The sequence below is a fragment of the Artibeus jamaicensis genome, unplaced genomic scaffold (genome assembly GCF_021234435.1).
Source record: "Artibeus jamaicensis isolate MK-2021 breed Jamaican fruit bat unplaced genomic scaffold, CSHL_Jam_final contig_1016, whole genome shotgun sequence".
Classification (NCBI taxonomy): Eukaryota; Metazoa; Chordata; class Mammalia; order Chiroptera; family Phyllostomidae; genus Artibeus; species Artibeus jamaicensis.
Genome location: NW_026521195.1, coordinates 8159140 through 8275790, shown reverse-complemented (window position 1 = coordinate 8275790; position 116651 = coordinate 8159140). Strand labels below are relative to the sequence as shown.

Genomic DNA, 116651 nt, shown 5'->3' with positions numbered 1-116651 from the left:
GAATGAACTTAACAAGACATGCATAAGACCCATATTTAGAAAATTATAAACACCAGTGATGTGTACACTCACATGCACATGAAAAACACTTGGACAAATGTAAAGACATTCATAGAAAGGACCCTTCGGCATCATTAAGATGCTAATTTTCTTCTGGGTTAGCCAGCCTATCTTAATCCAAACAAACATATCAACAAGCTGGGTTTATGTCTGTTTCATATTCAACTAGACAAATTGATTCTAATAGTCATATGGAAAATTAAACAAGCAAGTACAGCCAGAAAGTCTCTGAGGGGGGAAAGCCATGAGCTGGAAATAGACTTAACAAAATCCTAGCAATTAGCACAATGCAGTGCTGGCTGGAACCAACAGGGCGACGGGGCCACTTCTCCTCCACTTGTCATGCCCACCCATCATTTCCTGCCCTTCTCTGCTCTGCCCTTGTGTCCCTGGGGCATCAGCTGACCTCCCCTGCCAGCTTCCTGTGGGTTCAGCCAATGTGATGCCAGGGCAGGAGATCAGAGGGTGAGAACAGGGAGGTCAGGGGTTTTCTCCCCTGCTCCCAGATACTTCTCAGGCAGCAGCTCTGCTCTCGTGAAACTACAGGCCCCTCCTGCACAGCCCGATTTCACTCCTCTCTTACTCCTTCCGGCATTAGGTGTCCTGGCTTCCCATCCCTGTAGATTCTCTGAACCCTGACCGCACCTCCATTAAAGTCCCTTCATTTAACCATTTGCGTGGAATTCTGTGTACTGCCAGGGCCTTGACCTCTGCACAGGTGAATGAAACAGAACAGACAATCCAGAAATAGACTTGAATGCACACAGGGAAGTTGTGTATAATGAAGTCAGCATCTGCAATCAATGGAGCAGTAATGATGGACATTTTAGTAAGTACTGCTGAGACAAATGGATAGCCATCTGGAAAATTGTAAAGTATATTTATATTAAAATATTTGTATTATAAAGTATATTTATATTTATACCAAGATAACTCCAAAACAAACAAAAACAAAATAAACTATAAAAAGATTAGCAGTAGAGAAACTGTAGCATAGCCATACAATGGGATATTACTCAGCACTAGAAAGGAGCACGCACAGGCATACCTTGGAGATACTGCAGGTCCGATTCCAAATCTCCCCAATAAAGTCAGTATCATAATAAAAGAAGTCACACTAATTTTTTTGCTTTTCCAATGCATATAAACGTTATTTATATTATACTGTAGGCTAGTAAGTATGCAATAGCATTATATCTTTTAAAGAAAACACTGTATAGCCCTGGCTGGTGGAGCTCAGTGCATTGAGTGCTGGCCTGCACACCAAAAGGTTGCTTGTTCAATTCCCAGGCAGGGCACATGTCTGGGTTACAGGCCAGGTCCCTAGTAAGGGGCACATGACGGGCAACCACACGTTGATATTCCCTCCTTCTCTTTCTCCCTCCCTTCCCCTCTTTCTAAAATCAAATGAAATAAAATATTTTTAAAACATTAACTAAAATTTTTAAAAAATAATATATATACCATATATTTTGGACTATAAGATATACTTCTCCCCTCCCCCAAATTTGGGAGGAATAATGGTTGTTAATGCTGCTGTTGAGTTCTGTTTACATTTATATTGGTGAAATATTATGTTATTTATGTTATTAAACATTTTACCACATTTTTGCTTCGAAATTTTTTATTCCTATTTTCCAAAATTTCTTATTCCTATTTCTAAAACCTAGGTGCATCTTATGGCCTGGAAAACACAGTACCTTCATTAGACAATACTTTATCGCTTAAAAATGCTACCATCATCTGAGCTTTCAGCGAGTTGTAACCTCTTTGCTGGTGGATGGTCTTGCCCTAGTAGTACCATAGACCACTGACCACAGATCACCACAACAAAAATAATAGTAATGGAAAAGCTTCAAATGTTGCAAGAATTAATAGGACACAGGGATGGGAAGTGAGCAAATGCTGTTAGGAAAATGATGCCAACAGGCTTGCTTGATGCAGGGTTGCCACAAATCTTCAATTTGTGAGAAAAAATAAATAAATAAAATAACCCACTATCTGGGAAGCACAATAAAGGAAAGCGCAATAAAATGAAGTGTGCCTGTATTGATACATGCGTCATTGGAGGCGAGTCTCAAAAACACGCAGAGTGATAGAAGTTCACACAGAAGAATTTGTGCCGTCTGATGTAGTCCATGCACAGGGCGTTGAGGATGAGGTGAACTAACTGAGGGTGGGCGCGGTCGGAGCAGTGACTCTGAAGAGCCCCTTTGTAAGTGGGAATGGGGTGCGGATGGACTGGGCAGGAGCAGGAGGGACCGTCATGGGATGGTGGTAACATTCAGTATCTTGATGGGGGTTTGAGTCACCCAGGGTTCTCAACATTCAGTACACATACCCTTCATTGAGATTTTCACATTTTGTTGTATACAAGTTTTCTCTCAACTCGAAAAGATGCTCAGTGAACATCAGATAGTCAGTAGTATGCATGTGGACTTATTTAGGAGAGAGTGTAGTAACAATTGCAGATGCAATTTAATTTCCAACGCACCAAAAGCAAGATAGGTGAAGGACGAATAAAGGGATGGAAAGATGAATAGATATAAAATAACACAAGAATTAAAAAATTAATGGTGAAATCTAGGCAGTGGGTATAAAGTGTTTGCCATAAAATTATTTCAATCTCATTGTATACTTTCAATGTTTAATAATAAAACATTTTTTAAATACTAAAAGAAAAAAATTCTGAGCCATGCCACAACACGAGTGAACCTTGAAGTTATAATGCTAAGTGAAACAAGCCAGTCACAAAAGAAAACATGCCTAAAGGGGTCGGATACAAAACCTAAGCTCTTAAATCCTCCTTTTTTACAGATTAGAACTCGGACTTCACCAAAAGGGCAGGAGAGATGGAGCTGAACATAGAAAGCAGAACAGAGGATGCCAGGAGATGGGAGTGGGAGGGGGGGTGGAGACTAGGCAAGATGGGAAACTCCTGCGGGTGGGTAGTTGCGATGGCTGTACCACAGTGAAAGCGCACTTAATGCTGCTCACTAAGCTGTACAATTAAAGTGGTCACCACAAGGAAAAATAATTTTTCTTTGTTATTGAATACATTGCGGGGGCACTGGTTAAAAAAGTACATAGGTTTGGGGTGTACAATTCTATAATAAATACATCATCTGCAAAAAATGATTTTTAATTAAAAAATACGAGAAGACAACATGTGAGAATTCCTTTATACCCTTGGATGAGATTAGAGAAGGCCTTGCTTGTTATAACTGTGACTCAGAATCCAGAGATGTTTATCACAAAATTGTTTATAATAAGGAAAACCAGAAATAGCCCCTAAATCCATCAGCTGCAGAGTGGAGAAGTAAGTCATACTACATACACAGAAGAGCACTGATTAAAAACAATGACGTACTTCCGCCAAGATGGAAGCATAGGTAGAGATGCCATGCTTCGTCACGCAAGTTTAGAGACAACTAAATAATAGCATCAGAAAACACAGCCAGAACACAGAAAATTGAACTTTTCGGAAGTCTGATAACAACAAATTCTTCAGCCTACCCGGTAAGAGGGGCAAAACCAGCAGCTGGCAGAGCGGGGTTGTACAGGAAAACCCGGTCAGACAGACTCAGGCGCGTGGAATCCAGGCGCAGGGTTGGACCTGGTGGGCAACTCAGCAAGCGACCTCAGGGAAACAGCGAGGAAGCAGGGCTGCGGGTTGACCGTGGTCGCGCATTCGTGTGTGGATAGACAAGTGAGGGAGTGGGTGGTTGGGCGAGAGCCAGCGGCCCCAGGCGAGTTGCGGCGGAGGGCGCCGCCATTTCCCTGCTCTGACCCCGCCTCCACATCAGCGTCATAATCCAGCGACCTAAGTGGCCCTGCCCCCGTGAACAACCTAAGACTCTGCTCCTCACCCAGCAGCACGAAACAGCAGAGGGGGCCGCCATTTCCCCGCTCTGACCACGCCCCCACATACAGTGTCACAACCCAGCAACCTGGGAGTCCAAGGGTCCGCTCCTCATACTTAATGGGTGCGAACAGACCAAAAATGGCTCAGGAAGATCTCAAAGCCCCAGAGCCTATAAATCTAAGTGATGAAGAAATAGCAAAACTCTCAGATGCACAGTTTAAAACACTGGTGATCAGGATCCTCACAGAACTGGTTGATTTTACTCACAAATTAGACAAATATATGAAGGTGAAACTAATTGAAATGAATGGAATTGCACAGGAAACCAATAGCAATGAAAAGGAAACTGGGACTCAAATCAATGGAGTGGACCAGAAGAAAGCAAATAATGGCCAAACAGAAAAGAGTGAAGAAGCAAGAATTCAAAAAAATGAGAAAGGCTTAGGAACCTCCAGGACATCTTTAAACGCTCCAACATCCGAATTATAGGGGTACCAGAAGGGGGAAAGGAACAGCCACCAAAGGAAAACTTATTTGAACAAATAATAAAGGACAACTTCCCCAATCTGGCAAAGGAAATAGACTTCCAGGAAATCCAGGAAGCTCAGAGAGTCCCAAAGAAGTTGGACCCAAGAAGAAACACACCAAGGCACATCATAATTACATTAGCCAAGATTAAAATGAAGGAGAGAATGCTAGAAGTAGCAAGAGATAAGAGGACAGTCACCTACAAAGGAGTTCCCATCAGACTGTCAGCAGATTTCTCAAAAGAGACCTTCCAGGCAAGAAGGGGCTGGAAAGAGGTATTCCAAGTCATGAAATCCAAAGACCTACAACCAAGGTTGCTCTATCCAGCAAAACTTTCATTTAGAATGGGAGGACAGATAAAGTGCTTCTCAGATAAGATCAAATTCAAGGAGTTCATCATCACCAAGCCCTTATTATATGAAATGTTAAAGGGACTTATCTAAGAAAAAGAAGTTAAAAAAACATGAACAGTGAAAGGACAGCAAACTCACAGTTATTAAGAACCACACCTAAAACAAAAGCAAACTAAAAGGACAGCTAGATCAGGAGTGGAAACATAGAATGAAGATCTCAAGGAGGGTTAGCAACAGGGGAGTGGGAGGAGGAGAAGGGGGGAGAAGGTACAGAAAATAAGTAGCATAGACAGTAGATAGAAAATAGATGGAGGGGCAAGAATAGTATAGGAAATATAGAATCTTAAGAACTTGAGACACATGGTCATAAACTAAAGGGGGGTAATGGTGGGGATGGGGGGGTAGGGTGGAAGGGAATGAAGGGGGGGAATAGAACAACTGTAACGGCATAATCAATAAAAAATAAATTTAAAAAATTTTAAAAAATGTATAACTATATTGATATAAAATGCTTACAAATTATTACTGACAAGTAATACATTATAAAATAGCATATATGATATAATCCCATTTGTATAAAATATGTGTGTGTATATATGCCTGAATTGATATTTGGAAGGATTTCCACCGAAATGTTAATGGTGGTTATCTTTGGCTGGTAGTCTGTTAGTGATCTATTCTTTGTACATTGTGTGACCTTTTTTTTTTAACAATCTTGCATTATTTTTATAAAATAATAAAGGCCATTTTCAACTCATACTAAAACATCAGAAGAGTTTGGTATCCACTACCAGCTGATCTCCTTAGCCCCTTGCAGCTACAAAGATTCATTAATGCTATGCAGGCCCAAACAGTGAGCAAGGGTGTGTGTGTGTGTGTGTGTGTGTGTGTGCGTGTGTGTGTGTGTGCATGCGCACAGAATTAGTTCACTCAAGTTCTGAGCTAGTCCCTGCTTTCCAATGGATTAGAATGCAGACTTCTTCTCAGCAGACTGCTTCTCAGATAAGGTCAAATTTAAGGATTTCATCATCACTGAGCCCTTATTATATGAAAAGTTAAAAGGACTTAGATAAGAAAAAGAAGATAAAAAATATGAACAATGAAAGGACAGCAAACTCACAGTTATTAACAACCACACCTAAAACAAAAGCAAACTAAGAGGACAGCTAGATCAGGAGCAGAACCATAGAAATGAAGATCACATGGAGGGTTAGCAACAGGGGAGTGGGAGGAGGAGAAGGGGGGAGAAGGTACAGAGAATAGGTAGCATAGATGGTAGGCAAAAAATAGATAGGGGGGGCAAGAATAATATGGGAAATATAGAATCTAAAGAACTTGAGATACGCGGTCATAAACTAAAGGGGGGAATGGCAGGGTGGGGTGTGCAGGGTGGAGGGGAATGAAGGGGGGAATAGAACAACTGTAATGACATAATCAATAAAATATATTAAAAAGAAAATAATAATAAAAGATATGTATGGGAAAAAATTTTTTAAAAGAATGCAGACTTCACAAAAGGGAAGGAAAAATTAATCTCAATGGCTGAAACCTAAACCTTGATCCATGCTCACCTTGCAAATTCAAAAAGTGCTAAAACACAAACTACTTACACAGGAGAACATGATGTGCCCTGGAAAACGGTCAGATGACCCCAGGTGGTGTCAGTGAAGACATCAATACTAGTGACAAAAATGCATGCAAAAAAACATTAAATAAAATCATTTTATGGTATGTAAGAGTAGAAAAAATAATCTTTTAAATCCATACTTGAGCTTTGTAAATAGATGTAACAAAAACAACAACATGTTAAACGTATACCTGTGCCTTTTTTTCTAGTCCCTTCAAAGGTTGTATGTTCAAGTAGGGCATTAAAAGTTATTTTTGAGTAATTTTCTGAAAGGAGAAAGTAGGACTCACCTTGCATTGGGGGTCATTGCCTTTCAGGACAGTTTGAATAGCAGCACAGGCGCAGGCAGAGGTCTGGGGGCCTCCTCAGTGGCACTCTTACCTCTCCCCCCTCCCCACCAGGACTGAGGAGAGAAAAGCAAAAGGCTGGAGGCTGGAGAGGGGCCAGAGTCCGCGCCTCCCTTCCTTCTCCCTGAGGAGCCCCCAGTTAGCGTGCTCGGAAAAAGTGACAGAGTGGAAAGCAAGACTGTGGCTGGCAAGGCCACACGGTGGGTGGAAATCCCCAAAGAACAGTGTTCCCTGAGTTGGGCAGGGCTAGTCCTTAGGAGGGAAAGTGGCCTGACTCCATGTGAGCTGTGTCCAGAGTGACCCAGGAGAGCCTGAGGGGCAACGACTCCCCTGGGTGAGTCCACAGAGGCCCAGAGAACCACCACAGACTGAACCAGCCTTGAGCGCCCACCCGTGCCTCCCTCTCCCAGCCAACACACTTTGCCCAGGCTCAGGAGGTCGAAGACCTTTCAGGAGGCTGCTGCCTCCCTCAGGGCAGACTGACCTGGCCTGAAAGTCCAAAGGACCCCAGCCCAGGTCTCTACTACACTACAAGCAGCACCAGGAGCAAACCCCACAGCCTGACACTCCACCAGGGCCTTTACGGGAGTGTCAGGAGCTGCCCGGAGCTGAGATCGCCTTTGAAGCAATGACTCCAGCAACTGGCAGGGAAGAGAATCAAAGGTGAGTGGTTCAGAGACTCCCCAGCCTTCACGGGACCCTGGGACCCTGGCTCACTTTCCTAAAGGGGAAGGCAGCGGGGTGGGGGGCAGGAGCAGTTCCTGGAAGCAATGCCAAATGCACTGAGGTCTGGCACTTGGCTGTCACACGTCCGTTCTCATCAGTATTGCTGGTCACTGACCTAAGCTTTCAGAAGGCTGTGTGTGTCTGTTTAGATTAACTCAGAACAGGGAGCTGCTGTGAGGGCTGCAGATTGAGACCCGGGGAGTGTCACCGCTCCACCCACCCACCCTCCGAGTTTCCCAGTGAGTTTTCTTTTCACATTAGTTGGTCCTTTTAATTCAGCCAAGGTTTTGCAAAGAATTTAATCCCTGGATTAAACAAATAAAAAGCACCCCTGGATCCCTAGCTTTAATAAATGGACTCTCAAAATAAAAATCAAAACAGAAGTGTTACTGGTAAAGAATCATAAGCACCCTAGTCCTGGGTGGTATGGCTCAGTGGATGGAATGCTGGCCTGGGAACCAAAGGGTCACCTGTTCGATTCCCAGTCAGGGCACATGCCTGGGTTGCCGGCCAGGTCCCCAGTGGCAAGTGCATGAGAGGCAACCACACATTGATGTTTCTCTCCCTCCCTTCCCCTCTCTCTAAAAATAAATAAATAGTCCATAAAAAAGATTCATAAGTACCCTGATGGCTTAGAAATTGTCAAAAGAATGGTCCCCAGGGGTAGGGTCTTCTTTCTCTCTCTCCTTCTCTCTCTCTCTCTCTCTCTCTTACACACACACACACACACACACACACACACACACACACACGAAGTCCATGGCTCGTCCAAAGTAACTTTGAAAGACCATTGTAAGATTATATCAAATCTAAATTTGCATTCTACACTGTATGAAATATTAAACATCCCAACAGTACTTAATAATGCCTTACAGTTGTACAGCACTTAGTTTACAAACCACTTGCATCTCCATAACGGCCTTGGAAAACTATGCCATAAGAAATGGTGTGACTCTGTTTGCACTTATTTTAAAAGAGCAGAGCACACAGGCTTAGAAATGAAAGGTCTCCTGCCTTAGGATGCCGAGCTCAGCAGGGCCCAGGTATCCTGACTTCAAATCTGGTTCTTTCCATTAATGCCAAAAAGACATGGCCTATGAATGGGAAAAACTAACAGAGTTTACACTGCTAAATCCCCCATTGCAAAGACAGTGTGCACATATTTTTTTCATTTTTGTTTTAAAAGATTGTTTAAATGGAACCAGAACAAATAAAAGCTCATGGATAAGCTCACAGTATTTTTAAAAGAAAATTCTCAATTCAATAAAGATACGTGTACCCTTACCTCTTAGGAGGCAAAGTATAAGCCAATCCCACTCTCTACTAACCTCATCTTTTTCTGTTTAGGGGAAGCAGTTTTTCCCGCTACATCTGCTGAATCCTTCTAGAAAACTCAATAGTAGACGATAGGACTGAGCATCACGACCTCGCTCGGGATGAAGTAGGAATGCGTGTTTGGGGCTAAAAGGCTAATGTGAGAGATCTTCTTTTAATGACACGTACCAACTAAGAATATTTCATCTCACTCACATAAGACAGGACCTGCCCTATGAAACTGGAGCCTTTGCAGACATTAAACTAAACTTTGGAAAGTTCCCCTGTTCCCTTCAGTTTGGGCATCACCTCGAATATTTGCATCCCACATTACAGTTTCAAAGTACTTCTACCTCCCCTGTGTGCGGTTAGATTTTCCAGCTACCTAATGAGACACTTCTATCACCCCCGCTTCAACGAAGACAAACCAGGCAGTAGGAGAGGGTCCTGCCCAACCACGATCACAGTGAAAGCAGCAGACGGAGACTCAGATCCACCTCTGACTCCAAGGTTTCACGCCTCCCTTGTCACCAGCCCTAAAAATGTCTTCCCCACACACCTGCAAGTCCCCCTCAGAAAAGTTCAAATACTGGTGTCCTTCCTCACACGTGGCAGTAGATCATGGACAAGCAGGATTCTCCAGCCCTTTCTCCCAGGTCCCCTGGGAGGAGGGAAAGCGCGCCTCCCCTATCCTCCCCTATCCTCCCCGCGGCGCCGGCGCCAGAACAAAGCTGGGAACAGGGACCCTTAGGGTGCCTTGCCAGCGGCTGTTCAAGCCCTTTGCGAAAGATGGTCCTTCTGAAATAACCCGTTATTGAGCCAGAAAAGAGTTTTAACTTGCAAAAGAAGTATGGGTAAGAGAAAGAGAAAAGGAAAATCCTGTTGAGAGACAGAGCCTTCACTTCTGCCCCGAGGTGAGAAGCGCCCCCCACCCCCGACCCCAGGTTTCTCCCCGCAGCAGCTCCCCGCGAAGCTTACGCGTGGTAAGGAGACTCACCCAAGGCGCGGCGGCCTCCAGGTGGGTCCGACTGGGACATGCCCTCCGCGCGCTTCAGCACCGGGGACAGCTCCGGACTCCCTAACTTCGCGCGCCCTTCCTGGCTCCCAGCTGCCGGCTGAGCCTCCCAGGCTGCGGGCGGGGCGGCCGTCTCTCCGCGCTCGGGTCCAAGCCTCCGGGTCTTGGGGAGCGCGAATGGGTCCCTGCAAGCAGCTGCAGCAGCCGGTGGTGCCTCCGGCCGCGGTGGCGACGAGCCCAACTGCACCACGGCGTTGCGGGACCGCGCCAGCGCCGAGGAGACGGAGCCCATCTCAGCGGGCCGGGCTGGGCCCAGGTGAGCAGCCTCGTCTCCCCGTGGGACCCACACCCCTTGCCTGCCAAAGGTTTACTCTCTGCTCCCACCAAGACGCCCCCAGGCTTCCGCTCAGCCTCTGACCCCGCGGGTGGCAGTCCCTCCTTGGCAAAGGAGGGGGAGAGCGAGGATGCAGGAAGGGCTGCGCCCCCACCCCGGGGGGGCGGGCAAAGGATAGCCCAGGCCCTGTCCACGCCCGACTGACAGTCTGCGGTGGATGGGGACACTCTGAGGGATCTGTGTGCACAGGTTGTCGGTAGACTTTACTGGGGGCGGAGGGGGCGGGTGGAGAGAAGGAGGGGCGTGGCATTAGGTGAGGGATACTTTTTTCTCTACTTTCTGCCCTGGATTCACCTGGGCTCCAAGCCGCGCACGTCCTTCTGGCTCCTCCCGACACAGCTGGGCTGCCTCTGTCCCCCGGGAAGACAGAGTTTCGGGAGCCGGGAGGAGGAGCCTACATGTGTTTTCTTCTCAATTACTCTCCTTAGAGCCCACATCACTACTCTTCCAGGGCCCTGCTCGCCAATGGCCCGAGCAAGGTTAGGTCATCCTCCTCCCCGGAACGCCTTCTCCCACGCCCCTCTCCCGGGCGTCTGCCCCTCCTGGGGACAAAGACTGCCCACTCTTCCCGTCCGGGTTGAGGCCAGAGTGGGCGGTGCAAGAGGAGCCAGTGTGGCTGGTTCTCTGCAGGAATGGAGGGGGTCAGGCGCCGGTCGGTCCTGGGAGCTCTCCTGACGGGAAGCCAGAGCAGCCAGGGACCCTATTCTTAGTCCTGCCCTGCTGGCCCCATCCCTCCTCTGACTGCAGCGGAGAAGGGGCGAGGCCTGACGACCGGCCAGAAGCACTTCTGGCCCCCGGACCGGTCTTGCCAGGAGTGACACAGCCGACTAGTTGGCGGTGGACCTGAGTCTTATGCCCGTCACTCCTCTTCCTAACCCAATGTCCTAGCCACACTGATCCCCATCCCAAAGGTTTTCAGGCACTGAGTTACACAGTGAGACAATCGGGCAACCCACGATTGCAATCTAAGGTTGGAATACGGGATGGGGATTTCTCCGCTGGCCTGGGAACCAGCGCCCCTCCCCTTCATTCGGTGCCCAGCACCCTGGCATTTGAAGTAGGGACAAGTCAGCGGGTGAGCTGGGAGAGGACAGCTGTGAACCCTTTACAGCCATCTGTCCTTGACATTGTTTCTTGAGAGGTGGGAAGAAGCTGAAATCCTAGGCCCTGAGCTAACATCACACAAAGGACCCAGCACCATTTGGGAGAATATGTCCTCTAATCCCAGCACCAGGCAAGGACCAGGGGGAGGGGCCTCAGGAAACCCAGAGTCTCAGGGCAGGTGCAGGAACAAAGAGGGTCTGTATGGCTATACTAATCTTTAATCATTTTAATCATTGATGTGTAGGTAAAGAGAAAAATTCCTCATTCGGGGAAAATGGCCTTTTAGAAAGGGAGCTCCCTCAGCAGGTATTTCCTATTCTTGCACCTCAACTTGATATCATTAGCAATTCCAGCCCTGGCTGGTGTGGCTCAGTGGATTGAGTGCCAGGCTGCAAACCAAAGGGTCACCAGTCAGGGCACGTGCCTGGGTGGAGGGCCAGGTCCCCAGTTAGGGGCGTGCGAGAGGCAACCACACATCTCCTTCTCTTTCTCCCTCCCTGCCCTCTCTCTAAAGATAAGTAAATAAATTCTTTTTTTAAAAAGTGGGCGTGGAAGGAGGCAAGATGTTGTGGACCCACCCTAAGTGACATATTCCACTTGGCTGTCCCTACTGGGAAAATGCATGCACATAATAGTTCCTAATGGTAAGGAGTTGCTCTCCTGAGTCGCCAGAGTGCCCCCCTCACACACACAGGTTAACTCAGGCCCTTCCGAAGGACACCCCCCCTCCAGGAGGGGGGCTCAGCCCCACTAAGGTCTGGCTGTGGACACACCCTCTGGTGGTCAGAGGGCAGAGATGAGCCTGGGACACGGTCTCTTTTCCCTGGTTTTCTTTCACATGGGACTGTGCATGGTCCTCTGGGTCAGAGGAGGCGTTGGAGATGTGCCATCTGTGGGCGACCTCCTCTCCTCAACTGTGCTCTCCCTGGCCTCCGACTCACCCTTCACTCCAGAGCAGGAGAGGACCCTGCAGATCTCCACCAGTGGGTGCTGGGTAGATGGCGCACTGAGGGCCACTGGAAAGACTGGGCTCAGCCATCAACATCCTGTGGGGATGTCACCGAGTGACCTCGGATCTCCAGGGTTTTGCCATTGACCATGCTGCCTTTTCCCGGAGCGCTACACTACTGGAAAGCCATGGCGATGCAAAAAGTCCCCACCTTTTTGTACCCCAGAAAATAACTTACTAAAGTAAATAAAGAAAATTTAAAAAAAAATGTTAAACCCAGAGGACTTAGGTAAGAGTCAAGGATGCCCCTGTGCTGACCTATGACCTATGACCTAGATGCTGACCCTCCAAGTTCCCATGCTTTGCCTTATAAATGATTAGCTGAACTATTTTATTCCCCACTGAACAATTGGACAAAATGCTTGTTAACCAAACTTTGGTTAAGTTTCTCTTCATCCTTCAGGCTGCTGAACCCGGCCCAAAGGCGGCCTGAGCCAGCAAACAGCAGGAGCTGGCTGGCCTCAGGAAAATGCTCTCTGATCCACTGCCCAGTCCTGCTGCCTGCTCATCTTGCTTCCCCACACCCAGCTCCTTCTAGCCCTGTTCACTCCTCTCTGTAAAAAAAAAAACCTGCTTTCACCTAACTGCTTAGACACTTGCCTTCTCCCAAGTGTACTAGTCCCCTCCCCACTTTGCAATAATCCTTTCAAATAAAGTCATTCCTTATGAAGTCTGGGTTTGTCTTATTGGACACTATCTTTAAGAGTCCCCTCGTAGAATATAAGCATCCCTGACAGGGGACTCTGAGCCTCGGTTAGCTAATGCTGTTTATGGAGACTAATTCACCCCTGTTGAGGAAAGGGAAGGGGGCAGGTGAGAGTACTTTAAGAGCTTACTTGGCACTAGACTCAGCCCTGGATTTTAGATACACTTTATCTCATGTAATCCTATAACTGTCTGATGACATAAGTATTATCCTCATTTACAGATAAGTACTTGGAGGCTCAGAGACAGGAAATGATTTCCTTAGGACCCCACAGAGGCCACACCAGAACCTGGGTCATTAACCAACAATCACCCCCAAAGGGACCTTAAAGATCCCAGAGTCCAGCCTCCTCCTTGGTCAGGCTGCAGCAGCCGGAATGGACCAGCACATTAGTGGCAGATCTCAACAGAGGAGGGGCCAAATCCAACCACCTGGTCTCCATCCCCTTCTGGCACAGTCACAGCCAGCGTTTGCACCAGCCTCGCTGCTCGGTCTCCCTGTCAGCCTGTTCTAACTGCTCCAGGTGGAAGAGGTGTTAACAATTCCCAAGACAGTTCAGAGGGCTCTAGAGGAAGCCCTGAACTCATGTAATCAAATGATTTCATGTCGAGTCACAACACACAGGAGCAGAGAAAGAACTCACCTGGGCACCTTCAACAACAGTTGAGCATCAACAGCTTTTTGTGGACAACCACACAGATGTAGACATGTCTCCTGCCCAGTGGAGACTATGGGAATATAACATAATGCTGGGCACCTGAGCTGCACCCTTGGCATTGGGAGATAAAAGGAAAAATGCATGTAGCTCAGGCTTGAAAGGTCAAGGCTGACATGTTCCAGGGAAATATGAGAACCAGAGAGGGTTGGGATGTAGAGCCCTGGCACTGTGGCGTCATTGCTAAGCCTCTGGGTACGGGCAAGAATAAATTATTGTTCTTAAAGACGATGACACACAGGATGTTTTCCTGCTGCATGTTCCATCCTTTCATTTGTCTTTGTAGTAGCCTGGTAAATTACAAAGGTTAACGGTGTTATTCACTTTCCTCCTATATGCAAACAAAACAAAAACATAAAAGCTAAAATGGATTGCCCAGACGTAAGTGGTGAGTAAGGAGAGCTACAAAGCCAGTTTAAGCCCTCAGATCTTCTGCCTCCAACCAATATCCTGTCTACTGTAAAAATCACGGAGAAATCGAAGCTGGATCTGTGGGCCATCTATCTATTCCAACTTAGTGTCAGTGAAGGACTTCCTTCTATAGCGTGCTGACAAAAAATAATTAAATTAAATTAAAACTTGAAGTCCCTAATTAATGTCTTAAGTGAGAGTTCATTGCTTTTTATAATATACTCCTTCTCTGATAATTAAAGTGATACACATTTTAGGTAACATTTGGCAACTACATGAAAGCATAAAGAATAAAATTTCAACCACTCAATCCCACCATTCTGACATGTCTTTTATTTTGATATTAAAATACAAGTGAGGTATATGTTGATTTTTAACATTTTAAAGGGGCTTGAGATTTTTATATTCTTTCAAAAGGAGCTGGGGTTCCCACAGGCTAAGAAACACTCTCCACCACAATGATATGTCACCTCACACCCATTAGGATGGCTGCTATTTAAAAAAAAAAAAAGGAGCGGAGAAGATGTGGAAAAATTGGAACCCTGTGCACTCTTGGTAGGAATGTAAAATGGTGTAGCCACTATGGAATAAGTATGGCAGTTCCTGAATAAATTAGTCATAGAACGACTATGTTACTCAGCAATAGCATTTCTGGTTACATACGCACCACTTCCCCAGTTATATACCCGAAAGAATTAGAAGCAGGGTCTCAGAGATATTTGTACACTCAGGTTCACAGCAGCATTATTCCCAGCAGCCAAGAGGCCAAAGCAAACCAACATCCACCAAAAGATGAATAAAGAAAATGTGGTGTATACATACAATGGAAGATTATTCTGCCTTAAAAAGGAAGGAAATTCTGACACATGCAACAACATGGAAGAACCTTGAAGACATCGTGCTAAGTGACACGAAAGTTGGTAAGTGACACATCGTGCTAAGTCAGTCACAAAAAGACAGATGCTGTATAATTTCACTTTCATGAGGTACCTAGCGTCGCCAAACTCATAGAAACAAAGAGTACAGGGTCATTGCCAGGGGCTGGGGGAAGGAAATGGGAATTGATTCACGGGCACAGGTTCTGTTTGGGAAAATGAAAAGGTCTGGAGGTTGGTTGTCCAACAATGTGAATATATTAAACACCACGAATTTGTACTCTTGTGCATGATGGAACACAGTACGTTTTATGCCAAGTGCGTTCTATCACAGTTTTAACCCAATTATTGAAAAGAAAGAAAGAAAAAAGCAAAGACGCGGCAGAGCAGCACCAAATCACCCTATGTCTTCTTCACGGTGATGACATTGTAGATACATGAAGATGGCCACTACATGAAGATGGCCACTGCGCCCACCGCAGCTTTTCCCTGTGTGACAGAATGTTCAAACACTTTGCTCCCCTCCTTCTCTTCCAGCAGCTGCTTCTCTTGCTGTCTGGTTGTTGTTGTATCTAAGGCTTTTCCGAAAGCTGGATTCCCAGACTGAGACCATCGCCTGACACCATCATCCAGATGTAGGCTAATCAGGACAGAGTACTTCCGAGCCGCTCCTCCCTGTCATCAAGCAGGCCCACACTCCCCAGAGATGTGTTCTGAGAATGGTCCTGAGAATATCACGAACTCAAATCCCGGGCCCACTTTGTGGAAGATGCTTCTCTGACTTGGCACATGGAACTTGGGACCTACATGCAGAGTTTTTAACCTACCTATTCTAGAGTGCACGTTTTATCTCAGCCATGTTAAAGTAAACAAAATTGAATCACTTCCAACAATCAAGGAAGAAAAAAACCCCACTAGATGTCATGACCTAACTAAAAAAGCCCAAATCTGAAAGGCACAGGAGTCCCTCTTCCCAGCTCCTTCAACTCTTCTTCACATGATAAATCTTAACGTCTGAGCTTTCGTCAGATCAAGACTGAGAAAAACAGCAGACTTGGCAAGTCAGTGTCATTTAGCATACCTGCGTTTGATTGGTAGTGGCTGCCGCCGCCCTGGGCTTAGCAGGAAGCTGGAGCTACTGCAGGCAGAGCAGGAAAGAAGGCAGGGATAGATTAGAGATGTCTGTCGAAGACAGGGGCCAGGAGGGAGGAGTGGACATGCCACCGATTTGCCAGCAAGGCCTCACTGGTTTCACTGTGGCTCAGTCCTGCCAAGGGTCCTGTGATTGACATCTTACAGGCTGTTAGCAGGGGAGTTCCAATTGCTCTTAATTGCCCCTACCCTGTAGCAGGAAATAAACCAGAAAAGGAAACCTAATGCCTGTAATTCCCTGAGATTTTAAAGGACATCTGCACATGCTGGGCGATTGTTCTGTTCTGTCCCCACCCGCCCAGTTCTGAGCCAGAATCTAAATCAGAAAGAGGAAACATAATTCTAAAGGAAACCAAAGGAGAGAAAAGGCATTATCATGTTATGTTTAATTATGCACAATATTATATGAAATATATGTATGTGAAAATATAGTTAATTTATATGAAATGTGTGTGTGTGTGAAACAATCCTTACTAAGATAGAAAGACATACACCTTATACCATATGCCAGGTATAAAGACACATAAAATCATAGCAGAAGTACGAACAAAGAGCAAAGATCAATCTCAGTATCTCCTGTATTCCAGCTGTAAAGTTAAAAGAAATTTAGTGTGTTTTTATGGGAAAAGGCAGACAGTGACCCGGAGCCAAATCTGCCTGTCACCTGTCTTTATGTGGCCTGTGAGCTAAGAATGTTTTTTAAAGTTTTTAAAACTTAAAAAGACTATTTCATGGCATGGAGAAGTATGTGAAATTCAATTTCAGGGTCCATAAAGAAAGTTTTACTGGGTCCATAAACAAGCAAAGGCTGTTTATTCAAGGCTTGGTACACAGCAAGGGGGTCAGCCGCCCTCAGCTAGGTTATGGCAGCGACTCGGTGGCCGGCAGAGGAGTGGGAGAGGAGAAAGGCTTGGGCCTGGGGAAGCTGTGGGGGAGCTGATAGAAGTGGGGTCTCCGACGTGATTGGTCGGGGAGCATGTTGGGCTTTGTCCACCTGGTCCCAAGTTGAAAGCAAAGGCAGAAGCTGGGGAGGCTGTCAGTTATGGATCACATGGAGGCCATCCGGGGCCCCCTGCTCTGGGACTTGCTGTTTGGCTTCCTGGACTGGCTGCTGCAGGTAGCCGATCCCAAGTTGTCAGTTTATATACAAGTCTCTCAAATGCAAAAGGCCAGAAGGTCACTTCAATTTCACATTTATTCAACCACTAGGCACGTGCCGGGAACTGCATCAGATGGGTAGGTGGGTGCATAGGCAGCCTGTGAGGAGAGTCGTCTGCCCCTTACCTCATGGAGAGTTGGAATTAAAGCTTCTCTGGAAAGAGCTGTTGACCCGTAATCCTCCAAAACAGGGGTGGCCGCCTTCACAGGTGACGCAAAGTCCTTAGATCTGGGAAATGCTTTCATATCTTCCCTGCCGACTTTTAAAAGAATGTTCTGGAAGCCCATGCAGCAAAATGATAAATCCATGACATTTCTTTACTTAACAGTTTTTAAACTTAAGTCCTCACAATAGGACTTCCTTTGATTCATTGTTGCTTCCACTGTGAAAACCAGAAGAGTGAAAACTCTTCAAAAAGTAGAGCAAGCCAAGTATAACAGGGAGATAAATGGTGACGGGAGGAAACTTGACCTGGGGCGGTGAACACACAATATGATGTACAGATGATTTGTGAAACTAAAGCCCATATAATGGGCTTTATAACTTTATTATAAATTGTCATCTGAAGCCCATATAATTTTATTAACCAATGTCACCCCAATAAATTCAATAAAAAAAGAACAAAATAAAAAATAGATTAAGCCAAGATGCAACAGCTTCCCACAACCAGTTTCTTAATTGTTTTAGAAACCTATTCCTAAAAATTGGATGGCACTAGCCAATCAGCAATTGTTATACCTCAGGCAATGGGAACCCCTCTGTCCAATCCAATGAGCCAGAACCCCCAGCTTTCCATCTGGCCCTGGTTCTCCCCCACCATCACTCTTCAGGTTGCTCCATCCATCTGTTCTTCCTGGATCTTACAAGTTCTGTGGGGCTCACTGAGTTCTATCAATGGCATCCATCGCTTCTGACTCTTTCTATTGGCCAAAGCAAGTCACATGGCCAAATGCAAGTCAAGAAGGCAGGGAAGTAGGAACCAGAGAGGAGTGAAGAATCAGGGCCAGGGACACAGTCTACCTCCCAGCACCTGTCTCTGCCTTTGCCTGCTGGTGCAAAAGCACAAACAAGGAAGCTCAGGCACCCTGTCCTGCAGCTCCACCCCCCAGTCTCCTCGGGCTCATTAACAAAGCACAGAGAACTGAGCTTCTGAATAGGCAGGTTTAGGTTTCCTACCTAGTGTTTACCCTTTACATTGCTGAAACTTTGGGCACGTGATTTAGCCTTTCTCTGAACTCCATTATTTTCATCTGCAAAATAAAGATAAAATAACAGTATCTTCTTCAGATGTGAAACATTACATTGGCTAGGGCACTGCTGAAAGCAGATGGCACCTCAGACTAGACAATTTAACGCGAGTTTAACAAAGGGTCTCACCTATAGAGGTATGGGCAGAGTTTAGGGAAAACAAACAGGGAGAGAGCAGCGAGGCTCCGGGGGTTAGCAAGGGACACGGAGGGACACAACCGATCCACAGTGACCCACGGGAGATTAATACCTCGACTGTCTCGTCCTCCTGCACCCTCTCTCCCGCCAGTGCAGCCCATTGATCAAACCCAATGGGAAGCTGGAGGACAGGAGCCTGGTGCTACAGCCAAGACAGGGGAGCCTCCCAGGTAGGGTTGCCAGATTTAGTAAACAGGTAGGGTTGCCAGATTTAGCAAACACAGCAGGCCAGGCAAATTAAACTTCCAGACAAACAACAAATGCTTTTTTGACACATGTATGTCCCAATACTGAAATTCAAATTTAACGGAGCCCCTGTACCTCCTCCGGCAACCCTACGTACGTCCCAGGGCACAGAGCAAAGGAGGACAGGGGGCATGTCTTGGGGGCAAAAGGAGACAGAGCAGCATGCGCTCCTTTCATCAATGATTCTGTTCCACCCTTGCCATTCCTCGCTACAGGCTCTGAGCTTCTCGGGCCAGCCTTTATTTCTCTTAGTGCTGATGAATGAAAAATGCAGTCATAACCATGAAAAACAAATGACCTCTCACCAGCCAGTAGAAGGAATTTCAGCAAGATCCACACCTCCCCACCAGCTGCAGCAAAGCAATGAGGTGTCTTGATTCATAATTGTCCGCGGAAGTGGTTTTTTGGACAAAGGCGTTTTCCAAAACAGCCTGACTTTGAAAATAAGCTCTTACCTCTTATAGTCTGTAATTCTACTTGGGTCTCCTTTCTTACTAACATATTCCCCCGACAATGACATTTAAACTCATATCTTTGTTTTCTGGAGAGTGTGAATATTTACAAATTTTCTTCTTTTAAGCACAGAAAGAGAGATTCCACTGAAGGACGTGGCTCGCTCCATGACAGGGACCGGGAAGCCCGCAGTCTGCAGGGGTGGCCAGGACACCACAGGCCCAGAGAAGAGACGATGTTGCAGCCTGGGGGCCAAAGGCAATCTGGAGGCAGAGTCCCTTCCTCTGCTGGGGAGGAGACCTTAGTCTCTTTGCCTGTGGCCTTCAACTGATTAGAGAAGGCCCACCCACACTATGGAGGATAATCTGCTTCACTCAAGGTCTGTTTATGCTGATGCAGTCAAGGTCGTTTCCTGAGGTTCCTGGTCAGTTCTCTGTCTTGAGTTGTCTAACTCTATGTATTCATCAGGTAGCGAGGCTATGCTTCAGTAGCAAAGACAGTTTTAAGCAGATTAACCCAACAAGAAATATTTATTTCTTGCTCACATAAAGATGAATACGCATCAGGCAGCTTTCCTGGCCCCCATGGGATGACCAAAGGGTCCAGGTGGTTTGCATCTTGGCACCCTTCTGTTTCATCCGGTGGCCTCCACAGCCATCCCCAGTGCTGGGTGGTGGTGAAAATTCTCCCTTGGGACAGAGGCCCACAGGCAGCACAGCAGCCTGGCCCAGCCTGCACGTTTTCTTTAAGCCAGGAAAAAATTAGTGGCACTTTTCTTTCTCCCACATGCACGAGCTAAAATAAAACCTGTGACTCGAGCCAGACTTTTTTTATTTAAACAAAGAGTTTGAAGGTCTATATTAAATTAGAAGTAATAATAGTATCTACCTCGTTGTGAATAGTAAGTGGTCTCATGCCTGGGAAGCAGGTAACAATTACACATAATAAATGCACTTATCAGAGACTGGCTCTCAAAATCTCAAACCAAGAGTTGTGCGCATGTGCACTGGAACAGAAACTGGGAAAGTGGAACAAACAAAACTGGGAATATCATTACACATGGTTGGGGGCAGGGAATAGGGGAGAGAGACCCAGGGACCAGCCCAGGGCCAGAGAGCAGCCAAGCGGAGGACCCTCTCACCCTGGGCCTGTTTGGGGGCTCCATCGAGCCTGCATGGGGCCTGGCAGGAAGGCAGAAATGGTGACCAGGAGTCTGTATGAAGGTGACACACCCAAGGGCAAGCAGGTGGGCTCTCCCCAGGGTGTGTAAAATAATAGAAATGATTACCAGTTACATTATAAACTAAAACTAATTTTGAACACTTTTCTGTCTTTGTACCTGCTAGCTCATATTGCTATTCCATCATCATTGGAGCATTTAAAGGAATGTTAACCAAATTCACACTCATTGTTTACTTATAAACAATAACAATCAGAGCTGGCCTTTCTGAACTGCTTCCTATGTGCTGGGGATATTAAATGTGGCACTTAGCTTGTTGTGTGGCACTTAGCTTCAGGTGGCAGGTGCCCTAGATTCAAAGCCCACCTTCCCAGTTTCCCAGGGGGTGATGTTGGGGGCTATCTCACCTCTCTGTCTGTCCTTCAGGTACTTCCTCTGTGAAATGGGGGGATAATAAGAACTTTGCCCCTGACGTCTCTGTATAAAATGCTGGTCCATAGTAACATTAACATGTTAGCACACCTCATCTCATGCTATTGCGACAGCACAGTGACGTCGGTCCAGTATTAATCCCATTTTACAGACGAGGAAACAGGTCCAGGGAGCTTCAGCTCCCTGTTCAAGTTCATGCAAACTCAAACCTTTCTGACTCCGACCCACACGTTCTTAACCTCTGTGTTATGCCAAACTCCCATTGACCAAATCCGTAGCATTTTGAAAAGGGCAGAATTGTTTTGGGTCTGTGTGCATTCATTCCACTTTTTAACTTTTGAAGAACTTTTTGCCAGTTTGTCTGAAGGGCCATTTATTCAGAATGAAGCTAGGGCCACAACAGATCATCACCGGTGGCCTGAGTCACCAGTTCTGGGTTAGGAGGAGGGGGCTGTGTCCCAGCAACCGGCAACCTTACCTGAGCAGGAGGTCAGACAGGACAGGTGGCACCGCCCAGCTGAGACCAGGGCACTGCCACTCCCTCTGGTCTCCACAATAACAGTTAAATGTAGGCCTAATTGCCCAGCAGTGTGGGAAGGGCGACACAGAAGTGTTAGGGACTCGATCTTGAAGTCAGTGCTGCAGCCTGACAAGGACCAGGGTGAGTCGAGGGAGCGGAGACGATGTTGGCTGACATGGCATTCAACCAACCTTGTGGGTTTCTTAGCTTTTGTTTAGACAACCTGTCTGAGAGGGGGAGGGCAGTGAAGAGTGAAAGTCCCACTGCCCAGATGCCTTGAATTTCTTCTTAGTAAGAATTTGCATTTCAGGGTCTGTCTCTAAACGAGGACCTGGGAGGCAGTGCTCCTGGGCTTCACTCTGCTCTGGTTTACGTTGCTGAAGAGCGAGGCCCGAACGGAGATCCTAGGGCAGAGTCGACGTCGGTACCAGGTCTCCTGAGAATGGGCCATGCCCCTTTCTCCTGGCTAATCAGACCCCAGGAAGACTCTGTGATGGAGACAGCGGGAGGTGGGAACAGCTCCTCTTTATCACCAAGGACAGGGAGCAACAGAGGACCGAGGCTGCTTTCTGGAGAATTCATACAAACCCCGGCCTCCTCCAGCTCACCCGCCAACAGCCCCTCCCAGGCCCACCACTCCCCCCACCCGCCCCGGCCAGAGGAAGACTTAACTGCTTGGAACAGATGAGTTTAGGTTCCTTTCTGTCCCCAGGATGGGAAAACAACTCCACTTACTCCCCTCTACACAGCGTCCTAATTGGTCTCCACGCAGCCACATTGCTCAGGACAAGAGCCTTAGAAATTAATGGTGCTTTTCTAAGAGTAATTGCTTCTGCTCTAATCATATGCTATTTCTTGCTACCCACGGGGCTCAGCATTAAGACTGCCTGAAGGAATCAGCAAATTGCCCGAAATGCACTGCTCTCCAGCCTCCAGGTTGCTTAATAAATGATGATGAGTCACCCTGGGCTAGGCAGTCACCTCGCATCCCTCATAACACGTGAATCTGCTTCTTCAGAGGCAGATCAGAATGTGGGGCCAGGAGAGGTAGGGGCTCAGATATTTTTAAAACTTCCCAGCTGTTTTAATTGAAGTGCATTCACGTAACATACAACTGACCGTTTTAAAGTGTACAAGTCAGGGCTGTTCGGTGTGTTCACAATGTTGTGCAACCCCCAGCTCTCTGGTTTCCAAACTTTTCCATCACCCCATTGAAACACCCTGTACCCGTAAAGCAGTCACCCCTCATTCTCCCATCTGCATCCCCTGGTGACCGCCGGTCTGCCTTCTGGCTCTACGGGTTAGCCTGTCCTGGGTATATCATGCCGAGGAAATCACACAGTGTGTGACCTTTTTGTGTCTGGCTTCTTTTACCTAATGTGTTGTCAAGGTTTATCCATGTTGCAGGTCCTTTTTATGAGTGTTTAATATTCCACTGCATGAATACACCACAGTTTGTTTATCTGTCCCCTGCCTCTCCTGGATCTGAGTTGTCCAGTTTGGACACCAGTACATACTTGTACATAAAGTCCAGCTCCTCCCTTCAGCCGTCCAGGCGGCAGAGCACCTCACCTCTGACCGGGCAAAAGCAGGTTTATGGTTGCATGTGAAAGAGTTCATTCTTATATCATTTATTAACTATTGTATTATTATTTGCATTACTATTATAACCCTATTTTTGCCCAAATGTCTATCACATTATTATTATATAAAGTGGTACATGAAGCGCCTTAATAGGAAGTTGTCTTTGACACCCTCAGAAATATGGACACTATGAATTTCCCCAAGGGGGTTACACTACATAAGGAAATTATGGCTGTGGCCTCAAAGTGCCACAGGAACAAAGGTAATAAAAGTTACCTGTCACAACAAGGCAAAATCACATGCATGTCTGAGTATGAAATAGTATTACTGAGTTCTTTCTAATTTCATTTGGTGTGATAATGGTATTACCGTTCTGTAAGAAAATAGGCTCATTGTTAAGAAACGTGTACAGAGTCCTCAGGGGTGCAGTGACATGGACAGAGACTCGCTCTAAAACACGACGGCCCGAAGAACAGACAAGCGAGGAAAGGCAGAGATGGGGGCGGAGGGGAGGGGGTGGAAGAGAGGGGAAGCAAATATGATGCATCAACCTTTGCTGACTCTGAGGACGGATGGTCTCTCTAGCTTTGTGATGTTTGAATGTTTTTATAATATAATCAGCTTTTTAAAGGCCCGTTGGAAATGAAAATGTAAAGGAGTTGACTGACCGGACGAAGTTTCTCTCTCTGTTTCTGTGTATATGTGTGTGTCTCTCTGTCTTTTCTTTCCTCTCTCTCTCCCTTCCTGTTTCTCTAAAGTCAATAAATAAATAATTTTTAAATGTAGTCCTTAGCCGAACAACCATGTAAGGAGAGAGTGAAAATGAGAGACAACCAGCAGCTTCCATTACTGTTGCCGAGCAATGAAGGGTGCTTATTATCCTTTGTTTCTCTTGGGGATCACTTAGAAAGAGGTGGCAAAAATCAGGTTTCCAGGGTCCGCTACAAAAACCTGATGTTCTCTCACCGCTGGCTCGGGTCTGCACCCTCGCTCTCGTCTGCATGGGGGAGAGCAGAGCTAAGCCGGAGAGGGACTGCACCTGCCACCACCCTCGGGACCCCTGGGTCTAGCCAGGCAAGTAACGGGAATGTTCAATTATGCGAACCAAAAAACATCCCCCCTTTTCTTTCTTAAAAGCACAAACATTAACTGCTTTGACCTTTGTCGTTACAACGAGCAACCTGTATGACTGGAGGCTTAGGTGGGGAGCTCCCTGAAGGGCAGAAGATGGTGTGGGGAGCTCGGGGCCCTGCAGGAGTTCCCGGGAAGGAGTGCCAGAGCAAGCTCTGACCTGAGGGCGCCCACTGCACACCCAGCACCAGGGGTGCACTCGGATTTCGCACAGTACGTGTAACATCATCTACACCAGTGCACATTCTCTCATTCACCTCTCACACAACCCGGAAGAGCGCATCATCACTGCCATTTACAGAGGAGGGTGGTAAGCCTTAGAGTGGGGTAACTTCTCCAAGGTCACGCCACTGAGAAGAGACAGAGCAGGTATTAGAAGCCAGATCCACCCCACCGCCGTGCTTCCTTTAAATGCCTCCCTGGGCTGCCCTGGCCAAGTAGTTCAGCTAGTTAGAGCATCATCCAGATACACCAAGGTTGCAGATTTTATCCCAGTCGGGGCACATACAAGAAGCAACCAATGAATAAATAAGTGGAACAACAGATCAATGTTTCTCTCCCTCTCCCTCCCTCACTTCCTCCCTTCTCTCTAAAGTCAATAAATGAAATCTAAATAAATAAATAGACTCCTCCCTGGGCCCCCTTCCTTCCCAGCTCTTGTCTCTTCTCAGCCTCTCCTCCTGCCCTACTTACCTCACCCCCGTGCCCTTTGGCCCCTGTGAGCCCTTTGGCTCCTGCTGCTGATTGTCAGGGCCTGAGGCAGATGAGGTATCGCTCTAATAGTACCGGTACCCTTACAGAAGATGGATCCTTGGAAACAAACTGGGAAGGTACACCTCTAGGATGCACAAGGGGAAGTGCAGGTGATTTCAATCAGCTTCCAGGGCAGAGGCGGGTCACTGCATCCGGGTAACCCAAACAGAGCCACTGGGTCATGAATGCAACCCAGTGAATGGGTTGAATGCAAAGCAGCATAGCCCAGAGCTCTGAACCAGGTCCTGGTGGCCCAAGCCCCGGCTCCTACTCAGCCCGAGTCCCTCGGCAGGCCCCTCTCTGGACCTAGCTGTTCTCATCTATAAAGAGCAGGACTGGGCCTGGAGGTGCTGTGAGCTGCTTTCCAACTCAGCACACCCTGGGTCCTGTGACATGAGAGGCCACAGACAGCACAAGCCCGTGACACCCGTCACGAAACCGGCAGGAGGACGGGCTTCAATGAATGAGATCCTCTCCTCGAGGGAGCTCATCATTTCCTCTCAAGTAAATGTCAGGTGGAATGGAAGAAACTAAGTGCCCAGGCAGGCTTGGCGGTGGTTGCCGCTCCTCAAGCTTCTGCAATCCCCACCTGCGGAGACCTGAACACCCGACGGGGTTCTGGGGGACACTGGGGCCGAGCTGCCCCTCCGAGCCCGTCAATTCTTCCCCAGCCTTTCTTGCCTTCTTGCTGGTATGGGCTGCCTTGACCCTGACTCAATTTTCTCCACTAATTAAATGTCACACTTCCAGCTGCAATCATCAAGACACGCTCTCCAGGTGGTTCGGTAAAGGGAAAAAGGAGGTCCTTCCCATCTCTTAGTCCCCGCAGCAGGAGACAATAACCTTGAGAGTAGCTAAAACCAATGACAATAACAGGGTTGCTATGAGGAAGTGTTAATGGGGCCCATCTCCCAAGGGCAGCAATTATGGGACAAAAGGTTAACTTCCTACTCTACTGTCACCTCTTAATTCAACAAATATCATTTGAGCCCCTGTGGTAGAAGATCTGAAAATGAAGAGAGGCTCAATTCCTGGGGGAATGTTATGGGATTACGTGATAGGCAGCTCCAATTGTTTAAATGGAATTGCTGTCATGGTAGAACAATAAAAACAAGCTGATCTGGAGGCTCTGTAAATAACAGTAATAATTTCCACCATTTATTTATTGAGCACTTACTATGCCTGAAATCATACTGGATGCTTTCTGTATGTCATCTGTGTTCATCTTTGCAGTCCTTGGGAGGTAGCTATCTTTCCCAATGTAAATGAGAGAATTAAGGCCAGAGACATTAACTAGTGCCTATACTGATAATAAATTATTAACTGGGGTTAGAGTCCCCATACGTCTGATTCTAGGGCCCATGTTTTCATTCCCATTATACTTACACATTTTTTTTTACAATGGAAAATACAAAAAGGATTCCCTTTTTAAAAAGCGGTGTAAAACAATACAGTCGACCCTTTACCTGCCCTGGTAGTGTGATCCAATAGTACAATCTGAGTTCATTCACAAGTTTGTTGGTTCAAAATAAAAGCTCGGAGCTTGCTGGGTGAAATCTGAAAAGGGCTCCCGTGCATAGGGTAAGGAGACTGAAGAAAGAGGCAGAGTACTCCAGGTCAGCAGGCGGCAAATTGAATAAGCAAGAGAACCAACTTATGAGGCTGGTCTGGGGCAACCTCAAAACAGGTAGATCTGCACCCACCTGCCTGAATTTTAAACGTTTGTGTAGAGGCGTTACCTGGGTTCAGAAACATCTTTCCTCCAGAGAATCTCAACAACACTTACTCTCAAGGCTGGGTCCTTGAACCAGTCCCTGCTGGGCTCCTATGGTGGGCAGTTTGCACATTTCAAAGACCGGGAATGGGGGGAGGAGCCTCAGAGTGCTTGGGTCCAGCTCTCTGGTCAACCACCGGTCCCCATCCTCTTGAAGTCTTCTAGCAAAGTTCTGGATTTCCAAGGAAGCCTTGGCTTTAGCAACTAGCTGCCTGTTCCACAGTGCCCTCTGGTGACCAGCTGATGTCATACATGACTTTTCTTATTAAATTCAAGAATAAAATATCTAATAACCAAAGATTCAGCCAGGGTCAGCCTTGGATAAAATAGACTGTTTTCCAGTCATTCTCTGCTCTAGCCTCTTGCCAGCTGACCTCACACTCTTCATATGTGGAGCAGACAGAGCTTGGACTTGGGGACCAGGCTGGGCTGAGAGCATGTGCTAGCCACTCCACTTAGAGGTCCGAGTGGGTCTACCGCCACACCACCCTGAATGCGCCTGATCTCGTCTGATCTTGGAAGCCAAGTGGGGCTGGGCCTGGTTAGAACTGGATGGGGGATGTCCGTGGGTGGCACTCACAGAGCCCTGGAAGCTGCTGGCGCTCCCCAGGGCTCCACCTGCCCTGCCCTGCCAGCAGCCAGAGCCCAGCCGTCACTGCCCTGAGGGCCGATCCACCAGGCCAGCCAAACTAACACGTTCAGGTCATCACCTAATCATTTAATTGATTCAGTATTTTAGGGTTTTTTCTTAGTATATGTAATTATTATCCTAACAAAGAACGAACTCGATCTTGAGGCAGACCCAGAACAATAAAACTCCTTAGCAGAAACTTTACAACCGAGTCAAAGAGGTGAACCCTGTGTCCACCCACTTCTTACTGGGCAGCAGGGCTGCGGCGCTTCTGGTTTGCATCACCACACACGGTCCTAGTTGATGGTGCCTCACCATTCTTTGTACATGTATTTATATTGAATGGTTCAGTCATTATTTCATTAATAACACATCCACATCTATGAAGTCAATATGAGACTACGATGTTTATTCCTAACATCTCTCTACAGAAAGTTTCAATAGAGGGATGAGACTAGTAACCTCCACACGGGACCTGTTTCCGACATGTGTCTTCACTGCCCATGACTCACTGACCACCAGTCTTCACCGCTGGTCCACATTTGCGTCTCCTTTGTTTCTTTCTACATTTGTATTGATTAAATCACTAATTCACTGATAATAATTTAAAAATACGTGGTTCACAAAAGCCCAACAACAAGATCCTTGCATACCGCTACTGTCGCTTTATAGAATGTTTTGATGTTCAGATGCTGGTGGTGTTAGCGGTGGCCCAGACTCTACAGTTCCTGGTCCAACAGTGTAACAGGACTCGTTTCCCGGGAAACCAGGACTCTGCCTGGTGTGCACTGCTTGAGATTGCTGTTCAAGACTGTATAACGCAGAGCTACTTTGAAGTCTCCATGACCTCTCACATATAAGCACCGAGAAGTGGCAGAAGGGTGGGGGGTCTTGTAAGACTTCCTGGAGGAAGTGACACTTGAGAAATCATCCAAATAAAGTTTAAAGTCAAAGGTATTCCCACAGAGGCTCAACATAAGCCAAAATCCAAAGAGGAAACAGCCAGCATTACAAGTTCTGTGTTACTAAGGCAAGACCTAGCCACGGCTGACGAGGTCAACAGGCACCCCTCAGGGTCTCCTGTTCAGGAAGTTGGGCACTTGTTGTGCAGAGGGTAGGTTACTGAAAGGTCCGAAAGCCTGAGTGCCCTGTGACCGTGTTCTGCATTCCAGAGAAACCACGCACATGCTCACTGCTGTGTAGGAGAGACGTGTGAGGTGAGAGGGGGGCAGCCTGGGAGAGCAAGGAGGTTGTTATATCAGACTTGAGGACTACGGGAGTCTTGGAGGGGACCCAGAACCAGCACCCCTCTTCCACAACTGAGTTCTGAACCAACTAAGAAAAAAGGCAAAACAGTAATAGGGTGCAAAACATGTTTTATATTATCAGTTTTATTACTGACAGGTGCTAGATGATGTAGCTTGTTCTGTGGGCTATAGTTAACTTATTATGAAACTCCCAAATAATTCTAATGAACCCACAAAACCTATGGCATGATGGACCACCCCAGACTTCTTCCTGCCTTCATGCAGACCCCCATAAGTAACAGCCAAAAGCAGGGCATAATGCACGCTCCCTGAAGGCAACTCAACCCCGAGAGGAAAAAGGAGTCGAGGCAAACATGCCCACTTTCCCTCCTCCCATACTTAAATCAGGTAAGTTACTCCACGTGTCCTGAGCAGAGCAAACAAAGGGACAGGGGAGAGGCCCAGTGCATTATTACACTGCTCGATCTTACTCCACGAGAAACACACCAGCAGGAGTGGAAAGAAGCCTCCCTTAAGAGTCCTGTTCTTTTTGTTCTTTTTGCCCACTAGGTGTCACCATTAAAACTGTGGAGAACCAGAACACAGTCGGCAGGGAAGTCACTCTCCAATACCAACCAATGTGAGCCGGCAGGGAAGACAGGAAGGATGCTACCTCTGGGAAGAAGCCAGGGACCCTGCCAAACACACTGCAACACTCACACGGCGAAGAATTATCCAGACCCAAGTGTCAATAGTGGCAAGGTTAAGAAACCCTTATTTAGAATAGTACCAACTTTAAATGAATTTCTATATAAAACCAAAGTGTAAGCAGATGGGAGGATCATACCCTCATCTTTTTTACTGTTAAAGACTAGGTTAAGCCCTAGCTGGTTTAGCTCAGCGGACTGAGCACCAGACTGCGAACCAAAGGGTCACCAGTTCAATTCCCAGGCAGGGCACATGCCTAGGTTGTGGGACAAATCCCCAGTAGCGGGTGCTGGACAGGCAACCACACATTGATGTTTCTCTCCCTCTCTTTCTCCCTCCCTTCCCCTCTCTAAAAGTAAATAAATAAAATCCTAAAAAAAAAAAAAAAAGGTTAAGAAACACAGTTTATCTGCAGGCAAGGAAGTTCTGTTACTGAACCCAGAATTCAACTCAGCCACCTGGCCACACACTGGATGAGCACAGGCCTCCCTGCGAGGTGAGGCTCCTCCGAGACTTTGAGCACGTGCTCCCCGCATGCAAGGAACTCCTAGAAGGAAAACAGTAATAGCTGAGCATGACCACAGTGGACAATAGAGAGTAAAAGGGTGGTAAGAAGATGATGCGACATCCTTTCACCTCCCTCCAAAAGGAAAGGCACAGCAGGCGGGAAAGCGTCCCCCCAACACGGCTCGGAAGCAGCGGCTTGGAGAACCAGCTGCGATGCCTGTGGGAAGGTGGCAAGCAGGGAAGGTGGAATCCAAATATTGAAAGGCTTAAAAAAAATGTCTATTGTGTTGCCATTATAAGATGATACAGAATCTAGCTAGCATCAGTCAAGGAATCCATTCATACTTCAGGTCCTTTCCCTCCAGGAACCAGCTGCAAAGGAGGAAAGAGTTTGACATTTTCACTGTCAAACTCTAGGCTGCTGGGCATCAGCCATGGTGGGAGGAGTTGCACGGTGAAAATCAAAACATACCATGAATCAGTGCTTTTAGAAAATAAAGTTGGGTCCTCTTTTCAAGTGGAAACACTAACATTGAAGATGGGGTCAAGACTTAACTGAAACCAAAAAAATATAAAGCACCAAAAAACACAGTCTTAGCACAAAGAAGTTCCTTTCAATCCATGTGTGCTGTAGTCAAAAACCATAAAGGACAAGACCAACATGACTACAGAAAAATATTTTTATTTATGTCAAAAAATGTACCACTAAGAGGCAGTCTATTACAAACTGGGGAGTTTAACCCACAAAATAGATGACTAGGAGTAACCTATTAAGAATTGTGACAAATTAGTAAGAAACAAGACAAGCATCTCAATGGCAAAAGTCTCACAGCAGTAATTCACAAAATACAAAATAAATGAAGAAAACACCAAACATACCAGGTTTTGCCTCTCACGTCAAAGAGAGGCGAGAACACGGCCAATGGCGCGAAGCAGGTAAAGGGCGCTGTGGAAAACCGCTGACAAGCTTGTTGCTGGTGACACAATGACATACACCCTTTGACCCTACACATTTCTGAGTTTCTTCTGAGAAAAATTAAACCGTATAAAGGTTTAGCTAGAGTACTGTGGCCAATAGTAAGAACAGGCTAAATAAATTACAGTAAACCCATTCAACGGAATACTGTGCACACATTAATGTTGCTGAAATGAGACACGGAAAGATGCTCACCATTTACATTTTTAAAAAATCTTAAATGGAGGCTACAAAACAGTGTAATCAGGGTCAAAACATTTTTGTAAGTATAAAATGTGTGCTGAGAGAGTCTAAGAGGACAGACAGTAAAGTGTAACGAATGTTTTCCTTTTATCTGCATTTCTACATGTATATATTTACCTGTGTATTGTTGCTCATTTTTAACAGGAGTTAATGGAATTTGAGTTCAACAGAAAAATCTTAATTTCAAAGCATCAGTTTGAATTGAATTAAATCATTTCATTTTTTTCAAATGCATCTGCTCAAAAATCAAAGTCCCTCACTTTGTTTGGAACAATTTTTGAGAACCAAATAGTGACTGTGTAAATGAGGAACAAATGAGAGCAAGGGACAGCGTAACGACAGGCTTTGTTCCAATGGCTACTGCAGCAGAATAAATAAAATGACAACTAACCAAAAACGCCTTTATTGTAGTCTTCAAAGAACAAACTGTTCTTTTTCTTCCAAGATAAACATGATTAACTTACAAAAATGGCATTTACAATGCCTCTTCGAAGCATTCCCCTTTAACGGGAAACTTAGCTTCACAGAATCCAGATATTGAAAGGCTTAAAAAAAACGTCTATTTTGTTGCCATTATAAGATGACACAGAATCTAGCTAGCATCAGTCAAGGAATCCATTCATACTTCAGGTCCTTCCCCTCCAGGAACCAGCTGCAAATGAGGAAAGAGTTTAATAGCACCACCTCAACACCATCTGAAAACACCCACTGAGAGCTCCTCGAGGACCAAAGCTGCTTCCGCCTCTCCGCCCCTGCCGCACGCCCCCTCTTCTCCATGACACCCTCTCGCTGCCAACACCGTCAGGTAATACTCAGTGTCTTGACAATCAGCCACAGGAAAGTAAAAGATTAAGGAGCACAAGCAAACTTATCTCCTGGCCCAATGTCATCATCAACAGCTCAGCTTTCGAGCCCTGACTGCCATATCATCCCTTTCCCACTCAAAACACCACAGGCTGTGAGCACTGAGTCAAGCAAGTGAGTGCCATAATCCCTTCCCCAGCAAAACAAAATGGTCTAACACTGACATATAACAGCTTGGCTGTCTTACCATTGTTATATTGTTTCCATTTAGCAAAATCTGGTCTAATTTAGTGATCCTTCTGCCTTCTGGTGTGATTTCACTAAATGCATAAGTAAAAAACGAAAGAGAGTAGAGGTAAACAGAGATAATCAAAGCCAACATTTTCATTCCTGAAAAGGTTATTATTGTATATAATGAACAGGAGGCCAGACAATCACAGCAGGTTATCCACTGGGTGATGTACACTCTTCCCCAAAGGCGACAGAGTGGACTGATTGGCCTAAGAACCATGTCCCCTATGGCTGATCTTCATAAAAGAAGCTGAAATGTGCCAAGGAAATCAAATATGAAATAAAACATTCACTATCCTCACTTTACTCTTACTACTGATTCCTATCCATTAAGCCCGTCTGCATCAATTCTGTTCCGAAAGCAGAGATACTGGTTGCAATCTTTATAATTAGTGTAAATGAGCCACCCTTCACATTCTATCTTATACATAAATTAGAGAGATTACTTTACTTAAGAGCACTAAATGCACTTAAGGTCAATTCCCTGACTTGACCTAAGCCCCGTTTTTAGCATCTTTTACCTTAAAGCTTTGTTTCTACTAATTTCCTAGCAATCCAGTAATACTGCATTAGGTAATAACCCTCAGACCCAGCATAGTCTGAGACTAGCATAGTCTCAGAAAATAAAATTTCTATCTTTAAGGCAATTCCAATAGGCAGTGTTTTCTCATACATTGTTTTACTAACTCAACAGTATAAAATTGCCTTAAATTGAAAAAAAGAGTGATTTCCCTTCCCCGACCCCCACCAATTCTTTAATCTTTAACACTACTCACAACTCAGTGACATCTTCCAGGACCATGTCTGAAGTATGGTGTTAAGGAAATAAATACATCAGGTTGAATTTACTCTGGCTTTCTGCCTTTGTTCAGTTTCAGTTGCAACATTTAACACAACAGCTCAAATTCAGAAAGCTTGTGATTGGTAGGAACTTTATCTTCATTAAGTTAGAATAGTATCACAACTTCCCTGAGAATACACTGATTTTTATTATAATTACCAGTAAGTAGACCTTGTGTAATTTCTTCTGTTCTTAAATACTGCAGAAAAAAACCTATCACCACCGTTATTTTGAAAGGATACTGACAAAGTCATCAAATCCCAGAAGCGTGCCAACAATTTCCTTATCACTCTTCATCACGATGTGAATTCTTGATCCTATACACTTGTCCACAAGTTCTATGTATTTTTTAAAAGGAAGAAGGAAACGATTATTTTACTAATTCATCACTTCAACAAGTGTTTGTGTGCCTACCAGCACGTATTACTTGCATATGGTGAAAGATAAACCAGGAAAAGTATTCATTCAAAAACTAGATTTTACACTACACATCTCTGTTCAATCACTGTATTAACAGAAACGTATTTCCTCACCTCTCCTTTGTAGCAATTTGTCAAGGTTGTGGTTTTATATTAGACTGTATAATTAACACATGAACTGCCCCCACCCCCGACTTTCAGGTCCAGGAGAGCAGAAACTGGTTGTTTCCGCTTATCACTGTATCCCCAATGGACAGAGCCTGCTGAGTATTCAAAATCAGTTTGTCATTGAAAAATAATTTTTCTAAGTTTGTCAAATGAAGGAAAAAACTTCAATCACAGCCCTACTGACTAACCGAATCGCTCTTCAGCTATATTGGGGGGGGCCGTCTTCATCAGAGTCCTCCTTGTCACCCTAAGAAGTCTATCCTCTGTACTCCGCAGCTAACACCCCTCTAGAGCCGGCCTGGCGCTGTTTCGTATGATTTTATTATCTAGTGTCCTACCCGCCCCCCTGGTTTGTGTGCTATTTGAACGCAAAAGCCGCGATTGAAAGTTGTCGAATCATAACCAGCCAAGTGGTGCGCAGATGCTCGATAACTAACTGCTTGTTGAATCAATGAATGACAAAGAAAGCTCGTTTCTAGAATCCTCTCTGAAGGCTCACTCCAGACCCTGGTGCTTGTCTCAACAACCGGCCAGCTATGGGAAGGGGGTCTACCCTGGGAGCTTAAACGCCAGGCTGAAGATTAAGACTGCTCACAACAAAGAAGGCTGGCGACGTATTCACCAAATGTGGCCCTTTTCCGGGGACAGTTTGGTTCGGAGAGTCACCAAGTCCCTACCTAAAGGACCTCTACTACGTTGGGGGGACGTGGGGGCCTCGGGTCGCAGAGACTCGGAACCTAGAGACAAGCGGCCGAGGTGGAAGGCAGTTGGTCCCATACATTTTCCTAACGTTCGGCCAGGGCTGCCTCGGCCCACAGCTCCTGGGTCCCCAAGCCCCAGCTTCACCTCCTCACCCCCGTTTCCCACAGGACGAGCATTACCAAGAGGCAGCAGCTGCGACGGGTTAGTGGTAGCGTTGGCCGCCATGGCGCCACCGGAAGTGGCCTGCGTCCATCGACGTCGGGACGGCGAGTTTGAATGAGCGCGCTTCCGATTCCCCCCCCCCCCCGCCCTGCGACCTGGGCAGGCTCGACTAATCTAAGGCCGAGCGTGCGATCGCGCCAGTCCTCCTTTGCACCGGTCCCTTCGTTCGCCAGCAGCAAGACCTGGGAAATATTTCTGTCCACCGGCCAATTTGCGTTCTCCACAGTTATCCACGCTCCCTTTGAAGTTTCCGAGAAACATTAAAAATATCTTGCCTTCTGAATGAATTCATTGAGGGTTCATTAAGGAAACCCACAACCAGCAAGTTTTGTAAACTTTTCGAGAGTGGGAATTTAAATGGTTTCTTTTAATTTTTCTATTGTATTTAACCCATTGTTCTCGACCTTGTTATATCTAGGAGTCTATTTTTTAAGTCTATTTTTATCATTAATTATTTTTTAAACACACTGTCTAACTGGCAACTACCAGATGTCACTGTGTTAATGTCATCACGCTTCGGAAACCTTAATGCTTTTGCACTTCTGTTTTGAATAGAAAGCAAACAAATTTCTGCCTTAGTGTATTTTATATTTGTATCCTAGGAACTTAAAGCTAGAGTCTAAACAAGATCATTATTCATTTATACAACAAATGGTTGCAAAAGCAGCCATCATTTATTCATTGGACAAATATGTATTAGTTGGATATTATTTGGCATTTTACTGAGTATAAAACATTGTACAGAACAGAACTATAAGGTCTTCTACCCTTCTAGGAGGTTAAGGATGTACGAAGAAGAAAGACAACTAACAAACATATACAAGCATATGAAATTTAATGTATAGACTAAAAGGCTTCAATTAGCTTCAAGATTTCTAGAGAAGTAGGTAAGATTAAAGGCAATGTCAGCGAGGAGGTTTGGAAGCCCCTACAGATGGGACATTGAGTTCAAAGCCCTGCAGAATTCACCCTCCTTGTGGCTTTTTTTTTTCATTTGATGAATATTATGCACTTACTATAAGCCAGGAAACTTACAAATACACTTATTCCTAATCTTTACGATGCCTTTGAGGCAGGTGTTAGGATGAAGTTCCTCATACTTAGAAAGGTTAAATATTTTGCCCACTGGCCACAGATATAGTTTGGGAAGTTTCAGAGGAATTGACAGGAGTCAATTCACCCTCATGGAGGATGAATACGAGGTGACATGATTAAGAGGTGACATGAATAAGAGGCAGAAAAGGGACAGAAGTTGAGGGAATACTATGTGCAATTGGCATGTGTCTGCCTCCAAACATCTCCTGCTGCACGTTAAATCTTACATGCTTCCTCCAAGTTTGGCATAAAACCCTTCTATTCTCAGATGTTTCCCTTAATAACTCCAGTTCTTAGTGATTTTACTTTATTGCACTTAGGATGCTCTGAGCCCAAGTTCTGAGAAATTCTGTTCATCCTTCAAGGCCCTGCTCAGATGTGACTATCTCTGTGAGGCTTGCAGACTCGCTGGGCTCTCATCCTGCAAGAACGTTAGTAGCTCTCAGAATGTTCTCAATGTATTATCTCATAATTATCCTCCCAAGAGGCTACCATGCCCACTAATAAACTGGGCGTTCTTCAAAAACAAGAATTTTGGAAGCAGTATGGTGATAAAATCCACTGGTTCTGCAATTAAATTATTTTGGTTTAAATCTTATCTCTACCACTATTCTTTGTAGTTAGTTGGCTTTGAGCAAGTTATTTAACTTTGTAAGTCTCAATTCACCCATTGGGGGAAAAAATGAGATTAATAGTGTCCACCTGTAATGGTTGTGAAGGCTAAGTGAGATAATTCATTTAAAGTGCTTAGTAGAAAACTAGCACATTAATGCTTATTAAATGCGAGCTATTGCTGCTTATTTATCTTTGTTTCTGAGTACTTAACATGATGCTTGGCTTAGAGTGTGTGCTACAAAGCTAGCATTGCTAGCCGGTTTACACTCATCTTATTTTTATAGCTAGATGTAAGACACTTTAAGGTAGCAATTTATTAATTTTTTTACTACACACAGTTCCAGGTTTACTTTATGGTCTAGTGAATGTTCTTTAAATTCATTCTCACTATTTCAGCCCTACTCATCAATATCCTCCTAGATCTTCATAAAATTCTAAAGACAAAGTAATGCCAAATTTGCCTGTGAAGCCCTTTTCTTTTCCATTTCTATTCTTGTTTTATTTTGACCATACCATAATGAGAGCAGAGACCAAATTCAAGTCACTGTTGTTACTTGATAGAGTTTAAAATTCATAAAAATATACTTTAAGTCAATATTTTGTTTTCCATTATAGTAATAAAATGAAAGTTTAGCAGTTTCAAGTCACTGTTGTTACTTGAGTTTAAAATTCATAAAAATATACTTTAAGTCAATATTTTGTTTTCCATTATAGTAATAAAATGAAAGTTTAGCAGTTTTCAATGCTATAAATGAAGAATAAAACGTCCTTATACAGTAGTGCTTGCTTATCTGTAGGTTTGCTTTCCGTGGTTTGTTATGCTTGTCAACCACAGTCTGATAATATGAAATGGGAAATTCAGAAATAAACAACTCATAAGTCATAAATTGCATGCTGTTCTGAGTAGAGTAATGACATCTCCCGTCATCCCTTTCATCTGCTCGGGAAGTGATTCATCCCTTTTGCCAGCGTCTCCAGGCTGTCCATGCTGCCCACTCTTTGGTCATTTAGTAGCTCTCTTGTGGTAGCTTGATAATTGTGGTATCACAGTGTTCACATAACCCTTCTTTTTACTTAATAATGGCCCCAAAATGCAAGAGTAGAGATGCTGGCAATTTGGATGTGCCAAAAAGAAGCCACAAAAATGTCTCTTTTAGGTGAAAAAAAGTTCTCAACTAAATAAGAAAAAAAAACCCATAGTATCTATAGGGATCAATACCACCCAAGGTTTCAGGCATCCACTGGGGGTCTTAGAACTATCCCTGCAGATAAGGGAGCACTATTGTAATCTGAAAAAGGAGATACATTCATTTACACAGTAAAGTTAATGGAGGTTGCAGAAAGGGAGGAGTTTTATTTTGTCCTGTTGTTTCCTGAGACAAGATACAAAAGAAATAACAGGCCAATTCCAGGTGGAGAGTTCATTTTATTTTTTTAAGGCTTTATTTATTTATTTTTAGAGAAGGGGGAAGAAGAGAGAGAAAGAGAAACATTGATTGGTTGCTTCTTGCACACACTCTGACTGGAGTCGAACCAGCAGCCTTTCTCTTCCTGGCAAGTCGCCCAGCCAAATGAGCCACACTGGTCAGGGTGAGAATTCATTCTATGTCTCCAAAGTGTTTCTCCCTTTATCTTTTACAGAGCAGTCATAAAACAGAATTTATATCCATCATAAAATATCTGTAACTAGAAGAGGCTCTTCAACGGGTTCAGAAAAGCATTTCTCACTTTTTCCCTGGAGATAAATATCATAAAAATACAAGCAAAAGTTTCCCTTCAAAATATCATGAAGAAAGTATTCCATTATTGCAAATTGTTATTTCCAATCTTGATAATCTCCTTCCAACCCTTTTCATAAGAGGATAAATTTAGTTTTTTTCCCTCAATTTGTATTTTCCTTATAGACATCTTGCTAATGAATTTATTGTGCTATTACAACACATAAAAATTAATGTAAAAGTTGTTATCCTAAATTGTTAAATGGGCCACTCCATATATTTAGAGATAGAAAAAATTCTGGAAATTCCCTTGCTTACTTTCCCTCCCAAGTCTCTCTATAACATAGCTTCCTTGTTTATAGCATATATTCTTTTTTTGTTCACAGCATATTTTAAATGACATACTTTTTAAACATTTGAGCAATGCAATAGCTGTGAGCAAATTATTTAATCTTAGTTTGAAGCCCTGGGATTCAAAGTGACCAGATTTTTATGAGGCCATTACTGAATTAAACAACTGGCTTTCCCTGTAGGTATACAGTTCTCATATGCCCTACCCTTGCATCTTTTAAAAAAGATATTCAATTAGACTTTCATTTTAGCTATTGCAATTGTGGAGAATATCAAGTCAGATTGAAGAAAATAGTAACATATTCTGCACACAGAGAATAATACAGTTTCACACAGTTTTGAGCCAACTCCAAGAATTTTGCAACAGAGAAAAGAAATGATAGCAACATTTTGAAAAAAATTACCAGTATTTTCATTCGCATTAAACCAGTTCTACTGAATCATAGAAACTAAACTTGATCATAGGAAGCCTACTGTTTTTAGCCACTAACTTAAATTAGAGTGCAGGTCATTAAATGTCAAGGCCAAGAATGGAAAATATCAACTGCTAAAGTTGTTTAAACTAAGGGATGTGTAACTATGATGGTAAACTTCACAGGCAATTATTGCACAGGTCTCAAATTCTATTTGACACAGGCTCCAATCTTTTGTTTACCCCCAAACTGCCCTGGATAAGACTTGTTAAATCTGTTAGTATTTCCATTATTCACTTTAAATTGACACAGGATGAAAGTCAATGTTTTAAGAAAATATTGAAGTACAACAGCAAGGAAATTAAAAACTCTGGTGACAACAGATCCCATATATTTTGTTCCAGAGTACTAAACTTAAAAGATAGAAAGGAAATTTTTTTTAATAATAGGACTAACATAATCATTTTATATGTCTCTCTGTAAACTCCCTTTATTGCCAAGGATATTCTGCTTCAGTCCTTAAGTTGCTTCCAAATTCCTATAGACAATAATTAAATAAAAAGAAAAATAAAGACATGGAAGGAAGCCAAAGAGAAACACTTGGGGAAACATTTAAATACCGAATACACCGGCAGAGTCGCACCACTCTGCCTCCTTGTCATCCAATATTTAAGAGTAAAGGGCCTAGAGACGCTAGGCTAGAGAGTCCAAGGAAAGGAAGTGAAGGAATTGGATACAGAAAAGACGTTTGAAAAGAAGACAAGCTGTTGAAAGAAGAGGGAAGGGTCGGAGATTTTGAAGAAGAAGAGAGGGAGTAGAAGGAGGAAGCAGGCGGACAGGAGAGCAGGAGACAGGTGTGCAAGAAGTCACAGCCCCGCCTCACCCCCGCGCCCCGCCCTTAGGGCCGCATCCCGCCCCTCAGGCCCCGCCCGGTCGGTCCGCGGCCCCGCCCCGCCTCCCCGGCGGCGGTCACGTCAGGTGACAGCCCGGAAGCAGCCGACGCGGCTGAGCGGAGCGCGGCTGCAGCCCGGGGGGCGGGGCGGAGCTGTGGGAGCCTCGGCCTCCTCCAGGCCCCCTGCGTGGCTCTCATGCGGCGCCCTGGTTGACACCTCAAGTCCGCCGATCCCCGTCCTCCCGGGGACCACCGACCAGCCCTGCCCGCCGCCCTTGGCGGTTGACGTCGTGGTGGTGCGGGCCCGCGGTGGCTGCCCATGGAGAAGGTCGGGCGGGGCTGCCAGGGTGCCCCGCGGGGGCCAGTACTGCACATCGTGGTGGTCGGTTTTCATCACAAGAAGGGCTGCCAGGTGAGGAAGGGGCCCGATCCCGACCCCGGTCGGTAGTCACGGGGTCCTGTCGCCGGCAGCACCCGATCCCCTCCGCTGTGTCGCCACAGCGTCTTCGGCCCTTCGCCTCCGAATTCGGCTCCTCTCTCGCGCGCCTCCACCTGCAGCCCCTCCCACACTCCCTTCTTTACCCTGAAAACTGCATTTAGCAGAGGAGGAGCTGACACAGAGTGTCGGTGTGTTGGGGTCAGTAGGTGCGTAGGTTCTTCGGTGAAGTGGGAGGAAGGAATCGAATCTTCTCTCGTCCATCTGTCTCTATTGACTCTCTGGGTGCCCACCTGGGACTGAAGGCTTTAGAGAAATTTAGCGTTTTTAGGGTACCGAGCTCAGTGGGCTTCCACGCCGATGCCTGCAGTTGGGGGAAGCACGTGCGCCGCGGTGGGAAAATCAACTTCCTTTGTTTATCTTTGGAAGCCCTAAAATCGGTCCGCTCCCCCTACCCCTTCACATTGCTGTTTGATCTCGTCCAGTTCTCGCCTTTCTGTGACAGATGGACCTCTCCAGCTCAGTCTCTCTTACGAGAGACTGTATTTATTGAGCAAAGAAATGTGCAAGTACAAAGTCATGTTTCACCTTCTTCACCGAAACGGTGAAGGGAACAGGGCGCATTCGCAGACTGTGTACTGAAGGCAAAGGAAGAAAATAGAAAGAGAATTATTTAAGGAGCACCCACACTGGGATTCCAGCCATGATGTCATAATGGGCTAGTGAACAGGAAATGAAGTGTTTCCAATGTTGAAAATACTGATTGCTACCACGAGGTAAGGTAGCATTTCATTTCTTGTATTTCACAGGAGTGGAACATTTTAAAAGACTTACGGGCAAAATTTCGGTTCGTTAGAGGATGGCAAGGGAATAGGGATGAAGGAAGGGAGAAGATGGTTGTACTTGCTATTCCTTGTCCCCCAGGTAGAAATGGCACTGACAGTTACCAAGGAGGAAGTGGCATTATTCAGTGTGGTATTTAAAAAATTCCAAGCCACTGTAAACTCTAAGGCTTTTGAATGTGGCTGTATATTTGGAGGTAACAGAATAGATATTTGAGTTTGTATCATGGCGTGCAAACAAAGTGTTTGTCATTAAATTTATAATACTTTAAAACTTCACATCTTTGATCTTAATTGTCACCTTATAACTTCCTTTGGATATGGGTGAAGTAACCAAAGCCTAGAGGAAGTAAAACGATCTTGCTGAGGTCACACTGCAAAACAGCCCCAGAGTCAGACCCAGAATCGCTCTGGCACCCTGGGTGTTCACTCTGAGGAGCCTTGTGGCTTTTAGGAGTCTTTTAGGGTAAAGTAAGAAGTGGGCACCCCCTTCTGAACCAAATTGTTTTGCAGACAAAAAAGAAGGAACTTTTGGTAGGAGATCAAATAAAATCTTCTAATTTTTGCTGCCATCTAAAGTCAAGGTTAATTACTGTGTCATATTTGTTTTATTGGCAAAAGTAATAATATTTTTATTTCCAGAGAGAAAAATTTCATTTATTTTAGAAAACAAAATGTAATGCTGCTCAAAGATTAAAGAAAACTGAACAACAGACTGTAAGATGAAAGAGGCACCTTGGGCTGAAGGAGCACCCTGGCATTTCTCTGGATTTGTCTGGTTTTCGGTTTCAGCACTCAGGTTTATAAAGGTCACTGGTTTTGTGAAATAAACACAATGCTGGGAGTCAGGAGACTGGGATGACGGCTGGCCTCACAGCTCCCAGGCCTCTAGCAAGTCCAATTGCTTCATTTTTCTGTACCTTATTTCTTCCTGAGGATTTGTGACCTGACAGGGATCCTTAGAGACCATCTACTCCGTCTCTCTTAAATTGATAGATGAGTAAAATGAAACCCCGAAAGGCTAAGTGACTTAGGCATAGTTACAGCCAATTTGGTGCTATCAGAAAAACCAGAACTGGACAATAGTTAAAGTGGTAAAACCAGATTTCATTCAGAAAAGCTGTTGGGGGAGGGAAGAAGAGACCTCAGTGTGGAGCTGGGCTCAGTTCTGAATACAACAAGGAAAAGTGGGAATTTATAGTCAAGGAGGTGGGGGGTGTCTGTGAATGCAAATTTACTACATCAGGGTAAAGGGGGTTTCTAGCTAAACCTAACAGGATTGTTGCCAACATTAGTGCAGAGACAAAAGCAGTACATCAGGTGTTTCAGAAGATCTAATTATGTAAGCTTTCCTTCCAGGTGTATTCATCAACTACCTTATTCTCCATTTTTTAAAAATATTTTATTTATTTATTTTTGGAGAGAGGGGAAGGGAGAAAGAGAGAAAGACATATTAACGTGTGTTTGCCTCTCACGTACTCCTCCACTGAGGACCTGGCCTGCAACCCAGGCATGTGCCCTAAGTGGGAATCGAACCAGTGACCCTTTGGTTCCCAGGCCTGTGCTCAATCCACTGAGCCACACCAGCCAGGGCCTTATTCTTTATTTTTTTTTAAAGATTTTATTTATTTTTAGAGAGTGAGGAAGGGAGGGAGAACATCAGTGGGTTGCCGCTCATTCGCTCCCAGACCAAGGACTGAGTTGACTGAACCCAGCCATTTGCCCTGTCCAGAATCAAACCAATCACCTTTTGCTCTGCAGGCTGAGGCCCAGCCAACTAAGCCTGGTACACCGGTCAGGGCATACCGTATTCTCCATTTTAACACTTTTTTTTCCAGGTGCACAGGTCATTGAATTGACTCTGACTTCAGATCGATTTAGATTGCGGGAGGGTGCTCCGTTATGAGTATTCCAAATGCTGTGGGTGGTGTTGATCACCAGTTCTTTCTGTGCACTGAGATTATTCATAGCAAAAATTCCCATACTTGGTTGTAATTTGCCATTTTTAGATTCACGGGAGCCCAAGTAAAACCTCTGTTTAAAGGAACTCCTTAACAGCAGTCTGCAGGGTTAAGCATGATAACTTTGCATAGGGGAACGGGCTCACTCTTTCTGGACCCTTCCGTTACGAAGCTGCTCTATAGTGATGCCATGATAAAAAAGTCGGGTCGATCCCTGTGGACCGCCAGGCTAAACCCTGCTTCTAGCGCGGCTGTGTTGAAGACCCCAGACTAGGCGTGCAGATAGATGTCCCATCATCTTGTTCCCTACACAGTCTGCACCTTTGAGGCCTTCAGAAGTATTTTGATGAAAAATTCCCTCATTTAAATTAAAATGAACATGTAATAACTTTATTACTTGGTCAGTTTTTTCGCATTTATTGGGGGTAATTTGCAGGGGTGAATTCTTGTGTAGATAACATGTTAGTTTATAATGGTGATAATTGTAGCTGACAGATGCACTTAACGTTCAGAACATTCTAAGTGAGTGAAAGTACTACCATGACATCTAAAGTAGTTCTGAGATATTTATCCATTCCAGCTCTTTTCCTGAATTTTTTTAAAATTTAGCATTTAGCAAAGGACTGTTCTTTTTTTAAAAAAAACTCACCTGCAGTTAGATTCTTCAATGTGAGATAATTTATGGGCATCTCCTCTGTGGTAGTTACAGATCATGTGTTCCAGAGTTTTGTTTGTTCCTTATTTGCTTTGTGGCAGTAAGTATATAAACTGTATTTATCAGATTAGTGTAATTTTTGGCAAAATAATATAATCATATTGTAGCACAGTTAAACTTTTTGGTTCTTTCACAGATTGGAACTTTTAGAAACACTCCAGTTAAGAGGGAATAGTTCTTTTCCAAAGTGATATAAAATGCTGGAATTTTTATTTGACTCTTTATTGCTTTTTAGAGTGGGAGAGGAAGGAGGAGAGACAGAGAGACATCAATTTGTTGTTCCATTTTATTTATGCATTATTGGTTGATTCTCGTGCCCTGACCGGGGATCAAACCTGCAACTTGGGCGCATCAAGACAGCTCTCTAACCAACTGAGCTACCTGGCCAGGGCTATTACTTGACTTTGGACCACTGTTCCAGTTTTTTCCTATTTGTAGTTTTGTATACATAGCTAGCAGTTTTAATCCTTAAATAACTGGTTTTACCAGACTGTACTTCCTGAAAAAATAGAATTGTGAAAGAACTAGAACTCATCATTATACTATCCCAACAGGGTAATCTGCTCTTAACACCTTGAGGAATATCCTTCCAATTTTGTTGTTTTTTGATTTTGAGAGCACGTTTATTACAGTTGGGGACAGTAAAACAAGGAAGAGCTTATGGCAGAAGAAGCAATGGAAGGGCCTAGGTAGGGCTGCTTTGGCTCCCTGGAGAGTCAGAGAAAGGGGCCTGGGGGCAGGTTCTGGGGAGGGGTGAGCCGCCACTGCCTGTTGCTTCCCTGCTTGCAAGTTTCCTGGGGTCCCTTAGAGCTTAGGAAATACGTGCCTGTGGGGAAGGGTGGGGGGAGGGAAAGGCAGCAATGTGCACCCAGGAGGGGGAGAGTGCTCCAGGTATTTTTATGAATATACATAACTTATTTCCGAAAACAATTATGCTGTGATCAAGTTTTACGGCCTGCTTTTCTATGTAACAACATGCCATTAGTATCTTTCCATATGAATAAATACTGACTTATAAATTTTAAAGTAGCTAAATAGTACTTTGTGCTGCCTTCCTCTCCAAAGATTTCATTGAAATAACAGATTAGAAGCAGAGAGAAAATGCTAATAAACCTTCAGGATGCTAGAAACTGGGGTGTATATACTAAAAACTGCTCTTTCCACAAGACACAGTGTTGGAGAGACTTCATTAAACCTTCATCGATCAATTCTCAATCTTGAAAAATAATAACCTGAAATGTTACTTAATGCCCCTTCACACCCCCCCCCCAACCACCCCTCCACACCATAAGCTTGAAGCTCCAAATATTAGGAAGGAGGGAGCCAGTTGATGGGAGCAAACCTAGATCCTGGCTCACCCTCTCAGGCTCCTTTGTTGGATCACTTCCACTCAGTTCAACAGGATGCCGGGTGTCCTCGGGGCTCCAGGGCTCCAGGGGCCGCCTATCTGATGACAACTCCTCCCAAATGTGAATCTCCAATCCAGTTGCTACCTCCACTTCCCACTACTCTCATATGTCCATTAAAATTTAGCCCCCCGTTAAATCAGCAAGGGGGAAAGTGTACACATCTTTCTTTCTTTCAGTCCTTTTCTTTTTCCCCCTTCTGTCCCATAGGTTTGCCAATAACATCAGCTGACATCCACAAGCATGGCTTCTTACTACTGTCCTTCAGGGTTTAAAAGCATTTTTGCCTTTCAAGATAGAACTCTCCCTTTGATCAACCATCTCTTGGCTGACGTTCTCGTTGTTTCAGGTGGAGTTCTCTTACCCGCCCCTGATTGCAGGAGAGGGGCACGACAGCCACACTGTACCTGAAGAGTGGAAGTACTTGCCCTTCCTTGCCTTACCGGATGGCGCCCACAACTACCAGGAAGGTATGTACACTGGCCTCGGAGCGATCAGTACGGGTTGTTTTTTAATTTGACAGGACATCTTTGATTCTAAGTACTTTGTGAGCAAGAGGCCTTTGGTTCATTGTGACTGTTGATCAAATATTTAAGTGCCCATTTGGGGGATTTCCACAGAGTGCCAGACTTCCACTGGTAATGGTTGGTGGATCTTAGCCACTCTTACCGGGCGCCTGACCAAAGGAAGCCAGTAGCCAGATCAGGATGTTTGCTGCTGGTAGCACTACCTGCATTTATACTGCAGACTCCTCCCAGAGGCAAACTAAAGGGCTCACCTGCACCGGCTGCAGATTGATTGGGGCCCCCTCCTGGAAACAGCTGGCATTCCCTCCCCCCTGGGGCCATTGCTGTCACAGTGCACCGCCTACCGTTTGCTTGTGTGCGAGCCGACCGTACTAACACCCTCAGAGAAAGCACTGCTGTGAGGTTGGTGCTGAGCCTCCTACTGCCCTGCAGATAGTGCACTGACCGGCTTCATGGAGGACTACATTTTCTCTTGGTGTTAGAGGCTCTCCCAAAACACTAGGTTGAACTTCGCCAGAGTGCCTGCTTTCCTAAAATTTAATAATTTTCGACGAAATGAAGCATAGGATACTATGCTGGTTAATAAACTTAAATATAGTATTAGAACCTCTCAAATTCTCTTGTCCTAATGGTTTTTATTATGAATACTTTTAAACAAACAGAAAAGTTGAAAGAATGATATAGCAAATATTCCACAGTATTCTTTGTGTTTGTGTATGGTTTTGCCTATACTGTTTGAAAGTCAGCACGACTCTTTCACTTACTACTTCAGCACCAAAGAATAAGCTCGTCCCCAGGAGAGCTTTAATTATCTTTATCACAGCCCAGAGATTTGGCAGTAATTCCGTAATACTACCTGATACCAAGTCCCTGTTCGCATTGCCTCAGTTGTCCAAGAATTTCTTGGATCTGTTCATAATTCGTGTGTTGCTTTTGGCTTTTTGATTCTGTTTTCTTTTAATCGGGAAGAATCCTGTACTGATAAAGTATTTTCTGAGGTAAGTGACTGTAGTCTCAATTTGACCGGTTACAGTTCAGCCTTTTGTGCTTTTGTGGTGGGTGCGGACTGTGAGGCCGGGACAGGGATTCGAAGGAAGGGGTGGTTGCGATGTGAGTGCGGCCTGGGTTCCTTGTTACGTTCTAGTCTTGAATGACTGCATTATAATAACTAAAAATGTCATTCTTCATTAATCAGGGTAATTCACTTTAGTATTTCCCTTTTTCTGTGTATCTCTTAGATACTGTGTTTTTTCACTTACCACCCAGAAATGGAAATGGGGCCACTGTGTATGGTATCTCTTGCTATCGGCAAATTGAAGCCAAGGTAAGGTAGTTTTGATGAACCACAAAAAAAAGCCTTGAAAATTCTTTCTTAGGTGTTGACCACTTAAAATGTAAATTCAGGGGAAGTACATAGTCTTTTTTTTTAATGTGGTACCTGTGATATGGTTTTAAATTTTTGTGAGCAGTTTGCATCTGTTTGCCCAACAGTAAGAATTTATTTATATGAATGTTTTTATAAATTGATATTGGTGATTATGACTGTGTTATATTTTGTACATCATTTTCAGATAGTGATACCAAACTTATTCATTTGTCTTCAAAATACTGCATTTAAATCTCATGGTGTCCTTGAATTTCCTATTTCTAGTGTCTGGTGTATATCAGAGAAATAGAGTGGTAATAAGTGTTTTTTGTTGTCGTTTTAAACAGCATTTGAGAAGTAGTAGAAAGTACTGATAGTAGCTTCCCACTACTTTCAAATTGTCTGAATTATCTATAACTGAGATTTTGATCATTTTTAAATAACCTGCCAGCTTAATGCCTGACTTAGGATAATAGCTCTAAATGATGAGTTCAGATAAACCAAGGCAGTTTATCTGAGTTCAGCTTCCCCTTTTATGGTCTGCTTCTGAGCAGCACTGTTTGTTTATTTGTTTGTTTGTTTGTTTGTTTGTTTTGCGGTGGGAATACTCTGTATGGTAGCTTTGTGCCTTTGATTTCCTCGTACACTGTTACCCTTGTGTGCTTTCGTGTGAGATGACTTGAGCTACTACTGGCCTTTCTTGGAAAGCTGTTCCTTTTACCAGGTCTATCCCCTACAGGCTGTGTAAGCACTAGCAAAATTAATTCTGCAAAGCTGGGCATCCAGAGCCATTCTCATGCGCTGCGTAGCCTTTCACTGGCATTTCAAACTGCCTGTTTCCCTCACCCCTGGGTCTGGCCACTCCAGAGTGTATTGGAGTTGCCTTTTCTCCAGGTTTTTCTGGCCTCATCTGCTAACCAGACAGATAAGCCAGATCTCAGAGGGGCTCAGAGCCTAAAAGAAAGGCTGATCCCCTGGGAACAAGGCAGGACCGGATGAATGAGCCCAGACAAGATGGAGAGGTAGGAAGGAGGTTGAGGAAAGGCTCCACTCTTGACTTAACAACCACTAGTCCGGAATCAGTTGAAGACACCGAGGCCCCCTGGTCCTCAGGTCAGATCCAACTCCAAGGAGACTTCAGGCAGTACTGGAAAGGGAAGACTTCCCTGCCATCCTCATCTGAGGTCGGCCTACTTAAGGCTCATTTTCTACTGCTGGAGAACAGTAGAAATCTCAGTTCATCGTCCTCAGAACCAGGGAGGCCCAAAGCTGGACTACAACACCAGTCAGCCAGAACAGACTCCAGGCATCATGGAACAGCTGCCTTAACAAAACTGGGGACAATTCTCCATTTCTGGAGCTTTTGTCATCTCTTCCACTACCTCCTTCTGACCAGAAGCGATGGCCCCTGAAAGGGTGGCCCATTTTACAACCAAAACCAATGACAGTTGAGTGTGGCAGCCCCCATGTCAAGCATTCTCTGTCAGATCGCACACTCCTGATGACAGAGGTCGCCCCTCACTGTGCTAACCCAGGTTCCAGTACACGGGGCCCTGGCTAGCTGACATCAACTCACTAAATTTTTTCTGAGATTCTCAGTAAATACTTCTTAAATTTGATTAACCAAATGTTTTCCGTCTCATTGTTATGTTATCTAACTTTATGTTAAAAATAACTTTTGAGTATTTTGATGAAATGTTTCTAATAATGGCTCTCTCTGCTAGGCTTTGAAAGTACGGCAAGCAGATGTCACCAGAGAGACCGTGCAAAAAAGTGTCTGTGTGCTCAGCAAGCTGGTAAGGGTCAGATCGCTCGCTCTTTGTGTTTGCTAAGCTTTCACGGCAGATGATTATGTGAGGATCCGGCACTGTTGGAATAAGGAGGGACGTAGGGAAAGAGCGATGCATTAAAACTCATCAGTGGCTCCCCCTCCTGGTCTTGCAGCGGTTCCCCTGTCACTTGCCCCTCTTCCAGGAATAGACCACAAGGAGGTCCCATAGTGGCCAGGCCATGAGGAAGGAGGCTGACCCTGGACCAAGTGAGGGAGTGGGCATATTTCATTTATCCATGTCTGTTTTGTTCTCAAGACTTTGAATGAATAATATTTCACCAAAATTCAAAGTATTATAATTAAACTCAGATTTTATTGATGACATGAGAAGTGCATGGCTCCTTTATAATGAAAAAATTGTAGCCTTAACTTGCTCTTTAAAAAGCATAAATGTCTGAGGATGGGGAACAGCATGATCAGTTGCACTATAACAGTGCTTTAAATTGTTTCTGCTGGGCACAGGGTGGTCAGATGCAAGTGTATCGTCATTTCAATTTTATTTCTGTAAAGATTTTATCTATTTCTCTTTAGAGGGGAAGGGAAGGAAAGAGGGAGAGAAAGATCAATGTATGGTTGCCTCTCGTGCGTCCCCTGCTGGGAACTGGCCTGCAACCCAGGCATGTGCCCTGACTGGGAATCAAACCATGATCCCTTGTTTCGCAGGCCCGCGCTCAGTCCACTGAGCTACACCAGTCAGGGCTCAATTTTATTTTTAAAAGGAATTTTTAACAATTCTTATTTTTTATAGCTGTCTTCATTAAATTATTTGTGAGGTTCCACTTTTATTACTAATAGGATAATAATACCAAATACCTAATCCTACATGTAATGTACAGCACCCCAAACTCCTTTGTGGGGAACAGCCCAGATCTCTATCATGTTTATTACTATTCAGTAATAACTATTTGATTACTGAATACAGATGTTTCTGCAATTAACCTAAACCAAAATTGAGAATATTTTAATAGCCCACTTACCAAATGTGTATAGATTTTGTTTAATTATTTCCTCTGCAGTTATCCAATTTCCTATATACACAGACAATTTAAACTTAATTTGTTTAGTGTGAGCTGAGTTTTGCAAGAGAGAATTTATTTTGGTTTTTATTACTAAGTTTAAAAATAAAGCAAAGAAAATCTCTAATAACAATTTAATACTGTGGGCCTTGATAATAATGTTTGCAGATCAGGATATTTCTTCCAAGACAGTAAATTTAAGCATAGGGCAAGAGCAGTCTCCTAGAAAAAAGAATGATTATTAAAGACCCTGCTCTCCGAAAACTGGTAGATGCTAATCTGACCAAGGTGTAGAAGGGCAGCTAGAAGAATATACAATGAATTACTTATTTTATCCTGGGCCAGAAGACCAAAGGAAAGAAAGCACAGGAGTGCTAGGTATTACACCAAATGCAACATGCTGAAAAGCTTACTGAGTTATCTCCTTTGAAGAACAATTATAGTAACAATAGATGCCATTCATTGATCAAATGCCCGTATGTCAGATGTTAATTCTGCACCACTTTTTAGATATAATTGTCATTTTAATCCTCATGGCAACTGTGAGATATAAGTATTTAGTGTTCTCACTTTATAAATAAAGATATATTTCAGAGAGAAAAAGATGTCTCTCGGAGACATGTAACCACGAAGGGTAAGCTTGGGGTGAAAGCCCAGCCGAATCCGTCTGTAAACGGGCGTGGGGTGGGGAGAGCCAGCTCACACAGAGGGGCGGGGCTCCCAGTGCACTGTAGTCTGCGCACTACAATACACTGAGATGTTATACTGAGAGCGTAGTACTGACACAGTAACAGGAGGCAGGAGTACTGAGGAAAAACTATTCCAGTATTACCTGTCTTAACTAATTAGAATGTAAATACAGCACTGGTCTCTGCATCCTAAAAAGGGACATAAAAACATCTAGTAAAGAACATTAAGAATAAGAGTGTGGAGCCCTGGCTGGTGTGGCTCAGTGGATTGAGCACAGGTCTGTGAAACAAAGGGTTACTGGTTTGATTCCCGGTCAGGGCACATGCCTGGGTTACCGGACATTGTGGGCCAGGTCCCCAGTAGGGCCCACATGAGAGGAACCACACATTGATGTTTTTCTCCTTCTCTTTCTCCTTCCCTTCCCCTCTGTCTAAATATAAATAAATAAAATCTTTTTTAAAAAAGAATAAGAGTATGGAAATGGTAAAAGAGGGTCTTAAATAGGGAGATTAAGAACTACCGAATAACTTTGTTCAAGTATATAAAAAAATTGTATAATACAGGGCACAGACTCCTTGCGAGCCTCCAAAGAGGACGGAGAAGGGAAAGGAAGTCTTGCTTCCCTAGATATAAGAACTGGCTGCTGTAAGGATGATTAAATGCCTCTGCAAGTCAACAGAACAGTGTGCGAACTTAGATGATGTTTTGAATCAGGATCATAATAGCTAACATGTAAGTGCTTTCCGTGCAGCAGATCCTCAATGAAGTGCTTTTCCCTGGTTATTTAAGTCCGAAAACAACTCCATAGGATGGTCTGTCTTTTCACGTACCCATGTACACAATGGCGCACAGGCGGGGGCTGGAAAAGGAAAGTGCCCAGTGTGTGCTGAGTGATGGAGGAGGCCCACACTCCACGCTGCCAGCGGGCAAGCCTAGTGGCTCAGCAGCTCTTTGTGGGGGACACTAAAGTTGAGCATCGCTAACTCTTCCTGTTTTCTTTCAGTTAAAAGGCTAGGGGGTATTTGTGTTTCACTATTACCAAACTAATGGCGATTTTCTCTTTTTTCTTTAAGCCTCTCTATGGCTTACTTCAAGCAAAACTTCAGCTCATCACGCATGCATATTTTGAAGAGAAGGATTTTTCCCAAATTTCCATTCTAAAGGTAACTGTATACCCCTCTATAGGTGTGTTTGGCTGAAGACAGATTCATGTGTCAAGTAAATCTCATTGGTAATATCATGAAGGGTAACCACTGACAACCTGAAGAAAGACATCACCTCTGAGAATAACGTTGAAACGGCAGGGATCTGCCCAAAATGTGCAGTTCATACTTACTACATTTAACCAAACTGTCTTTTATTGGGAAATAATGCAAACGATGGTAACTAACATAAATGTTTCTATTAATGAAAGGTAATGGCCCTTTGGCTATGGCCTTGCTTCCCCAAATCCGCCCATCTTGGTCACCCACTGCTCAGTACGCCTCGGCATCGGGCCCCTCCAGCCTCACAGGCACTGCAAAGCCCAGCAAAACTCCTCGACCGTTTTGCTGAAATGGATATGTTTCTCTCAAGGCTGCTGTGAATGTAGAGAACCTGGCTCTCTGCTGGATTCTAGGGAGAGCAGGACAGCTGGTATTTAGCGAGGAAGCAGTGGGGATTTACCCCAGGAATCCCGCCTACCATGTGTCTGAATCAGTGTCTAAAACGTAGAGGAAAAGACGGATGCAGTGCCTGGGCCAACAACTTTTCAGAGAGACCTTGATTGTTTCTAAATGTAGGGCCTGGAAAAACAAACAGCCTCCGTTAAAGGACCCCTTTGCTCCTGATCGTCCTATTTCTCATCCAGTGTCCGGGATACAGTAACATGTCGCACTGAATCTGTGTTTTACAGGAACTCTATGAGCACATGAACAGCTCCTTGGGAGGGACGTCGCTGGAAGGCTCCCAGGTGTATCTTGGTAAGTAGCTTGCCTACAAGTCAGAAGAAGTGCCTGCCTTTCTTCTTGTTTGGTACACTGAGTTAGCCACATGTAAAACTTCATGATCAGAGTTACATCTCTGTGTGAGGTTTAAATTCTTCAGCGTTTGCTGCTGCTGCTTCCTTAAACATCTTCTTAGCCAGTAGTCATGTTGACAAAGGTTATCGCATACTTGTACCAATATTTGCAACTATTATTGTATAAGGCAAATTTCTGCTTTTTGGAATAACAGTGAAAGTTTTTTTCTTTTCCTTACATCAATGCAGATTGGGCCTGTTCCCTGTCATAACAGAGGCAGGGTGAGAGAGAGACCGGCTTAGCTCTTTTCTATTTAAAAACTTGTCAAGTTGGCGGTTTTGTTTAATTTATGCTATTTGACAGCCCACAATACCATTCAGTGTCCAGGGTACTCAGTAAATTCCTTTTCATGATTAAAAGAAAAGTTTTAATCATGTAGTGATTTATGTCCAGTCAGTTCCTATTTCATCACGAAGTGGTACAACAGGTAGTTCCCTGCTGCAGTCCTGTGTCTAATAGATGCAAGCTGGTTACCAAACTCCTATTCTGAGAACATATTTTTCTCTAAATTATTTTCTCTTGTCCTGTAGCGAAGGATCAGAGAGGACTGTGATTCAGAATTAGTAGCCTGTGGAGTGTAGCGACCGAAAGCCCTGTTTAAAGGGTTGACTCCCACTGTAGCGTGAGGTCTGTCATTTCTCAGCTGGTGTGATTTGTAAGATGTCTGTAGGATGGGGAGAACGCATTAGAGCTGCACTGTTCACGGCAGTGGCCACTAATGGCATGTGACGATGGACATTTAGATTAGAATGAATAAAAGCGAAGTAAAATTCAAAAGCCAGTTTGTCAGTTACACTTGCCACATTTCAAGGGTGCAGTGGCTCCTGGATTGGACAATCCAGAATTAGGACATTTTCTTCATTGTAGTACTGTGCTTGACCATTAATAATAATCTGATACATCCTGAGTACATGTGTACGTTAATCAAGCACTACATAATATTTTAATATTTTCATGTTGCTGCTTTTTTAAAAAATCTGCCTTTGAGGGGAAAAAACTTTTTTTACAAAAATAGTAGGTTGTAGTTACAGATTAGCTTTTTTGTTAATATTGTAGGTCTGTCTCCTCGAGATCTTGTGCTTCATTTTCGACACAAGGTATGATACCTTATTTAACTTACGATGTTATTTAACTTATGATGTACTAAAGTTGTGCTCATTGAACTGGGCAGGTTCCATGTGCTGTGTGGTCGAATGCACACTGTGCTATAACCAGGTTTTATCTCTTCGAAGACATCTCTCATAATGACACAGAACTGAAAGTGTTGGTAGAGCTCACATGAGAGAAATTCCCAAACATATACAATGTGCCGTCCGTTCACGGTGGCGTGGGATAGAATACCTTTTTAGTTGTCTTTGTAATTTCAGATGTCATTATTCAGAAATTAGAATTAGAGTGGGGAGAAACCTGTTTTAATCATGCAGAATATTTTATTTGTTGCCTTAAGAGTGAAACATTTTCCAGTACAATATCTGACCTTGCTCCTTCCGATCTTTTGTACTAAAGTGTGTGCCGAGTGGGGCGTGCATACATCAGCCATTCATTTAATGAGCAGTTATTGAGTGTCTGCTGTGTGAATGCTGTGAACACATTTGGAAATAAATGAATAGTTCCCGCCCTTTTACGGAGCTTGTAATATTTCAAGCAAAAATGGCACAGTTCCTTCCAAAAAGCACAGTTTGTTAGAGATGGAAGTGATTCTGACGTGTTATAGAACAGATGGATAATACTTAATTGCTTAGTACAAGTTCATAATTTCCAATGCATTTTTAAAGCAGTATAACAGATATCATCAATTAAATGATATATGGTATGTTTGAGGAGGGGGGAGGCAAATAAATAATAGGCTTGCATATTGTAATACAGTATTTCTTTTTTTGTTCAGGTCTTAATTCTGTTTAAATTAATTCTTCTTGAGAAAAAGGTGAGATCTGAAGGGAATGATATTTAACATTTATTGACATTTCTTAAACACTATATAAAATTCAAACTAATGATAAAGTATAATTTTTTACTTATCAAACTGGTGAGCGGCATCCGTATCCTCGTCACTGTCCTATAAGTATAAATGCACACTACCTGTTCTGGGGGCCATTCAAAGGTGTGCAGCTCCGCCTTCAGTTCTTCAGAGTGTACGTCCGGCAGGAGCGTTGCCAGATCGCACGGCAGTTCCGTTTGAAGTCCGAGGAACCACCGTGTTATTCTCCACGACAGTGCGCCATCTTACCATCTTACCAATAGAGCACAGGTTCCAATCTTTCCACATCTTCCCAGTTTGTGATGGTAACCATCCTGCTGGGTGAGGCAATATCTCCTGGCTTTGATTTGCATTTCCCTAGTGATTGGTACGACTGAGCGCCTGTTCATGTGCTTGTTACCCATTTACCAGAGAGGCGTCTGTTCAAATCCATTGCCTATTTTTTAATCAGGTTGTTTAGTTTTTTGTTGTCAAGTTGTAGGTTTCACACTTTTTTATTGCAACCCGTTATAAAAAATACTATACTTTGCAGCCTAGAACATACATGGATATATGTATCTAAAACAAAAGTTTTGCAAAAGAATGCCTAGCCTAGTTACATGCAGTGGTGTTTATGGTCAAGTAAACATTATCTAATGTGTCAGATCACAGGCACACTCTTTAAATTGGTTTAATAAAATAAGGACGTTCTTTAATGCAGCATTTGGTTTCTTAGTTGCAAGCTGCCCCTTAAACAAGACTAATGTGTAAGGGAACACAGTTATGGGCGCTGTGCTTTGTGAAATAGCACGTTAGTGTCATTAAGTGATTTAATTGTTTAAAAAAGAAAAAATTCACCTAAGCAAATCTTTGGCTTTTTTCCAACTAATTTAATTATTACCAGTTTTAGTTTTAGTGCAGTATCTAATTGAATCCTGTTTCATATTAATTTTTATCTGTTTTTATTCTGAAAACTACCAAACCTACAGAAAAGTTGATAGAATATGGTGGTGAACACTTTTACATCCTCTACTGTATCTGCCAGTTAACACTTGCCACTTCTGCTTTACATATGTTCGTTTACCCCCAGTCATAATAACTTTGAAGTGGTTTGTAGAAATCATGGCACTTTATCCCTGAATACTTCAGGATATATTTCTTTAAGAACAAGGGATATAGGCCTACATAACCAAAATACCATTTTCACATTCAAGAATTTTAACGTTAATACAATAAATGACACTTAATACTGAAGTTCACTTTTTAATGTCCCCATATGTCATAATAATGTCCTATAAACTGGTTGTTTTTTTTCAATCTGGGGACCATGGTGATGGTGTGCCCCGAGCGTGTGTCACATCAGGAGGCCCATAACTGTTCTGTTGTTGTTGATGTTGTGAGTTTAATCATTTGATGAAGTGGTGGCTGCCAGATTCGTTCACACTAAGGTACTTGGTTTTCCCTGTGCAGTGAACGGGTCATCTGGAGGATGGCAAATTTGAAGTTGTGTGAACATCCCGCTGCCCAACAATCTTGCATCATCGTTTTAGTGTCCACTGGTGACTTTCACTTGAATGAAGATGGGTGCTTGGTGATTTTCTAATTCCATCATTAGTTCTATACTTATTAGCTATTCTTTTTCTGGCAAGAAGAGTTTTCCCCTCTCTTCCCGCACCCCTTTTTTTAAAGTATCCTTGTGGACTCAGATTTTCTAATTAGATCTTCATTGATGCCATTCCAGGTTCTCTTTTATATTTCTCCCGTGAACAAATTGGTGGGAGCCCTCATGACGGTGCTGTCCCTCTTTCCAGGTAAGGCAGGGGCAGTTTCTATTTTAATATGACATTTCCATTTTAGCAATAGGTTTTTTTTGTTTTGTGTGAAATTTTTATTATTTTTCATTGGAATATATGCCAGCATAGCTTTTTAAAAATTTTTATAGGAGAGTTCTGCAGTTTAGAACAGAATGTACCAGTCTTTCTCCTACCTCATGATAAAGCAAGCCTGTCTCCACTCTTCTATGCTGCAGGCATGATCGAACACGGTCTCAGTGACTGTTCGCAGTACCGACCCCGGAAGAGTACGTCTGAAGATGCTGGGCTTCAGGAAAACAACCCCGCAGATGATTTTGTTCCCGTGTCTGCCTCTAACATTTCAAATACCAACTCGGACGCTGTCAAGAAAATCGTGACAGGAAACCACAGGGGAGATGCTGCCGTCAAGACCGAAGAGCCTTTGTTTCCCATAGAAGACAGCAGCCAAGGACAGGAGCTCCGTGACAGCCATCGGTATTTGAGACCTCCTTCTCGGCCGTCTCCGGAGTCTTCAGAGAGTGACTGGGAGACCTTGGACCCTAGTGTCTTAGAGGACCCCGCCTTGAAAGAAAGGGAGCAGGTCGGGTCGGAGCAGACAAACTCATTTCCAAAGGAGGCAGTGCCCTCCGACAGCCCTCCGATTACTGTGCAGCCGCAGGCAAACATGGGCCAGGCAGTCCTGGTGCCGGGGCTCATTTCCGGTTTGGAGGAGGACCAGTATGGCATGCCGCTGGCCATCTTCACAAAGGTAAAGCCTGATGTCCTTACGGATCCTACAGAACCCTTTCAGAGTTTACTGTTAGTATGGGCACATTTTCAGATCTGAAGGTTTTCCTTGAAAATGGAACTACGAACCAAATGTGTATGGCTATGGCATCTGACTGGAGTGTAAGACTATCGGGAAGTCATTCAAGTGGTTTTGATGGGAAAGAATTTGGAAACTTAGGCAATATGAGGTCAGCCGTCACTGGACTGGGTGTGTTTTTAATCATTCAGGTTTCTCTTTGAAAAAAAGATGAATTGAGAAACTCTGGACAGCCGAGCTTACACTGAATGTATATATATCAAATACTACAATTCCAAAAGTTGCTGGAAAAACTGCTGAAATGGCTAAGTTAAATATTAGTAACTACAGCTCGTAGTTATAATACTGTGTTTTGGTAACTTGCCCATAATCTATTCTTTTTCATCTTTTTATGAAAAACCATTCAAAATGTATTTGCAATTTTTATTTATTAATCCTTTTTTAAAGTAAGTTAAATATTTCACTTTTAAAGTAAAGTTTGATAGTAAATCAAATTCAATCTTTGATTCAAGATCTTATTTCCCAGGATGTCATGTCTTAATGTCAGTAATACAATACATTAAGATTCTGGAATTGCTGTTTGGACTTTTTGGATTTTTTCCTTCTGTTCAGAATGAACTATTTCTTTGCCATTCCTGAATTATTTTTCAAAATGGAGCAGAAAAAAGACACACCATTTCCTTCCTTAACCGACCAGCGTTCACTGCCGCCCTGTGTGCCCGGCACCATACCAGGCTCTAAATCCTTGCCTCTGTGATCTTGCCATCTACCGGGCAAAAACAGACACACCTTCCCAGTAATGACTGCAGAAGATGTGCAGTATAGACTTGAACGTGTGCTTCTGCCTCTGCCACACTCAGCCGTAAATCCTTTCTGGGTTTATCCAACTTTACAGACAGGGACTTGCCCTAAGTCAGCACTGCTGGATAGTTAACAGAGAATCCTATCTTTGTTCATCTTGTGGCCCCTTGGCAGACTCTGAAATTATCTCGATTGGTTTCCCAGTTGATGGCTGCAGTTTCTTAAAGCTGGGATTTAGGGGCCTGGGGAGGAAACACAGGGTTTGATCAGCAGCCAGGAACTGTGGGTTTTCTAGACTCACGTGTAGGTGCCCTGACTCCCTGTCCTTTTCAGAGCCCTTATCTTGCTGCTTCGCGCACCCACCTCTCATTTCCATCATTATGGAGCTCTCGAGAGGTAGCGGAACCCGGGAGAGACTTTGTGTTTCTCTGCGAGGTTGCTGAATTAAGCAGAGAATTGTAAATGTACCTTTCGTGTGCCGACCATAAACCTTGTTTACGGAGTGATCCAGTTGTGTGCATTGTACTAGCACTGAGTGTGTGAGGGGCTCACCACCATCCTTATGGTAAATAAAGCCCTTTTCATTTTGCTTTTATGGTTTGTTATGTACTGATTACAGTCTAATTTGCTGCTGAATCATGTTTTAAATACAAATGCTGATTCTTTAATATCAGTAACTTTGGAATATGAAATATTCTTCAATGTGAATTGTCCTCAGACTCCCTTTCTCATGAAAATCTTAAAAGGCTTGTACAAAAGGAATTAGGTTAGTGAAACATCTCAAAAAGTAATTTCAAAAATAGCCGCAGAGAAGCTTGGATGCCCGGAGAATATTGCTGAAGTAGGATAGTGAGTTTTGCAGAGAATAATAAGCTGACTGGTCTCCTGACTCAGCATAGGAATAAATGGAAACAGATTTTTCCCTAATAAAAACCGTCAGGTCCGGTCCAGGCTTCTCTCCGGTACTTGGAATTGCCCAGGATGATGCCTTTCCTGTGAGTCTTAGAGACTAGGCTTACCGTACAAATGCCATAGCAGATTCTAAAAGATGCTCCTCCTGAGAGCCCACTGAGGAAGTGTCTGGAGGAACATGTGCTGAGGGTGGAGCGCGGGGACTGGAGGCTCCTGACCTTTGGGCTTTCTGACGTGGCCGTGACAAGTTCATTCCCATAGCCATGTGCAGGAGTTCTTATTCCTCCTCTGTCTCACCGGCACTGGGCATCGTCAGACCTCTTAATGACAATCCCATGGTATCTTGCAGCTCTGAGCTGGCATCTTTTTCAGTAACTGAGCACATCTTTTCCTATTCTGGTTAACCATTTGGATTCCCTCTGTGTAGTATTTGTAGTGCAAATGTAGTATTTGTTCAAAGCTCCGGATTGTCTCCCTTGTTGTCACTAATTTGTGGGGCTGCGTATATTCTAGATGACTTTTCTGTTTATCAGTCCTTTATTTTATGGTTAATACTCTGGGGTCTTATCTAAGAAATCTTCCCTTACCTCAAAGTCACAAAAGCAATCTCCTAAATTATCTTTATAATTTTGACTTTCATATTCTGGTTCCCTACCTGGAGTTAACTTTTGTGTGTGGTCGAGGAAGAGGCTCTGTTTCTGGACTTCCCCGTTGGTATTCCCTTGGTGTATTTGTCTGCCCCGGGGTGGCCCCACTCTGTGTCAGTTACCACGTGTGTCACGTCAGGCGGAGAAGAGCCATACCCTCTTCTTGTTGTTCTTCATGTTCCAGTGTTTGTGTATACCACATTTCTTTATCCATTTATCCTTCAATGGACATTAGGGTTGCTTTTGCTTTGGCTATTTGAGTAGTGCTACTATGAACATGGGTATGTGTTACCATGTTCCGATTACCATGGGTAATTGAAATGTGTTCTCAATTTTCTTTTTACCATTCCACACCACAGCTCCAAACATGGAAGCTGATGTGCCCTAGAAGAGGGGAAAACTGGGCGTGGGGTCGGCTTAGATAGAGAGGCTGCTGTATGTGAAAGGACCCATATTCTTGCTGCTGCTGTATGTTAAAGATCATTAAGAGATTTAGGCTCATTGGATCATCTTTTTGTTTTTTTTAAGTAATGATGTCAAAATGTTAAGCTATGTTGAACTATTTTAAATACTTTTATGTGTCATATTTTTACATGGTTCGACAGTCAAACGGTTCCAAAGCATCTGTCCTAAGTCTCCCCATCATCCTGTTGGCCCCTGCTGCCCGTCCGCCCTCTCTGGTAGCAGCCAGCGTCCTCAGCGTCTCCTGTCCCCTTCCCGGGGTGGCGCGTGCACGAATCAGTGCATGGTCATTTTCCCTCCCTTTGGGCACCAGTGGTGGCACACTGTCCCTACCTTTACGTTTCTTATTCTTTTTTGCACACTGGTCATCAGCGGTGGACATCATTACTCCTTATACAGGGATATCATTGGTGTAGACGAATGTTTAGTCAGTTTCCTGTTCGTGAAGAGTTGTGATTCCAGTCTTTTGCCATAATAAACAGTGATGCGACCATATACCTGTTTGCAAATCTCACACACAAGCACGTATGTCTGTAGGATAAATTACAAGATGTAGAATGCTGGATCAAAGAGTGCGAATAAATTATGTTTAAGGAATGTATTTTTTTTCATACCCTTAAAAAGCTTTGAACTGTTGATTCTTACACTGGAGCTTAGATAAAAGGCCAAGAAGCAATGAACTATTGCTTTGAAAAAAAAACATTTTTCAGAGTTTTCATGATTTTATAGACTCAGCCAAGATTCCATTGTTGACAATATTTTTTTCTCCTACAGTATAAATTACGAAGGTAATACTATTTACGAAGCAATTAAATTTTTTGATTGCTGTTCTGCAGGACAAATCTTCTGCAATAATTGGCAATATCTGAGAGCAGCTTTATCAAGGATTCTCAGTTCTAGCTGGGGGAGTGAGTATTCTGTTTGAAAGTGCATTCAATACTGAAATATTTATGTTTGGAAGCAGGTAGTTGGGAGAGGGGAGCCTGTTGTTTTAAAATATATATCGCAGAAAGTAAAATGTGAACCCTAAGCCCTGAACCAGCGGTTCTGCTTCTGGAGGAGGAGCAAGGGTCCTTTCAGCTGTTCGTCACAAGAGGGCGTGGGTTGAGAAGCACTGTATTATATCTCTGATGCATAGATGTGGCTTTCTATTGGCTGCTGTTAATTAGCTTGTTACCGAGTAGAGGTAGATGTTGTCAAGAATAAGAAGGAAACCAAGTGACTAGAACCATATTCCATCTTTGGGAAGCCTTCTCTCCCGTATTATGTATTTAATCAACCACCTGTTACATACAAGGCGCACCCTAGCTGCAGTGAAGAACAGGAATTAGCAAAAGGGCTAGCTCCTGCCTCAGAGTCTTACCTTGAGACAGAAACAAGACATCATCCGGATAACAGTAGTTCAGTGTTTTTAGAAAACTGATGGGAAGTAAAACAAATAAATAACAGTGTCATAGAACTTGAAATTGAAAACAAATTCTGGGGTTCAGCAAGCCTGGCCTCCTGGCTCAATATACAAATTGTGCCACCTGTTGAAAATCTGTCTCGACTTAGAGTCTTGGCAGAAACTCCACATCCTCCACGTTCATTCCAGTGTTAAAACCTTTGTTCTCAGGAAACTCACTCCTGTTTTTACACTACACTGCCTGCTCTGGTTTGGCAATTCAGCTGTAATTTTCAGGGGAGTGGTATTTTCAAACACAAGTCAAAGGGAAATTAATTAAATACTCAACTGCTGCCAAGTGTCATTTTTGCTTTAAACATTTAGGAGCAAACATCTTGAAATATTTTTGCATAATTTTTAACAAGAGGGCAATAAAACATGCTTATCATGCTTGCGATTCTCATAAGAGGACGTTGGCGATGGCTCGCAGATGCGTGTGTTTTAAAATTTTACTGGAAGAACTAACAGCTTTCTACCAAATGACATTCTTTTTCAATGGGCTTAATGTTTCAGTTCCTAAAAGAAAAAGTCCAGTTTGTTCGTTGCCATGGAGGCTTTTAAGTCGCATGGAGAACAAAGTGATCCCAGGAGACAACCTTCGGGCCAGACTGCCTTGGCCAAGTTGGTGACTAGGGCAGTGGGTTAGCAGTTGGTCTTCACGGGATCATGGCCTGAGGGTCCCTGGGCACACTACGGAAGTGAGCCCAAGATGAGCAGCATGCTGGATGGTGCGGAGGTGGGAGGAAATCGGGAGTCTGCTTTCCTGCGATTAGCTCTCTGCAGAGGCTGGAAGAGAGGGAGTGTTCTGGCGCCCGTCTAACGTTCTCTGTTGCTCTTGTGATCCATAGGGCTATCTGTGCTTGCCTTACATGGCTCTGCAGCAGCATCACCTTCTCTCTGACGTCACCGTTCGGGGATTTGTTGCTGGAGCTACTAACATCCTTTTTCGACAACAGAAACACCTCAGTGACGCCATTGTGGAAGTAGGTTTCCGTGTGAGTTGTGTGTCCTGGACACCGCTGGTCCCTGTTTTCTTTGTGAAGTGCAATTATGAGGGCTTAGTACCGGCACTGAGAGGGCTAGGAGTTGCTCCCTGTGCCGGGCATTCTAGGCACCGTAGGTATATCGACTGGTCTAATAATTCTCATGACAACCTGTGCAACAAGTATCGCGGCTGTCCCTGTTTGATACCTGCGGGGGCAAGGGGACAGAGAGGTCAGACAGCAAGATAGTGGGTGAGCCAGGATCCTGACCCGGGCCAGCTGGGCCCACTACAGTCTCAGAATTAAAGTGTGTTTATTGTTCAGATAATGTAAATGCTCCACTTCTTGCCTGTTAGATAGGCTTCTGGTATCAAGAACAAGGTGCCAGAGATAAATATTTAACATCTTATCATCAATATGTAAGAAATTTAAATCATTTGTTTAATTTTACAGTTGAAGTCATTTTATAAGAGGGTGGGGAGGGAATTCAAGCCATCCTAACTAGGGTTTTTAGAAGGTACCAGAACTTGCTTCCTGGGGACATGTTTATAACATACAAATTAAAAATCAGGAGTTCAAAGCTTTAGGTATTATGATCCCAATTTTGAGGAAGGAAAATATATGTAGACTCTCCAAGGCAGAAGGATGCAGAGGCGAGAACCACAGAGTTGCTGCAATAGTATTGGTCACTGTCTACTTCTGAGGTTGGTTGGCAAATTCAAGGGTGTTTGCTTTATTATGATTCAAAACTGACCTGTAAGTTACATATACTTCTCATTGCATTTCAAATGTTACTAAAAAAAATACTCTGGAGTATTTCTCAATCAAAGGAAAAAATTGTAGGAATTCTCCTTAATTGTCTTCATTTCTGGTTGTATGATAAAATGATACGACACATTTCTGTGTTTTCTAAAATATGTACACTAAACATGAATTACTTTTATAATTCAAAATTAAACACTTATGCATATGTTTTCTGAAACTAGAAACAGTACTTTTTAAATATAGAAAGAAAAATCCTTCAGTGTAAAGTCCTCTTTCTCAGACTCGCCTTCCGAGAATGCCATTGTCATCCGTATCTTTATTTCCAACTCCAACTCCCCAGCAGGCACTCTGTATGGCGTGGCGCGGACGTCCGCCCGAATGCCAGACTCTGACTTGTACCTGCGTGCCCCCTAGGTGGAAGAGGCTCTCATTCAGATCCACGACCCCGACCTCAGGAAGCTGCTCAACCCCACCACGGCTGACCTCAGGTTCGCAGACTACCTGGTGCGGCACGTGACCGAGAACAGGGAGGACGTCTTCCTGGACGGCACGGGCTGGGAGGGCGGGGACGAGTGGATCCGAGCCCAGTTTGCGGTCTACATCCACGCCCTGCTGGCCGCCACGCTGCAGCTAGGTGAGGGGCACGTGTTCCTAACCACGGTCATGTTCTGAATTGTGTAAGAGGTCTGCTTTCATTAGGGAAAAGTCACTTGTTACCCCTCAGACAGAGAAGTTCTGAGTGATTAAACCGACTTGCCAAAGGCCACACAGGTTCTAAACAGGATGTTTGGAGTTGGATGCAAGTTTCTGACAGCTGGTAGACCACCTTCCCCACAAACCGGGGAAGGAGGGGTAGAGCTGTCCTTTACTCTTTTTTTGTTTGTACACCTCCACACCCCTGACTGGCTACAGTCCAGCTCCCCTTTCATGCATTTACTTGACAGATAACGAAAAGATGCTTGCAGACTATGGGACAACCTTTGTGATGGCATGGAAGAACACTCACAACTACAGAGTCTGGAACAGCAACAGGCATCCAGCCCTGGCCAAGATCAATCCGAAGTAAGCACACTCTCGGAAGGTGACAGATAGAACCCAAAATGCCTCATTTACTCCCAAGCCCCGAGACAAAGGACATCCTCCTTTAACTTGGACGGCATTGTGGATATCTTCAGGGATCTCCTGAAGTAGATGATAAAAGTCTTGCAAATGCAGAGAAGCTGCTGAAAACTGTTTCACAACAGTTTTCACAAAAAGCGTGAAGCAGCTTTGGGAGCCCGGATGCTTCTCCCGGCCCTCGGGGAGGTTCAGACGGGGGGGGGTGCAGGGGGCAGAGCGGGCTTCTCCCCCTCCCCCGGGCCTGCACTGTGGCAGATGGTCCAACAAGGCAGAAATAAGCCCTGCTTAAACTGGAAACATGTAGTACGATAAACTGAAGTTGATGTTTGAACTCCTAGATATGTGGTCAAGCCTAGCTTCCACGTCAGAATCTAAAATTCAACAAAATTTAATTCCTGTCACAATATTGAATGTTGACTGCACAGAGACGGCGGCAGCAAAGACATTTCAGCGTGCCGCGGAGAGGAGCCGTCCTGAAATAATGCCGTCTGTGTGTGAGGGGAGCCGAGCAGAGCCTCAGGGGATCAATTGATACAGTGTGCACAGGCTGGGACCTTATTTTTTCTAAATTAAAAGTTAAAATGTTTGGTTTTTTAGGATACAAGTACACACTGAATGTTTTCCCTTGTATTTTAAACTTTTACTTCTTGGTAGGAACTGGACACAAATCCACTTGGTCCTGACCTGCCATCTTATTGGGAAGCTGGGGTTAACTTAGCTGGCCCGGGGGCACGGTGTCAGCCCTGCTGGACAGGAGATGCCCCCAACGCAGAACAGGGAGGTGGTGGAGCAGGGTTTGGGAGAATGTGTCTGTTAAACTTTATATCATCTATCAGAAAAATTACTGGGTTCCGCACCAATTTTGGTGAATTTAGTCTTCCTACTGAACTATACCAGAAACCTGTGTTGCCATTTGAATGTGGTGAAAACACAGAAAATTAAAAGGCAAAAACATTAATAGTATTAAATGAAAGGGCTCAGGTTCAAAGTGTTCTCCCTCGCTAACCACAGGCTCTGGGGTCTGGAGGGTGATGAAGGGAAACAGATGGGAGTTTGTCTGCCAGCGGCATCACTGTGGCTGCGCTGGGGTGGGGTGGGGCCCGCCGTGATGGTCCATGGCACGGCACAGGGGGGCTGTCTCCCACTGTGGCCCCAGTGACCCGGTGAGGTCATTATCCAGTCAGACATCTGCTGCCATGCCTTTAACCTGAACCAGCTCTGCAGATGTTATTCCAAGTCCATAAGAGGCTTAACTGGAATAGGTTTGTGAAGTTTGTAAAATAGTACTTTTTTTTTTATTTTATTTTTTTAATACTTTTTAAAGTGTGTAAAAAAGTTGAGATTATTTAGACTGAAGAGGAAGCTGAAGAAGGACCTGAAATACATGTGTAGGGAAATTGTGCAGCTATGCCAATCAGCAGAGTTTCAGAGTTTTCCCCATATTCAAAACAGGAAATGATAGTCTTCGACTGTCACCAGGGTCTCTAATTTGGAAATATCGCGAACTACCTGTGAGCTGAGATCTGTACACCCTTTCTTCCACTCCACAAGGTCAGGGAAGGCCATCCTCACTGCCCTGAATGAGAGCAGGTCCATTTCATCCTTCAAACACAGCTTTTCCAGGAATATCAAGAATGATTCAGTAATCTCCAGAAGATAAGAGAGGAGGCTATCGATATGCTTCCTGTGGACAAGAAAGAAATTTGTCATTTGAAAAGCCATCAGTAGCATCTTGATGTTTTTATGACCTGCTATAGTTTTCACAAGGGTCACTTACTGGGTCAGACATCGACTGAGAGCCACCTGGGGGTGCAATAAGAATATGGGTGTTTGTGGAATCCTTTTATAGTGTGACTTGGGTGAAGGTGCCTGGCTTTATATATATACTTTTTGCCTTTTGTCTGTTTTGAAGACCTGCATTATTTTTTATTTTTAAAAGATTTTATTTCTCTTTAGAGGGGAAGGGAAGGAGAGTGGGAGAGAAATATCAATGTATGGTTGCTTCTCATGCGTCTCCTGCTGGGAGCTGGCCTAGAACCCAGGCACGTGCCCTGACTGGGAATAGAACCGCGATACTCTGGTTCGCAGGCCTGCACTCAATCCACTGAGCTACACCAGCCAGGTTGAAGACCTGCATTTTGAGTTGCTTTTCTAAAAGAAAGTTCAGATTTCACTAATCTGTCTACAGATCTTTGTATGGCCAACAGCACATGTAGAAGTCAGCCAGAATCAAGGTGAAGTCCATGCCAGGGCCCAAGTCACTAACTCTAACCCTGACTGCCCTGGGAGCTTTTTAAAAAATGCTGATGCCTGGGCCCCACCCCTGACCACATAAATCAGCATTGCTAAAACAGCCCCCACCCACCCTAGGAAAAATACCTAGTTCACCCCGGAGGAAATAAACTCAGGAAGGCTCCCCCTAGTGCCAGCGGAGAGCTGCGATCGAAGCCCCGAGGACACAGGTTCTGAGTGAGGACACAGGTTCTGAGTGCCACCAGGCCGACCTGCGGGTCTGCGGACACTCCCATGCGACTCCTGTGCTTCTCGGCTGCACTGGTGAAACACTCACAGTGTAAACTCAAACTCTGTTTTACAGCCACCCTTTTCAAGGCCAGTACTCGGTGTCAGACATGAAGTTAAGATTCTCACAGTGAGTATTTCAGGAAAATACTAGGAAAATTCTTACATTTGAATGCATGCCATGTGTTCCATTGCTAATTGGGAATTGTTTTTCTCCCCTTGATAGACTTGAGCTTCAAATAGCAACCAAACATGTGCATGACAGTCTCTGGCTCAGCAGTGTGTGCATTTCAAAGCGAAAACACTGCTGTTCCCTGAGGAAGGGTGTGAACTAATAACGGGATCTGCCATTTTTATTCCTGCTGAAGTCACTTCAGCAGATCCTGACTGGTGGGCGGTGACCATGCATCCTTAAGTCCTTAGGGCTTTAGGGTTCATCTGCACGTTCTTTTAGTATTTCCTGAAGTTCACATGCTGAAAGGTTAGCAAATGAATTGCTACATAACAAATAATGAATAATTTAGCTGCTTTTCTCAATAATTCCCATTTGGAGGTGGTTATAGAGTGGTGTGTTTCGGGGAAAGAAATTGTTTTAAATTGTATTTAACGCTTCTTTCTTTCACTCAGTTCTGTTCAAAACAGTGAACGTGGCAAAAAAATTGGCAGCGTCATGGTCACCACCAGCCGGAATGTCGTGCAAACGGGAAAAGCTGTTGGTAAGGCACAGCGTCAGCCCGGGCCCGGTGGCATCACAGCACGTCCCTTCTCTTGTTTGCATGTGTTATTGATAACAGTGTAAAGTCGGAGAGATCTGTGCATCCCGTAGTAATGCAAGATAATTCCCGTAGTTGAATACAGAGGTTTGCCTGCTGGTTGTTTTTTTCATTTTTATCTTGTTTAAAGAAAATGTGGCACCAGATAGTATCAAAGCTGAGCAAATATTGCCACATCTGATGGGGAGTGACAGTTTTCTGAAGAGTTCGCAGTTTTCCAAAGGATTCGGGCTTTGCCAGAATCTTCCCCCAACTCCCATTATTCATAAATAACAGTGAGAGGACGTGACTAAGATATTACAGGAGTTAAAAGGACAATACGGGAATATCGTAAATAACTCCATGCCAACTTTTTGACAACCTAGGTAAAATACACAGATTCTTTGAAAGACTCCATTGCCAAAACTGAGTCAATAATGAATAGAAAATCTGAATAAATTGAATTACCTTTATATAAACTCTTTCAAAAAGTCTTGGAAGAGGTAATGACCCCTGACTCGTTCAGTGAGGCCTAGGTCCCCTGCTACCAAAGCCAGGCAAGTGGTCTGTGCTGTGTGGACTCGTGCACTCATCTATTTTAACTTAAAATTTTGAAGATTGCTTCATGTCCATTCTAAAGAAAGTTCTTTATACCTTCTTTTCTATATTTTTGCCTTTTAATGTTAATTTTAAGTTTTTAAAGACTTTATTTATTTTTAGAGAGCGGGGGAGAGAGGGAGGGAGAAAAACATCTATGCGTGGTTGCCTCTCGCACGCCCCCTACTGGTGACCTTGCCCTCAACCCAGGCATGTGCCCTGACTGGGAATCGAACCAGCAGCCTTTTGGTTCACAGGCCAGCACTCAATCCACTGAGCCACAGCAGCCAGAGCATACCTTTTAATTTTTATATAATTACAAACTTAAAGAAATAGTGCAAGACTTTACAAGGCATTCTTCATTATCTCGGATTCACCAATTATTTACATATGCTTTGTCTCATCAACATGTAAAAACAGGACCCATCTCTTTACGTAGCTCCTGAGAGAAGCCACCTAACCCTTATCAAACAGGAGCCCCCAGCTGGGTGATCTCCGCACAGGGGCCCTTGTAGCTCAAACACCTGACTCCCGCCCGAGAGATGGGCAGGGTGGGAGCCTGCTCTGCAGACTCATCTTGGAAGACGGATGTGGAGTGCACAGCCCTGTCACTAGGTTCGCATTGTTACCAGGGAACGGAACATGGAATAGGAGCATTTTCTTCCACACAGCGTTACACGTTTGGCTTGTTTTTAATAGAAAATTCCACTTCATCAGAGGGATATGATCCATTTGTCACTGAATTTTTAATGATGCTGCAGCTGATATATAAATTCTAAGGTCCACTCTCCCATCCGAGTACTAACCAGGCCCGACCCTGCTTAGCATCTGAGATCAGACAAGATCGGGCGCGTTCAGGGTGGTGTGGCCATAGACTACAGTCCATTCTCTTCCATACTCCCTTCTCTAGGAATAGTGGGAGCATGTGATGTAGTTTAATAATTCCACTTTAGCATCAGCTTCTGAGATAATGTCTTCAGAACAACACAGACCGGAGGCAGAGAGAACTCTGTGTGTCTTCACTCAGTGCAACGTCGTTTTGGATGACAAGCACGAACTTCCATAGAGCAGCCCAGCGCTCTTCCCTGTGTGTGGTTTTCAGTCATCAGCTTAGGTTCAGAGCACAGGGAGCACAGAGGACTTGGTCAGCTCTCCAAGCGGTTCTGATGCAGAACCAGTGCCGAGACCCACTGGCCAAGCACGGCAGGTGCTACCAAGAGAGTTTGCCAAGTACCTCAATGCTCACAAGCTAGCAGGCTCTTACACCCAGAAATGGTTCGGTTTCCTATTAGACTTTCCTGTGCAAAGAGATTGTTTTGAAACTAGAAATTTAAATGGCATTTTAGTAACTGTTGACATATCGATGTCACCATAAGTTAATGTGTTCTTTAGCATTGGTCTCTCTGTCTCTTGACAAATGCGAAGGCATTTTTCCTCTAGATCTTCCCTTCTTCCTTTCCAGGCCAGTCGGTGGGAGGAGCTCTCTCCAGCGCAAAGACGGCCATGTCTTCATGGCTTTCCACCTTTGCCAGCTCCACCGCCCAGAGCCTCCCCGAGCCACCAGGCGGGAAGCCCTGAGCAAGGCACCCAGAGGCCGCAGCTGCTTTCTTAGGGCTGAGTGTCACCTGTCTGTCTGCTGCTCTTTGACTGCTCCTCCTCCTCAGCCATGGGTCCACAACAGGGGACCGATACGTTGGACTGTTTACATGGACGGTCACCCTCTGTCCAAGTGAATGTCAAGGACACTGAAGAAATGAACCCGCAGCCACTGCAGGGATGGCCGTCCAGGTTGCCGAACTCTTCTGTTTGGGTCTGAGCCCGATTAAAACACACAATGTCCCTTCTAGTGATATTTCAAGTTCTGATGGTCTATATTTGTTTACGTTAGGGACATTTTCACTTGTGTAAATTTTGTTCTGTTTTGCTGTTTGAATAGGTGGATAGTTACTGTAATTTATTGTGTTAAATTGTTATATTAGTATTTTAGTTTCTCTAAAGTTGGGCCTAACGTGCTTATAAAGTTAAGGGGGCACACAATCAAACCCTTAGTTGTTATTTTGCAGAGTTATATAATGATTTTTTTGGTGGTGGTGGTATGTGGTTTTCTACTCACAAACTATCGATTAACTTCCTCCCGGAAATGTGAATGTCATAGGTGGTGGTTCTGAGGAAGCAGCGTTTGGTTTTCTGTTTCACTTCTTTCCCAGTCCTAAACGCTTGCTCTGCAGCATCAAGTCTGTCTGCTTTTTCCTTCTCTTCTCCTCGTTCAGGTAGGCGTGCGGAGGAGTGGCGGAGTGCCGGGTACGCAGTATTGGAGCGGTTGAACGTGACCGCATACTTAGGGCAGGACTTTGGAAGACCTGGGTGTGAGCTTTGTCAGCTGTAGTTATGTCACAGTCTTTTACAAGCATTTTTAATCCAGAGTTTGTGCCTTCTATTTCTTCTTTTAAGTGGTTTTCCATTGGGTGTGTACAGACCTCCAGGGTTTTTCTTAGTCTTATCTATACTTCAGAAAGCTTTTTAAGGCACCTGGCTTCCCCACTTCCCTGATAGAAAATCTTCCCCTACTCACCCCCATCTAAAAGTATTTTTAAAAGTAAGGCAAGATGATCTGTAAATATTACATAGAAATCCCATCTTAGCTCACATGTAGGAAAGCAGTAAGACAAGAAAACCACAGCCATGACATCAGTCGTGTTTCATGGAAGGTGTCTGGTTTCATGTCAGACAGCTGCACGCGTGTGTCTCCTGAAGACGTTGACACAGCTGGACCTCACATCTGCCAGGCTCAGCTCACGTTTGCTTTTCATGGGCCATGGGAAGGGTGTCTCAGGGAGTCCGTACAGGAGAACGACTGCTTCAATACACACACGGAGTGAGTGTGATGTACGTATGCTATAGATGGTATTGGGAAAATGAGGGTCCTAATTAGGGCTATATTTGATTTATCCCCTTAGGAAATGTTTATATAACATACATCTTTTTAGGACATGTGAAGTGGTCATATGGACATAATCTAAGTATCTCTAAATATTCCAGTTTGCATTTCAACACAAGTCCAGCAAATCTAAAAGCATCCTTCCATTTGAGCATAACAACTCCGGTGATGGTGGAAGGAGACATGATTTGGGGTAGTCACCACAGTATGATACACAGGTGATGTGTTATAGAATTGTACACCTGAAACCTATATAATTTTATTAACCAATGTCACCCCAATAAATTCAATGAAAATTAACATTTTACATTTAAAATAAATAAATATAAACAGTGTTCCTTTTTTTTTAAGAAATTCAGTGATAAATTAAAAGGCTTATTGTGAAAACTCCATTGATTCCACTTCTGCCAGGAAAGTTAATCTCAGGAAATACTACTTGAAGAGAAGTAATACCAAACGAACCTTTAAAGGGACTTGTTACCTCTCAGCTGCCAGAGAGCCGCGGTGCAGGAGCACTGCGAGGGGCCGACGGGCGGCCGCTGGGCGTCCTGTGTTTGGTATGGTTTATGTGACTAGGGTCGGCTCCCAGCTGTCACCTCTCAGAAGCAGCCTGGTCTGCACTTTGGAATCCCACTGAAATACAGGTACCACGTGGAACCCAACTCTGCTTTAGGATCACGTGTTCCCCATTCTAATACTCACCTGTAACAAACTCTCTATTAATATTTCCCATTAAGAGTTCAGAGCAGTCACTTCACTGGCTTTCAGCACGAAATGAATGTTTCAGAAGATAGAACTTCTGTCACAGAAATGGTCAGAGGACCCCAACTCTCTTGCCTTTGGGTTCCTGGAGGTGTGGGGTTTCAGGGATCAGAGGCTGTGATGTTGGTGGCGGGGTCCCGGGAGAGCTGGCCCAGGGGAAGGCAGGAAGCCAGGTCGTGCGGCCTGTGGGTCTTTGTGCTTCAGGCTCCTGTCCCAGGCCCCCACCAGGGGCCAGACCAGCAGCAGCAGGCCCCTTCAGGCACTGGCTCCGTGAGCCACGTGAGCCAACACCAGGCCAACTTCGGACACATCGCCGGTAAAGGTGTGCACTGGCAAAGCATGCTCTGGCGCTTTAGTGTCTAAGAGCTGAGGGTTTGTAAGCAGGCCTGGGGAATGAGGGTCGGCCAGGCCTTTTCAAGGTGCACCAAGGACACAGGCCACATCTGTCGCTTGGTGGTGGCCTACTGTTTGTCCAGGTGACTTAGAAGTAGTGTTTGGAAAGAGTCCCTGGCATACTGTCATTCCTAGGAGGCCCTGTAAGGACAATGACGTAGGTAAAGAAAAAAGGAGTTAAAGCTACTGTGTCTTGGACTGGGTGAGTAGAAAATGTTGCATGTCAGAGTAAGGCTTAAGAGTTGTTTTGCGTTTGGTTCATATCATCAGTGTGAATAGTCTGTCCCTGAACCATCAGTGGCTTATTAGCCACCAAGCTTTCAAACAAGGCCACTCCTTTGTGCTTTAAGAAACATGACGGCAATATCCTTGGGCAGCAAAGCAGGCCATCTGATGTGGTTTCTCAGCCTTCTCTTGCTTTCGGTGTTTGATGTTAGCATTGAATTTGGGGAAGGATGGGGGTAGGAATGATTTCCTTTGTCATTTGGAAAGGCAAGCAGAAAGCAAATTAGGAAGGAAGAAGACATGAGAAGTCATTGTCAGGCCGAGGAGCAAGGCACCTAAAAACCTAAATGGAAGAAGTGCTTTGTGAGCAGTGTTTAATATGATGGAGGTTGTCAGGATCCTTTTACAAAGAAGTTCGCATATGAATCTGCTAGTTACAAGTTTAAGTGAAGCTGAAACATTATCTTCCTGGCAGGCAGGTTTTGGTTTGCTTTTGTGGAAGCTGCAGTCCTTGGTCCTTCCCCTACCCCCGCCTCCACACCTCCCTCTGGGCCAGGGATGCATTTGGGAGCCTTCCACTCTCACAGAAGCCAGTGGCCAGATCCTGAGTGTCAAGAACTCGTCTCTGCTTCAGCAGTTTGGGAAAGCAGCCTGTTTGATGGTGGCTGCTAAGTGTGGCCTGTTATTTTATCAGGGATTTGACTGGGACTGGAAATGGCAGCAACATTTTCATGATCTGATTCTCTGACCAGAGGTGGCTCGGTGTTCAGGGACTCCCACCCATCCTGTGGTAGGGAACACAGCCCTAGTTTCTAGAAAATGACGGTCATTCCATGTAGTGCAATGTGCCACTAGGAGTTTTTTCATTCCAAGCCTTTGAACTTTGATTCAGAACCTTGGAATTGTCTTTAAATAATTCCCAACATTCCATCAAGGACAAAGAAGAGGAATGTGCATCTTTATTTTTTTTGTGTAAATACGTTTGCACACGTGACTTCCTGCTTTCATATATGAAGAAGAATGGAGCTCCCTTGTACGGTGTCACCAAAAGTATAAATATCATGCGCATATAAGGGGCTGGATATATTTTGTAAAATAATACATTTGTATTTCTGTGCTGTTCCAACTTTACCTTTTTACTTACATTAATTAAAGAGATAGAATCTATATATTTAAGTCGTGTACATGGGACACCATTTAGATGTTTTCCAATCTTCATCCGCTTCTCATACACACATAGGATGCTGCTCACATTTGTGTGTGTGCAGTGCAAACATTTGGACATTTCGGTGAGGTACTGAGCCAGAAAAGGTCATTGAAGTTTTTCAAGAGCTCCTGTGCTTAGACAATACTTTGTTTTCTTGAGACATTAATAATTGACAGCTGGAAAAACAGGATCGAGACTTACGGTGTTCAGGGCACTCAGTCATTTGTTCCTCAATTTCGGAAGCATTTGATTAACAGGTTGGTCAAGGCATTTAGCGGTTAGAAAAATAATTTAAATATTTGAGATTAAAGGCTTCCCATAAGCCCTTTCTAAGGAAGTCTAGCTTAGAAACCTTAGAGAGTTTTCCTAAAGAAGGTTCGCTTTGGCGCATGTTTTGATCAGGAAGGTTGTTTCTCTTTGCTCTAGTGAATTTTATCATTTATACCAGTTCTCTGTTTCTGCTGTCATTTGTTTAAAAAGAATGTTAAAATTATAAATCATGTCTAATCACACCGAATTGTAAAATTCCTACTGTATCTTTATTTTATAAAGAAAAATAAGAATAAAGTTACCTGTCTGTGCTGCCTACATTTGTGCTTGCCCTGTCTCCTGAGAAGTCCCTTTCACGGTGTCAATGTGGTTTCTGGCAGTTTCCTAAGAAAGCAGCTCCCAGAATGACCCAGAGGACTCCGGGCTGATCTTATCTCTCATTCCCACACGGCTCATGGAGGTACCTCTGTTTTCAAGCTGGTGGCCCCGCAGGCAGCACTCCCTCATTTGTGAGCGGCCCCTGGACTAGAGAGGTTCATAATAGCCCTTTGCTGTTTCCTTGACAGCTGGCACATTTTCACATGTGAGTCTAGGTGCCATGCTTGTGTACAAAACAGAAGCTTTGTGCTGTGTTTCACAGAAGAAGCAGACTTCATTGTCCCCTGGGGAGGCATGTTCCCTTGAGTCCAGGGTTCAGTTGGAGGGGCCAGTGTTCTCTGACACAGACTGTTGACACCATAGAGCTGAAGGGGTGACTGGGGGCAAGAGAGCTTGGCACTGTGGGCATCCCATTTTCGGAGGACCTAATATTTGACAGCCGTTCAGTTCCCTCTGCCTGCTTGCTAACATGTCCCAGTGCCATTTCTTTCTAGCTTCACTTACAGCATTTCCAGTGTGCTATGCCTGAACGACTGGTTCCCTGTTTGCGCTGCTCCCTACCTGCTACACCCAGATTCATCTCCCTGAAACACGAGGGCGTTTTTAATGTTCACTGCACTGTAACCCTCAGTGTCTCTAGCTGTTTCCAGCTGTCTCCAAATGCCTAAACCAGGCACTCTGGGGTCACCACACAGTCACCCATGTCCCATTAGCTTACTCTGCTGATACCTGGCCTCCACAAGCCCCCTGGCCATCTGACACCTCTGCTGTGACTCTATCTTCCAACCCTCTGGTTGTCAGACAAGCATTATTAAGAGAACCTGTAACAGACACTAATCAGAAACCCAGTTCCAGCCTCTCTTCCTCATGAGGGTCTCCCCCAGGGCTACTTCAGGTCCTTTCCATAGCACTTGAACTAAGCCTTGATGGAGCATTTCATACATAAGTGCTCCCCAGTCTTGGAGAATTGCAATTAGTAGAAAAGAAAGGGGATGGGCAACTTAAGTGTGAAAAACACAGAAGAGAGCAAGAAACTCACTAAAATGAAGGTCAAGGAACCACTCGTGCAACCATGACCAGGTAACAAATGGCATATTGCCAGCACCTGAAAAGCCTTGCCCCTGTGTCTCTCCCAGGTCAGACTCTCTAGAAGTATGTGGTACTTAGCATTTTAAGAAAGTTTTTATTTGAAATCCTTCGAAGATGGTGAAGTAAGTGGAAGCTACACTAACTTCCTCCCAGGACCGAACTGGATTTACAACTAAATTATAGGAAAACCATCCTGAATAACCAACACCACCAACTAGAGAGAAACCACAGACAGACGGAAGAAGCTACTTCAATACAATGAGACTGGTAGGGACTGCAGAGGAGGCATAAGAGGACTGGCTGGCTCCCATGGGCAGCAGCTGAAGTGCTAGAAGGATATTTCAGTGGCTGGGGGCTTCCCCCTGAGAAGTATGGAGCTCTAGCTGGGTTCCTCAGCCTATAGCACCAGAACCAGGAAAGGAACCAAAATAACATGGCTGTGAAAAGCAGCAGGGTTTCTGTCCAACAGGGAGAGATGACAGGAGACACAGAGAGCTCTTTAAGGGCCAATGCACAAAATTCCATTTGCAGCCACTTACCATGCGCTCTGGCAAAGGGAGGGCAGAGTGGACTAGATGCTTGAGGAAAGTCTCTCTCGGGTTGGTGGCTCTGGGGAAAGAAGTGAAGGAACAGCCACCAGGGTGCCTGTGCTGAGTCATTCCCCATACTGCAGGAGCCATCTCCCTCAGGCAGAGCACTCCTCTCTGAATGGCATCAGTCTGACAGGAAGCAACAGCCCCACCTGCAGGAATTACTCTGCCCCTCCTTGTGGTGCTTAAACCCCACTGCTGAAGAGTACAGCTGGAAGATATGCACTGATTAACCCTACAGAAAGCCTGCCTGAAGAGGCAGATCCCCCAGGCCTGGTGCAATCAAAGCTGGTCTTTTTGCACAGCCTGCTTCTTTCTGCACACAAACAGGCCCAGCAGAGGGAGACACAAGGTGTGCTCCAAACAGCTTGCTCAGAGCCAGTCACAGGCGGGGTTTGACTTAGACCTGCACCAGAGTCTTGCAGATCTACCCATTACATAGAAACAAATACAAAGAGGTAACCAAAATGGGAAAACAAAGAAACAGGCCCCAAATGAAAGAACAAAATTATCCAGAAGAACTAGATGAAGTGGAGGCAAACAATTTATCAGAGTTTAGAGTAATGATTATAAGGATAATCAACAGCATGGAAAAGACATAGAAGCCATTAAGAGAATCAATCAGAAATAAAGCAATATCTGAAATAATATAGTGGAAGGAATAAACAGTAGGTTAGATGAAGCAGAGGACTGAGTCAGTAAAGGCAGAAAAAAACACCCAATCAGAGCAGCAAAAAGAAAAAAGTTAAAAAATGAGGCAAGCATAAGAAACCTTTGGAACAACATGAAACATAACAACATCCACATATTGGGAATACCAGAAGGAGAAGAGAATGAGTAAGGGATTGAGAACCTATTTGAAGAAATAATGACTGAGCACTGACTGGTGTGGCTCAGTGGACTGAGTGCCAGCCTGTGAACTGAGGGTTGCTGCTTTGATTCCCAGTCAGGGTACATGCCTGGATTGTAGGTCATGTCCCCAGTTGTGAGAGGGAACAAATCAATGTGTCTTGTACACATCAATGTTTCTCACCCTCTCTTTCTCCCTCCTTTCCCCTCTCTCTAAAAATAAATACATAAAATCTTTAAAAATTAAGAAAAAGAGAAAGAATGACTGAACACTTCTCCAATTTGTTGAAGGAAAAAGTCGCACAAGCTCAGGAAGTGCAGAGAATCCCAAACAAGATGGGCCAAAAGAAGCCTACACCAAGACACGTCATAATTAAAATGGCAAAGCATAAAGACAAGGAGACAGTGCTGAAAGCAGCAAGGGAAAAGCAGTTAGTTAACTACGAGGGAGCACCAATTAGACTGTCATCTGATTTCTCAACAGAATAATTTCAGGCCAGAAGGGGTGGCATGAAATATCCAAGGTGATGAAAAGCAAGAACCTACAACCAAGACTACTTAACCCAGCAAAGGTACCATTTAAAATCAAAGGAGAGCCCTGGCTGGTGTAGCTCAGTGGATTGGGCGCGCAGGCCTCTGAACCAGAGGGTCGCAGTTTGATTCCCAGTCAGGGCACATGCCTGGGTTGCAGGCCAGTTCCCAGCGGGGGACCCACAGGAGGCAACCATACATTGATGTTCTCTCCTTCTCCCCTTCCCCCTCTAAAGATAAATAAATAAAATCTTTAAAATCAGAGGAGAAATAAGGAGCTTCACAGAGAAGAAAAACGTAAAGGAGTTTGTTAACACTGAACTAGTACTACGACAATGTTAAAGGGCTGTCTTTAAGAACTAGAAGAGGCCCTGGCTGATGTAGCTCAGTGGATTGAGTGCAGACTGCGAATCAAAGGGTCACCGGTTTGATTCCCAGTCAGGGAACATACCTGTGTTGCAGGCCAGGTCCCCAGTGGGGGCCATGTGCAAGGCAACCACACATTGATGTTTCTCTCCCTTTCTTTCTCCCTCCCTTCCTCTCTCTCTAAAAATAAATAAAATTTAAATATATATATAAAGACTTAAACATTAGACCCCAAAACATAAAAACCCTAGAGGAAAATATAGCAAAATCTCATAGCAAAATTGTGGCAATATTTTATCAGATATATCTCCCCAGGCAAGGGAAACAAGAGAAAAAAACAAACAAATGGGACCACATCAAACTAAAAATTCTTTGCACAGCAAAGGAAAATGTCAACAAAATCAAAAAATAACACACAGAATGGGACAGCACATTTGCCACTACATCTGTTAAGGGGTTAATATCCAAAAATTATAAAGAACTTTCAAAACTCAACACCCAAAACACAACCCCATTAAAAATGGGTGAAGGGCCCTGGTTGGTGTAGCTCAGTGGATTGAGCACAGGCCTGTGAAGCAAAGGGTCACTGGTTCGATTCCCAGTCAGGGCACATGCCTGGGTTGCGGGCCAGGTCTCCAGTAGGGGACACATGAGAGGCAACCACACATTGATATTTCTCTCCCACACTTTTTCCTTCCCTTCCCCATTCTCTAAAAATAATAAATAAATAAAATCTTTTTTAAAAAAATGGATGAAGGACTTAAATAGATACTTCCCCAAAGAGGACATACAGATGGCCCCAGACATATGAAAATATGCTCAGCACCACTAGCCATCAGAGAGATGCAAATTAAAACCACAATGAGATATCACCTCATACTGGTCAGAATGGCCATCATTAATAAATCAACAACCAACAAGTGCTGGTTAGGGAGTGGAGAAAGGGGGACCCTAGTGCTGTGTTGGTGAGAGTGTATATTGGTGTAGCCACTGTGGAAAGCAGTATGGAAATACTTCAAAAAATTAAAAATGGATCTGCCTTTTGACCCAGCGATCCCACTTTTAGGGATATATCTGAAGGAACCCAAAACACCAATCTGAAAGAATACAAGCACCGCTATGTTCATTGCAGCATTATTTACAATTGCCAAGATATGGAAGCAGCCGAAGTGTCCATCAATAGCTGAGTGATAAAACAACTATGGGACATTTACACAATGGAAAACTACTCAACCATAAAAAGAAAAAAGTTTTACCCTTCGTGACAGTATGAATGCACCAGAGAACATTATTTTAAGTGAAATAAGCCAGTCAGGGAAAGACAAATACTATATGATTTCATGGACTCTGAAATACTATATGATTTCATGGATTACATGGACTCTGATGAACAAACTGAACTAACAAGCAAAATAGAGAAAGGCTCATAGGTAGAGAGCAGGCTGACAGCTAGTTGTGGGGAGACGTTAGGAGTGGAGGGACTGAGCAAAAAGGAAAAAGGACTCATGGACACGGACAACAGTGTGGTGGTTGCAGAGTGGAGGGAATATAAGGAGACTAAATGGTAATGGAAAAATATGATAAAAATAAAAATTTTTATGTATTGATCTGAGAGAGAGATATTTGTTGTTTCACTTACTTATGTGTTCATTGGTTGATGCTTGTATGAGCCCTGAGTGGTGATCAAACCTGCAACCTTGGTGTACCAGGACGATACTCTAACCAACTGGGCCACCAGATGGGGCGAGATAGTCATTTCTTTATAATTTTACTTCCTTCCTCTTGTGTTTGTGGTCCAAACAGCACAGTTAATTTTTTGTCTGTTTTTGAACTGGTATAAATGGAATTGCAGCATTTGTTTTACGTCTTTTCTGGTTAATTGGGGTTTTTAACAAATCATTCTCTTTCACGGCCCTGTCGCCCCACTCCACTGCGTACTCTACCGCGTGCACCCCACCTGCTGTAGGAGGCAGTAGCTGTTTCAGGTGGGGGCTCATGTGCAGAATATGCTGCTGTGAGCGCGCCAGAGTGCATGTCCCAGTCACCTGTGCGAATATGTACGTCTGGACATTCTCAGTTTATGCCAGCTTGCTTTTTCCTAGTGGTGCTACCATGGTCCCCTCCTACCAGTACGGCATCAGAAGGCCCTCGTTCCATATTGTCTCCCATGCTTTGGTCTCACCAGGAATTTAAAATTTGATGATCTGAAATGGTATCTCTCTGTGGGTTTTAATTTATATTTCCCCGAGTAGCAATAAGGTTGAATACTTTTTCATTTAGTCATCGACCATTTCGATTTCCACTTTTGTGAAATGCCTGTTCGAGCCTTGTACTCCAGCTTTTTATCAGGTTGTCAGTTTCTTATTTGTTTCAGTTTTTATTTTATGAGTATGTATAGATGTATTTTGGGGACCCTATGTTTTTGTCAGTTACATGTTTTGCATATATCTCATTCTGTGACTTCATTCTTGATGGTGTCTTTTGATGACTAGAGTTCTTAATGTAGTCAAATTTGTCTTTCTTTCTTTTTTTTAATATTCTATTTATCTTTAGAAGGGAAGGGAAGGAGAGAGGGAGAGAAACATCAATGTATGGTTGCCTTTCGTGCATCCCCTGCTGGGAACTGGCCTGCAGGGAACTGGTCTGCAACCCAGGTATGTGCCCTGACTGGGAATTGAACCACGACTGTCTGGTTTGCAGGCCCGCGCTCAATCCACTGACCTACACCAGCCAGGAGTCAAATTCGTCTTTCTTAATTAGAAGAAGTCAAATCTGTGTCTTATTTAAGAAACCCTTCTCTACCTCAAGTCATCGCAATATTCTCCATAATCTTCGAGTTTTTCAGTTTACCTTTCGCCTTTAGGACTTCATTCATCTGGAATTTTTTTTTTTAGGATGGTGTGGAATAGGGGTCAAATTTCTACTCCCCCCTGCCCCGCAATATGGATAGAAAGTTTGGGCACTTCATACAAAGATATTTTAATACCATAATATGGGAAGAGTAAAGGGTCAGGGTAAAGGAGAATCCCTTTAATCAAGTAATTAACTGGATTGTACTAGTTTAATTTATGCATATTGTTCTCATTTTGTTACAGGTTCTGTGCGAAGCTTTGCCTCAGTACTGGTTCATGGAGATGGATAAAAGAACCTATTTTTTTTTACTCTGAAGGGCTGATGGTCCCCAAGTCTAACAATTACATAAATGCCCAGTGTTTCAAGAACAGTCCCGGGCAGCCACAACCCCCAAGGACTGTTTGCACCAGGGACTCACACTGGCCTCAGAGGCCCAAGGTTCTCACTCGAGATGTGAACCTTAAGATGAACCCAAGTCCCTCACACTGAACTTTAAGCCCTGCCTGCCCCCAGTGAAGTACTTGGTACCTACTGTCTACATGCCTAGGAGGCGCCCCACACACAGTTCCCCTTGCTCGCTGTTCAGCAGGAGGAGGTGGAAAGTTACCATAGAGAGTGAAGAGGGCTGGCCAAGGGTAAGCCAGAGTGTGTGCAAGTACTTCATGGTCAACTTCTTTTTGACAGGGAGGAGTAGGTGTCTCTTCCCCTGAGAGACTAGAAGTCTAAGTACTAGTTTTCGGCGTGAAGCGGGTTGGGGAAGAGGCTGTAAAAGTGAAGGTCTTCAGGACCTAGGAGAGCAGCACAGGCAAAGACTCAGGCCGAGGCTGCTCTTTGGTGTGGCCCAAACCTGAATGGCAAGGAGGGATGAGCAAGAGATGAGGCTGGAAAAAATAAGGCCAAGTCAGGACAGGGGATTCCTGCTGGCCTGGACAGGGGGTATGGGCTTGACCTAAGGGCAAGAGACCCCTCAAGCAAGTAGCCAGTTGGGTGCTGCACTTGAGAAAGTTCATTCTGGGTTGGGGTCCCCTGCATTCGCATTGCCCTAAGCTGTAAATTCAGCAACGTTTCTCTGAACCCCACAAGCTACCCCTTTCCCTTCCTCGAGGGCCCAATCTCACAACTTTGCATGACTTGAAATCACAGGTGCCTCCAACAAAACTCAGCCCTCAGTCAAAAACCAGCCACCATGAGAACATGTTTTCCTTTGATTTTGCCAGAGGTTAGATGGGGCGGGTGCTGGTCAATGCGAGCAACTATACTGCAATCAGAGGTGATGCTGGGGGTAACCCAGAGGACCCTCTATTACTCTTTCTGGCAAAGTGGAGACACGTGCCACCAGGGCTGTGTCAATGTTTAAACTTCGGTAAAACTCACTTTTCTTCATGTAGTTTACAACCCGGAAGGCAGTACTGTGTACATTCAAAATGTCTGCTGGCAGAAAACACCTGAATATCCATTTATATTTGATCTAATCTGCGGGATTTTTTTTTCCCCTGTTACGCTTCACCAGAGGGAACACGTGCTGTTAGCTCTGGGGAAGGTCCAAGTAGGCCAGTGGAGAATTTGACAAGTGGCCTTTGCAGCTGCCCCTCCCTGCTGTGCCCTAGAAAACGGTCACCCAGCAGCACTTCCTAGAAACCGTGGCAAGGCGACGGCAGGTCCCATCCTTGGTGGCAGCAACCCTGAATGGCTGCTTTGTGCAAGCCTCGGTGCCCTCAATAGATCGCTCACACACACCCCCACCGCCTTCAAAATGGAAATTCCCAGGTAAAATGTTAACAGGTGAAGATGGAGAATGAGTGTGTCTTGTGTTTGTGTGTCCCTACTTTATGGTCATCTGAAAGCACCAGGCCAGCAGCACTGGAATTTTTAAATCTTACCTATTTTACAACCTTTCAAGTGTGTGTGTGTGTGTGTGTGTGTGTGTGTGTGTGTGTGTTTTGGAGTTTGTTTTTTTTCAGTGGTAGATCCCTCATCTTGATTTTGAATGCTGTCAGTTCTACCCCTTTGAACACCTGGGACTGAGTCCTGAGCAGTTTTCTTCTCTGGCCTTGTCGGAAGGGAAAGGTACGAGTCACTGCTCCTCTGGTTGGAAAACGTGTTATTGGTCTGGTTGACATTGTCAGGTTAAACCCTGCTGACTGTTCTCCCGAGAAGAGCAGGCCACGTCTCCGAAGCCTCTGTTACAACTTTGAGGGAACACGGTTTCCTATGCAGGCAGTGTTGTGTGTGGGCACCGTGTCCCAGTTCATGAAAGCCCTGAGAGCCAGAGTGTGCACGAAATGTAGTAAAAAGGTGCCAGAGAATGGAAATGCTCTGTCCGACAGGCAAGAGTAAATGTGTTACCTTATGACCTGACAGCTAAAACTGGAGTCCCCCTCAGCTGCACCTTCCCCAGGAGGAAGTGAACACACACTCAGGCACAAAACCCCTTATAGTGGGTGGGCTGCTCTCTGGGCCAGAAGACAGGAGACTTGCTCAAAATTTTTACATAAAGAAAGTGATGAGCCCTGGCTGGTGTGGCTCAGTAGATCGAGTGCCAGCCTGTGAACCAAAGGATTGCTCATTCAATTCCCAGTCAGGGCACATGCCTGGGTTGCAGGCCAGGTCACCAGTAGGGGGCACGCGAGAGGTAACCGCACATTGATGTTTCTCTCCATTTCTCCCTCCCTTCTCCTCTCTAAAAATAAATAAATAAAATCTCTAAAAAATAAAATAAAGCGATTAGTGTCTTGAGAGGTCCAGGAAAGTGTCATGCAGTCCTTTCAGCTGGAACAATCAGAGAAGGCTTACTGGAGGAGGTGGTATTTGTGCTGCTCCTTGAGTAAAGGTGGCAAGATTTTGTAGAAGTAGTAAAGATAGAGCAGCTTTTCATTCCATCCTAGGGGTGGGGGAATGGCCTGCGATGCAGGAGAGGAGTAAGTCAGAGTGACAAGGCTCTAGGAAGCAGTAAGAAGTGACGACAGTGGAGGACTAAGGAAGAAAGTAGTTTCCGAGGATGCTAAAGCCAGAAGGAAGCTGCAGAGCACAGAAACCCCAGGACATCGCTCCTGGTGAGAACGCCAGGATCAAGGGAGACTGAGGAGGGAGGAACCCTGTGGTAGATACAAGGAAGAAAAGAAGCCCCCAGAAGGGGCCATCTGTCTGCGGAAGACTGTGTGACAGGAGGTGGCTCCCTTCCCAGGTCAGGAACACAGAAGAGCATCCCTTCCATCAGGTAAGCTGGGAAGTTTTGGAAAGTGCAATCCACTTTATATCAACCTCTCAAACCAAAATATTTTGTAAAGAAACCTCAATTTCTTTTCTTCAGGGACCCAAAGACATTTGACCCACTTTCAAGCTGACAGATTTCAAGGCCAAGCAGTGTTAATTAAATCAACTATTTCACTTGATCTACATAGTTTACATGGGTGTGTGCATAGTTAAAATCAAGTCGCATGTGTAAGATGTATTTTAAAAATTTTAATTCTAAGAAAACCCAACCATTTAAAAATGTAGTTTATTTCTGAAGTTAGGAAGACACGGTCAATTGGGAAGAATATGGTTTATGTTTGTCAGCAATATTTTTCAAGAAAATGGCAAACCCCAGGAGGCTGGTGTGTCTGACAAGAAAAAATGACAAAAACCCACCTACATTCTCATTTCGCTACACTTCCTTTGTTAAAGAAGGTCCTTCGCATTTGCATTTGCTTGCATTTTATATTTTACAAGGTAGGACCCCATAAATTTGAGGTACCCAGCACCCACACTCATCACCTAACCTTTCTGAACCTTGGGTTGTCCTTGGTTGGGTGCAACGCGTTATGATGAACGTGTAGATCCACTGGCTTGTTCATTGGCCACCTTCCCCCACAGAATGTAAACAGGGGTTTTTGTCTGATATACTCACTGCTCTGTCGTTAGGGAACAGAGCGGTGCCTGGCACATAGTAAGCACTCAGAAAACATTGGTTGAACGGACAACAGTTCCGATTTGTAACTGGGGGAGAAGGGAGCAATTCCATGTAACTGGAAGACAGAGGGTCACAACTGGCAGGCAGAACAAAGAAGGAAGAGAAGTGTGTGTTCTTGGAGGAAGCAGGTACGGGAAAGGAAGGACAAGATTGGACATAAAAAGGAAGCGTGAACTTATGCATACTCACTCTGGCATTGTATCTGACACATGCTTAACTCTGACTACACACTTGCTATTCCTATTACTTTTAATTATATTAACAATTAAAAAGATCTGGACTATCAAATATGTAAGCTATAAAGGAAAACAATACAGTGAATGCTCACACCCCACTCAGGGTCATGTTTCTCATCCCTCTGGGTGAGGAAAGGGGCAGAAAGAGACAGGACATGTCGAGAGCGCACATCAGACTCTTCCCTTGGGCTCCCAGGCTATTCACTGCCTCAGTTTCCCTCATTTACTGGGAAATTTCTGTGTACAGAGAACCCCAAAAGGCCAAGGCAGAATACGGTCCTAGGTTGCTGTGTGACCTTGGGCAAGTTGAATAACAGACCTCTCTAAGCCAATGTCCTGAATGAAACAAGAGGTGGATCAAAAATTTCCAAATGCACTCTTTGACGGAAATGGCTCCAAAAAAGCCCCGTCCCAGATGAGGGAGTAAGGCCCCTCTGAGGGGAGAGGACAGCCCCACCTTGCCACCAGCACCTGAGCACTGACCGCTCCCTCCTGGTTGTGGGCCCTGTGACTCTGCGCCCTCTACCAAGCTCCCATACACCGGTGGGAGCTTTTTCCCCCTGGCGTTTGAATGTTAACACTTGTTTCACTGCCTTAAGAGATATGCATTTAAGAAGCTTGGTCAGTAAAGGAAGTGTGAACATTTTTATGGCCCTTACCTCCATCAGGAGAGCAACTAAGTCATTTTAAATGGATCTAACCCCATCCTGAGCCTGGCTGGCATTCCATTCCTTGGAACTGATATGAAGAAAATAATCCAAAAGGAAGAAAAAGCGATGTGCATGGAGTTCTTGGTCGTGGCATTTTTCTTTATACTGAATCCTGAGAAATCGAGACCAACCAACAGCCTAGGACTGAGTCATGAGACTCGAGTGTAATACAGGAAGTATGATGCTCTCTGTAATGCCAACCACTGTGGCAATCGCTGTGAAAACTGGGGCAATATGGAGAAAGGGGTACGCCACATGCAAACATGCAAAGGGAGGGTGGGGGTCCAGCGTGCTCCCCTCTGCATTTCTTCCTCCTCCTTCCTTTTAGTTTCTCCCACGTTGCAAAGAGAACACAGAAAAATGACTTGATTTATGGGGTCAACAATGCCACAATTTCCTTCTGCTTCTACTACTGTGCTGGGGAGGGGACAGCACCAAAGCACAAAGAGGCAGAGACGACACTGCATGTGAGTCAAGGCCTCGTGGGCCTGGAGCTAGGCCAGTACCTTTTCCTCCCCATAGGCCCAGAACATACCTCCATCACCACCCTTACTGGCCGGGGGTCACTTGTCTGCTTTTGAGCTATGAGCATGTGGAGGCTAGCACTTGGCAGGCACCTGAGTACTGTGACGTGAACAAAACCTTCCCTTCCAACGCTAGGCTCATGCCTGTGGCTTTCCAAGGAGCACGATGGGACTGATGTGGTGAAAAAGGAAAAGAACGCAGTGCTTCCAACTATTGGTTTTACCAAGTGCAGTGTGAAACTGTAAAAGGATATTGAGTACCACAAAAAGTAGGCCAAGGGTAAGAAACACTCTCCATACCCAAGAGAGCTCAGCTGACCAAATTAAGTCTGATCCAGAATAAACAGTTCTCATGTGGAAATCCAGCAGTTTCAGAAAGTCCTGTCCGAGGGTAAGAAGGCCCACAGTGCTGATCCGCACCATTATGTAACCCTCTAGGAAAGAGGAAGCGCCATCACACTAGGGTGCGTGGGGAAAATCAAGTGAGAAACTAACAATTCTCAGACTAATGAGATATTATTACTGAAGCGAAGCCAAGCTAATATGCCCTTTCCCATGAACTTGACCAACTTCAGTTTTCCCCATGTTCACCCAGCATCCAAGGCCTAAAACAAGGTTTCTATTATCAAATCCGTCCAACAGGAAAATTTTTCAGTCATGTGAGGAGCACTGCATGTGAAGGAATTCATGAGACTGAAGCTCAACTGTTACAAACAGGTCAGGACCATGCACACTCAAGAGTTCTTGGCTTCAGGCTTTGCCAGTTATAAAATGAGGTGGCAAAGGATTTACGGTAGAGCCAAGAGTGGCAGAAGTATTAAAGTAACAGATCTAAGATGGGTGGAGAGGTCAGTGAAAATGGAAAAAGGGTGACTAATGAAACTCCTGACAATGAAGAACTTGTTACATTGGGCTTTTTATCACCTACTATGCTCCAGTGTAGGCAGATACAGCCCCTGTGAGAAAGTCCTTCCTCTCAAAAGACATGGATCACTTTGTAGAGAAGCATTCAGACCATGAACTGGATCAAGGTACAAGGTACCAGGGAAGTGAGAAGGGACTCTCTTCAGCATTGGGTAAGAGGTGGTTATCAGGGAGGCCTTCATTTAAAAATTACCTTACACAGGTACTTCAGAGCGAGCCACAGGCAGAAAAGCAAGCAAAAGCCTGATTCAAGTCTGTGGGTAAACAATGTAAGACAAGGCTGTCAAGGTAACTTGAAGCCAGATTTACAAGACAGCCATAAGTGTGCTCAAAAATTTGGACTTCACTCTCAAACTCCATGTGAGGACACAGGCCATCTGCAAGCCAGGAAGGCAGCATTCACCAGCAATCAACCCTATCAGACTTTGGTTTGGAACTTCTAGGCTCCAGCATATTCTGGAGGCTAGGAAGTCTGATGAAGATGCCGGCAGATTTGGTTCCTGATGAGGTGGCACAGACCCCGCGTGGGCACGCAGGTGGCCTTCCACAAGCCGAGGACAAAGGCCCAGGACAGCTCCTCCTCTCGCAACCCTAAGAACACAATCCTGCCAATGCTGTGGCTTCAGGTTGCCAGCCGCCAGTGCTGTGTACACTGCTTTCCCACATGAAAGAACAGTGGCATTTGTCCATGGAATGATTATTGTGACTCAAGGATTCTTCCACCAAATGATTTTGTCTGAGACTCAATGTTTCTCTCGTTTCCCTTTTTGCTGTATAATAATGCTTAGGGCAAAGGTCCCACTTTTTCCACCGATTTCCCTACTTCCTTTTATGCTCACTACCTACCAGAAAACGTGGTGGCTCATTAGGATCAAGGAGGGCTGTCTCTCACCTTTCATTCTTTTCCTAGTCACTGAACTATGGTGTTGGTACAGACTGAAGCTGCCTCAATTTCTGATAATCTGTGAAGCTTTACAGAGTAATTTGCCTCAAGTAGAAAGCTTGTGTTTACTTACTGAATAGGTCTTTCAACATGAAAACCACTTTCATAGATTGACATCTGAAAAAAAAAACATTTATCACAGATTGAAATTTCTTAAACGTTAAAAACCTGCCAAAATATGAATTGGGTTCATTCAGGAGGCAGAGGCAGTTCAAATCTGTAAACACGGCTAGGAAGACTGGTAATCTAGAATGAAACCCTCACACAGGCACACCTCACTTTATTGTGCCTCACAGATGTTGTGTTTTTTAAATTGAAGGTAAGACCCTCCACCAGCAAAAGGATTACCACTCAGTTTACTGTGGCGGTCTGGAGCTGAGAACGCGGTATCTCTGAGGCCTGCCTGCCTCTGTCTGAACCCATGGTTCTCAAAGGGACTGCTTTCAAAGACACTGGTGCTCGGTCCACCTGGAAGACGGCATTTCATTGTGTTTGGGATGAGGTTCAGGCACCATCCCACACTTTTAAAAGCACCTCAGATGATTCTACTATGCAACTGAGGTTGAAAGGCATATTGTTTTCGATCTGTACTTTCTGTTGATACAGTAAGGCTCCACTCAGAGTAAGAATTCTGAAGAAACCCCATGTAAGAAGCCAAACTGACCCAGTAAAACTAAAAGCACACCATTCATTACACCATCTCCACCACAAAAGAAAAACAAGTATTGAATATATACAATTTATTTAATAAATTAATGTCATTCAAAATACAGTGCCAGAACATGATGCAGTTGAACATGCTAGTGATGTCTGTTGTGAAGCACCTGTGCTCATGTTAGGTCGGCAGCGCCGCTACTGCTAGTGGTTCCTGGGACGAGCGCCGGAGCGGCACTCGGACCTGCTCATCCGCACAGCCGGTGCAGAGGGTTCCTGCCAGTCCACCTTTCTAATCCCACCCCCCACACACAACAGGTTAAAAAAGCATACCCTGACGGCTAACGGAGCTCTATACACAATCATTCTACAGTAATGCTTGTTATTAAATTAAGATGTAATGACCTGGTTGACCCACTCTGAATCATTAAGATGGAGAAGTACAACAGCAGCAGGTAGTCGTATGCATGAGCCAATGATAACGTAATACAGAAAGTGGCGGCCTTTACTGACAAAAGCCCCACCCAGACCCGCACGATGAGGGACTAGCAATTTTTATTGCAAGTCCAGAAACTTGAGTCCACACCTGGTAAGTGACCAGCTGATTGGAAGACCTGTATTCTAGAGAGATAAGTATAAGTTAGTGAAAAGAGGACACATGCACCTAATAGTATAGTTAGACTGGGCCTGCAGTCATAGCTTTCCCTGTGCAATACCGTAAATGGAAGATCTTCCTCAACTCTGGTGTAGGATTTAGACACTCCTCTTCCAACATGGACATTAGTGTTAAGTGCAGCAGAACTAATTACACTGAAAAAACAAAACAAAACAAAACAAAAAAACCTCAAAACTGTATTCCAGGACTTCAGAACAGAAGCACAGGAATGGAATACATACACTAACATAACCTCAGCACAGTTTGTGATAGACCACACTAGGGAACAGGAAACTAGTTTAATAAGTGAACTTTCTGAACTGTACATACACAGGGCTAACAACGTTAGATAATCCAGATTCTATGTTCTCATGATACACATAAAAGTTTCTCAGTTAGTGGATACTCTATTTCATATTATGGAAGCATATCTTTCTGCAAGACTCACTGATATATATTATACTGATGCAAATATTAAGTAGGGCATAAAAATAAAATTTATCAAAGATAGATTTTTATGTACTCCTGTGTAGTCCTTTCATAGCCTCTCTCGTTTAGCAAAGAAAATGACAAAGCACACAAATCCGATGTGCACCTCCTGATCCCCCCACTATACAGGTGGTAGTGCGACCATTTCTCCGTCCAGTTCAAACTCCTCTGTCCCATCCGGGGAGAAGAGATAGGTTGGTGGTTTCCATGGAGATTCTTCAAGGCAGGATGGATAAAGTTTCCCCACAGTGCATCGGAAGTCTCTCCCTAAGTCCCACAGTACACGTTCGGATATATGCTGCCGCAGAGACCACCGGTCGAGTTCCAGATCATACTGGTAAGTGACATATTTAGCTCTTTCATTTAAGTGAGTTTCTCGCATAAACACACACAGAGAATTTGAGATCACAACAGCTCGAACACAGGGGTCTGAGTACCTCTTCGCAGGGATGTTGGCTGCCATTTTCCACTCATTTTTATTCACATCATAAATTTCCACAGTTACTGAAGATCCATCTACAGTGCCGGAGGGGAGTCTTATGCCAGAATTGGTAGCAATGTGTAACCCTCCAATATAGAAAATTTTATCACCAAAGGCTGCAGCTGAAGCAAAAGACCTGCTAGTCTGTCTCATGGCCATTTCTACCCACGAATCAGACCTTGGGAAATAACAGTACATGAGGTTCAGCGTCATCACATAAATGCAGTCGTGAACCACAACTGCTGCGCTCCACTGCCAAGCACAAGGCAAAGGGCTGACCATCGTCCACTCATCCTTCTCAGTGTCGTATCTTTCTACGGTCCTCCGATTAAGTTCTCCACCTACACTGTCTCCTCCAATTGCATAGATGTAGCCTTCGCAGCAAACCAGGGATGGCTTTACGCGGACAAAAAGCATCGGGGTCTTTGGAAACCAAGTATTTTGCTGAGCATCAAACCAATAAAAGCAATTCACAGTTCTGAAGGCAGTCTGCAGTTTGCTTGTCTTACTGTGATTTGTTTTTGTGTTTTTCAAAGGAATTTGACCACCTGCTATATAGATGTCATTATCAGGAGTTACAACGGTCCCGACTTTATGCAGATCAGCTGGTGGGCTGCACAGCTTGTAAACCTTTTCTGCTTGGGGACTGTAACAGACAGAAGAGTAAAGACTACAAGAATTTTCTGAAGATGCTTCAATAAAAATCATCATCTCCTCTTTAGTCATTCCAAGTCTTGGTTTGAAAAACTTGGGCATGGATTTATACAGCCCCTGAACCACTACGGACTTATCATTGGGTGGCAGACCTTGAAACCAGGCTCGCTGAGTTACTTCTGAAAGTGCGTCAATTCTGATTTGGCTAAGAACCGAAGACAAATACTGGGATCGTGACTCTGTGTTGTACTCTAGCCACAGCATAGCAGCTTCGCGGACTGTCTCTTCCTTCTCTACATTTAAATTGTCACTACTGAGAATGTCTATCAGTAGGTCATGTGACAGCTGCATGAAAGCCTCCTGGTGATACACAGCAGTGAACTTGTGCTCCACCATTCTTTTAGCACTCTGCTTCAACTCCTCACAACTGAAAAGGTCGGCAAAACTCAACAATCGCACACAATTCTCTGCATTTATTTTTTTAATTAAATATTCTCGACAACGCTGTAACACATCTTCTACCTAAAATGAAAAAAAAAAAAAAGTTGACAAAGGCATAATAAACAAATTTTATTTTTTGTTATAGACACAGATATATTAATAAGATCCCTATACTGTAATTTTTATTTTCAGACACATATTATGGGCCAAGAGATGTTTTCTATAATAATAAAATTAGAAGACTATGCATATAGCTTTGCATTTTTTCCTACCTGTCCAGTGGCCTACTTAACTGCCCTATTTAGGAGCCAGTGGTATAGTATCAAATAGACTCTTAAAAACCCAAAGGGAAAAGTACGCTAATTCATGTATAAGTCATACACTTTTCTAGGCTTTAAAAAATACATAACTCAGAGAACTAAATGAAAACAATGTGAGTAAATCATAGCCCAAAAAATGATTATTGTTGAGTAGCTGGAATCCGGTTTATCAACATAGATAAAATAGTCAAATAAAAGCAGAAAATTAGCCCTGGCTGGTGTAGCTCAGTGGATTGAGCACGGGCCTGCGAACCAAAGGATTGCGGTTCAATTCCCAGTCAGGGCACAGCCTGGGTTGCAGGCCAGCCCCCAGCAAGGGCCAGTTCCCAGCAGGGGACACACAAGAAGCAACCATACATTGATATTTCTCTCCCTCTCTCCTTCCCTTCTAAAGATAAATAAAATCTAAAAAACAAAGAAAGAAAATTACTTTTAAAAAAGCAGAAAATAACGCACAATGACTAAGAATAGTTCTATATACCTTTCTTGTCTAGACAGCTAAGATAGCCAATCACAGAAATAACAATACTTTACGTAGTTATAAATGATCTACATTCAGATGTCCTATCTTAGCCACTGTGTAATTTGATTTGTTTTTTCTTAAAAAAGGAAAGTAGATATCAGATGAATCAGAAGGGCTACCTCCAGCCCTGGCTGGTGTAGCTCAGTAGATTGAGCGCGGGCCTGTGAAGCAAAGGGTCACTGGTTTGATTCCCAGTCAGGGCACATGCCTGTGTTGCAGGCCAGTTCCCAGCAGGGGATGCATGAAAGGCAACCATACATTGATATTTCTCTCCCTTTCTCTTCCCCTCTGAAGATAAATAAAATCTTAAAAAAAAAAAAGAAGGGCTACCTCCTTCACTTACTCAACATTACAATCGTTAAAAAGGAAAAAATAACTGTGGTTAACAAGAAGCAATTTATGAAGAATGGGTTGCTTGGATTCAAAACTTGGGTTGGCCAGTCGGTACCTGCACACTATCAGACAAACAGCTAGTTGTCTAAGCCTCGATTATCTCTGGCATAAAATGGGGAAATCTTTACAAATGATTATTGTAAGAATTAGATGAGAACTTATATAAAGCATAGTACAGTATAAAAACATCATCATACCACATGGTTAACAGTGAAAGTCATAAAAGGACCTGTCCCAGGCTTGCCAGGATGACCTAGCCTACCAGGCAGAGTCTGATTTCACACCTGGACAAGCACGTGCACAGGACAGGAAAAAACAGCACGGACGGTGTCACTGTGCACAGTGTCACACTGCTCTGGAATCCACATTTCTTTAAATTCCTCAATTTTTTAGCAATTCTGAAAAACACCTGCTTCTAGTTCTGGCTTCATAAAAAAGTTAATGAAAATTTTAAGCTGTAGAAAAACAGCACTTCCCTATTTCAAGTTTGGATTTAGGATATGAGTGCCTTTGACCCTCAAGTACCAAGAAGCTACTACCATAGCCTGTTTTCCTAGATTTAGGTATAATTGGCACCTACAATAGGGACAGTATTTTAGTTTAAATACTTCTCCGTAAGAGCTCAGTGTGGTCACATGGCTACTGTCCATATTTAAGTTTGGTAATTTCCATTACAATCTTAAAATTTTCTGTGAAAAAAAAAGAAAAAATAAAAATTTTCTGTGGAAATACCATACAAAATTAGTACATCTAAGCTGCAGCCAAAAACAATTGAAATACTTAAACTGAATAAACACTGTTTAAAATTTACTTTTACTTGAAATCTAAACTCACAGGGACATTAGGCAGAAACATAAGTTTCATTTTATTTTCTTACAATAATTAAATTCCCATGATAAAACTAGAGTTTACTGGCTAATTAAATCCTACTCTGTTTTTCCCTTACACACTTTAAAAAGATAAGAAAGCTTTTATCTTCTAATATCTTCACTAAGAAAAGCACATATATTACTGATGAGTCAATGTTTCATGAAAAAACAAACCCCAGTTAATGTACACAACAGAAGGAACCGCTGACCTGCAGGAAGCAAGCTGTCTCGTAAAGCTGCTCCACGGTGCCATCGCTCATTGCCAAGTTACCCGTGTACGCGTACGTGATGATTATCTGTAAGGTGGCTGCGTCCACATTCCGCAGGTGCACGTGTGTCTGTTTGCTTTCACTCAGTCCACTCATAAACATGGCCCTATGGCAGAGAGAGAAAAAAGCCACCCTTTGGGTTTTGTATAAAACAAATGATGAGCTAAAGAGACAAATCACACACCATGGGACATTTATGTAGGGTATTTGCTGATGAACAACTTACTGGGAAATCTTTTAAGGGAGAAAACAGGGAAGTATGATCCAGTTCCGAAAATACACCGAACTATTCTACTATGCCAATCTGAGTGACATGAAAATCCATTTACAGGCAAACTCATTGTACTGTATTTTACCTTACAGCACTTTGCAGATATTTCTTACAAGTGAAAGGTAAGACTCTCCACCAGCAAAAAGATTTCAATTCCTTGAAAGCTCAGAGATGGCTAGCATTTTTTTATAGAATGTTTTTAAATTAAGGCCTGTGCAGCCCTGGCTGGTGTGGCTCGGTTGGAGCACTGGTCCATAAACCAAAATGTCATGGGTTCAATTCCTGGTCAGGGCACACACCTAGATTGTGGGTTTGGTCCTCCGTCAAGCTGCGAATGAGAGGCAATTGATCAATGTTTCTTTCTCACATCGATGTTTCTCTCCCTCTCTCTCACACCCTCCCTTCCCTGCTCTCTAAAATCATAGGCATGTCCTTGGATGAGGATTAAAAAAATTAAGGTATTTACATTCCTTTTTTACACAATGCTACCACAATTAATAAACTATAATATAAAGGTAACTTTTATATGCACTGGCAAACAAAAAAATTTGTATGACTTGCTTCATGATATTCACTTTATTGCAGCGATCTGGGACTGAACCCACAATATCTCCAAAGTCCGTCTATGCTTCTTATATTCATACAATGGAATATTATTCATCAATAAGTAAGTAACTAAGCACTGATATGTATTACAACACACATGAACCTCAAAAACATGCTCAGTAAAAGAAGCCAAATACAAAAGACCATATTTATAGGAAACACCCAAATACAAAGGACAAAGGGGCGTCAGTAGTTACCCGGGGCTGTAAGAATGGTAAATGTAAAAGGGCAAAGATGATGGGAATGTCTCAAATTAGATTGTAGAGATGGTTGTATATCTCTAAATATACTAACATTCACTTCATTATATGCTCAAAAAGTGGGTAGATTTTATAGTCTGTAAATTACATCTCAGTGAAACTACTAAAGATTTCCTTTATTCAAATGATTTCCTAAAAATATGCAGGGCAGTTTCCTAAAAATCTATTATAAATGGGAAACAATGCTGGAAAGGCAATCGACACTGTAGAGACTCAAAGCAGAATGCTCACATAGATAAGAAATGAAAAAACAATGCACAGAGTATTGCTATTTGCATAAAAGAGAAGCACCTTTAGTGATCAAAAGTAGGTATCATAACAGTCACTAGCCTGGGCCCCAGGAGGAGAAGATGAGGAAAGCATTCGAATGGGTGAAATCGTGTCTCAAGATTGAACCCGAAATTGGTTTTTCCCTGGGGGCACGGCTGAATGTGACTAAGGCTCATGCTGGAGACTGGAAAGTGAATGGAAAGATGAGTGGCAGTCAGATCAGAGGAGGCTTTCAAAATGAGACCCAGAAGTCTGGACTTTTTCTTGTAATCAATCAGTGGAGCACACTGAAGGTTTCTGAGCATGGATTTATCAGATAATGAAGTGTATTCTAGGGTGACTACTTTGTTCTCACACACCTCAAGGGTCAAAGGCTAGAAACAGGAAAACTGGTTCTGAGGCTACTACTGCAATAATCCTGTTGAGAAGCAAGAAGAACCTGAGCTAAGGTGGCAGAAATGTATGCAAAAGCTATTACAAAGAACCAAGATCTGGTGGTTTTCTGAACATAGGGAATAGGATAGAGTAGGAAGTAGATAAGGAAAGAATCAAAGCTACTTACTTTTAAGTAAGTATGCCTTAAAAATTATTGTTAACCTGCCCCAGCTGGTGTGGCTCAGTGAAAAACTGAGCTGGCCTGTGAAGCACAGGGTCACTGGTTCAATTCCAGGTCAGGGCATATGCCTGGGATGTGGGCCAGGTCCCCAGTATTGGGCATGTGAGAGGCAACCACACACTGATGTTTCTCCCCCTTTCTTTCTCCCTCCCTTCTCCTTTATCTAAAAATCTTAAAAATTACTGTTAACCATTGAGAGAAAAAAACTTAAGGACAAGGGAGAAAGTCCTGGTAAAAAGTTAAATGCTGGATATATTTGAGGTAAGGACAGTTGAATCTTATGGAAATAATACACTAATCCGTTAAGTACATAATATTACAAGAACTTTGGAAGTGAGGCATTAATGCAGTGTACTTAAACTACCTTACAAAGTGAGGTGTGAAAGCTGAGTGAGTTATCTGAGGGGATTAAAAAACTAAAGAAAAACCCACCCAGAATCCCAATAATGAGCCTGAGATAGAATTCAGTTGGGATAAAAAAAAAAAAAAAGCCAAAGGGTTAAGAAAGGTCCAACAAAGAAGCAGGAACCAGCCAACCAGTGCAGCGCCACTCATGGCAGCTAGGCAGGCGGTCAGCACTGAGGGTTCAGGGCAGCAACCCTGCAGAGGCGCTGAGGTGGTCACTCAGGGTGGCTCCGAACCAGCAGCTGGGAAAGCAGCTTCAGGCCATTAGGGAGTGGCATGGCACAAACACCATCAGGAGGACTGAGGACTTCCTCCCCAAGAATATAGGATGGCCATAAGAGCAAACCCAACCCATCACTAGAGGTATCAAGTGTTCTTGAAACACATCCAAGACCTGACAAGAAATTCTAAAAAACATTTTGTGCTACTGGCTTCACCTGTTTGACATGGGAAAGTGAGAAAAATATAATGAAACCTGGGAAAGAATGATCAGAGCTCTGAGGAACAACAGATGACTTAGGGTTCACAAGTAGCTTTTGCATCGGTCCTAGTAGAAGGGGGTAACTCTGGAAGAGGAAGAAGGGCAGGAGAAAAACTGTTTGACTGTCCAGAAGACACTGAAACTGGACATCCTAGACTTGGCTTATGACCCCAGAGTGATGGACCTCTGTGAAACTGGGCTCCCTGTAGCAGCCTTGACAACCTGATCATAAAAAAATTTAATTTTTTAAATTTACTTTTATTTTTAAATATATAGTCTTTATTATATTTTCCATGACTATTTAGTCCTCTTACACTGCGACTGTGAAAATTTTAAACATTTTTTAAGAAAGAGCAAATACTGAATTACATAACATCATAAGAGGCTGAAGTACCATGACAGAGATGCTAAGTACTTCTCTCACTCAGGGTCTCAAATGAACGGTACATGTTACCAAGGAGTAGAAACTACTATTTCAGAGGTTCTACAGATTTTTGGTAGGGTGGCACAGTAATTCAAACTACAAAGGAAGACTGTATGTAGTTTAAAAGGCAAAATTTCTCATAATAAATTTCTAATGGTAAAGACAGAGAGTAGCATTCCATAAATGCAAAGTTGGTGAAACTACAAACATGAAAACAGAATCCAGTGTAAGAATACTTGGAAAAAGATCAAATTATTATCGTGGCAGTATATGATAACTCAACCAGAGAAACGATGTATGTGGGAGAAAAAAATTGAGTGTTTTTATATTGTGGATTATGAAACTGTCCCAGAAACAGGATTTTAAAGATGAGTGGCTTTAATTTCAGCAAGTATTGCACTATTCTTTCTACTTATTATCTGACTTGCTTTTGGGTAAATATATTCTGTTAGAAGACCGAGGATGCTAAAGACTGGAGCTGGCCAGTGACAAGGAAATAACAACAGTCTTAAAATGTGTTGTCTGTAATTAATGAAAGATTTATTTAAGTTTCTTGGTCTTAAAGAAAAGTAATTCCAACCCAATGCAATAAAGATTAATGATCTTAGGACTAGAGAATTCAATAGTGTTATCTATAATAATCACAGAAAAACTAAAGAGGGAAGACATATAAATAAACTCAGGTGTTACTTCCTGATTAAAGACGATAACCCCACTAAAGATTACAGCACAGGTCTGAAGGCGAGACTAGATGACTGCTGAGGTTACCACCACCAAAGACTCTACTCTGATTACAAATATCAATCTGAAAATCTGCAGCTAAGGCATAAAGCTCTTTCCAACAATGGGTAATCAATTTACAGTTAATGGTCATTAAAAAGGGAAAGCAAATGGGGTCAGGGCTTAACTGATTCAATAACCTCCAATTTCTAATACCCTTTAAGCCAATATATCTGGCAAGCTTTTAAATATACAACTTGTGAAACTGTAACCTGACCAATGAATCAGAATTTCTAGGTTTGAAATCCAAGAATCTTTATTTGTAAAAGCATCCTACAAGATTCTGATGACCAATCGGGTTTCAGAGCTGTTGTCTGCAAACATGCTAAGCTTTCTAAGGTAAGAAAACCAGTGTCTGAAATCACATGAAAAACCCACAGTTTAAATGGAAACAAATGTGGACATAGCCCAGGCCACTGGCATCTGGACCATTTTGGTTCCTGCAGTTGTCACGAGATGTGTCACACCGAGGATGGTAGGGTTTCTACACCTGCCACGTCCTCTCGACAGATGCTGCCAAAGAGCAGCCGCAGTCAACATCCGTTGCTGATCCCCATCTATGCCTGCTAACATCCGAATTAGAAATATAGTGGTCCACGTTTAATTCATCTTTATTCACCCTGTCCCTTTCAAACACTGAGTAAAATTCAACCTAAGGGCAGAAAATAAAATAATTTCTATGCCTCAGCTTCTATTCCTCTCATGAAACAGAATAAAGAGTAACCCACTTCAAAAAGATTAAAAGTTGCAAAAAATATAAAAATATAAACCTTATTTGTAATTAGCAAACAAATAACTAAACCAACTTCTAAATTCTGGGGCATAGAGAATACCAACAATGTTATTTGTTACTAAATATTTAAACCTGGCAAAAAGAGTCTGGTAAGGCTGGAGGATGAGACAAATGGAAGCCGTAACTGAGAGTGAGGAAAAAATGTACTTTTGCAAAGAAAATACAAGTGCTTAACATGGCTAAATAGAACCAACTATCCTCTAAAATTTATTAACTGAGCCTACTGTCCTCTTCATAAACAATGACCACTGTTTTTAAGTTTATTTTAAAATCTCAAGAATGAAAATTACCCTATTCGTTTCTTTATGCTATATTATTTTTAATTAAGTACAAAGACTTTCTTCTTTTTAATATAAAAATAACATCCTGAGCCTTTTTGCTTCCCTTGATTAAAACTTTTCCTTAACTTCAACACATTTTTGTAGTTAATAAACCTCTGCAATAAAAACTACTTTCACCTGTCCCTTATATATGCAAGAAGTAATTTAGAAAGCACTACATCCTCTGAATAGAAAATGTAAATAAAACATTATGACATTTAAAAAAATTTTTTTAATATCTTAAAAGTTCCTATTAAAATAAGCTATTGTTCTGTATATAATGACAAAATAATGAAGATTACAGTACTTACCTAAAATAAGAGCTGCATGTTGCAAGAACCATCTTATGACAAGGGAACTCAGTGCCCTCAACAATTAATACTATGTCAGTAAACAACTGCTGTTCATAAAACAGTTTTAACTGTTCCAACAAGGACACAGCATATTCAGTATTGATCTGCCTCTCGTCTTGAGTGGACATGACTGTATTCCATTAATATGTCCCAGAGCAGATTAGAAAAGTCAGTCTTACTGATGGAAGGTCAAGTGAATGTTTCAGAAATAAAGAAAGGAGAAACTCCACTTGCTGTTATCTGCAGCATTCAGGACCAAGACTGACACCTTCACTAATGAATAGTATCTCATTATAGACTGAAAATTATTCCTAGGTCATCCTGTGTTAATTAGGTTCTTCAGAGTTTTTCAACACAGTCTGCAGACATCTTGCTCAAATCTGCAATTTCTGCATAGCTCATGACTGAAAGACTGTAATACACGAGGTAGATTTCGTGGCAACATCCTGTGTTCTGTAGATCTTCTGAAGTAACTAAAATGAAAAAAAGTTCAGTTAGAGTATCCATGCCAGTATATTTTAGAATACCACTTTTAAGCGATAGACTTAAATATAAATCTAGCCCTGGCTGGTGTGGCTCAGTGGATTGAGCACTGGCCCGAGAACCAAGAAGTTGCCAGTGAGATTCCCCGTCAGGGCACAAGCCTGGGTTGCAGGCTGGGGGGATGCGCCAGAGGCAACCACACATTGACATTTCTCTTCCTCTTCCTCCCCCCTTCCCCTCTGTCTAAATAAAAATAAATAAAATCTATAAACAAACAAAAATTTAACCAAATGAGTACCTGGCCAGGGTTGTGTTAATCTTCATACAGTGATTCCTTCCTATAAATCTTTTTTTAAATTAATGAATTATATTTATTCCTTCCTATAAATCTTTGTAAGAGCATGTAATTTCACTGGGGAAAAAAAACCAAAAACACAAAACAAGATAATACAGACACATGTTCTTATATGGAAGACTCCGTATTATATAAGTATGAATGTCCTCCAAATTAACTTGTAAATTTAATACAAATCCAATCTAAATGCTACTTGCAGAGGATTCACCTGGAAGAAATGTACAAAAGCCACCAAAATATTTCGAGGAAAAGGAGGGCAAGTTTATCCTCATGACTTACTTCAACAATAATGTTGGAACCACTGGCTATCTGCTTGAGGAAACAAAAATCTAACTTTTAGTCATACTGAGTAACATTTGTGAAAAGAAACTCAAGCTGAATGAATGTTTAACTTTATTTGTAAATCAGTATTTACCATGTATGGCAAAGAAACTATAATGAACAGAAAAGGGAAAACCCATATAGAAAGCTAGTAACAGTTAAAAACTACTGCTTATTTTCTAAATGGATGACTTTTAGTTCCTGTAATCAAAAAGTCAAGTGGCTGATACAAAACCTGTAAATATGAGGATCACTGGAACTGCTAATTCTTCTGACAAAATTATCATCCATGTCAAAGAGATCACCTTGTACTTCCTGCCCAACTATACAATTACAGGAACTGCTAACTTGATATAAACTGTCAAATTTCCAGCCAAGCTAACTATGGAAGTAACTAAGACACAGGCACAGGCAGTGTGACTTCAGGTCAGGTAGGGTAATGACTTCGCTCTTCCAGATCTGAAAATTACACTATAAATCCAAGTTCTGGTATTTACTACAACCTCTCAGACTAGTAATACAAGGTCAGGTTTTACAGGCAATATTTTATTAAAAACTTGATTTTAAGAGCTTTTTGAATTCTAGAATCACAAGTACTGTTTAGGTATTAACATTTGACACTGTAAATGCTTAATAAGTCAATCTCTCAGTTCTACTTCTAGAAATATTCCCTATAGAAATGCATGCATTAGCAAACTGAAAGTCCTAACCCCAGCTGAAGGCCCAAACTCATCCCTGTCCACATTTAAGCCAGGTGACAGGAACTGGCGCCCAGGGCTAGGACAGATTTGGCTCACACTGCTAGACCCCAGAATTCCTTGCAGGCTCACTCTGGTAATTTCTTTAACTTCCTAGTAAGACCTGACTTTTTTTTTTATAGTGACCTTTTTAGGCTCCCTTTAATTTACTATGTCTGAATTTTACTAGATTTGATTTTTTAAATCACATACAACACTGTATTAAAACAAATGAAGCTGGCTTTCAGAACTTCACAGTTAGCCAATTTTATGTAATCTTCATTACCACTGATTTATACAATTCTATTTTCCACCACTGCTTCTGTAATTTAGGGTACATTTTCTTCCTGATAAGGTAATTTTTATTCAGGATACCTTAATAATTTAAATAGGCAGGAACGAAGTCATTCCGCTATCACATTAAGTAAATAAACAATTTGAACAGATCTGTATCTACTACAATTCAAAATAAAATTAAGTGTCACTTCTCTGGGGTCATAGACTTCAAAATATATTAACTAAAAATATAAAAAGTTATAAGATGACCAACCAACAATGCCCGTAGCACTAAGTTAGTGCTACGGGCATTGCTGGTTGGTCATTTGTAACTTTTTATATTATAAGAAAGATTCCTTCTCCCCTAAATATAAAACTTGAAATCAATATCCTAAACACTCCAAAACATTCCATGAAGTTTGTACTATATTACTTAGCCACCAACGATTTGACACATTTTACAAATTTTCCTTTTAATAAATATGTTGTTATATACTATTTTGCATTTTATCTAAAATTTGCTTCAAAATAAGTTACGCATCCTATTGCCTGTATAAGTTACATCCTCAGACTGAGTAATTTTCAGGTATCAAGGAAACTGTCTACTTAATCTTCTCTTATAAATTAACGGCTACTGAAACCTGACCTACCAGACACTGACTGACTGTTTACCGAGCGCGGGCCATTGCACTTATCTAAGCACTCAAACTGCGCTGCCATGGCCAGAGTGCCACACCACCAAGTGCTTTAACTCTTGGTGTCAACTACAGCCCAGACCATGACTATTGATCGCTTCAAAACAGGGTGTTTCAAAACCAAACTAGACAAACTCAATAGCCAAAAGAGGTATGGGCAAATGAGTGATGCAAGCTGGGTGTAAGAAACAGTTTTCTTGCTATCTAGCTGTCTCAGTCTTTCATTTCCAAACTTGTGACGAAGTTTATTCTTTACAGTAAGGAAAACTGTATAAGCAAAGTAGGTAGTTGGCATCTGCCCCCACTGTTAACAAGCAGTTCACATTGTAGAGAAAGAAAAAAATTATTGAAGACATGTAAATTTATTAAAATCTGCAATAATGATCTAATTTTAAAATTTTTTTATTTAGTTATCTTTAGAGGTGAAGGGAAGGAGAGAGGAAGAAAAATATCAATGTATGGTTGCTTCTTGTGCATTCCCTGCTGGGAACTGGCCTGCAACCTAGGCATATGCCCTGACTGGGAATCAAACCATGATCCTTTGGTTCATAGGCCCACACTCAATCCACTGAGCTATACCAGTCAGGGCTGATTATCTAATTTTTTTAAAACCACTAAGTTACCAAAGGTGTACTACTTTCTCTTCTCATCATAAAGACAAAACATTTTAGGCTTTATAAACCATCAAGTCTGTCTCAAATACTTAACTCTCTTGTTGTAGCATGCAAGTAGCAAAAGGGAGTATGTAAACAAATGGACATGATTGTTCCAATAAAACTTTATTTATAAAAATAAGCTGCAGGCCACATGTACCAATCTCTGCTGTCAGACTGCTTCTTGATCAATTAAGAATCAGAAAAAAACAGTTATCTGGCTTCCATTTTGCCCATTTCTTACATTTGTTCCTGTTGTCCAAACTATCTCTCCCTGCAACTCCTCATGTTCATCCCACAAAGCAAAAGGTGGCCTGTTCTTCCTGGTCAGGACACACGTGGGGGTTGTGGTTTCTTACCCAGCCTCGCGCATGTAAGAGAGACAACCAATCAATGTTTCTCTCCCTCTTTTCTCCCTCCCTTCCTCCCTCTCTAAAACCAAATAAAAATCTTAAAAACAAAAAACAAAAACAAAAAAATAATTGCATCCCCAAAATGGTGTGACACATGCTCATACATATTAGATTAAGATGAATACATCTTTGTATTTCTATTTTTGTTTTCAACACTGCCAAGATGCTATGGGAAATTAAAATAACAAAAATTAGAAAACATAATTTAAAAGCAAAAAAGATTAGCAAACAATACACATAAATTGTTTTTCTTGGAAAAATGTTTTCCCTTCAGGTCACGAAGACAAGGAAAAAGCACAAAACTTAGATGCTTGAAAGTTGAATTAAAGGTAATTCTTTATATAATCTGTATATACTTGTATTCTACTTTCTTTTCAACTCAAATATTTTAACACCTCATACCTAATTATACAACTGTTTTCGCCACCTGTTGCAGGTTCAGTGGAACATGAAATACTTTTGGTTATCTAGTATAAGTACCCTTTACTAAAGGTTTTTTAAAAAGGGATATTCCTTTCTAAGATAATCTGTTGAAAAAATCCACAATGAGAAAAAATATTATAGTCGAAACACTTAAATAATTTTTTAAAAGATTTTATTTATTTATTTTTAGAGCGAAGGGAAGGAGAAAGAGAGGGAGTCAACTCCCTCTCTTTCAATGTGTGGTTGCCACACTCTCCCTACTGGGGACCTGGCCTGCGACCCAGCCAAGTGCCTTGACTGGGAATCAAACCAGTGACCCTTTGGTTCACAAGCCAGTGCTCGATCCACTGAGCCACACCAGCCAGGGGCCATTTTTTAATTTATCAACTACAGTATCTACATACATTTGAAAAAGAGATGTACATAAGACAGTGCCTATATAGTGGCATTTAGTAGGCACACGGATTCATTAGTGGAACCAAGAGGCAGGCTGGGAAATCGCTGTTCCATGCTACAAGTCCTGGTATAAGGAACTTCAAGATTAACAGGAGAGTCCTGTATTTTATTTTATAACATTACTTCTAATTTTTATTTTTTCCATCACCACTTATCCCCCTTATACTCTTTTCCACATCTACCCACCCTCCCCCCAAAGTCCTTTATTTTAAAGCCAGTCATTAGAACAGATTTCATAGTGAAAAATGCCTACTAAAATAAGAGTCATACAAACATGATATGAGATTCAGCATCTAATAAAGTGCAATATACTTTGACATACAATTTGGGGTCTAATAAATTTTGTCTAGAATACCCAAGCCTCCAAGGTTCTAATGAGTGAATTCTACCACACAAAATAATTTCGAAACACTCTTATTAAATGATCATTAAGATTAAATAGATAAGCAATTCATAGTAAATATACAATTCTACTTAAAAATCTGAAACTCTTATGGAAATTCGTTGCAACTGGTTTTCCTCCCTTACATAATCAATGAGACTGATCCGCTGTTAGCTGAGCTGGGAACCTCAAAGGAAGAATGGATAGAAGGTGGGGAGAAGGTGGCAAACAAGGACGGCACAGAAGTTACAGCAGGGATAAGACAGTGACAAAGAAGGGCGATGGGTACAGGTCCAATCTGTACCCATCTGTCATCTGTATGAAACACCTTGAAGTTGTGTATTACTAATTTAGGTGGCACTGCGTCTTCCATCACTACCCAGGTCAACACGGAGTCTGAAAACTTTTGTTGGAAAGGATTCAAGGTGTTCTGAATGTTAAATATGGCCAAGAAATTAAGAGCATGAACTACGGAGCCAAATTACTTGGGCCAAAACCCAACTGCAACTTACTGGTTGTTTGACCTTTTTAAAGTTACTTACTTTTTGTGCTGGAAAATGGATAAAAATAAACTATGCTCCATGGATTAAGGGTTGGTTAGATTAGTTTTATAAAGAGCTGGGAAGAGCGCCTGACACCTGGCACTACTGTACAAATACGTGCAGCGATGTGTATTAATGTATAACTGGTGAAGCTTTCAGTAGCACCTTCCCAACTCCTCAATCTCCATGCCTGCATGGGTCAAGGGGGCCCAACCACACCGACTCAGCACTTACATGCAGTTCACTTCAACTTGGGTGAATGGTCTTTCAGATATGGGAAATTCATTCAAGAATTTCGGGGAGTATTTTCATGGTACAAATCATGAAACAAAGTAATTCAACAAAGACTAATCTTGAGAAAGCTGATGCCAGTACAGAAAAATGAAATGGAGGCCAGGAAGGCAGCGGTCACGAAACAAGCCTGCCTTCCCTTCAGTGAGGCTGCTCCTCGGGGAGAACCAGAGGCTGGTGCCAGAAACAGTTGGCTTTCAAGTTATCAAAGCAATCCCGACAGTTGAGAATGTTGAGAAGACCAGGTCTTTAGATGGCCAACCACTACACAGAATTTTTTTGAGTTGTGACAAACATCAATTAAAAAACAAACACCTTGACCTTTGAAAAATTTATCAAGTTTGATCAATTTCAGTAAACTGTCCCCTACTCTAATCAAATTCAGAGCTTAGGCCTATTTCTCTGTATTCCTCCTTTCAAACCACATGGTTACATCAAGTAAATTATGCCCAGTACCCTAAGTAAATTCAGGTTACAAGTTTAAGCTTCGGTAGTACATTATAATTAGTAAGTTACCTCACTCTTAAAAAATTAAACAAGAACATTAAGAAGATGCCATGGTGACAGTAATAATTATGAGTACAGTATGTCATTTTTATTTTGGATATCACTTTTTCCCCTCTCTCAGCTCTGCACAGTGATTAAAAAAAAAAACTATCTAAATTCCAGCTAAAGCAAACTTGGCCTCTAACTTTTTCACCGGGATTTCATTTTCCACCAAGTCAATTATTTTTTCAATTATAAAAGCAGAAGAAAATATTTTCCAGATAATCAAACATACTCATGAGGTCACCAAGGGCATAACTCCTTAATGATTACAACTACTGAACATTTCTGCTTCTTAAGAAAAGGTAAAGTGAGAAATACTTAGAATGTTCTGCCTACCACGAATGCTACTACATGTCACCACTTGTCAGAGGTATGGGAAGGAGCAGAGAAAGGAAAAATCTTTAAAGCACTCCCCCTCAAATTATTTTCTCCAAATCTCCTACAATAATCCCTTCTTTCCACACGATGAAACTAGGTACTGCAAATTTCTAGCAAGAGAACCAGGAGTAACCTTCAGATACTTAGAAAGTTACTTGAAATCAAGCTGTCATTTCTAATATTCTGAGTTATTCAAATGTTAGTTTTGCACTTCAAACGTCACAAAACTGAAAACAATGAGACCAAGATACTATGAAGGACTTTGGCATTTTCATTCATGTACTTTATGACAGCAGGATCCACCCTTTTTCTTAGCCTTAGGAATGTGGCCGAGGAGAAAAACGACTCTTCTAAATGTGTGAACCTCCAGGAAAACCAAGATATCTTGGCTTTTAAAGTTGCATTCAGGTTTCCAGGAATTGACCACCTACCTTAAACACATTCAGTGTTCACTACTTGGATCATATGATGAAATACCTCATTATTTCCATTAATCAGGAGAAAGAAAAGTTATGGAGGAGTGCAGGCTTAAGTACTAGGACACCTGTGTTCCCACCCACCGCCTCACAGGCGCTATAAGTCACTAGTTAACATCTCATGGCAATGCTTCCCGTGAGAGGAAAGAGGGGAGCAGAGTTACAGCATGTGAAACTCTTCCTACAAAACTGTGTGTAGAGAAAACAGCACTGACTCACTGAGTGGGAAAGTGTGGACCGTAAAGCAGGCTCAGCAGCACTGCCCTAGTCCCGTGGATTTCAGCCCCTCCCGCCCCACCACCCGCGAAAAGGCCTGCAATAAGCACTAGACCAACGAAAGATCAAAGCGAAAAGGCAAGCTTCACACTAGTTAGCGGCCAGATGGGAAGAATAACAAAATCCCACATCAACGACACTGGAAAATAAGGGACTGGTTTCCCTTTTAATTTACTTTAGGTCAGAGAAAAAGTCCTTCTGAAAGAACGCCAGGGGAAAAGGTCCTTACCAAAGGTTAACTAAAGTCAGTCACCAATGGCGAGAGATTTGTAGTCCACGCTACTCAAACTCAGGCAAAATAATAAAATAAAAATAAAAATAAAAATAAATCAGAACTCAGAGGAAACATCCACCCTGCTGACTAGAAGAAAATGTAATTTTAGTGCGACCACACGGCTGATACGGTTTTGTTTCCAAATGCCGGAATGCTCAGTGGTCAGACACACAGACCCACACACAAGCAACACGTGACCAGTACTCTCCCCTCTGTTTTTATATGGCTAAGTGACAGAGACACTCGGTACTTCACACAAAGATACCCTTTTGGAGTTAGTTTCACACTTTTGGCCTCCTTTTCTATTTTCACTTGAAAGGGCCATCACGGTAGCGAGTAATTCTAGAGATCTGTAGCCCACGGAGTGTATGTCCGCTCCCCTTGAGGTAGCTATAAAGAGATCTCGGATTGCTAACCACCCTCCCGCTCCCAAAAGACATGAACTCGCTACTCCACATCAAACTAAGGGATATTCTTCTACTCCGTGGTTTCTCAATTCAGCGAACGAGAGCGGTGGTAGAGTTCAAATAAATTACCGATTTCAGTGTAAAGTAAACACGTACAATTTTCCGTTTCAAATGGCAGCTTGTTTTCTTGTTTAAAGTCATCAGATCACAAGTGGAACCCTGTTAACCCAGGCATCTTTTGGTAACTACTTCAGATGTACCGATAAAGAAAATCTGCCGGGAAGGGCTGGCCCTTCTCCGGCCCACAATCTCTCGCACACGTCGCGAGTTGTTAAGGGAAACGGCTTTATTTTGGCAAAGGCGGGCGCTAGCCGGAGCCCGGACGCCGCCCGGGTGACCCGCGGCGGAGGAGGCGCCCCGGGGCTGGGGCCGGAAACGCCCCCGCGAGCCCACCGATCCAACCCCGCGGGGGCAGCGCAGGGGCCGCCAAGGGGTGAGCAAGGCAGCGCCGGCCCCCTGCCCCTTCCCCCGCCCGCGGCAGCAACGTCTCGGGTTTGAAAGATGCCGCCGCCGCCCCGCGCCCGCCAAGCCACAAAGGGACGAGCCTCCTCCCCCAATTCCGCCACAGGTCGTCGCGGGCTCCCCCCGCCCGTCCCCTCTCTCCTGGCGCCGGCGACGCCCGCTTACCCGCATTCTTCGGTCACGACGGCTGGGATCCGGTGTGGCCCACGGCCCCGAAGACACTAGGCCCTTAGGGCGCGGCGGGGGCGTGGCCCTCCCGCCGCGGCCAACACCGGGGTCTCGCCGGGGAAAACTGGGGCCGCCGCCTCTTCCTTCCGGTTTCCCCTCGCGCCCTCCCTCGGCGGTCCGTGCTGCGCGGAAACCAGCGTCCTCTGCGGGCGCTGCCGCACGCTCCTCGGGGCCCGACCACCGTCAGACTCCTCCCCCGGGAGCCGCGCCGTCCGCCCGCACCGCCTCGTCAGCCCGGGCCCGAGACGCCCGGCTCGCCGCCCCCGCCCCGCCCCTGCGGCGCGCGCTCGCCCCTTTGGCGGGCCCCTTTCTCCGCCCCGGAACGTGCGGACAGCGGGCCGCCAGCCAGCCCTTGCCAGGTTTTCCTTTCCCCTGCTCGCGCGCGCCTAGCGGCACAGGCGGCAATTTTGCAGTTTCCCGGGTTCTCGAGCCCCCCCCTCCCCCGCCCCCGCCCCCGCCCCCGCCCTTTCCCTAGCTCCCCCTCCCTTTTCCTTGGCTAGTGCCTACCGGAAAGCCAAAACAATCGGGTCCGCGCAGGCGCAAACAAGGGAGCGGAAATGGCAGGAAGGGCGGGGGCGACGCGATGTGACGAGGAAGCGCTTTAGAAGGGGTTTCCCGGGAAGGTCAGCGGAGGGCGCGTGCGCGGCGGAGGGTGGGCTGCCCCTGCACCCCCTCCATCAAGACGCGCGGGGCTGGGTTCTCCCGCGGCTTCCGGCGGGCGCTTCTAGCTTACCCCGGGGGAAGGAGAGGCCTGAGAATTTTACTGCTAGGAAATCCGGGAAGCAAAGCCTCAGATGTTATGCCGCAGGCTGTTTTCTCCCCCTTGAAATATGAAATTTGCAGGGTGGGTCGGGGAATAGGGATGAGGACTAGATAACACTAGACCGGGGGAATAAGGGAGACGCTGGTTCAGTGGGCTTTGTCTTTCAGCCCCTTCCCTCCAAAACTCTCTCCACTTTCCTGAGCAAGTTCGGTTTTCCCGATTTCATCCAGAAAGGCTTCAAGTTCTGATTTCTCGAGGCCAAGGCACAACTCACGGAAGCACTGAAGCAGCCCGCATTTCCGGGTGTGGAGGGAGCCTGTCTGCAAGTGAAGCTTTCAAGATAGTTTTGTGCCGCAATGCGGGTTGCTACCTGTTCCGCCGCCCCCGCCCTCGCGGTCCCCCGCAAATTCCACAGGGGCACCTTCAGCTTCAAAGGCCAAGCCTTAGCAGCAGCTGAATGCTGTGGCCCATACTGGTTTGGTTAACTTGACACATAGCTTGGTCTCGCATTTGATGAAATTTATGGATTAGAAATTGTCAGAAATACCCACACAGCCGTCACCTACTTTCATAACTTCACTTCTGGCACAAACCCTATCCGCAGAACGTACACCAGTAATTATAAACTAAAAGCACAATGCATAACGTGTTACTGGAGAGCCTCTTCTTGTAGGCTAGGCTGTGCTATATCAACTGAATGCACACGAGGATGTGTGTATTTGGGACTACTACTGATTAAAGATTTTCTAGTAGGGTTTAGAAACTAGATTCATTAAACAAATCTTTATGGAGTGCCCAATATGTTTAATCACACTTTGCTTAGTTTGATAAAATGTTTTAAGTGGTTTTCCTTGGCTGCTGTAGCTCAATGGATTGAGCGCAGGCCTGTAAAGCAAAGGGTCAGCAGTTTGATTTCTAGTCAGGGCACATGCCAGGGTTGCAGGTGGGGACCCCAGTGGAGGACACATGAGAGGCAACCACACATTGATGTTTCTCTTCCACTCTTTCTCCTTCCCCTCTCTCTAAAAATAAATAAATAAAATATTTAAAAAATGTTTAAATGTTTGATATTAAACAACAAAAAAGCCACGCAAAATATTCAGTCATTTAACAAACATTTGAGAACCTGGTCTGTGCCAGACTGGACCCTGGAGATGCAAGGTCTAAACAGTAAGGTGGAAACAAGCAATACCTATGGTAAGAGTGTGTTTCATCCTGTAGAAGAGCCATTTAAGACTTTTAAGGAGGACTTCTCCTTTAAATATCTTGAAAAGATTTTTTAAAGGCCTGGGTGGGTAGCTCAGCTAGTTAGAAAGTTGTCTTGATGTGGTGAAGTCATGGGTTCTATCCCTGGTCAGGGCACATAAAAGAATCAAGCAATGAACACATAAATAAGTGGAACAAGAAATGGATGTTTCTCTCTCCCCTCCTCCATCCTCCCTGCCTTCCTTTCTCTCTAAACAATAAATAAATTTTTTTAAGTTAAAAAGTTTTAGAAATATAATTCTGAAGCATGGTAGATTTCCAACTGGAAATTAGGATGCTAATTAGGAGGCTGTTAAAATAGTCCAGACCAGAGATGGAGAGTCTAAACTCACATAGTGTCAGTGAAGAATGTGAAGAACAGATTTGAAACTAGCTAGATATAATAAGAGGATGAGGGAACACAGAGTGATTAGATAGTAATGTCAGTAACTATGTAAAGGGAGGCTAATTGTGAGGATGAAGGAGCAGTAAAAAGGTATAATTTTAATAGCTGTACAGTTAGGAATACATTCGGCTGCAAGTAAAAAAAAGATTCCATTGCAAGGACTTAAATAAGGGTCTATTTGGTCACAAAACCAGCCTGCAGGTAGGCAGGTACCCTTGTCCACTCAACAGCTTGAGAACAACAGAATGACAATCTTTTGATTCTTTTGACATTTCCCTTATGGTTGCAAGATGGTTGTAGCACTTTTAACCTTCACACCAGAAGATGGAGAAAGGAATGGTTTCAGACACCTGTGTTTATTTTTTTCAGGAAAGTAAAAATATTTTTAATGTTAATTTTAACTAGTTCTAGATAATCTTATGCAAACTATGAGAACAGAAAAAGATGGCAAGTTTTCTGATTATATGAGAGTAATTGATTATGCTAAACCAGGAAAAGATAATACTAGTATTGAAAATTATAAAACAATTCTATTTGTAATCTTAGATTCCAAAATCCTAAATAAAATACCAGCAAATGGGATCCTGAAGTGCATACTAAAGTATATCAAAACCAAGTTTGGTGTACCCCCAGAATATAAGAATTATTTAATGAGAGAAAAATCTATTAAGGAATCTGCTTTATTATAAGGTGAAGATTTTAAAAATTATAACTAATTCAATAGATTCAGGAAAACCATTTGCTAAAACTCAACATTCATTCAAAATTTTAAAACTTCTTTGCCAATCTGGAATCAAAGATCCTACTAACCTGAAAAAGAATATCTGGAAAATAGTCCTGGCTGGTGTAGCTCAGAGGATTGAGCTGGGGCCTTCGAACCAAAGGATTGGGGTTCAATTCCCAGTCAGGGCACATGCCTGGGTTGCAGGCCAGTTCCCAGCAGGGGATGCATGAGAGGCAACCATACATTGATATTTCTCTCTCTCTCCTCTCTCTCTCTCCTTCCCTTCCCCTCTAAAGATAAATAAATAAAATCTTTTAAAAAAAGAATATCTGGAAAATAGCCTACAATAATTCTTTGTGATGAATCATTAGGAATTAAGATCAGACAATGGTATCTGCTACCAGTTTTTTAATTGAATATTGTATTGAAGATCTTAGAAGCGTATGACAAATAAGAGAAATGAGAAGACAGTCATTGAAAAGAAGAAATAAGGCTGTCATTATTTGTTGATGACTTGAGTGTCCACATAAAAAAAAAATCTAGCCAAGTCTGCCAAAAATGGAAACTTAGGAGGGTTCAGCAAGGTTCCTAGAATATAAAATCAATATATGAATATCGGCAGTATCCCTGTACACCACCAGCACAGAAAATGTAATTTAAATCAATCATTTTCAAGTGTAAGAAAAACTATAAAAGATATTTATAAAATAAGTTATAAATTAAACAACAAAACAATCAAACAAACAAATATAACAAAAGACACTGAAATAGAGAACAGGCTGACAGTGTCCAGAGGGGAGAGGGGAGGGGATTTCGGGGGAAAAGGGGAAGGGTTTACAGGAACAAGTATAAAGGACACATGGACAAAAACTAGGGGGGGTGGAAATGGGAGGGTAAGCTGGGATGGGAGTAAAAGAAAACTGTACTTGAACAACAATTAAAATAAAAAACTTAAAAAAGGGAAAAGAGAAGTTATAAATTAGAACCTTGTGTTTTAAGATCTATCCATGAAGACAGAATCATTCTATCCCTATGTAATATCCCACAACTTATCTATACTACATTTATCCATTCTCTTTTTTCATGAACATTTAGGTGGTTTTCAACTTTTACATATTACAAGCTATGCTACTGCAATGAACATTTTAAATAAATGTCTCCTTGTGTGTATGTACAAGATTTTATTCTAGGATATTTCTATAAAAAGAATTGCTAGTTCATGGAGTATGACGCATTTTCCACTTTTTTTAGATACTGTCAACTTGCTCTCCAAAGTGATTTTACCCATTTACACTCCGCACCATATACTCAGCAGTGCATGTGTGCTCTCGTCATTCCACTTCCTCCTTAACCCTTGCTATTGTCCGACTTGTGTTTCCCCCCAGTCTGATAGTTATAGATGGCATCTCATTCCAGGTCCCACAACATACAAGCTCCCTAGGAATTACAATTCTGTTTTTCTTCCCTGCTGTTTTCTAAGGGCCAGCATTGTGCTGAGCCCATTGTAGGGACTCAGTATTTGTGAAGGGAAGGGATGAACAAAGGAAGGATCACTAATGAGGCTGAGCATCCTTGATAAGTTTTTTTACTGACCAGTGAGGCTCAAGGTGTGGAAACATAGACTGTCATTACATGTGTGTTTAAACTTTCAATATGAAATCAGTGTGTCAACTGAGGGGAGAGTTGAAATCACCCCGCTTTAATGAGGGACATTGACTGTCAAGTTGCCACAAAGGGTGTGACTGAGCACCCGAGCAGTAGAAAAGACCCCTGGGCCCTGAGAATCCAAAGATCTTAGCCCACTCCTCTTCCAACTAGTAGGATGGCAACCTCATATATATGGGCAGATTAATCTCCCTGAATCTCAGGTGTCCTTATCTTAAAATAGAGATGATGATGATGATACCCATTTGGAATCCTGAGCAGAGAACACCCAGTTCACTAACTGGACCTTAACACCAAAATAACAACCACCATCTAACCTCAGATACCCCACCACACTCCAAACGCCCCAGTTAGCACAAACCTCCTTACATAAGAGGTCTAGCTGTGACCTCTGGACCAGGCAGAGCCACTCTATTTCATCCTTGACATGAGCTGGTACTGCCTCCAGCTCAAAACCCAGTTGGCTGGCACCTCTGGGACGTTCTCAGTCCACTGCTGCTCCCTGGTGACCCCCCCACCAGCACTCCCAACTATGCCACCTGGGAGCCCTGTTGGACCACATGTGAGCCACCAGATCCCTCAACCTATTCGCCGAATAGCCCCTAACTGTGTCGCTGCCCAAGGAGGTTCTTAATTATCCCCTTCTCCATGCACGTCAGGGCTGAGATGTGGCCGCTAGCTAATGGCAGATCCAAGTTTGATGGGGATTGAGTAGGATGAGATTTAGAGGACTCTCTTTAAGAAAAGCAGTACAAAATTATGAATGCAAACACATTGTGATGTTTCTCTCTCTCACCTTGCCGCACAGTCCGCCACACTCACTGAAGACCTGGGATCCTGCAAGTGACTATGATGTGAAGGAGAGGGTGACTCATCCGACACCCTGGCTTTTCCTGATCATTTCCTGCCTCAGCACCAGCGACCTTCACCCCCATAGCACTTTAGCAAGCCACTGCCTCGGACCATGTTATAATGGGCAGCTGCTCTCACTCTGAAATCATGCGCTTCACCTCTTTATCCTCTGGCCACAGTTCCTCTCCTCCAGCTCTCTGGCTGCCATGTAGAAGACCTCTCTCACTCATTCTCCATTTTTTTTTCACTTCCTGACTATATAGTAGGCCACTAACCAGGGTGGAATAAGGCACCCAGGGTGCAAAATTTAAGGAGGCACTCATGCCAGTGCAGGATATATAATATGTGCCACGATGCAGTCCTTTAATTTCTCACCATCACACCGAACCTCTTTGAATCCTTGACTTTTCTTCCCACAAGGCCCACAAAACCAGTCTTGGATCCATCCAACCTATTCAGTGTCTCTCCCAACTGACTGCCTATGGCTGGGCAAGTGAGAGAGCACTGCAGGTGGGGGCCAGTACCAATGACTGACCCCTGACCCAATCTAGCCCTCCATTCCACCAGCAACCCTTTTGCATATCTGTAAATTCCTGCTTCTTCCGATCCCAGCAACGACTGGGCAGACGCTCTTCTCTGCTCAGTCCACACCCATTCTCTTCCTCGGTCACAGGATCCCTGGTTATTCCAATGCCCAGCTCTAAGAGAGTGTTTCTCTCAGCAAAATGCCCTCCAGCTCCATGTATTGTCACAAATGGCAGGATTTCTTTTCCTTTTTTTTTTTTTTTTTTAAAGGAGTCAGGTTTCAGCAGCAGCTGGAAGGGAGTTGGAAGGTTGTCCAGAACAGGGAGGAGAGGTTAGTGTAGCAGAGGAACCCACACAAGGCTAGAACCTGTGGTGTTAGAGGGGAGGAATGAAATGATGGGGTGAGACACCGGATAGTGAGGGGCTTTATGCCACCCTAAGGAATTTGGTCATTGTTCCCCACTTCCTGGCAGGCTGTGATAAGCCATTCAAACACTGCAACTGGAGTGAGTGAATCAAAGTGGGTCAGAAAGAACCCACACCCGGTGTGGGTTACAGACCCGGGAGATGGGGCAGGAAGGCTACTTACTAGTTATTCAGGTAAAAACTCGGAGAGGACTTTAAGTTCCTTGTATTGATTAACAGACTAGGGAAAGCATTAAAAAGAGTAGACTGATAGCTTTGGGCAATGAGTGAGGGTGAAAAATCATCGACACCTGTGTTTCTGCTGTGGGTGATTGGATAGTGGTCTGGCGGTGTTGGTTTCTGGTGAGACGGACCTGCTGTTGCAGCATTGTGTGGTTTCTCATACTCTACGAGGTGTAAGGTCAGACTGTTACTGGGGAGTCATCTGCCTCTGCAGTTTCACGAACACCATTCCGTCGGCTTTTTACTCCTCAAGACAGAGTTAAACAAACCCCTAGCTGAGACTTTTCTCGTTTCTTTCAATAAAGAAAAGAGAAATCCAACTGCTTGTAGAAATATATTGTGCTACATACAAGAGACACGGGTGCGTTCCTCAACAGTGAGACTGAGTTTGTGAGATCGGCCTCACAACGTGACTCAACTGCCTCAAGAACACTGATTTGAATGTAACGTGTTTCCTTTATTTACTGAGAACTTTTATCTTGTCTTCGTTTGTCAGTTATATAAATCTGCATTGCAAAATCAAATGCCGTTGCCAAGAATGTATTTGTATGAGAAAAAAGTCTGTGTTAACTGACACCATTGCACTGATCACCCATGAAGAGTGTAAATGGGGGGAGGGGTGTGTGTGTGTGTGTGAATCCCGCCGAATAAGGAGGTTTAGAAAGGCATTTAGTTCCGAAGAATATCTGTTCCCCTTCACTTTGTAAGGCCTAATGGGATTTGTTTTTATTGATTTGAAAGAGAGGGAGAGGGGAGAGGCAGAAAGAGAGAGAAAGAGATAGAGAGGGAGAGAGATTGAGATGATTTTGTTGTGCCCTGACTGGGGATTGAACCTGCAACCTTGGCATATGGGGATAATGCTCTAACCAGCTGAGATTCCCAGCCAGGGCCCTGACAGGAATTCTTTCTGAAGCTATGGCAATCCTGAATTATGCTGAGTGTGTGTTTGGCCTCTTTTAAAAAAAAAAGCTGTTAAGTACAAGTGATAGTCATAATATGCTGGCTAACCGATGTGGCCTAGGAACCTGCCAGTCAGAAAGCTCCCCTAGTACTGAAGAAGGGTTTGGGGGCTGGTCCCACTGTTCCACTCATGGCCCATCATTGGAGGGCCATGGAATACCCAGGGAGGAACCGGGGGCCATGAGCTACCAACTGCATGGCGTGCCGCACAGAAGCACGCTGCCTGAGTGTTGTGAGGGGCCGTGGGAGACAAAGCAACTGACGACCTTGTTTTCTTCCTGGGGCTCGGAAATGGAGGTCTGTGTTTCCCACATTCAGTGGTGCCTGGTGAGTGTCCTGGCTTCCTCACGGTCCCCATTGCCCACTACAATTAACCACCGACTCTTGCTCCCTGTGCGCTGTGACCAGGCCCGATTCCAGCACTAGTGTGTCTGTGGGAAACGTGGAAATGAACCTCAGCAGGCTGACAACACAAGGCAGAAGCAAGACTCGCATTCAGGCGGCGACTG

General features: G+C 43.7%; 3 protein-coding genes across 5 annotated transcripts; 1 reads left to right on the top strand and 2 right to left on the bottom strand.

Annotated features, from left to right (window-relative positions):
* Window positions 1–31578: 31578 nt before the first annotated feature.
* Window positions 31579–34693, bottom strand: LSM5 (LSM5 homolog, U6 small nuclear RNA and mRNA degradation associated). The gene is made up of 5 exons (XM_037126606.2): window positions 34596–34693; window positions 33370–33465; window positions 33063–33090; window positions 32243–32315; window positions 31579–31843 (listed from the first exon to the last, which is right to left on the bottom strand). Exons 1-5 carry the CDS (start codon window positions 34639–34641, stop codon window positions 31811–31813), a joined length of 276 nt encoding a protein of 91 aa, XP_036982501.1. The 5' UTR covers window positions 34642–34693; the 3' UTR covers window positions 31579–31810.
* A 5129-nt stretch (window positions 34694–39822) lies between these two features.
* Window positions 39823–80970, top strand: AVL9 (AVL9 cell migration associated). Of its 3 annotated transcripts, none has more exons than XM_053661790.1 (16): window positions 39823–40134; window positions 45432–45552; window positions 46848–46933; window positions 48700–48771; window positions 51586–51675; window positions 52407–52473; window positions 53629–53669; window positions 54458–54496; window positions 56271–56340; window positions 56559–57091; window positions 62263–62397; window positions 63577–63796; window positions 64107–64224; window positions 66878–66931; window positions 67429–67517; window positions 80844–80970. In XM_053661790.1, exons 1-16 carry the CDS (start codon window positions 40042–40044, stop codon window positions 80888–80890), a joined length of 1875 nt encoding a protein of 624 aa, XP_053517765.1. In that variant the 5' UTR covers window positions 39823–40041; the 3' UTR covers window positions 80891–80970. The 3 variants fall into 3 exon arrangements, with proteins under 3 accessions (XP_053517765.1, XP_036982384.2, XP_036982385.2); XM_037126489.2 differs by lacking the exon at window positions 80844–80970 and adding an exon at window positions 69613–71366; XM_037126490.2 differs by lacking the exons at window positions 66878–66931; window positions 80844–80970 and adding an exon at window positions 69613–71366.
* A 7645-nt stretch (window positions 80971–88615) lies between these two features.
* KBTBD2 (kelch repeat and BTB domain containing 2) lies at window positions 88616–108382 on the bottom strand. Its single transcript, XM_037126499.2, has 4 exons — window positions 108292–108382; window positions 99176–99690; window positions 93579–93744; window positions 88616–91345 (listed from the first exon to the last, which is right to left on the bottom strand). The coding sequence occupies exons 2-4, from the start codon at window positions 99343–99345 to the stop codon at window positions 89810–89812; spliced, it is 1872 nt and encodes a 623-aa protein (XP_036982394.1). The 5' UTR covers window positions 99346–99690; window positions 108292–108382; the 3' UTR covers window positions 88616–89809.
* Between the last annotated feature and the right edge of the window lie 8269 nt (window positions 108383–116651).

Coding starts and splice junctions, on each gene's coding strand:
- LSM5 (XM_037126606.2), bottom strand. CDS start 34,641: ATGGCGGCCAACGCTACCACTAACCCGTCGCAGCTGCTGCCTCTTG. Junction 33,466..34,595: donor GTCGCAGCTGCTGCCTCTTG/GTAATGCTCGTC, acceptor AAAAATACATAG/AACTTGTGGACAAGTGTATA. Junction 31,844..32,242: donor ATGGAAACAATATAACAATG/GTAAGACAGCCA, acceptor CCTCATTTGCAG/CTGGTTCCTGGAGGGGAAGG.
- AVL9 (XM_037126489.2), top strand. CDS start 40,042: ATGGAGAAGGTCGGGCGGGGCTGCCAGGGTGCCCCGCGGGGGCCAGTA. Junction 46,934..48,699: donor ATCGGCAAATTGAAGCCAAG/GTAAGGTAGTTT, acceptor TCTCTCTGCTAG/GCTTTGAAAGTACGGCAAGC. Junction 52,474..53,628: donor AGGCTCCCAGGTGTATCTTG/GTAAGTAGCTTG, acceptor TTAATATTGTAG/GTCTGTCTCCTCGAGATCTT.
- KBTBD2 (XM_037126499.2), bottom strand. CDS start 99,345: ATGTCCACTCAAGACGAGAGGCAGATCAATACTGAATATGCTGTGTCC. Junction 93,745..99,175: donor ACATGCAGCTCTTATTTTAG/GTAAGTACTGTA, acceptor TCTCTGCCATAG/GGCCATGTTTATGAGTGGAC. Junction 91,346..93,578: donor AGACAGCTTGCTTCCTGCAG/GTCAGCGGTTCC, acceptor TTTTCATTTTAG/GTAGAAGATGTGTTACAGCG.